At 36.0% G+C, this 134,583-nt stretch overlaps 2 protein-coding genes across 3 annotated transcripts in view; one reads left to right on the top strand and one right to left on the bottom strand.

Annotated features, from left to right (window-relative positions):
• The window catches only part of LOC126972873 (uncharacterized), a 21,702-nt gene extending 16,370 nt beyond the window's left edge, over nt 1-5,332 (bottom strand). Inside the window, exon 1 of the mRNA XM_050819982.1 lies at nt 4,977-5,332. Coding sequence (XP_050675939.1) covers nt 4,977-5,198 — 222 coding nt within the window. The 5' untranslated portion in view covers nt 5,199-5,332. The remainder of the gene's footprint in view (nt 1-4,976) is intronic.
• A 48,695-nt stretch (nt 5,333-54,027) lies between these two features.
• LOC126972835 (homocysteine S-methyltransferase-like) lies at nt 54,028-111,468 on the top strand. Of its 2 annotated transcripts, XM_050819925.1 has the most exons (8): nt 54,028-54,361; nt 62,360-62,416; nt 72,294-72,488; nt 87,759-87,929; nt 99,075-99,175; nt 104,940-105,101; nt 110,081-110,295; nt 111,156-111,468. In XM_050819925.1, exons 2-8 carry the CDS (start codon nt 62,413-62,415, stop codon nt 111,358-111,360), a joined length of 1,053 nt encoding a protein of 350 aa, XP_050675882.1. In that variant the 5' UTR covers nt 54,028-54,361; nt 62,360-62,412; the 3' UTR covers nt 111,361-111,468. The 2 variants fall into 2 exon arrangements, with proteins under 2 accessions (XP_050675882.1, XP_050675883.1); XM_050819926.1 differs by lacking the exon at nt 62,360-62,416.
• The last annotated feature ends 23,115 nt before the right edge of the window (nt 111,469-134,583 follow it).

Here is a 134,583-nt window from a genome sequence, read left to right as displayed (position 1 = left end):
CGCGGACAGGCAGTTTTATTTGCCCAAGATATCTTTGAAGTCAGTGAAAGACTGCCTAGTATGCTACTAAGATCTGCAAGCCAGGTAGGCATTATTGTAGTAACAACGATTAGAAAATTTGAACATCACCAGGGAATTCACAATATGTCGCGAAAAAGTCTATAGTGCTTTAAGATGGTTAATCAGAAATAACCCGCTTTACAAAGATGTACGTATTGACGACAATGCCCAAATTAGTGACCAGGAGTTAGTACGACTTAGTGTGCCCGAATTGTCTGAAGATGAAGCGTCCGAAAGGAATGAAAATGAAATTCGAAATGAATTAATTCCAATTAATAATGTTGCAAGAATTATTCGAGCTTCATGGCATCAAGGTGACTACAACGTCTTTACTTCGCGATATGCTGGTGTACAATGTAGTGCTATGTCGTTGGCGAACATTGTCCGAGCTGCAATCCTAAGCCCTAATCAATGGGACGTCAATATTCTGAATGCTAATATGTTAGCGGGTGACTCCTTATATTGCTTGGATTCGTACCCAGCTTGATCCTACTGAACTGGATGAAACAGGATATTTAGAGATACGAAACTTTCATATCGTCAGGCAAAGTTTACAAATGTATGAATGCCGATTTTCTTTAGAATATGATGAAGACACTCTTTTATTCGGGAGTCTCCAAGATTCTGTAAATACCAATAATATCGGCATTACATTACATACAGCTTTAAATAGATTATGTGATAGTCATTCTTCAGGAATATTGACAGCGTCAAATAAATCTGTTAGCATATTTCGCGGTGAAGACAAATACTATTTTGCTGACTCCCATTCTTGTCGCCCAAAAGGAAAACCAACACCAGAAAATGGCAAAGCCTGTGTTATAGAATGCGACAACTTACAAGAATTGTGCCGCATCTGTAAAAGATGCCTCGGATCCCGTAATATCGCGTACACCCTTACACGCGTAGACGTACATTTGAGGGAAAATATTATCACTCGTCAGGGTGTTCAAGTACAGCAACAGGAAGATGCCATCACTCATCAGGATGTACAAGTACAACAACCGCATTCGAATCTGAGATCTGAAACTATACCTATACAAACATCTGTAATGTTGCCTATTGATAGCGTCCAACCTGATGTTGAAGATGAGCTAGAGGTATCTGAAAATGTAAACGAAATCAGAAGTAAGACGAATAATAATATTGTGAATGAAGCTTATGAGTTAAAAGCAGAAGAGTTCGCATGGTATCAGCTTTTCCCGTATGGTAAAAATGGTTTGAAAGAACAACGGCCCGTAAATATAAGTCCTTTGGATTACTATCAATTTCGTTTATTAGGTGCTGATGTTAGATTTCAGCGCAACGATTACCTATTCTATGCTCTATCAATGTTTGAGTACTATCGAGTTAAATCAATCATTGTAGCTTGTGCTAGAAAAGTTGAAGGTGAAAACGGCAATCGAATGGAAGACCTGCACTTATATTTAAAAAATCTAAGAGGTTGCGCTGCTTATTGGCGTAGTGCTCTTAGTGATCTTATAGCACAAATCAGATGTTTAGGACCTCCCACTTATTTTGTTACATTGAGCTGCAATGATCTTCACTGGAATGATATAAAAAGAGGTCTCCTTGTTAGTGACATAGATATTCAGGAAACTCAGAGACTCATCGAGATGTATCCAGTTGTTGTGAGTAGACATTTTATGGTACGTGTTAATGCGCTAATGCAGTTTCTTAAAACTGATACTGAAATATTTGGCGGTAAAGTTAATGATCATTGGTTGCGAATCGAGTTTCAGAACAGAGGAAGTCCTCATTTGCATATGGTTGTTTGGATCGAAGATCACCCGTCTGTTGCGACACCTGAAGGAATAGCTCGCATTGGTTCAGTCTGTAGTACTGCCATTCCTCCAGAAACTTCAGAACTATATGAATTTGTTAAAAATTGTCAAATACATCGACACACTAGTACCTGCACGAAAAATAATTCTGTTTGTCGTTTCAACTTTCCACGCTTGGAATGCTTAGAGACACATGTTATTGATCCTTCATCTAACGAATTCATCTACAACGGTGGTCGCATTTGCGTTCTGAAAAGAAAAAGTGAAGATGGTTGGGTAAATAATTACAGTCCTGCTTTGCTAAAAATGTGGAAAGCCAATATGGATATACAACCGTGTGGTACAAATGAGTCGATTGCGTATCACATTGCTAAATACGTGTCAAAATCAGAACCTACAAACCTAGATGGTGAAGTATCTCGAGCTATTCAACAAATTAGAAGAGAAGAAACTGACGTCTCGCGTAAGCTGTTTAAAATATGCATGCGCATATTAAGAGAACGTCAAGTTTCAGCCTGCGAATGCGTATTCAGGCTATGCCATTTGAGTATGCGTGACAGCTCGAGAAAAACAATTTTTGTCAATACTCGTAAAGCGGAACAAAGGTATAAAGTGTTGAAGTTTAATGAAGCTGGTCAAGCAGCAGGATATTGTGCCAATATTTTCGAACGATATGAAAAGCGACCAGCAGAGCACCCCAACTATGATTTTAACAATATGTGTCTCATAGAATTTGCGATGTTATTTGAGCCACACTACACAAAACCACCAGTTATAAATGAAGAGAGCATCGATACCGATGCTTATGCACCGCACGAGCAAACAACAAGAAGGCGTCTTATAACTTTAACAGACAACACCAAAATGACTATTAGAAACACGCCAGCTGTAGTACGGGTACCTAACTTCGTAGCAGCTTCTAATCCAGAGTCATATTATTACAGTTTACTAATCCAGTATATGCCGTATCGCAATGAGGCCGAACTTTTAGAAGAATTTAATAGTGCCAGAGATGCGTTTCTCGCCAACGAAGAAAGTTTAAGACAAACAAACGCCTACTTGGAAATATATTGTGAACGTGACAGGCAGCTTGAAAATGCATTCGCGCAAGTACACGCATTTCAGATACTGGAACACGCAGAGCCGATGGAACATGAAGAAGAAGTTCCTTATTTGCCAATGAATGAGGACCAGTTCTTACAGGCTAAGCAGTCTATGAATGTAGGACAAAAGGAAATTTTTACATTAGTTACCCAGTCCATACAAAATCAAATGTCAGGTGCTGAAGAACGTTTAAAAATATTCTTTACAGGAGGAGCTGGTGTGGGCAAGACTTTTCTATTAAAGTTATTACGAGACCAAATTAATAGGTGCTACGCAAAGGATGCGGTTAAAGTCTGCTCACTAACAGGAGTTGCAGCTAGATTAATAAATGGAGCTACGATACACAGTACTTTAAAATTGCCTGTACAGAAAGACGGTCGCATAACAGGTATGTCACCACTGTCCGGAAACTATTTGCGAATAATGAGGCAACAATGGCATCAGACAGAATTTTTGATTGTCGACGAGATTACCATGGTGTCTTATCAAATGTTATGCATGATGGACGTTCGATTAAGGCAAATTAAGAACTGTGAAAATGAGTTTTTTGGAGGAGTAAACGTATTACTTTTCGGTGATCTTTTACAACTGCCTCCTATAAAACGATCAGGAACACCTGTTTTCAAACAGCCAGAACATCTCCAATCAGCTACACATCTGTGGCGTTTATTCACGCTGCGTGAATTAACTGAAAATATGCGTCAGCAAGGTGACCAGACTTTTATTGATATTTTGAATGCTTTGAGAGTCGGTGAGCTAACAACCCAACATTTTAGTATTTTAATGGGAAGACTTCTTCAAGACACGAGTGATGAGTTTGCAATAGACAAAGCGTATTGAATTTGTACAGAAATAATGGTGCTCGCATTTACAAAATAAAAGCGCAGGATCAGCTAGTACACGCCACAGGAAATGCAGACAATGTGGATATAGCTATAATACCAGCTGATATCAACAAAACTATAATACTAGCTGATATCAACAAAACTGGGGGTTTACCAGCGGAACTGCAAATATTTGTGGGGGCAAAAGTCATGCTACGGTCCAATATTGACGTTTCAAAGGGATTAGTAAATGGCGCTATAGGCTACATCAACGAAATCGTTTGGCCTCAATTTCGTCGAACTCAGATGTATGCAACAGATGTACCTTCCGTCCGAATTGATTTCGCAAGAGACGGAGTACATCTTATACACCCGAAAGCCATACAGTTTCCAGCCAAGTACAATTACGGGACGGCTAAAAGAAGAATGTTGCCTTTAATACTATCATGGGCTTCTACAATACATAAAATGCAGGGCAGCACTGTGGATCAGGCAGTCGTATACTTAGGTGCGAAACTGTTTGAAGAAGGTCAAGCCTACGTGGCTCTTAGTAGAGTAATCTTACTCTGGAGTGTATAACTATTGGAATTTCCATGAGCAAGAAAATAGTAAGTAATTTCCTCACCGTCTGCGGGCCAACTGCCTATTTTAACGACGAATTAAACGATTCTTCTATCGCACATTAAGTTGATAATTTGTAGACAATTGACGTGCCCCACAGTTTTATTTTAGTCTAGTCTATGCATATGTTTATAATTCCCACGACTGTATCTATTTTATTATTTTTTGGTTTTTAGTACATTTATCTTAAACATTGCAATGTATGTTTAACATAAAACCGTTTAACTTAAAAAGATTTTTACCTATTTTTATTTAGTTTACAGTTTTATCTAGTTCTTGTAAAAAACGGAGATAGCCGAAATCCACTACAATTAAAGCAACTGTTCACTTTACAACTTACACTTACACTTTGTAATTACTACTATCCATAATATGTCAAATCACTGCATGTTTCATACTAAGCTAAATTTCAATTTTTACTTAGTGCACTTCCGACTCTTATTACGTAGTATATACATACTCTTTGGTAGCAAAAGATTGGAGACCAATGATTTATGGGATTGAGTCATTAGTGGGAAGTTAATCAGAAGAGAACATTGAAGGAGTCTATTTGATATATTGAAGTGAAAATGTGAAAACTGACCTGTTTTGAAACTAACGAAAATGTGATTGGATTAATTTCGGTGTTCTTCGACCAAAAGTAGATTATTTTCCACCTGGAGCTTGTGATGTCGTAGATATCAAAGTGCGCTCCTCGCTCGAACGCTTCACACGTGGTGATGTTGAACAAACTTGTACTGATCATCTCCCCGAGACCCAGCACAATAACAAAGCCAATTTCAAATAACCAGATTTGTGTAAGCATTGTCCGTCGTCACTTGCTAATATCGATCTTTTGTTTGCGTAAACCTTATATGGCAGGCCGCGTATCAAAGAGTAAGTTATGTCAGACCAGACAGATAATACAAATAAAATTTGAAAACAAAATTTTATAAATGATACGGGACTCAAACCCACGAGCTCTCGCGTTGCGTGCGAGTGGTCTGCCAACTGAGCTAACCGTTCGAGTGACGTATCGTCATAAAATCTTGCACGCTTTTTCAACTCTCAGGTTGTGGGTTGAATGATGAAACAAGAGCTACATGTCAAGTCAATTTCCTTATATGCAAATATTGGGGTTGAGCAGGTTATCAACTGTAAAGTAGATCCTGTAGATGAAGCCACAACCTGAGAGTTGAACAAAGCATACAAGATCTTATGACGATACGTCACTCGAACTGTTGCCAGAGCACTCGCACAGAAGCGAGAGGTCGTGTGTTCGAGTCCCGCATCGTTCATAAAATTTTGTTTTCAAATTTTATTTGTGTATTAATCCTAGAAGTGAGGGTTATCACTTTAAAAACATAACAAATGTTCCAGACAGATAAGTTGGATGTACGAGTATGACTCGACCTTGCTAAGCGATGACTGCAAATATATCTATCTAAGGAACCGCTGATCTGTAAAATGTTCAAAGATATTTACGTTTGCTTACCAGTAATAAATACATTATCTATTATACCTTTCTCGCTAATATTGACGCAGTGATGAGATAGACACATATGAATTTTTATTATGGTGCCACACTTAGCTTAATGATTGTTCTCCGCTGCGCTCCAACTACTAGATACCGCAGGCGTATTCCCAAAGTGCGTCAATTAATACTACGCCCAAGTGGGCGTTGTATTAGCTCTCGAGCCAGTCTCGAACAATGTGTGACGTGACACATATTCTGTTAAACTTTGCTAATAATTGAGATAAAATGCCAGGTTGCGTAGTAAAAATATGTGAAAATAATACTACAAGAAATAAGAAAGACACTGGGATCACATATCATCAGTAAGTATTTTGTAGTATGTTACAAAAATTTGAAAGATAACTTAGACTAATAAGAAAATCTACTTTAACTTAAACTGCTAGATAAATTAAACTAACTAAACGCATTTGTCTATTAATACATTTCTCAATGTCTCTATTAAGGGGAAGTCACTTTGTTCATGTGTCTTTTATAATATCACTATTTTTGTATTACACTAATTCACTAGCACTACACTAACTCAAAAGGTTTTGTTTGTTTTAGTCTTCTTACTATATCAGTGTTGTCAAGGAGCTGGATTGCCGTGACATCGACGTGATGGTGAAGTCTATGTTGATGAGCTTCAGGATATTTTTGGATAACTTTGTCAACAAACTCAATGTTAAGGGCCCGATGGTGTTCGCTGTTTCGAATGTAACAAAACAACATTTTTTAATGGGAAAAAGTTATGATAAGACCTCGATGTTTACCTGATGGAAAGTGATAGATCCTGCTCATTACAGTTCAGTGCCACTCAGGTTTCTTGATGGAAATCAATATTCGGAGTGGCATCCAGATTGCGTTCAAAACGATGCGTTTAGTCTCATTAGCCCAGTAGTTTTTTTATGAAATTAAGGGACGAGACGAACAGGACGTTCAGCTGATGGTTATTGATACGACCTGCCCATTACAGTCCAGTGTCGCTCAGGATCCTTGAAAAACCCAAGAACTCTGAGTGTCACCTTGAGACATAAGATGTTCAGTCTCCTATGCCCAGTAAATTTACTAGCTACGGTGCCTTTCAGACCGAAACACAATATCCACATTAGTTCTTCACGGCAGAAAAAGGCACCGTTGTGGTACCCATAATCTAGCCGGCATCCTGTTCAACTGTACTTCTTCAAATCGAATGCAATAAAAAGATCCGAAAGTATGGACGTCGTCAGTAGTGTGTGTCGTGAATTAGGGAATCAAAGACCAAAACGAATTAGGCGCCAATTGGATAGATTGATGTACTATTAGTGTCAAGTGTCAATATGTCAAAGGTTTCTCGCTGCCACCGCAGTCCCGCCGCGACTAAGATTCATGCAATTGGGTAGAAATATCGGCATGAAATCAATAAAATATATATCGTGAGTACCCGTCATAATAATTACAGTGTAGTTCTTCACTTCTTGACACCAAAAGAAAAGAATACTTATAAATTACTGCTATAATCATTACTTATATAGATTCACAAATAACAATAAACAACAAATTCAATAGTATTGAAATCAAATATTAATATATTCATGTCTTCAGTATCACGTTTCATAAGAGATATATAAATACTTACACCGAAATAATATGTTGTTAACAGATTGCAGGAAGCCAACATAGATACAGTCTGTAATAAAGTAATACTTATCTTTGACAATCTTGTTGTTACAATATTTTTGCTCGTGTTTACTTTGATACAGTTTTTGTTTACAAAATATTATTATGGAAAGGTGTCTCTCTACATGACGTAGGTAGAGGATGCGACAATTTAAAACAAACTTCATTTTTGATTATAACTTCTCACTATGGATACTCCTTTTGCACAGGATGCCGGCTAGATTATGGGTACCACAACGGCGCCTATTTGCAATAATGTGTAAGCATTTCGGTCTGAAGGGCAAATGAGACTGAACATCTCATGTTTCAAGGTGACGAGCGCAATTGTAATGCCGTTCTGAATTTTTGGGTTACTGAATTGAAATGAGCAGGGCGTATTAATTCCCACCAGCTGAACTTCCTGCTCGTCTCGTCCCTTACTTTCATAAATAAAAAAAAACTATGGAACGAATTTTAGCTGATGGAAAGTGATAGATCCTGCTCATTACAGTGCAGTGCCACTCAGGATTCTTGATGGAAATCAATATTCTGAGTGGCATCCAGATTGCGTTCATCACGATGCGTTTAGCCCAGTAGTTTTTTTTATGAAATTAAGGGACGAGACGAGCAGGACGTTCAGCTGATAGTAATTGATACGACCTGCCCATTACAGTGCAGTGTCGCTCAGGATTCTTGAAAAACCCAAAAACTCTGAGCGGCACTACACTTGCGCTCGTCACCTTGAGACATAAGATGTTCAGTCTCATTTGCCCAGTAATTTCACTAGCTACGGCGCCTTTCAGAACGAAACACAATAACGTTTCCACGTTACTTCTTCACGGCAGAAATAGGCACCGTTGTGGTACCCATAATCTAGCCTTCATTACTTTCATAAATAAAAAAAAACTATGGAACGAAGTTTAGCTGATAAGGGTGGGCCATCTAGTGTTTTATATTTGAAGTACCGATTACTTTGACTATGACATTCACTTTTTGACAGGATGTTAATTTTATTTATTTATTAAAGGTTACCAACTAGATACACAATTTCATATATACGAATTAGATAAACAATTAATTAGTGTTACTATTTACATATCTAAGTTAAAGGTTATTATTAAACTAAAAACAATATTAATAAAAAAATTAATATACTATTAATTACTTACATAATAATCTATATTTAAGCTTTTTAATGGCAAGGACACATGTTTTTTATATAATTTAAAATTAGAAAAAATGAATCAAAAAAATAATTTGATTAATTGGATAAAATTTAATACTTTGAATATTTTTATTAAATGAAAATGGTAAAATAATTAAAATAAGAATTGATATAATTAAGGCAATTACTCCCGCTATATTGTGATCTAACGTTATTAAATTTTTTATTATAGCTTACACATTTGAGTTGAATGGGAGAGCTTAATCCGTAGTTATTTTATTTATGTTTGACATTTACAAAATGGAACATATTGGGAAATATTAAATACTTACTTTACTTTTTCGAATGGGTAGTTTTTGACTTCCAATAAGTGATATTATATCCTGTTGAGAATAGACGTTTGGAGCTGTGATTTGAGTCCTTTAGATTATTTTCTGTGGGTAACAATTAACGATAAATGTTACGCAAACCATCCAGAGATAATTGAAGCGTTGAAACGGGAAATCGAAGTTGCCATCGAAGAGATTCAAGCCAAAACAATCGAACATGTACTGATCGGATGGGGTACTGCCGAGCCAGGTAGTGGTGGTCATATGAATGATATTGTGTAAACAATTTGTTATGTTTTTAAAGTGATAACCGTCACTTCTAGGATTAATACACAAATAATATTTGAAAAACAATTTTTTTATGAGCGATGGTAATTGATACGCCGTGCCCATTACAATGCAGTGCCACTCAAGATTCTTGAAAAACCCAAAAATTCTGTGAGGCACTACAATATTGCTCGTCACTTTGAGACATTAAATGTTCAGTCTCATTTGCCCAGTACTTTCACTAGCTGCGACGCCCTTCCAACCGCAACACAGTAATGTTTGCACATTACTGTTTCACGGCAGAAATAGGCGCCGTTGTGGTACCCATAAACTAACAGTCATTCTGTGCAAAGGAGCCTTCCACTGGTAAAATGAATGTAATTTAAGAATGGAACACAATATCATAAAATTTGAAAAACAACAAAATTTTATGAACGATGCGGAACTCGAACCCACGACTTCCGGCGTTCCGTGCCGGTGCTCTAACCAACTGAGCTAACCGTTCGAGTGTCGTATCATTATTAAATCCTGTATGCTTTGTTCAACTCTCAGGTTGTGGCTCAGGTTGGTTAGAACACCGGCACGGAACGCCGGAGGTCGTGGGTTCGAGTCCCGCATCGTTCATAAAATTTTGTTGTTTTTCAAATTTTATGATATTGTGTTCCATTCTTAAATGACATTCATTTTACCAGTGGGAGGCTCCTTTGCACAGAATGACTGTTAGTTTATGGGTACCACAACGGCGCCTATTTCTGCCGTGAAACAGTAATGTGTAAACATTACTGTGTTGCGGTTGGAAGGGCGTCGCAGCTAGTGAAAGTACTGGGTAAATGAGACTGAACATTTAATGTCTCAAAGTGACGAGCAATATTGTAGTGCCTTACAGAATTTTTGGGTTTTTCAAGAATCTTGAGTGGCACTGCATTGTAATGGGCACGGCGTATCAATTACCATCAGCTGAACGTCCTGCTCGTCTCGTTCCTTATTTCCATAAAAAAAAGTTCATCCTTTCCAATAAAACAATAGAAATTCGAAAAAATAATTATAAGTTTTTTCTATATTCGATTCAAATTTAAAACAATCTCATCCTCTATGTTTACAATTCTTTATATTGTTTTACATATGGAGCCTGCCGCCCTGTATTTAGTACATTAATATATAAGCCAATATTACGTTCAACCAATGCTGTAGAGAATCGTTTCATTATTATGTTGCCATTAAATAGCCCTGTTTAACCAAATACAAAATGAGTTACCAATGAATGAATATGTGTGCTGATATTATAAATGCAAATAAATACATTTGTGATAGTAAAATATAACTCTCACTGAATTGAAAATAAAGTTTCCTCTAAAATTTGTATTTATAACCGAGCCGCGGAGAACGGATGGAGTGTAATTCACGGAGGATTTCTGAGACCACTGCTGATACTATATCATGTCACCTAGAGGCACCGCAGAACATATAACATCTATCATGAAGTATGTTGATGTCACTACTGCACATTATATACATTTGTTTCTGTTGAAGGTCAAGGTTGCTCAGGTCATAAATTATAGTAAATAAATTACTTAAAACTTATATTAAACAATTACTAATTATAAATAACGTTAAGGTGGCTGTCGGCAGTTTTTTTTATGTAAATACAGGACGAGACGAACATGACGTTCAGCTGATGGTATTTTTTTTATGATAATAAGGGACGAAATGAGCAGGAAGTTCAGCTGATGGTAATTAATACACCCTGCCCATTACAATACAGTGCAGCTCAGGATTCTTGAAAAGCCAAAAAATTCTGAGCGGCACTACAATTGCGCACGTCACCTTGAGACATAAGGTGTTAAGTCTGATTTGCCCAGTACTTTCACTAGCTGCGACGCCATTCCAACCGCAACACAGTAATGTTTACACATTACTGTTTCACGGCAGAAATAGGCGCCGTTGTGGTACCCATAAACTAACAGTCATTCTGTGCAAAGGAGCCTCCCACTGGTAAAATGAATGTCATTTAAGAATGGAACACAACATCATAAAATTTGAAAAACAACAAAATTTTATGAACGATGCGGGACTCGAACCCACGACCTCCGGCGCTACGGCGCCTTTCAGACCGAAATAAAGTAATGATTACACATTACAGCTTCACGGCAGAAATAGGCGCCGTTGTGGTCCATAATCTAGCCGGCATCCTGTGCATAGGAGCCTTCCACAGGTAAGGTGTCCATGAGGATGGCAATGTTAACTATATTAATAACCAATATATTGCGCAAGATACATTCATGTACATTCATTAAATAACTTCAAATTGATAAGAGTTTAGGGCGAATTAGGTTTAGAGCGAATGACCTGTAGGTAGGTAACCTACATCTGTTGCACACATCATATTTATTGACTAACCAGGTGTATATATACCTATATTCGCAAAATAAATATTTATAATGGTTGCGGATTCAATGGGAGTTTGTCAAATATGTATTAATGCTACTTTTTGTATGAGACTTATTGGTGTATGATATCGGTTTAATGGTCTTCCATAGTTGTTTATTATTCATAGATTTATTAGCAAGGAGATCCGAGCCATATTTTCTTATTAGTTTTTTTTTATCAGATTATTGCATACATTTATAAGCTAATAAGAAATTATTAGCATTTCATTTACAGCAGGATGTCAGGGCTGATGCAGGTCTTAATTATGCGCTTTCTATTTTGGATACCAAATATACCTTATACCTTTAGTCTTATAGACTCTGTTAACATCTGAATTAAGTCTGTCAATTCGTGCGGATTATCATTTACAAGTAAATCCGCTAGATAATCAATCACCTTGTAGGTATTTGAGTGCGTGATCAAAGTCTGTAATCTAGCTAGATACAGTTTTATTTGTTGTTCTTATATTTTTATTTTTGACAAAGAAAGAAAATTAGTAACGTGATCTGTGGTAGTAGTATCCAAGAGAGCAATACTTGCATAGAGTTAATTGAAACTTTGCTGATGATGCCGCCGCATTATCCTCGGACAAATTTTCAGTCACAAAAACTTAAAAACAATCTTAATAAAACCTCAAGCTGGCTGAAAGACTTGCGTATAAGGGCAAATGAATCGAAATCTGTCCAAGTCACTTTTAGAACGCGTAGAAACACGTGCTCATCCGTAATTTTAAATGACGTTAAAATTTCTCAAGCTGATGAAAGAAGATACTAGGGGATGTATCTTGATATATGACTAACATGGCGAAAACATATTTTTACCAAACTTATTGCGATGGAAAATGTACTAGCAGTTGAGAAATCAGTCTCAACTCTCACTAGAAAACAAATTGTTGCTCTACAAGTGTGTAATTAAGTCTATCTGGACTTAGGGATTAAAACTATATGAGGAACAGCAGCTAGTTCAAATATCGCAATCCTACAATGATTCTAATAAAAAATTGCTGCGCTGATAGCCGGTGCATCATGATAGACTCCATCATGACCTAATTGTGAAAACCGTTGGAGAAGAAATTAAAGGCAGAATAAAAACATAGAGCGAAAAAGAAAGGGAACCTCCAAATATACTTGCAAAACATATAAAAAACACAACTTTATCCCGTAGACTTATAAGCATCATCCCACAAGATTTACTAATATACATTATATATTAAAGCACGCACCGTACAAGACTAACGTATTAGTACAAAACAATTGCTGAGTGTCGAAAAGAGAGATGGCAAGATGAAGAAAAGAAAATAAATCTTCAGCATAAAATGATGTAAGCAATTTGCCTTTCTAGCAGGCAATATAACAGAGCTAAGCAATTAGTTATGTTCTTAAGAGTTTAAAAAAAAAACAAATTTTATTTGTGCATTAATCCTAGATGTGAGGGTTATCACTTTAAAAATATAACAATTTGTTAAGATTTGCAAGGCGACATCTCGAGATAATTTCCTAATGTGCAAATACTGGGGTTGAGCAGGTTATCAACTGTAAAGCGGATCCTGTAGATGAAGCCACAACCTGAGAGTTGAACAAAGCATACAAGATTTTATAACGACACGTCACTCGACGGTTAGCTCAGCTGGAAGAGCACTCGCACGGAACGCGAGAAGTCGTGGGTTCGAGTCCCGCATCGTTCATACAATTTTGTTTTCAAATTTTATAACAGAACTTGATAATTTATCCTGTTTTTATTTTCGCAGCTAGGTTATAAAGGTCTAATGTCGATACTTATATCACCTGTTATTACAACTAGAATATCCAGGTGTTGACTAAGTGTGTCAATAAAATGATCCGCATTTATATTCGGCGGTGACCAGTGAAGACCTAAAATAATATTATTATGTACTTCCAACTGAAGACAGGATGCTTACGAAAGTTTGGTTCAGTGGGCAACGAATGAAAAGCAATTATAATTATCAAGTTTAGGTAATCTATATACATATATATAAATCAATTGCTCTTCGTTAGTCTCGCTAAAACTCGAGAAGGTCTGGACCGATTTGGAAAATTTAGGTCTTGAAGTATTTGTGGAAGTCCAGGGAAGGTTTAAAAGGTGAATAAATAGGAAAATGCTCGGAATTAAATAACAACAACAAATTTCTTTTTCCTTTGATGTGTCCATACATAATTTCTATGAGAGAAATTATTGACGCACGGTTTGACTACTGTGAAACAATTTCATTACGACAGCAGGGTGCATATTTTACGAAGTAATTCTTGATGTTATGATATATTAATTATTGACAAATTAATAAAAAACATTATTTTATTTATTATATACAGAACAACGTCTGTCGGGTCAGCTAGTTGTTTATAAAGGCCGTGTCTGCACTCACTAATTAGGTATGATTACATCTGTCAAATGTAAAAATTGGTCAATGTTCCTGAAAAGTCGTTATAGTTACCTAGTAGCCTTTGAAAACTTATGGTAAGATTATATTTTTATATTTGTATGTTACTCTCAAGATTCAAACTGAACAATTGCAAGGCAGACAAACTCGAATTGTTGGGGACCGTAGGCTCTGTGAACGAATGGATTACTTAGCGTAGGGAGTGTTCCAAAGAGCTGTTTTACCTGATTCCTAACACCAAATCCCACCTTCGCACGACACGCCACAAATAAGGATATCTTCCCCACCAGCTGGATGTGTGGCGGTCTTCCACAGTGCGCTTTTCAAGGAATTTTCTTCCACGTACTACAAAGCTGTAGAATGAGCTTACTTGTATGGAATTTCCGGGACGATATGACATGGGTACCTTAAAAAAAGCGCGCACACCTTCTTTAAAAGCCAGCAACGCTCCTGTGATTGCTCTAGTGTTGCAAGAGAGTGTGGGCGGCGGTGATCACTTTACACCCGTACGCTTGTTTGTCCTGCTTTTCCGTAAAAAAAATATTTATGCTAGCTCTATATGAGTTCTATGTAGTTTTACTACTAGTGTTATGTACAATAATATACAAATAAATGAAATAGATAAAAAACCCTTTACTTGTTTTATCTCAGATTTTACTTATCGTTCCAACTTTCATTATAATATAAGCTTTACTATAACACAATTGAATTGCGCGCACAATTTTGATGGAAGAATAATATTGTAATCACGTTGAAACCAATCTTGATAGATGTTGCCACAAAAAATACTCATTTTTGTTATAAAATTTACTTTTAAAATATTTAAAGGGGGTTACCTTAACTTAATATTAATATTTTCGATTGTTCGCGCCAATTAACTAATATTCATTATCCATACTCATTTTTCCTCGTTTCCCCCTGCAAGCGTACTATTATAAAACGACCCCTATTGCCCAGTAGTTAGTGACCCTGCCTACTGAGATAGAAATGAAATGAAATTTTATTTGCAGGAAACATTGTACTTAAGATGTTAACATAATATTATTGATAATCCAATATGTTTCGTCAATTGACATGCAAAATATGTTACAAAATTGTCTAAACACGCCTGTTATACCGAAAATCCCGGTAGGTGCAAGCATTTATATGATGAATATGAATGTTTGTTTCCGAGTCATGCGTGTTTTATGTATTTATGTATGTTTAAGTTAGTATATTGTATTAAATATATCGTTGTCTTGTACCCATAGTGACAGGCTATGCTAAGTTTGGGGTAAAATAATTTGTGTAAAAGTGTGTCAATATAAAAAAAAATGACTCGTGAATCGCACGGCACTGCTTTCATAAGTCGTCCTTCGCAATGCAGACTGGAAAACCTCCAAAGAAAAAGTGTGGAACTCCGGGCTTATTTACAAATAACCAACTAAACTCGAAGGGAATGAAAAAGAATACCAGCAAACCCATGTGGTGGGGAAGTCGGATTGGCATCGGAAATCCTCAATTTTTATTTTTTATTTTTTTCATTTCATTTATTTAATTATATAAAATGAATTTCTTTAGATTTTAATATTATTGTTCCTCAGTTACAATTACTAGTTTTCGCGCTACTTGTAATATTATACTCGTAAATTACAAACATTTTTAATTAGTTTGGACCTGACGATCCTTATTCGATTGCCATAGTAAATAACTTAAAAATGAAAAATAAAAAAAATACAATAAATACTGACTAAGATCATACATACATGTACTTTAAAACAATGTAAGGAAAAAGTAAGAAATAAATGTTCTCTACAACAATTTGAATGTGGTCGTTATTAAAATTATGCGTACAATTATATTGCTTTCGTCTTCTGCTATTGAGCTTGTCATTTTCTACATAAAACATAGTTTAAAAAGTATTTTGAGGCGTAGCAAGTAGAGTCATATTTTGTTTTACTAAAAATAAGATTATTTTACTAAGAGTAACAAAGATTTTTATATTTTTCTCTTAAAATACGATGTGAAAGTAATTCTGATAGTGTCATTCATTGTACGAACTGTAATCATGGTGGACGTCGTATTCATACAATTGACCAAGACAGATTAAACTTTTCGCTGTGATAACGTCTTTTATATTCTATGTATCTATGAATGAAATACTTCTAACATATTTCAAATTTCTTAATATTTATTGGCGGTTACTATGAATTTAGCTATTCCTGTAAAATGAATGATTTTAATAATTTTTGTCAGACACAAAAATACATTGTTCGACAAGGTTTCTGACAATCCCGCGCTGATGCTGTGGCCACTCTAGCAGGACATATCCCACACTGTTTCTTCTGCATGTCGCTGATATGATGGACACCTCTAACATAATTTGCTATGCAGAATATCTATTGAAATTCGATTTTGACCCGAAAATTGGTTATTGTTGACCCCAAAAATCATAACAATGACACTCATGAAGAGAAGTTGGTAAATTTCATAGGCATCATCTTGGATTTCGATTTAGACCCGATATTCATTATTGTTGACCCCGAAAACCATGAAAATGACTCCCATGAAGAAAAGTTGGTAAATTTCATTGGCGCTATCTTGAATTTCGATTTTGACCCGATATTCGTTATTGTTGACCCCGAAATCCATGAAAATGACACCCATGAAGAGAAGTTGGTAAATTTCATAGATGTCATCTTGGATTTCGATTTTGACCCGATATTCGTTATTGTTGACCCCGAAAACCATGAAAATGACACCCATGAAGAGAAGTTGGTAAATTTCATAGGCGCCATCTTGGAATTCGATTATGACCCGATATTCGTTATTGTTAACCCCGAAAACCATGAAAATGACACCCATAAAGAGAAGTTGGTAAATTTCATAGGCGCCATCTTGGATTTCGATTTTGACCCGATATTCGTTATTGTTGACCCCGAAAACCATGAAAATGACACCCATGAAGAGAAGTTGGTAAATTTCATAGGCGCCATCTTGGAATTCGATTATGACCCGATATTCGTTATTGTTAACCCCGAAAACCATGAAAATGACACCCATAAAGAGAAGTTGGTAAATTTCATAGGCGCCATCTTGGATTTCGATTATGACCCGATATTCGTTATTGTTAACCCCGAAAACCATGAAAATGACACCCATAAAGAGAAGTTGGTAAATTTCATAGGCGCCATCTTGGATTTCGATTTAATATAGACCTTATAATTAGAGATGAACTTATGAATCACTAATTCTTCAAAAAATACAGAAACATAATTTTTAGAAAATCTGACTGCGTACAAAATACGTTAAGTATCAAAGACAGTATTGTAGAGCTTATAAAAATATTCATGTTCGTATAGCGATCTTTCCGAGTACGAGCTGCTGCTTACAACCGACACAGTGTCTACCCACGACGGCGGTCGAGCGCGGACTGACGTCGATAGATCTTTCTGTGCAATGCGTACGGAGTGACAAAATAAAATAACCCTTAATACCACAAATTAAAGCTCATGCTTATCAGAAAAATATAATTTTAGACGATTAATTATTATTATTTTCTGAGATTATTTATAACATATTCATTGATTTATTTCCCGTGTTTTTGAAAATATTATATCTGCTTTCCTTAAGTATTTTTTGAGAGACAAAATTATGTAAGTAGTAGCAGAAAAATGATCCTGAATGAAGCCCCATTTCGTTAATTTTGTGTGAAGAGGTAACGGATAATCGTTTATTCGACATAAAATATCAAAATGTCAATGCAAAAATTTCCCGTTAATTGGAGATAAAGAAATAATATATTTGTGGCAATTTTTAGTTTTGTTAGATCTAGTTTCATTTCATCACAAACTCTACCAAAAAATATCTTATTTTTGTCGGATTCGCAAACGCGTCCTTAACAAGTGGTAATATCACCCACATTGACTTCAAATAACATTTTATCAATACTGTCATAACCTGCTAATCAAACATGTGGCCCGTACGTTAGCAATCTAATCTGAATCATTGTGAGTGCTGATTATCATTATTATCGTTGTTACTACTTTGATTGAACTAGTCTGGCCATAAAAACTGTTACAATTAAAAATAAACAAAATATTACATTTGAATTTGGAATCTGTCATTTTTATATGATTGTTCATTGAGTTCTCTCGTTTTGGCGCCAATACATTGCACATTTTGCGATATTAAAATGGAGTGGGGTGATAAAAAGAACCGAATCACTGTGATTGCATTACACAAAGTAAGTATGGAGCCAAATGCATATTTTGAAACTCTCCATACGGTTGGTATTAGTAAAATGTTTATGTACCGGGCTATTACAATGGGACCTCTTCTGTTTGAGACAGAAAAAGATCTGGCCGTCCACGTAGTGTTCGTACGAAAAAGATGGTCAAAGCACTAAGGGAAAGAATTCGAAGAAATCCTGTCCGAAAGCAAAAGATTTTATCTCAGGAGATGAACATAGCACTTAGAACCTTGTCGCGTATATTATAAGATTACTTAGGACTTGCAGCCTATAAGAGACGCACTGGTCATTTCTTAACTGATAATTTAAAAAAGAATAGGGTGGTTTAATTGAAACAACTACTGAAGCGGTACGCAAAGGGTCGCAGAAGATTTTTGTTTACACAAGAAGCTTGAAAGGCACTGCGCTGAGCACTTATCTATCTGGGCACTATCACTGTCAGGTAAATTTATGGCTCATCTTGTCCTCATTAAAGCTCTTTATATACAGTTTAATTCAAAGTTAAATAGTGCGTTCTTTAGAGAGGGGCTTCGTTTTGATATATGTCCTAGGACCTAGGCAGTGAAATAACAGGGCTACATTACATTCAGGCAAACATGTCTCGAGGGACGGGGCACCAGGTTGTTGCCACTCAGATTTTCTAGAAGTTTTGTGTGGCACTGCTCTGGGCACTTATCTATTTAGGCACTATCGCTATTAGGTAAAATTCTGGCTCATGTCGTCCTCATTAAAGCTACTTATATACAGTTTAATTCAAAGTTAAATAGTGCGTTCTTTAGTGTGGGGCTTTGTTTTGATGCCAAGGTCGTAGGACATACCTAGGACCTAGGCAGTGAAATAACAGGGCTACATTGCATGCAGGTAATCACGTCTCGAGGGGGCGGGGCACAAGGTTGTTGCCGCTCAGTTTAATTGAAGTTAAATAGAGCGTTCTTTAGTGAGGGGCAGATTGATAAAGAAATGATATTCTAACGCGTATGTTTGAAGCTACTTTAAATGACTTTAGACGCGTTGGAAATTTGTCAGAATTGAAGTACATTATTTTGCGAGATATGAATTTTTAACAAAAATATAATAACTTTAAACAAACATGTAATTACAGACAGGGAAAGTAAAAAGTAAAGAATAAATATGTTATTTTTAAAGACATCAGCTTACTTCTGGGATAAATTTAATTAAATATCCTAATATGCAATTATTGGGGTTCAGAAGGTAAGTGTAAAGTAGAACCTGCAGATGGAGCCACAACCTGAGAGTTGAACAAGACATACAAGATTTGTTGTTGGCTCAGTGGAAGAGCGCTCGGACGGAACCCGAGAGGTCACGGGTACGAGTCCCGCATCGTTTATGAATTTTGGTTACAAACTTAATTTAAAGTATAAATATTCTGTACAAAACGAATACTACACCAATAATCGAGCCAGTCTTGAACAATATGTGTTTTTCCGCGCCACATGTTCTGTTAAACTTTGCTAATAATTGAAATTAAAATGCCGGGTTGCGTAGTAATACTATGTAAAAATAATACTACAAGAAATAAGAAAGACACTGGGTTCACATATCATCAGTAAGTATCTTGTATTTTATTAATTTCAATCTAAAATAACACGAAGCATATGTTACAAAATTTGAAAGATGCCATTGAGTGTGAAGATGCAACGCACACAAGCATCTAATAGTTGCCGTAATAAAAAGCGATTGTTCTTAGGCAAGTCGGTATCCCGTCGGAGACCAATCCTTAATCTAAGGGTTTAGGTATGAATACCATATAATTCGACAGAACCACCAATTCGATAGAATCCTTCTTTTTTCCAATCGGCTTAAAATACATCTTATTAATACCCTTCTAAGATACATTTTATTTCTTTCAAAAACCATTGCTTTCGACTATCTAGTAGATTGTAAACCTTTTTGCTGTGCAAGCTTATCGTCTATTAGCTTTTATGAATAATATAAATATTTCTTCTTCTACATTTCCACACTTCTTTGTTTTGGACCAACCTTCTATATAACAACACGTCACAAATGGTGCTACAAAGCTTTATCTCCTCGTTTACAAAGAAACATCTAAGCCAGGCTTTTGCAAGCTCATGACATTTTGTATGAGAGTAATTACAAAGCATTTTAAAACAACATTTTGCTATCTGTGTTAAATTTAGTAGCGAATAATTTTAAACATATTTTTACTGACCAATTCATACATCGCTGCTTTGGAAGAATACTGTATTATTACAAAATACTACAATTTCGAGTTTATTAGACCATGCAACGAAGAATGATTCAATTTTTTTTGAAGAATGATTCAATTCAAATTTATGTACTCAATAAGGATCATATTTGTATATCAACTCTTGTAACTGTAGTACGGCAGTAAAACCTTATGCCACCGGTGGATTTTAGTCGTCATTTCTTTTTGACAGTGATGCTTCACCAGTTACGACGTGAATTTTTAAGGCAAAGACTCGTTATTATTCCGAAAAATAGTCGTAAAGCGTAATAATACCAAGATCGTGGGTTCTTTTTAAGCTATTGCATAGAATCTATCGCGGCCTTGAGCGTGGAGACCGAATCCAGAAATTCCGTAACGAAAATAATCTAACACTTACTTACTAGATCCGTACAGATATTTCTGTGTCTTTTTGTGCAAAAGGTTCGAGCCTGGGGTACGTCTTGATTTTTTTTAATTTATTTATTTTTTTTATCACGTTTTTTAATTTTTATTATTATGACAAGCATTTTTATTTAATTTCACCTGTCCCGTTGTCTGTCTGTAATCAAATCTTGCAAGTTAAATTTTACTCACTTCCCGTTTGCTTTTTTAAATTAATTTTATCCAAAAAAAAATACTGCATAAATAAAATGAATAAATAATTATAATTGCTTTACCGCGACAGTCCCCGAGTGCCACACGTCTTTTTTTTTTATAAAAGTGTATTATTGTTTTGTGTTAATTCACTAATATATATAAAACAGTGCTATTTTCTTAAGACTTTATTTCAGAAAGAATAAGTATGAGTGTAATGTAGTATTATAAAATAGTAGTATTGAAAAATAGTAGTAGTAGTAGTAGTAAGATGCCAATAAGAGGAATAATTTTACCACTATTCTTAATAAGACTGCTTAAAATGTGTAATAACAGTAAACTTCAATCTCTCAAATTCAATCTCAACTGAAAAATAGCATTTTTGAGTTGAGACAGTATTCTTCCAAGGCAGCGACATACTACATTAAAACTATTTATTATACTATATTATGTTCGTGGAAATTGATATGAAAACGATATATTTAAAAAAAATACAAAATTCAATTTACATGCCATGGTTTACTTCTTCACAATTTAAATACTCAAAGAATCGAAAAAAGCTACATTTTATTTTATAACGTCGCAATCCAAAACTATGATATTTTCATTTAATTTCTTATATTGGAACATAAAATATCACATATGTTATATTCACATTAAATGCTGAATGTAGTTAATTGTCTCCAGCACTGAGATAAACTCAATAGACTGGAGCCATATAAGTATTATTTCGTCATGTATGCCTATACTATAATTCCGTGAGTTTCGTATGCACTAACTAGTGAATACTATGACACGTGAATTAACCGTAAGTAGTCGGACGTAAGCCAGTCGAGAACCACAAATGGAATCAATAGGTCAGCTGATATGTGCTCTGCATTGTGTCACAGAGGGATATATGGTCCTCCCAAGTCCCACCAGGACCTACGAGCAATCAATTAAAAGGCATAAAAGGCATTTATTTTCTCAAAATCGATCCTTTTAGAAATCTTTTTGATGTCTCTTCTAATACTACTACAGCTTCGGAAACAAATAGCGCTCTGAGAGAGAAGAAGGGGCACAAGAAACTCTCCCAGCATTCTTTTTTTAACCAACTTCAAAAAAGGAGGAGGTTCTCAATTCGTCGGTATGTTTTTTTATGTTTGTTACTTTCGACTGGGTGAACCGATTTTGATAATAAATAACAGCCTACCAAAAGTGTTTAGTTTTCGGCGTTTCACAACATTTTTGTGTGATCCTACTTCCTCAGAGTGTCCGTAGTAAGTTTAGTTACCGTCAGATCTCTCTGAACCTCTTTCACTTTTAACGTTCCAAAAAAATATTTTTATGTATTTAATTCTAATTTATAAATAATAATTCTTATAATTGTATATTTTAATATAAAATAATTATAGTTTAATATAGTTCAGTTTATTACAATTTATATTATCAATCAATTATTTAGTTCTAAGTATGGGGAACCCTCAAAATATATTGTTTTTTTTCTATTTTTTACCGACTTCAAAAAAGGAGGAGGTTCTCAATTCGTCGGTATTTTTTTTATGTTTGTTACCTCAAAACGTTCGACTGGGTGAATCGATTTTGATAATTCTTTTTTATTTGAAAGCTGGTGCTTCCCGTGTGGTCCCATTGTAATTTGGTTCAAATCTGACAATGGCATCCATGAGAAAACCATTAAAGTCTTAAATTTGCTATACATGCGTATAGCAAAGTGGATGATAAATTTACGAATAACTCAATATCGCGCCAACCGATTTCGATGATTCTTTTTTTATTGGAAAGGATATACTTCAAAGATATGCAGTTTGGTGAGAGTTAGTTAAGTGGTTAGGGTCTGATTACGGATTCCATGGCAAAGTAACGGAACTCTTCAATTAAGCGCTTACGTTGATTGCTGCATTGAAAAATTTTGTATATCTATACATATTTAGACAAATTCTTTGTTAGTGTGCTTCAAATTCACTAAAAATCAAAAAATAAAAAAAAATTAACAGAAAAACAACCGACTTCAAAAACACTATTCCAAAACAATAGATATAATATGCACTAAAAAGTATTAAAATAATTACGTATTTTTATACAATCTAATTAATAAATCTATTTCTAGTTAAGATTATTTTAATTTTTGGAGTCGGTGTGATCCAAGATAGGTTTGTTACTACATACATAGTTATAGGTGAGATGTGCTTGAGTCGTGAGGAGGCGAGAGGCGAGAGCGGGTCGCGGCGGAAGGGCACCGATTCCAAAAATAACAATAATCATAACTAAAATTAGATTTATTAATTAGATTGTATAAAAATACGCAATTATTTTAATGCTTTTTAGTGCATATCATATCTTTTGTTTTGGAATAGTGGTTGTTTCGTAGTCGGTTGTTTTTTTGTTATTTTTTTTTATTTTTCTTTGCGCTCTTTTTAATAAATTATACAATATTGTACTGTCATTAGTGAAGCAATATCCGCACTTCAACTTATGTTACATAGTTATTTAATTAAATCAATGTATAAAGATTAACATTAGCAATAAAAAACACTGCAGAACACGTAGGTCATAATTTATAATATAAAAAAGTCACCCTTAACAAAATAAGTAACTTCAACATAATTTTGTGTACTATTAATATAAACGAATAGAATGTATTATAAAATTATCTAATACATTACACATGCATTGACCTAGTGGAACTTAAAAATAAAAATGAGGACAATAACATTAAGGAGCCGTGCAATCACTTTAGTGTTGCCAATCGGAGGACCACTCAGTATACGTCGAGCCGTTTGAGCCTTGATACTGATTTTCAGTAGGCACCGTGTTTCACATCACGGACATACAAAATATATCTATAATTTAAAATACATAATATTACTATACTAAAGGTAAACTAATAAAATATTATATGTAACACTACTATTATGTTTATAATTTTTATAACAATACTAGCTGACCCAGCAAACGTTGTATTGCCGATATTAAAATCGCGATACAAAAGTAACTGTTGATCGTAGATGGGTGAAAATTTGAAGTTGTATGCATTTTTAATGCTGACTCATAATTAAACAAATTTAAAAAAAAAATTAAAAATTAAAAAATAATTTGGCGTGGACCACCCTTAACATTTAGGGGGATGAAAAATAGATGTTGTCCGATTCTCAGACTTATTATTATTATAGATATTATCTATAAATAAATTTAAATGTTTTATAAAGAAATGGCTCTGTCGTAAATCCTATTACTCCACTGCTGAATATCTAAATGATCGGACAGCCTGGGACTAGATTGTGATTATTTTATAGCGACTGTACAATATTGTATATTTTTATTGAAAAGAGCGCAGAAAAAAGAATGCTGGGAGAGTTTCTTGCCCCGCTTCTTCTCTCTCAGAGCGCCATTTGTTTCCGAAGCGGTAGTAGTATCTAGTAGTATAAGAAATGACATCAAAAATAATTCTAAAGGAATCAATTTTGAGAAAATAAATGCCTTTTATGCCTTTATGCCTTTTACCCAATATGCACTCAAACTCCTTCGAAACGGCTTGACCGATTCTCATGAAATTTTGAGTGCATATTGGGTAGGTCTGAGAATCAGACAACATCTATTTTCATCCCCCTAAATGTTAAGGGTCACGCCAATTTTTTTTTAAATTTGTTTGAATATGAGCCAGCATTAAAAAATACATACAACTTCAACCATCTACGATCAACAGTTACTTTTGTATCGCGATTTTAATATCGGCAATACAACGTTTGCTCGGTCAGCTAGTTGATTTATAAAATTGTTCAAGAACGAAATGAAATAACGAAATACTCGAAATGTGCGCTGGGACACATAGTAGAAGTGAACCATTAACGGACTTTAACAACAAATATTTCAAAATTATATTACAAAAACATACCTACTTATTTAAAAAAATAGAATCCAAAAAAAATATACCTATACAAAATTATTTCAAAAGATTATCAAAAATATTTAACATTTTTTTTTAATTTATTAATTTTAAATACATTTTAATATTTTAACAAAAAAAAATGTTAACAAAACTACAAGCGAACTTCGTTTCGCTTTGCCCGATCACACTTTTCGTTACGGTATCGTCACCAGCTTACACTTTTCTAAAAGGCCGATGCTCCTGTTATTCTTCTAGTGTTGCAATAGAATGTGGGCAGCGGTGATCAGTAATTACTATCAGGTGAGCCCTACGCTCGTTTGTCCTCCTCTTACATTTCTTAAGATGCCACTACAATATAATGATGCGGGCTTGTTTCATCTACCTCTATGATACATTTATTGGTACACAGCTGATCTGGAAAATGAATTTGATGAAAACATTTCTAAATTATAACTTCTCCAAGATATCAAACTTTTGGTTTCTTTAACTCGTTTCACTTTAAGTTTCAGCTTTGAAGTTATGTATCGATCCCAAACACGGAATGTCTACAAATATTATAACTAAATATTATATTGTAGTTACATCTCTTACACCTTTACAAAGTGTAAAGAAATATTTCAGTATGTAAATATTCATATGGTGTGGTAGGTTAACGCTGTCTGTGAAAAATAATACCTGAAAGCTGAATTTCCTCGGCACGTAACTAGAAAGAAACTTACGGTACTGAACATTCGTCAGTCATACCAGCCTAACGAAACTCTCTAAGAAAAAAGCAATTGTATGAAACGTCAATTATTGATAGATTGACAGATGACGGCTATAATCTTATAAAAAAAAAATCCACTACAGTTTAAGCAACTGTTCGCTTTCATACTTAGCCGGATTATACTTCGTCGCCAATCGTGATACTGTAATTACTACTTATTCAAATTCTTGCACGTTTCATACTCGCAGGTACCTTGGTAGACCGCCTGACGAGCCACTGAAAAAAACTGAATAGCCGAAATATATTGCCCAAATAGAATATTTATTTTTTAATTCAATAAGAATGTTTTCATCCATTATTATATGTGTTTGATAACTTTTAGTAAAAAATCAAATTTAAGTATTTCTACCCTATCAGTGGTATATTGTTATGACTCAAGAAAAATAAAATAAAATTGGGTCCGTTTATACGACTATCGGCCGTTTTCAATAACCTATATATCCTTAGTTTAATTTACTAGAGGTAGACAAATCTATCCTTTTACGCTTACTTACATATCAATAACCTATCGACATATAGTATTGGACTATAACTAATAATATAACTTTATTGGACATAACTACGATCTTGTCATTAATCGGTGATAGCAATATATCCGTTATTAGAGATACGTTGTTGAAAACAGTCGTATATCATGTTTCATTTGAATTATAAACTCCCAGCCGAAGTATACGTTATTTACAACAATAGGAATTTGGTATCTAAGAGCTCATTTATTCATTACGTACAACAAATTCGAAATCAAATACAAAAACAACTTGCTCTATTTCAATCAAAAAAATTTTGAAAAAAAAATTTGAAATGTACCTTTGTACTTCCAAAACGCGGTATCTCTATAACGAGATGTAATTTTACGCGATTTTACTATAATATCCATATAACACGGGCAGCTCATATAACATTCCCCAAATATAACGGGGAATTCTCACAAACATATTTCTGTACTCTTAAAATTTTTGATTATTTGTTCAGTTCATAATTAGCTCAGCGTACCTTTGCACGTGTGTCATTTGTGTTGCTACAAAATTAAATTATTTAATTAAATTTGTGTCTTAATAAAAAAGTAAAACTAAGCAAACAATTGTAAGTACTTATTACGAATTGTGATTAATTAGAAAAACGCGTTATACGGGAATGTCAGGCACATCAGGAATAACACCTTTTTCTATAAAGCGGACCCACTCTCCCGAGTTATACCTGTATTTCTGTTTGTCATTGTAACAATAGACTGTATGTTAATAAATAAACATAGTTTTACTTTAGGAGTTGCACTTACTTATTTTATTACTGAGGTAATATATGGTCCACTGATCACTGCCCACCACGGGAGCGACATTATTTTAAACCCGGTGACGTACTTTGAATCCCTCGCTCCACTCTGTATACAAAAAAATATTGGTTGCTCCAATGACGTTCTATACATAAGAACGTCATTGGTTTGCTCTCTTCACAAACAATCTACTGTTATTACATTTTACTTGAGAAATCGTATAGTTCTTACCAAAATAATTATACTATGAGAAGTCCGAGTATCCAATTTACTTCAAAGAATATTTTTATTAGCACATTGCTATAATATATTTAAAATGTATTTTAAACTTTAACATTTCGAGGAAATACATATTATTGAAACTAGCAAACGCTATGGATAGCGTTGTTGACACATATGTATAACAAAACCAGTCACAAATATCTAAAGGCCCACTAAATAAAATTCAAACACATATATGAGAATAACAAGAAAAAATATTAGTCCCGGCAGAGGTCGGAGAGTGCGCAGAAAGAGAATTGAAAGTGAATAAGATTCCACCGAGATTTGTGTTTATAACCGAGCCGAGGAGAACGGATGGAGTGTAATTCTCAGAGGATTTCTGAGACCACTGCAGATACTATATCATGTCACCTAGAGGCACCGCGGCACATATAACATCTATCATGAAGTATTTTGCTGTCACTACTGCACATAATATACTTATCTTTGTTTCTGTTGAAGTGCTATTAGTTAATTTATGCCCATTTATACCCATGCTTTAAATTCTCTATTAAAGATTCTAAAACAGTTAGCTTATTGCCATTATTAAAACACCCAATATCCTACTAACCATTACATCATTGCATGCTTTATGGGTTAGGATAAGAGAGCACCTGTTAATTATAAGCCAACAACATCTTTATATTACCTTATCTTGCAAATAAAGATGATTTGATTTGATTTCATTTGATTTGATTTCATTTGATTTGAAAAAATCATCCAAACGAGTGTTGTAATGAAATTCAGTAAAACATTATATCCTCCGTTTTCATAATAATACTCCTTTGGATGATATTATGGCTACTGGGACTGGCTTTTTTAATGTTAGCAGTAAGCTAACTGTTTCAGAATCGTTTTAAATAGAGGATTCATATTATGAGTGTAGATAAAGTCTTGTATGCAACTGTAGATAAAAAACCCACGTTCGTGTTTTAATATCCCTTATTAAACAACAGTTAAAATAAATACTAATAAAGTAAATAACTATTTAAATGCACCTTTATAAATCATAATTTACTATAAAGGGATAAAAATTAAAGGTTTATACAAATGATTTAAGTTTTCTTTAGTGTTAATTCCGCCAATATTTGTGTTTAAAACAATTCGATACGTGTTTCGCCTCTACACGAGGCATCCTCAGGACGTGTTGTCTCGCCAAAATCTGGCACGAGACTAAATATTGGCGGAATTAACACTAAAGAAAACTTAAATCATTTGTATAATTATGGATTTCCGCAAAGTAACGCCTAATTCAATATTTTTTTTTAAATTAAAGGTTTATTAAAATAAGTAAATCGTCTTCAGTGACTATAAAGTTCTTTGCAAATATTATGACCGGTTCTTCATATAACTGTTTATTATCCCGTTTAAGAGGCATAAAATGCATTTATTTTCTCAAAATTGATTCTTTTAGAATTATTTTTGATGTCATTTCTAATACTACTACCGCTTCGGAAACAAATGGCGCTCTAAGAGAGTAAAAGCGGCGCATGAAACCCTACCCAGCATTTTTTTTGCGCTCTTTTTAATAAAATATACAATATTGTACTGTCATTGTTATTACTATAAAATAATCATAATCTAGTCTCAGGCTGTCGATCACTTAGATATTTAGCTGTGGAGTAATAATATGATTTACGACAAATTTTTTAATAAAACATTTAAATTTATTTATGGATAATGCCTGAACATTGGCTGTGACTTTATTATAAAAGTCTATAAATTTACCCTTAGTTTTGGATTGATATTCAATGTGCCTCTTACTATGCGGTGATCACTCCCATTTTTTACTGAGTTGATCACAGAGACATCATCGGATATATGTCTTGTGGTCGACGTAATAAAGTCGATCTCATTTTTGGTGGCCCCATCGGGGCTGATCCAAGTTCATTTGCGATGTTCTGCCTTCATGAAGAAGGAGTTCATCATATAGAGATCCTCCTTCTCCATGAAGTCAGCCAGCATCTGGCCTCGGGCGTTCCGATTTCCATAACCAAATTGCCACACTCTCACCCCCTGCCCCGTCGCTTATGTGGGTGCTACCGTGGCCACCACGAGCGGGGCCGCCGGGGACTGGGGGCCGGGGCCTTATAGTGTGTCATATTTTGGGGTTTTTTTTTCCATAATCGCCACGCCTGGCAGGCGGGTTGGCGATTGCAGTAAGTAGTGTGTTCTTAACGAAAAATGTTGCTGCCCATACTCCGTTGTTTGTATCCCTTAATCACCTCTTACGACACCCACGGGAGGAGATGGGGTACCACCCCACTATTCTGGTGCGACACCACATGTACGAGTTCTATGCTGCTTTTTTTTAAATAAAATATGGTGATCATTTTCACTACGACATTCTAAATTAATTCGTATTGCCGTCGTTTTGCCCACTATTGCTCACAAGTCACTCAAATGCTGAAATTTTAGAATGCAATATTTGAAGGACAGACAAGGCACGGCAAAAAATCTATTATATTTGTATGTATTACCCATATATATATATATATATATATATATATATATATACATCATTATTAAACTATGGGAATCTACATTATGTCGCGTGGTCAGAAAGATAGAATTGTCAAATTGTAGCCAAAAATAACATGCTGTCATTGGTAGAAAGCGATAGCTAAGAGAATATTGTAACAAACTGACATTATAATCCCTAATTCACAACAAAAACCACAGAAAGTCAATAATCTAAGTGGGTACAATACGCTCCACAAGTCTAGTTACTGCATTTACACAAGCATTTCCAATTTATATTTCCTTCTATAAAACAACATGGCTTCAATCAACGTTTGACTCACAGCCTTTGATATACCAAGATCTAATTCACATTAATTCAGTATTGAAAAGCTAGATTAAATATTTAGACTAAATTTGATATTCGTTGCAACTCACTTGAAATTTTTATTCAAACAAAACTAATCTTTTAACTATATTTACAATACTATGCTTACATTAAAATAAAACTATCATTACGGGGAAGCGTACCAAGAATACTGGCAGCATTTCCGCGTTGGATAGCTAGGCTGATCCGTTGAACGAAATAAATGAAAGCGCTTGGGTTTCCCTTTCCGCGAAGATAGTACTTTGTACAATCTCCGCGCCTCTGGGCCCCACGGGCCTAGTGTCACCGACATATTTGCGCCGCTAGCTGTCTTCGGCAGTCGAAGCAGCAGTTCGTAACTTGATCATAAAAAGAAGCCAGATTGTCGACGCGAGTAATTTTTGTAAATAAAAATAAGTTTATATTAAATATGTTTTTAACGATTTTCTTACGATTGTTGTGTCTTTAACTGACGTTATTATTAACATGTAAGTAGAATTTATTTAATGACAATATAACATTGCATGTAACTATTTTGAAATACTTAATATTATTCCAGGTAGCGTAAACTGTCACTAAGATGTATTTTTTTATGTAAATAAGGGACAAGACGATCTTAACGTGCAGCTGATGGTAATTGATACGCCCTGCCCATTACAATGCTGTGCCGCTCAGGATTCCTGAAAAACCCAAAAATTCTCAGTGCTAGTACAAGCTACGGTATCCTTCAGACCGAAACACAGTAATGTTTATACATTACTACTTCAGGCAGAAATAGGCGCCGTTGTACCCATAATCTAGCAGGCATCCTGTGCAATGGAGCCTCCCAGTGGTATTTTTGCGCGTTGGTTAGCTGATGATGATATCGGTACAGAAGTAGCAAAAGTTTTATTAAGACGTGTTTATAATAGTTTACCAGGAACGTACACCGGGTACAAAATTAAGATAATTTTTGCTTTAACGAAAACAAATACATCGATATCTGTTGTGGCTTAGTTTCCTATTTACTCTATGGCTGCACGTAGATTTTGAGGATCGCGTAGAGACCGCAGCTCCCAGACATGGATTATTGGATCTTCTGCTAACTAGATATCTCAGTGTAACCAGGTCTCCTTTGATGTCCCTTTTGGGACGTTTTGAAAGTTTGTAAGTTAGACATTTTGAAGAAAGTTATGACATGATATATACAATTATGATATATACAAGTTCTTATGTGCGTCTATAATTATATCGTATAATATTGGCAACAGCGCGCATGAAAGCTAATTCCATGGTATATTCCACAGGACGAACCTCCCTCCACGCACCCAGGTAGTGAAGGTGACATTTAAGTTTCTGGTGTCTAGTGTTAATTATCATAGAATGTCTTCTATATTCTGTATGTCATACAGTAAAGCGACATTTTTACGCAGGACCAAATAATCAATCCGTTTACTGACAGATGTCAGGTACATTTTAATTTATAACCGTGACAGCTTGCTGTGGCAATCAGGCACATCGAAATACCTGCGTTTAACTGCATTACCTGCGTGCCCAGAAATCGGTCTCTGTAGATAATATTTTACACCACATTGCGGAGATGGGTGAAGAATGCATATGCGTCGAGCAGCTCATACAGCGACATGAAACATCCTTTAATTCTTTTAAAGTCACGATACCTACCCAGAAACTTGAAATCTTTTTGGATGGGAAGTTTTGGCCTGCTGGGTTGGTATATAGACGGTTCAAAGAGCGATATACGAAGACCGCCGCTAAATATGATCGATAATGTTAGTACAGTATTACCTACAAACTAACTTAATACGTATGGTTTCGTTTAATTGTAAAAGCATTAAGCGTTCCATAGAAGCTGTGAGAAAAATTTGTAAAACCGCTGATATTATAGCGCTTCAGGAGACATGGCTTCTCCAGCACGACCTCGACTTTATACATCAGATAGATGATAATTTTGCATCATTCTCGAAGTCATCCGTGGACTCCTCAGCTGGGATATTGCGTGGACGTCCCTACGGAGGTTTAACTATCATGTGGCGTAAGTCTCTTTTTAATAATGTAACTGTAGTGGATTGTGAGAGTGATAGGTTGGCGGCTGTCAAAATTAGTTCTGTGGATCGCCATTTATTACTATTTAACGTATATATGCCTATTGATATAGAAGATAATTTGCCAGAGTTCACGGATATTCTTAGTAGGATGAGTGCAGTGATTGAAGAATGTGGGATTGAGACCGTATTTATGCTCGGTGACTACAACGCGCACCCCTCAGCTAGATTCGGCAGAGAGATGCTGTCATTTTGTGAGGAGCAAACATGGGTTTGTGCGGATATAGATGCATTAGGAGCAGACTCGGGAACATTTTCCTTCCTTAGTGAGTCTCATGGAACGACCAAGTGGCTGGATCATTGCCTGACAACTATTGCTGCACAAAATACAGTTGTATGTGTGTATGTGGATAACAGTGTTGGTTGGTCTGATCATTTCCCACTGTTTGTTAACTGTGATATTAAGCTTATAACTAAAAAAGTAGATAGTAAGGAATGTAATAATGATAATTCAAATAAGGACGTCAGATGGGGACAGAGAAATGCAGATGAAATAAATATGTATACTAATCTATGTACTGAAAATCTTAATAAGTTACTTGACTCTAGTCACTATAATGCAAACAATTTATAAAGCTCTAAGGGTGTTTTAGATTTTATTAATAATTTTTACAATGATGTAATTGGTATTTTAAAATATACAGCTATAAATAGTAAATATTTGAGATCTGGTGTGCACAAATCCCGCCATAAAAAACAAGTAGTGGGCTGGAATCATCACGTAAAAGATAGTTATCAAACTGCAAGATTGTTTTTTAAGTTTTGGGTAGACTGTGGTAGGCCTAGTAGTGGAGAAATATATAATGATATGGCGAAGACCCGCGCTATATTTAAAAAGAAATTAAAGTGGTGCCTGAATAATGAGGAATCTATAAAAATGGACATTTTAGCGACGCATAGAGCTGACAAAAATTTTACACAGTTTTGGAAAGCTACTAAGTCATTAAATAAAAAAGAAAGTAGGCCACTAAATGTCAGTAACGTACAGGATAGCACGGAGATAGCCAACTTGTTCGCAAAACATTTCTCCGTGAAACCATTAGACGTGGCGCATGTGACTGACTCCCAGCCATTGACACCATCGTCTGAAATAGTAAACTTTAGTCCAACAATTATATTCCGAACGATTAAAGATATGAAATGCGGTAAGTCACCAGGCCATGATGGTCTGGGTGTTGAGCACATGCTCTACGCTGGAAACAAATTGTATGAGGCCCTCTCAACGCTATTTAATATGTGTATTAAATATGGCTATCTTCCTGCAGATATGTTAAAGACAGTAGTGGTTCCTGTGCCGAAAAACAAGACGGGTGACATGTCCAATATAATATATAATATAATATAACTATAGGCCTATTTCACTTGGGACAATTGCTGGTAAGGTACTTGAGCGGTTGTTGCAGCCTGAACTGATGAAGAATATACGGATTAATGATTCTCAGTTTGGTTTTCGTCCCGGTCTCTCTACAGACTCGGCAATTCTGTCTCTAAAGCATGCCGTGAATTATTATAAAAGTCGTGAAACATCAATCTATGCGTGTTTTCTGGATCTGAGTCGCGCATTTGATCTTGTTAATTATAATATATTATGGAGAAAAATGCGTGATTCAAACGTCCACAGCGGTATTGTCGTGCTGATGAGATATTGGTACGAGAATCAAACGAACATTGTGCGTTGGGGCGACACAGCCTCTAGTGAGTTTAGATTAGAGTGTGGTGTACGTCAGGGGGGGCCAACCTCTCCAGACCTGTTTAATCTTTACGTTATTGACCTTATTGGGGAGCTGACTGGTACTGGCATCGGTTGTCATATTGACGGAGTTTGTTTTAACAACTTAAGCTACGCTGATGACATGGTGCTACTTAGCCCCTAAATAAACTGTCTTCGTAAATTAGTATCGATTTGCGAAAGTTACGCCTTAAGACATGGATTAAAATACAATGTACGCAAATCAGAAATATTGATCTTTATAGCTGGTAAAGGTCCGGAGAGGATACCACCAGTTTTATTAGATGGGACACCAGTTCGGGTTGTGCAACAGTTCAGGTATCTCGGACACATGTTGACGGGGTCCCTCAGCAACGACCTTGACATAGAGCGAGAGCGAAGGTCACTGGCAATAAGGTGCAACATGATCGCTCGCCGATTTTCTCGGTGCACTGAGGATGTTAAAGTTACGTTGTTTAATGCGTACTGTATGAGTGTTTATACTTCACAATTATGGATCAACTACACCAAAAGATCCTTTAACATCCTCAGGGTTCACTATAATGATGCCCTTCGCATTTTATTAAAAATGCCGAGGTATTGTAGCGCGTCGGGCATGTTCGCCGACGCTGGAGTCCCGGACTACTACGCTGTTATACGGAATAGAATAGCGGGTTTCTGGGAAACCGTCCGTTATTCTAATAATAAGATGATTAAGGTTGTCGCTGAGGCATCCATTGACAATGTGTTTTACAAACACTGGCTAAGGGTACACCAGATCCCTAACGTAAAATGACTATTTATTTTTATTTATTTTGAAGTGACTTTAATTTTATATTAATTAATTATCTTCATACATATTCTATTTATAATTTTAAAATATTTTGACTACCTACTTATATGTAAACATGTTTTCTATGGGTCCCTGACCTGCAATAAAATAATTTTATTTATTTATTAATTATGCTGTTGCTATCTGCTCTGCTTCTTGCTTCTAGGGAGTTGTATCCATGACACCCAAGAAGAAAAGCGGTGAGGTAAAGAAAAGGATAGTACTTGTTACTTCTTTTATACCTGTGCCTGAGGATGGTTTTCTTCACTTTAAGCGAGTTCCCGACTCAAGAATTGGATTCCATTTTATTCTGTACTAGGGCTTTGTTGAGCAATTTCAAAGAATGCTCTTATGGCAGATTTTGATAATCTTTTACTACGAATCCCATTCGTTGAAATGTTTCCTAATCCAACCCTGAGACGTATGTGGTCCTGTAAATTAATCTTTACCGTTGGGTCGACCTTAATCTAACTTTCCGTTAAGATTAAGTTTTGGGGGTTATTTTAAATTGATGGATTTAAGTATTTGTGTATCGTTAAATTTCTTAATTACAATTGATTGGGGATTTCATCCTTCCGAAAGTATGAAATTTAGAAAAACTTCAATTCCATTTTGTTTCTCATGTTCCATAGACGATGAAGTGCAAGAAGATAAAGTTTTAGTTAACTGCGTGTACAACACACCTGGTATTAAGAAAGACACCAAATAGGTCATTGAAGATTAGGATTATAACCCTTGAATCATGCTTGACCGCCTGCTATACAAACGTCTGTGGCTCCGATCGATAAGCTGCTGGCGATCTCTTAAGTAGTCTACGATTAGGCGCAATAATCTGTGGGCAAAACTTATCGCACAATGATTCGCTAGTAAGATATCATTGTTAAAACTCCTCAAGGCTTTCTATAAACTTTACCTACTATAATCTGACACCGTGGGATAGCCGTCGACCGTCGGTAAATGTCTATCATTGCTAAGAGGCTGTACTTTTCTTTTGCCGTATGCACTAGGGATATTTTGATAATTTGAAAGAAATAACATTCAAAACGAACTTGTGTACTCTTCATATACTTACATTCTGTAGTGACAAGCATCTGTTGATTTGGCTAGTATAGTAGCAGTGACAGTTCAAACGTACTGACAATGACAGATCCTTGTCACTGACAGAGACATCGACAGATCATTCTTTTTCGCACATTTTATATTGGATTGATTCGAGGTTAACACGAACGGACGTGTTTTTTTTCTTTAAAATATATTAAGAAGAATCAAGAATATCTTTGCTTTATATCTGAGTAAGAGGAATAATACTACACTTGGAACCATCTTTATTCTATATGCAAATAGTCATTAATTTTGTAATACATTTTATTTAAAAGATGATCGTGTCGTTTTCGCCTAAATTGTACTATGCTTGGTGTGTTTTTAATCACTTCTGGAAGATTGTTTGTTTGACGTTTTTATTGCCATGCGCTTTTAGAAAAAAAAAAGAGTGTGTGTACTTATGTACACGCGTTAGAGGTTATACTTTGGCGTATGGAAAAATAAATCAAAATTTTAACAAATAGTTAAGATCAAAGATAGTATAAGCACTCAGCATTTAAGGTTAATATAAACAAGTAAGTATAGAAAATTACTAATTTTTTTTAATTTATACATAAAATTTGTTAATATACTAGAAATAAAACAAAATAAAGTAAATAAATTATACATACCGACAATTAACCTCAAATCTATAAATGCACTCAAAACAGTTTATTCAAATCAGTTTTATCACTAATATTCAATATATAATCTAATAAATTATGAGTAAATACTATCACCGTCGTATATGAAATTGATTTAATAAAAACACCAAAATAATATTTATTTATTCACACTGTTTAATTTTACTGTTACGAAACAAATATAAAAACACTAGAATATACAACTTGAACATAGTTATCGATTTTCATTCCACCTAGAACTAACTTCACGATGTAGAATACAGGTGTCGGTGTGCGCGCGCATCGTAAAAATTCACTCTCATAATTTTTCTCCATCGCGCCAAAATAAGTATTACTTCAAAAAAATCTTTTTCTGGCTTGATACTAGGTTTCATCTCATTAGTAAAGAATAATCCTGGGTATTTTTTAAACTAATTAACATATTTCTAGTGTATGGGCAAAGGAAGTATGCTGTGATAAAGCTTATCATCATATTCATTTATCATATTCGTCCCACAGATAGACCTCAGGCTTTTTATCTTATAAATACTTTATCAGAGATACCAGACCATAATTATGAGCAGTATTTGATTTTAATGCCGGTAAAAGGTTGCTAGTATTGCCTTTTGCTCCATTACTTCGCATTTTTGTGGTTTTATTAATATAAGTTTCTTGCTTGATTGCTTGAAATTAATTTATCAACAGATATCAAATTAAAATATTTTTATTCAAAATAGGATTCAAAATCACTTATTCAACGTCAAAATCTACCACCCTTTCAAAAGAGACTGCCTCAGACCTGAGAAGAATGGGCGCAAGAAACTCAGCGGGCTTTTTTTATATAAAAATATGGATTACAATGTGATATCGTACAATAAACATTTATAATTAAAGAGCCTGAGGGTGTTCGCTTTATTCCCAGTCCGTGGTGTCATTAAGAAAATCGTTTATGCTATAGTAACCTTTCCCACACAAACGGTTTTTAACAGTTCTTTTAAATTTCGTAACACATTTGGACATTTTCTGGGATCATATTGTAGAAGCATATACATCGCCCAACAAAAGACTTACTAACTGGACCCAACCGAGTAGTAGGTATAACAAGTTTATGTTTGTTCCTCGTGTTAACATTATGAATGTCACAGTTTCTAGAAAATTCCTCAATGTGCTTATGTATATACAGATCAGTGACCATATTTGTTGTGTTATTAGCTATAGAATCTTGCTTTATGGACTTCATATTATTTAATAATGGTGACAGAATGTCTTGCAGCTGTTTTAATTTTTCCTGATTTGTCCCTTTAATTAACTGTTCTTTGGGGTGTCGAGTTTGTTGATCGTACTTCATTATTTTGACTTTAATTGGAGTGCCTGTTTTTATGACCAAATCTTAAATAGAATTAATTTTACTTTCCTAAATGATATATCATGGCAACCACTCCTTAATGTGTCGAATTAACTAGAAGATTGTCATGAATAACTATTAGGAAGTCATAGTGTTATTTAGTTGTCACAGATGATCATGTATAGTGTAACAATTCTCAAGGTATCGGCAAAATAAGTTAGGAGGAGGAATAATGTCTGTGTTAACTCTTAGCACAATTTGACCACTAATGTGCGACTAACTCCACTGGAATATGTTCAACTTTAGCCTAGACGATCAAGAACATACAGTAAGTTCCAATCCACTCTATTTGTGTTCATCTCCTAAGGGTTAAGGCTCCAGCTCGTGGGTTGCCGTTTTAAAGCCTCCATCCACGGTATCCAGTATCAAAATTTTCAATATTCGAATTTAGTTTCTATTAATACTACTTAATATTTAACTTCTTCAGGCTCTATAATTCGCCTAATTCAAATAAAATTTAATAAATAATTTGAAACAGACAATAATCTTAATGTGTTCAAAAAATAAGCGTTACTCGAAATAAATTTGTATGGAACGCCACGAGTGTTGAATATTGACTGCGAGGTATCTGATAAAGCTGTAGACGTAACCAACATTGTAACAATATTTGGATAAGCTTCAGCTGGCTCTTATCAGCAAGGCTAGGGCCTGTATTGTAGCCTACTCCAAAATTTAATATAATTTTTTTCCAATTGCCAATTCGTATCATCTTTTTATAATACAAATGTTATCAATCTGTGGTGTCGTGGTAATACAACTAACGGACCACAATCGATCAAACTATCAATACCCGCCCACTTCCAATTGATGGAGTCAGTCTAGTTTTACTCGCCCTGTCAATCATTGTAACGTAATAACAATGAAAATATATTTGAGAGCAAATATAACGGTTTTTGCTTAAACGCTTCAAACATATCTGTTTGGCTAGGAATTAGATCGGCTCCTTGCCAGTACCGACTTACGTAGTAGCTACGGACCCTCCAATGTTTTCAATGAGCTTTCTTCCACGTACTACAAAACTGTGGAATGAATTTCCTTGTGCGGTGTTTCCGGGACTACATGGGTACCTTCAAAAAAAGCGCGTACACCTTACCTTTTAAAGGCCGGCAACGCTCCTGTGATTCCTATTGTGTTGTAAGAGAATGTGGGCGGCGGTGATCACTTAACACCAGGTGACCCGTACGCTCGTTTCTAAACATTGATGTTAGATGTACATGCCTTTAATATTATTCTAATGAATCTACGCTCGTCACCAATTGGTGTCAGAATAGAAACAATGAATAAAGAATTTGGTCGATGCTTTATTTTATGAATATTGGCTTAGTTACAGTTGTATCGTGATTGCAAAAGATTTTATTATTAACTAGCTGACCCAACAGACGTTGTTCTGTACATAATAAATAAAATACTGTTTTTCATGTATTTGTCAATAATATAATTCACAACATCAAGAATTATTTCGTAAAATATTTTATCAACAGCCATGCTTTAAAGAATTTAATATTATTCTATTAAATATTCTAAAACAGTTAGCTTATTGCCAACATTAAAACACACAATGTTCTAATAACCATTACATCATCCAAACGAGTGTTGTGATGAAATTCAGTACAACAGTATATCATTTGTTTTCATAATAACACTCCTTTAGATAATATTATGGTTACTAGGACTGGCTTTTTTAATGTTAGCAGTAAGCTAACTGTTTCAGAATCTTTAATAGAGGATTTAAAGCATGGGTGTATATAAAGTCTTGTAGATAATTAGGTATTAAAACACTCATGTGTTACTATTATCACATTAAGCTTCGCCACATTGTTTTAATACCCCTTATTACACAACAGTTGTATAAATAACTAATGCTCCCTGTTGTTATAATGAAATTAATTACAGCCTGCGTGCGTCAATAAATTCTCTCATAGAAAACATGTCCATACAAAACAAATATTAGAAATAAAAATAATTATTGGTCCTAACTCGAACTAATCCCCATTAAAATCCGTTTATTAGTTTAGGAGTTCACTGGAAACAAACATCAGGACACTGGATTTATATATATAAAGACCCTATTGCGTGATAATATTGAAGAATCATATTCCATCATAAACATATTATGTTCGTGTTGGTCTCAACAGGATCCAGCGCGAAACAACTGAACAAGCAACCTGGATTACTTACTAAGTCGACAAAATAAGGCGTGATCTCAAAACAGGAGGAGGATTTTGTTTTATTTAATATGTTTGTTACCTCAGAACTTACGATTAATTTATTTCAGAGATCATTTTATTTTAAATTAATAAATTAGATTGTATAAAATGCACAGGTATTTTGTATACTTTTTAGAGCATTTGTTTTGGAATAGTTTTTTTTAAGTGGGTTGTTTTTTGTTAAAATTATGAAACAAACGAAGTCAGGAAGATACGTCTATCTTACCAGAAGAAAATCTACCTGAGGAGAGTTTCAAAATACCCCAAAAATCAATAGAACGCTTGTGTCATGTTGCAATGCAACACCAAACGTAAGCATATTGCAATTTGATTACAGACAGTTTGAAATTCTGCCACCGATCGCAACCTTACTGTAAGTCATTAAGGAGTTTCATTGATCCTCATATTCGACTACGACAATTACTTGACCATAACTACGTTACGATAGATGACTTTAATATCCTAAAAGCATAAAAAAGATTCCGCTGAGTATCGTTAAGTTGCTCCTAAGAATTGAAGAGTTCCGTTACTTTATCATGGATTCCATAATGAGAACCCAACGAAACTCTCACCAAACTGCCTTTGAAGTATATCCTTTCCAATAAAAAAAGAATAATCGAAAACGGTTAGCGCCATATTGAGTAATTCGTAAATTTGTCGTACAAACTTATAGCAAATTTAAGATTTTTATGGTTTTCTCATGGATGCCATTGTCAGATCTGGACCACACGGGAAGCACCAGCGTTATAATAAAAAAAGAATTATCAAAATCGGTTCACCCAGTTTTGAGGTAACAAACATAAAAAATACACAAATAAAATTTGAAAAACAACAAAACTTTATGAACGATGCGGGATTCGAACCCACGACCTCCGGCGTTCCGTGCCGGTGCTCTAACCAACTGAGCTAACCGTTCGAGTGTCGTATCGTCGTATTGTTCAACTCTCAGGTTGTGGCTACATCTACAGGATCTACTTTACAGTTGATAACCTGCTCAACCCCAATATTCGCATATAAGGAAATTGACTTGAATTGAGAATCTCCTCATTTTTTGAAGCCGGTTTAAAATGTATGTTTTTTTGTTATACTTACAACACAGCCAATAATACAATTTAACACTCTCGTTTGAATCGTTTGAAACTTCATAAATATTTTAGTTCTATAATATTGTAAAATGTATTACAACAGTTGTATGTAAACTATACGCTGCCCACTACTGGATAGTATTAGTTGCGTTAAATGCTTCCATGGTTTGTATGCGTTCACTGAAAACTATGCATATAATAGACATTCTAATATATAAAATTCTCGTGTCATGGTGTTAAACATTGAACTCCTCCGAAACGGCTTGTCCGATTCTCATGAAATTTTGAGTGCATATTGGGTAGGTCTGAGAATCGGACATCTATTTTTCATCCCCCTAAATGTTAAGGGTGGTCCACACGATTTTTTTTTTTACTTTTTTTTTTAATTTGTTTGATTATGAGTCAGCATTAAAAAATACATACAACTTCAAATTTTCACCCATCTATGATCAACAGTTACTTTTGTATTGCGATTTTAATATCGGCAATACAACGTTTGCTGGGTCAGCTAGTATATTATATAAATATTCTTCATAATATTTAAAATAATAATTTGCTTCGTATTCTTTTTAAAACATTGAATTTACATTTTGATTTAAATTGTGATGTTGATTTTAATTTTTAATTTTATAGTGTGATTTGTGATTTGAATGGGCAAATGCCTGAAATAAAATTTATTTATTTACTATCGAAAATGTATTGGTCTAACAAATTCTATTCGATTCTGAGCAAACATGTAAAATCTTAATATTTTAAAGTCTTTTAATAAATATAGTTAGTATTTATGATACAATTTATACTTATTATTATTTAAATAAAACACTTTTAATAGGATTAAAACGCGTGTGATTGTAACTCGTTTACAGCGGGACTTAAGTCCCCCAACGCAAAAATCTAATGTTAAAACAGTTACAATTAATTTTAAAGCGTTTTAATCCTTTAAAAGTGTTTTTAAATGTGTAACACTCGCGTTAATCAAAGGTACAATGTAATATTAGTTGATATTAGTACCACGACACCAACCACTTGAACTTATTTTATTAGTATTAGATTTCTCACAATAATAACAGTAAATAGAATGTATTATTCAATAAGGTTAGTAGAGAAAATTCTACATTTCAAGCCCAACAAATATATTTTTACAGCGCCTCCCCAATATTCAATTTCATTGCTTAAACAAAGAGATTGGATTGCGGTGATTCCGCTCCGACCGCGCCCAGCACCTAATATTTGAAAAAGGTATTAAAACATAACAATATTATATTTTATTGAAAACCAGTCTACGCTACTTTTATGGTTATGATTTTTATGTATTATTTACTTCAATTAAGCGAGGAACTCGATTATATCTCCTGTCTGGAAGCAATATTCATTTAGATTTTATGTATTACTTCAGTAAAGATAGTAATGTATTCGGTAATTCCGCATTAGACGATATACAGAATTATTGATTAAATGATTTAATATGAGCCAAGCAAATGAAAAATTTGAAACAATGGTTGTAGGTACTGATGTTTGTTAACTAGATTGTGATAGTACTAAGATGTGTTGATATAATACGATGTAATACTGTGGATGAATAGAAAAACAATGGTTGTAGCCGGTGATGTTTGTTTGTTTTTAAGGGCTCCTTTATAGGTCTTGGTAATTGGTATTCAATTTTACAATGAAATACTACTCACTGAGTACAAATTCAAGAAATATATTTAACATTCTTTTAAAAGGAAGGCTTACTGTAGTGTAGTAGATTATGAAGAGGATAATAATGCATGGTTTTTTTTATAATTCGGCACAAGCCACTTAAAATTGTAGAGTTTTATAGTAAGTATTCTAACCAATTTTGTTGCTGTGATTTAAAAGATGGGCTGGGAGTTTCATGTCAGTTCTTCTCCCCATGTCGAAGCGCCTTTACGAACCGATGTAGCTTCATGAATTTTACCAAGTGTTGTTGCAATATGTTATGTTATTGTCACTCTCTATGGTTAATAAATATATTTCTATTCTATTCTTTTCTTAATGTGTATTAATAAAAGTATAATAATTCTGCTGTTTCAAATGACGATACACATTAAAAAAAATGCAAAGGTTGTTTAAATAAAATCCCTACAAATATTATAAATGTGAATGTAAGTTTGTTTGTTACGCTTTTACGCCGGAGCTAATGAACTGATTTTGGTACATAGATAGACTAGAGTTTGGGAAAGGATATAAGCCACATTTTATCCTGGAAAAATCGATGGTTCCCGCTGAATTTATGAAAAACTTAAATTCACGTCGTTGAGCTATAACTGTACCTAAAAAGGTTTAGATTGCCTAGGCAATCTTCCTCGAAAGAAGATTTATAGAATGAATTATGTTTGTTAATTATTTTAATGTATGTACAACTAGCTGTTGTCTTTCTTAAAAATATTAAAATAAAATAATATGTTGAGAACGAAAACGGGAACCGGAAATGGAATAGAACAAGAGATAATCTTCAATTCCAAACTTGCTTATTATTTTTAAAATTGGCATCAGCTAGTATGCTATCAGATTAAATTTCTCGTAGCAATTTCAATATATCTGACAGAAAATCACTGCAATTTTACATATTGTCTTATCTTTTGTGTATTTATTACATTAAATAACATGTAGAAACTGCTGTTGAAGGTTCTATTACGCCAGTTAGTCTACACGGCATTATAATTTATTCCCAACTCGCTAAAGCATTGTTTATTGTTCACGTCAAATTTAGGTATAACTCAATCCCGCCGTGAAATTCGTGTAATTATGTTATAGAGTTTCCCAGAGTAACTCAGTCAGAATTAATTCGTGCTGCAACTACACAGAGTGTAGCTCTAGTCAGATAACTGGGCGACAGACAGACATAATTGACTTGCATGAGACACCGATTGTCATTTGTACAGCCAACGCGCTCGTCGTCTGTGGCGGCTCTAATAATCTTGTCTATATTTTTTCAGCACATAGGATATACTTAAAACTCTTAATAACTACACTTAATAAAATTTCAAAAACGTATTATACTGAAAAAAAATCCATGAAAGCTTTGATGCGAGTGGAAAAATAATAGGTACATCGAATTGATGTAGAACTTTCATTGTGTGAGATTTTTGAGTGAAATGTTTTTCACAGTTCTTCTTTTAATTCAGCTAAGATAAGAAAGATGGATACTTCGAAAATTCGAGTGATGTGAATACGAGTTTCGACGTGGAACTAACGCGGCAGAAACAGCTCGCAATATCAATGTTTCGACAGGGGACTGCTACTCAACGCACCGTGCGATTTGGGTTTAAACGCTTGCGTGATGGAAAATTTGATTTGAAGAACGAACCACGTGTAAGACGCACACAGGTGAAAAATCAAAAATTAATTGAAAGAGATGGTGGAAGCCGATAGGAATCAAACTACCCAGGAACTAGCGGAATGGTTTAATATTACCTTACCAACAATATTGACTCATTTGTGTCAAATCAATAAAATAAAAAAATATGAAAAATGGGTGCCTCATGATTTGACTGATCTGCAGAAAGAAACGCGTGTTGAAACTTGTGTTGCCTTTTTGTATCGATACAGAAATGAAGAAATATTGGGTCAAATTGTGACATGCGATGAAAAGCGGATTCTTTGCGATAACCGTAAGCGAAAAGGTAATGGTAGCTGTTTGTTGGTCTCAGCATGGTGTTATTCACTATAGCTTTCTCCGATTTGGTCAAGCAATAATGGCAGATGTCTAATGTGCCGAACTCCGAACCATAATAGCAAAACTAGCAGTGAAACAGCCCTGACTCATGAACCGATCTTCACCATTATTGCTCCATGATAACGCGAGACCTCATACAGCACGAGAAACCGTTTTAACTCTACAGGAACATGCATTTAGAAACCATTCGTCATGCACCGTATTCCCCAGACCTTGCTCCAACGGACAATAATTTTTTCGTGATTTGGACAATTTTCTACGTGATTAAAAGTTTTCTTCTCAGGAGGCAGAAAATGCTTGCAATAGTTTGTCGAATCTAGATCACCACAGTTCTATTGCAAAGGCACAAATGACTTACCTATTAGATGGCAGCAATGTATAGGTTATAGTGGTAATTACCTTGATAAAATAAGTATGTTTAATTAAAAAATAAAACCAATTTCATATTTTCAGTACAAATCGGCAATTTCAAATTTAACCTCTAATACTACGGAAATAGGTCGGGTCCACGGCATATTGAGATCCGTAATTTGTTCATAAGTTTCTGATACATATTCGGTTCGATAGTTAAGACGTTGATTTATAATATAATTAAATCGCCTTTGATAACAATCAACAAGGAATCATGAAGAATATGATTAATTTTGATACGGAATGCTATTTAAAAGTCAAATAAAAAGGTAATAATATTTTGAATATGACGTACAGTTTCTGCTATACTATAGATTTTCAATACTATCCATTCTTTTTTCTTTATTGATTTAGGGGCTTTTATAATCTCTTTTTAAATGAAACAGAAGCACATATTTCAAGGCAAAAAATCTATATGTTCATATGTACATTAAGTTTTTGGAGAGCAATGATTGTAGTTTGATTGTTTATTATGTAGATTTAGGACATTCTTACTTGTTATTTGGTGGAGCTCTTGTGGACTCTTCGTTATGCTCTACTTCGTAATACCACTATAAACGCCTTTTAACAATTCTTTTGCATTTCGTTAAGGGAGTGCCGCTTGCGCCTCTCTCTCCACAAGAGAAGGTCGCCTTTGATGAAGGCTTAGAGGGCACTTGCCCAAAGCCAACCTCGGGTGGTGTTTAGTGGGTAGGCAGTTAGGTTTTACGTGAGTCCCATAAAATTAACGCACACATTGGTTGCGTTGGTATGCATGAGCATTCACCACCTCCCTCCCGTCGTTATCCCGGAGGGTAGCCCATTCCCTATGCATGGGCGCAAAAAAAAATTATACGTAGTCAAATTAGCTGAATTATTTGTTAACATAGTTTTTAAAAGCATGACTTTATGTTCATTTTCATTAATATTACTTATTACAGTGAAATACTGTTCAAAATCCAATACAAATGCAATTTACCGCTAGATCGCCACATAAAACAAAGTCGCGGGGCTTGCCTTAATGATATATTTAGATTTAAATCCAATTCATAATCGGAACATCAACCGATTTGAGTTAATTTTTTGTTCTTTTGTGTAGTATAAACATGACTCAATGAAATACATTTAGCAGAGCTCAAACTAATAATAACACTATATGTACTACAGTTACCAAAACCAAGTCCGACAATACTGTTGTATTACGATATTTATAAATTTAAATATTGTTAAACATTAACGGTTTTATTACAAAAAAAAATTAAACATAGCTTAGGTACGTATTTTATAAGACAGTGACCTAACTATAACGTCAGTGACCTAAAAATAAAGACGTCTAAAGTGAAGTTTATCTTTTTATATTACAAAAGAGTATTCAGCTTGTGTTTAACTAAAACGTCACTAAGCACACCATAAACTTAAGTGTACAGGAACAATAAAAGGAACGGAACGCAATTTTTTTCTGGTGACATCTATGTGTCCACATATAATCTAAATCTTCCATAATATGAATTTGATCTATCCGTTAGAGTTAGAAGAACCTGTGAACACGTGTTTAAATATAAGCAATGTCTAAAGATTGTTAATTAGAAAACATTAGACAGACACAGATTTGTAATATAACATTTGTAAAACAAGTGTTTTTCACATGTTTAACTTTTTAAGGTGAAACTTTTATTACATCGTCTGAATCTTTTTCTACTGTGTGGTGCATGTCGCGTGACGGTCGGGCGGCGCCTATAGTTCGCAGCAGCTGACCGTGTAGTGTATAGACTTTTACTCATTTGTGCCAGTGCTCCAAGCTGTTTTTGTCAGTGTTTAATGTAAATGTTGTCTACTTTTATTATTTCCCATTATCATTCCAATTTTCCAGGTATGAAATTAAGATTATACAAATGATTTAAGTTTTCTTTAGTGTTAATTCCGCCAATATTTGTTTTTAAAACAATTCGACACGTCTTTCGCCTCTACACGAGGCATCCTCAGGACGTGTTGTCTCGCCAAAATCTGGCACGAGACTCGTGACAAATATTGGCGGAATTAGCACTAAAGAAAACTTAAATCATTTGTATAATTATGGATTTCCGCAAAGTAACGCCTAATTCAATAAAAATTAAGATTGATAAAACGATTTTTGTACCATTAATGGAATATTATTCCAAAAATTTTTAGTTAAATGTCGATAATCTGAAAGAAAAGTTTCACTTCTACCATGGTTTCATAAAACCACACAATACTTTTTATACGCTTTATATTAGCTTCACCTGTAAAATATTTTTTTTTTTTATTTGAATTTTATATAAAGCGTGCTTTTTAGTTTTTTTTAACTGTTATTTATTTTTTGTAATAACACCGTTTCGCTTTATTCTCTAGTGGCATAAACGAGGACATTTGTTTTTGAAGTACAGAGTAGCCGGGAACTGGAAGTCCACATAACTTTGAGCGTTTGCCAAACTGTTATTATAGTACCTGAGCGTTGATATTTCTGGCCGATTTTTGAGCGCACTGTGCGTTTCAGTAACTCGGGTGAATGACCGATAGCAATATATATTTAGATACTGGTTGATATGCGGTCAGCAATCCGCTGTATTGTTTTATTTGACGCAGATAACAAGCATTAACGAATTTGGAATCACTGACTATTCTTACACATAGTTTTAGTTCCATAAAAGATTTTGATATTTTTCATGACACAGTGACAAGTCTGAAAAAAAAACTAACCGCACATTTCTGTTTGTAAATAATAATAATATGTTAGTTGATATTCGTACAAACTATTTCTTCGTTATATTGTATCTATTATTGTTAGTAATTTGCTTAAAATCCTTGTTAAATTTGTAGGTCGAACTGTATTTTGTATTTAAATTAATGTCTTGCAATGAGAGTGGTGTATGCACCAGTAACTGGCACTGGTATATGAATACCAGATTATAAACCTATAAGACCATAATTATTTTTAATGTTTTGTATGTAATGCTGTTGGTTTGTCAATAAATAAATAAATAGTTGTCATGTAGTTTTATTGTCAAATTAAACACTTTTCTGTATTTTCCAACACTTATTTTTTTAATTAACATAATATTCAGAAAATAGTATGTTAAGTGCGTTTATAAAATGTATTGCAAGATATTTTAGTCAATACTACGAAAATAAGCACCACGAAAGTAGTATAGAAGAATCAGTAAATATCTGTGAAATGTTTCTCTATTTGGATTGTTGCTGTAGACAACAACACAAACTAACACAGAACACGACACAATTATATTTTTAAATGTATATCCGTTAAAACACAGAACAATTACAATAAAAACACTAAAATTAAAACACGGTCCAATTTGACAGGAGACTAATGGACACTTAATTGTTTCAAAACGGTTTCACTGTGTTCATCTATTCCGTCTCTTTCTCACACCTAGGTTTTTATGTAGTTATCTCACTTTCACACAGGGTTCGTCTATTACGCTAATACCTAAGTTTATATTAATTCCAGAAGTTCCTTTGTGTCATCGTCAAAATATTCCCTCAATAAAGTTCAAAATGGCGTTCTTTCGATTAGAAAATGAAATATTTCTCTTAGGAATCTTTCTTTTACGCGGTCGTGACTTAATTTCGCGAACTCGATTATTACTTTTGTAGTTTAGTTTTCAATTAACAAGTCAATTTCAAAAGCAAGCAATAACTTCGGATAGATTTTGTACGACGAAAAATGAATGAGGTAACTCCCAGTTTTATTTTAATTATTTACACATCTACATTAAATTCGACAATATTGAATCTATATATAAATAAGAGATTTCCACCTATATACTGACTCATCACGATATCTCTGGAGCCATAAGACACTTGAAATTTGGTAGGAATATTTTTTTCACTGAGTAAAAGTCAGCTAAGAACTTTTATCAGCTAAGAATTTTAAGATATACCACCCGCAAGAGTTTTTTTTTTACTATGAACAGAACAACGTCGGACTGGTCAGCTAGTCGGCATATACGCGTATTTTCCCGTTGCCTAGTTTCATTGTGGAAAACGTCTAGTTGCAAAAATTGACTTTTTCTGAAAGTACTTTGAATTAAACATAATTTTATTGTTTTATCCTATTTCCCACACTTGTATCGAAAAACCTCGTGTGATACACGGGTGTGTAGGTTATTGCAAACGAGGTGTCATTAACAAGCTCAAGCCGAAGGGTTTTTCATATCATTAACCTACTTTCCACTCTTGTTGCACAATGTATTACTGTCGTATACCACCCAAACTAGTATCGGAATACTGGGTCTCGAAAACTCGAGCGATTGCCAATTCCGTGGCCATCTGGAGGGCAAAGCTAAATTGGCCTCAAAGAAACTGGGCGTCATTAATAGAGCACGGCAATACTTCAAGCCGGCCCACATTCTAGCGCTGTACAAAGCGCAGGTCCGGCCACACATGGAGTATTGCTGTCATCTCTGGTCTGGCGCACCCCAGTATCAGCTCGATCCATTTGACCGCGTGCAACGCAGAGCAGCTCGAATTGTCGGGGACCCAGTACTCTGTGAACGGCTGGATCACTTGGCGTTGCGTAGAGACGTCGCTTCATTGTGTGTCTTCTACCGCATTCATCATGGGGAGTGTTCCGAAGAGCTGTTTAACCTAATTCCTGCCGCCGAATTCCACCTTCGCACGACACGCCACAAGTTAGGATATCATCCTCACCATCTGGATGTGTGGCGGTCCTCCACAGTACGGTTTACAAGGAGCTTTCTTCCACGTACTACAAAGCTGTGGAATGAACTTCCTTGTGCGGTCTTTCCGGTACGATACGACATGGATACCTTCAAAAAAAAGCGCGTACACCTTCCTTAAAGGCCGGCAACGCTCTTGTGATTCCTCTGGTGTTGCAAGAGAGTGTGGGCGGCGGTGATCACTTAACAACAGGTGACCCGTACGCTCGTTTGTCCTCCTATTCCATAAAAAAAATCAAACTCTAGCATACGATAAAAAGATAGTTTCATATACCTTGTCAACAATTGTTGACTAGTCACTGTGGTATTTGGGACTAGAAGATTGTATTCCGAATGCTGCCATCCCATTTGGATTTTTTACGCAAAAATCGACCTGACCAACTGGATTGTTTGTACAATTTAGAGAGTACAGTTCCCAACTATTACAGGAGTAGGTGTGACATGAACTTCGTATTCTCCATGTTCAATTTGAGACCTACTCCTTGGGATGCTGTATTGAGGCCATCGAGCATATGGATTAAGTCTTCCATGGTCTCAGCCATGATAACGATATCATCTGCGATTTGGTATTGATGCGCAGCCCGTTCTAGTCTAGAAGCTTAAAGTTCTCATGGTCCACGAACGCCAAGCACAGTGGGTGGTTATAAAGATGTGGAACGAGCTTCCTTATGCGGTGTTTCCTGGACGATACGGTATAGGTACCATCGAAAAAAGCGCGTACACCTTCCCTAAAGGCCGCTAGTGTTGCAAGAGAATGTGGACGGTGGTATGAATGTCATTGACTGAAGTATTTATATTGCATTTTATGCTATAAGTATAATTCTGATCAGCTCAGTAGGTTTCGCCGTATAACCGAAGAATAAGAACTGCTCATCATTTATTACAATATATTTATAAAGAACAACTTCCTATACTCCAACCAACTTAAATCAGAAATATCTCTTTCTTAACGTCCATTATTAATACCTCAGAAAACAAAATAATGTTATAACTGGAACTCTGATAAGCTAAGAATAGAAACGATCTTTAAAATGTCAGCCACCATCAGATGAACTAGGGGTCACTTGCAGTAACATTATCACTCCCACCCAAGTGGGGATGGGGTTACCTTTTTGTACGTGCACTACAACAATTTAATGACTCGGAACTCCGCAAAGTATTACATATTAAAGTAATTAACCCTTGAGGCTTTGAACAGTGACTCGGTGCTCCGTCGGCATTCATTTGCTAAAGTGTAAGTATTTCTCATTATTTAATTTGTAAGGCTGAAAGTTTTTGCATAAACTGGAAAATTTCTATTTCACTTTTTATTACTAGTTTCAAAGTCGAATAATCTTTATTCAATCAGGCTTAAAAAAACACTTTTGAATCGTCACTATAAACATTTCTATTAAATTACTGAATCTACCATATGGTCGGAAAAAGTAGAGCTCGTGAGAAGAAGCTACAAGAAACACAACTTCCACTATTTTCAATCAGTAGAGTATATTACAATTATTAATATAATATACAAAAAATAATTATTTGTAAGGTGCTCCATCCAAAATATGAATCGTTGTCAAAGTTAAAAGCTTTTTAAATATGAAATATTTCATAAAAAGTAATAAAGAACAAATTGTATAAAATATATAAATTATCGTATATTGGATGCATCAACCTTTAGAGCTTGAATTCATTGTTAGTGTAAGGATTCTTTGTGAACATGATGGTGATGGAAAGTAATCGCATCCAACATTTTTTTTTAGAATAGGAGGACAAACGAGCGTTCGGGTCACCTGGTGACCTTAAGTGATCACCGCCGCCCATATTCTCTTGCAACACCAGAGGAATCACAAGAACGTTGCCGGCCTATAAGGAAGGTGTACGCACTTTTTTTGAAGGTACCCATGTCGTATCGTCCCGGAAACACCGCACAAGGAAGCTCATTCCACTGCTTAGTAATACGTGGAAGAAAGCTCCTTGAAAACCGCACTGTGGAGAACCGCCACACATCCAGATGGTGGGGATGATATCCTAACTTGTGCCGCGTCGTGCGAAGATGGAATTCGGCGGCAGGAATCAGGTTAAACAGCTCTTCGGAACACTCCCCGTGATAAATGCGGTAGAAGACACACAATGAAGCGACGTCTCTACGCAACGCCAAGTGATCCAGCCATTCCGATACTAGGCGAGGCTTTAAAGGAAGTGTTATCGAAGAGCGGTGATACGACAAATGGGATTTTTTTAGTGGTAAACGCGCAAACTTGAGTCTTCTGGGGGTTAAATTGGTTCAATTTACCCCACTCCGCGACCTTCTCGAGAGAGGACTCGATAGAAGACACAAGTTTCTCCCGGCACTGGTCGACGTTTTCCCACATGGAACGTGTATACGGCATCACCAGTGCTGTCGTCTGCATAGCAATGTATGTTGGAGGTGTCCAACATATCATTGATATGCAGAAGAAACAGAGTGGGAGATAGCACACAACCTTGGGGCACTCCAGCGTTCACGGGCTTAGGATTCGAGCAAAAACCGTCGACAACGACTTGTACGCTGCGCCTAATGAGGAAGCTGGAGGTCCACTTGCAAAAGCTCTCGGTAAGCCCAAATGATGGAAGTTTTGAGAGGAGAGCCTTGTGCCATACACGATCAAAGGCCTTCGCTATATCCATGCTAACTGCCAGGCCTTCCCCCTTGCTTTCAATAGCCGCCGCCCATCTATGTGTTAGGTATACCAGAAGACTACCGACCGTCCATGGCGAAAGCCGTACTGTCGGTCGTTGATCAACTGGTGACCCTCCTCATACTAAAAGCTGGCGGCTTATTATGTTCTCCATGATTTTGGAGAGCAGGGAGGCAATGGCAATAGGCCTGTAGTTTGCGGATCCGAACTGTCTTCTTTTTTTTGGATCTAAATACAATGACTTATTAACTATAACATGTCGGCCTAGTACCACAAGCAGCACCCGTTCGACAATTGATGCATGGACCAGCCATCTTTCTCTTCGCACATATTGGAGGGAAGGAGACGTCCAGCACACGACGCCACCAATGACGAACAACGACGCAAACAATGCCATTTTAGTGAGCATGACTATTCGTGTTATAGCATACACATGATAAACTAAAAAACAATTAATTATTATTATTTATAATAAAATTGGATATCATCGCGAGTCATTTTAAATGTGAACAATAAGCAAACCCCCTTCTAATTTATATCTTCTCTTTTACTTTAATAGAAAGTCGTAGGGACTTCGGAAAACTTTGAACCCTAACGGCCTTACAAAAAAAATTGGTATAAAGTTATAATTGATGATAAACAAAGAAAATGCAAAATGTTTACATTATCGTTGACAACACTGTCAATACAATGATAATTCTGAAGTTTTCCTAATGACAAGCTGCCTTGCAAATAAACGCGGGAAACGTTACACGTCCGTACAAACCATTCGTAAGCAAAATGTCTATTTGTAAACATTTTACATATTCTTGGTTTATGCTTAGTTATAACTTTTTGCCAATTTTATTTGTAAGGCCGAATCATCACCGATTGCTTTGTTGCACATTGCTAAACGTTCCATTCCAACTGTCTGATGTAAAAGATGTGTAACCTTTAATCATCTATAAGCCAAAACGATAACGAACTTATTAAAACAATAATATATTAGTAGGTATAGTAATGGCTGTTAAATGAACGCACAAGAGTCATTGCTCCGCAGTGATAAACAATATTAATGTAACTTTTGAACTGCACAACAACATGACAATTACTGTTAACACACAATAAATCACTTTTATGTACAGCTGTGATAGATTCATAGTAAATTTACTGAACTAATCAGTACTCATTAACGCTGTAAGTACTAATCACTTTCAAAGTCCAAATTGTTTATGATTAGCGCGACTTGTTTTCGATAATCAAACTCAGCAAGAGACAGACAATACCTATTGATTTTTATTTAAGAGCGATTAGGAATCTCGCTATAAATACGATCGTTGTCTAGTCGATTTCGTTCTAAGTGTGTCAATGTATGCATTAAGATTTTACACGTGTTACACCGAACACGCATCACTCGTCAGTTAAGGCGTTGCCGTTGTGTGAGCCCGGCGGACACACGAATTATTGATAAATAAATGATTTTGTAACGACATTGTAAACAGTGGGAATGTGTAAACAAAGATAACAGTTTATCCGGAGAGTGGACTGTTTATCTCGGCGCTCAGTGCTAGTGTAGTGCGAGTGTGTAGAGGTGGCCGCTGCGCCCGTCTCCATCTGACGATCAAACAATAAAACATCAATAATTTTAATTTGTATCGCGCTCGGACCCCATTAGAGGTGCTGGCTGAATCTTCGTTTGTTCCTCATATAAACCAGGTATGCTATTACATAGTACAAGCTATATTAATATTATTGTAGGTCAGGTTGAAAGGTCACTGTTCACGCTTGACCTTAAACATAGTACTTAAAGGAGAAAAGATAAAATTATCACGCAGACAACCTGATAACGTCTGGGTGACGTGTTTAATTAGATAATATTTGTAACGATCAATGTTTGATACATACCTATTATATATTTATTTTATTTATTTATTCAATGAACAAAATTATCTTAATTTATATAATAATAAAGACATACTCGCAAAACCTCTAAGGTTTATGTGCGAGCGGTAAGTTCGCATTACAATAATTGTTTTAATTACTTAAGACTTAATATAACATATAGTAGTATTATTAAAAATATACATCATGGGTATTCCTGGTTATTAGCTTCAGGATAATATTGTTTTTGGTTTACTTTGAAATTTTTCTTTTGTAGATATAAAATACCGAAACGTATTTATTTCTATTGAATTTTAAATTATTTTTGCATAATTCAATAAAATGAATCATGTTGTAGTATTTATATAAGAACCCATATGTCAAGCATTCATGGTAAATTTTCTTATAGATACAGCTAGTTTAGATACAGGAGTTAATACAATGCCAATATAATCTATACTAAAGAATGTAGAGCCATTTTTTTTTTGTTTGGCTATAGTGTGAAAACTACTGAACCGATCGGAATAATACTTATTCCATAAGATGCAGCGCGATTCAGAAAAGTTTTTAATTTAATTTTGTTTCATTTTATTTATCAGGAAAAACCAACAGCTTTAAAAACTTAAATGTTACTTAGGATAATTACAGACAGCCAATTATATGTTTCCACAATAAGTGCTAGAGTAGAAAAATTGAACTTACAACATGAGCATATACAATTCGAAAATTACAATTTACATGATCATTAAAGTTAACGTAACAACTTAATAATATGTAGGGATAATAGTAAAGACTAATATATGACATATTGATGATTTCTTAACTGGAATCTAAATTTTTTGACTTGGAAATACGTATATATTCGTAATACAAATAACAAGTTTATACCGGCAAACGTTTTAAATATATTATATAAAAATATAAATATACCTTTACGTAAATGTTTTCCGAAGCTCGCTTCATAATATGGTATAAGTATTATTCCGATCGGTTCAGTAATTTTCATACTATAACCAAACCAAAAAAAACAGCTCTCCATTTGTTAGCATAGGTAAGACAATATGGGTGACGGTGATCACTTAAAACCAGGCGAACCGTACGCTCGTTGTTCTTATTTTTCATAAAAAAAAGGTCAATGACATTTGATTACTTAAGACAATTCATACAATGAGCGGGCGCGGATACTTCATAATATAATTAAACGGAATTGGCTCAATTGTGGTGATCTTTGCACAAAAGCCACAATATAAAGAAGAGAATAGAATAGAAATATAATTAAAAAAAAAACTACGTTTAAGAAAATTGACTTCAAAAACTAAAACTTCATGCCGCCGCTCTCTCCGTCACGGCCATCTCTCCCGCTACGCCGCCGACGACGCGACGTCTTGCGTCGGGCCTTTAAGTGCCGGCATCTAGAGCAGCAGGTGCAACGGCGGAAACTGCCGAAAACCTAAAGCGTAGGAAATATGCATCACTCGGTGATGGATACATATTTGTTCTCTTTGGGGTGGAGACGATGGGTCCTTGGGGTTCATTGGCACAAAATCTCATAATAGAGTTAAACAGGTATCTAACCGATTTAACAGGTGACCCAAGATCTGGTACGTACCTCTGTCAAAGGACAAGTTTGGCCATACAAAGAGGTTATGTATTTATGGCGATATAATGGCTTACACATAAATGATAGATATGATATATATGCTGTCGCGGGCTTTTTTGTAGGACTATTTAAGATAAACTTTACTCCAACGGTATTTGCGGCACACGCCCGAATGGCTCGCAGATGGCAGATTTTAGTTTGGATAATTCATACAATATCTTTATAAATGATCGATTTTGTGTTATTCTAATGTGTAAGCTATATTATTATAAAGTTTCATCAATATCTATTCAGTAGTTATTGCGTTGACATAGTATTTTCTTCGTTTAACGCGAGTGTTACACATTTAAATAAAACACGCGTAAAGGATTAAAACGCGTGTAATTGTAACTGTTTTTACATTACATATTTGGGTAAAAGTTACGTTTTTATTTTAGTTAACCTCGACGTTTCAAGACATTCCCAGATCTCGTTTTCAGGGGGACTGCAGATAAAATAAGTCAAAGATGGTATTTGACATAGATGTCGTTATAAAGTTCAGTGCCTTTTATTGCCTCGGAGGTGGTATTATAATCTAATATATAAAATTCTCGTGTCATGGTGTCAAACATTGAACTCCTCCGAAACGGATTGACCGATTCTCATGAAATTTTGATTGCATATGGGGTAGGTCTGAGAATCGGACAACATCAATTTTTCACCCCCCTAAATGTTAAGGGTCCACACGATTTTTTTATTTTTTTTTTACATTTTTTTTTATTTGTTTGATTATGAGTCAGCATTAAAAAATACATACAACTTCAAATTTTCACCCATCTACGATCAACAGTTACTTTTGTATCGCGATTTTAATATCGGCAATACAACGTTTGCTGGGTCAGCTAGTATAATACAAAGTATATTATAATATTAGGTTGTTTTGTAAATATAAAATGTTTTAATGTTAATTTTCGCAATCAATGGGGAGTATTAAAGTTCATGTAGTCAAAGTTGCGGACAGCAGGTTGTTTGTACTAAAACGTGTAGACTCGATCACTCGAGTTGAGCTCATAGCAACAGACTGTTCGAGTCCCCCGGCCTTCTCTCAAGGTTGAAAAACATCGATGTTATCACAGGGAGTTTTGTTTACGCTTGTTTTTACCGAATGTCTTTGCTTTAATGTAATAAAAAGCAACCAATCATGCAAGTAACAAATAACAGTACAATGAGCAGATTCCTAATATTGTTGTTTGTAAGCATAGTCTAGCAGTAAACATCGTAGTCTAGATGATTATATCTAGACTATGGTATATTCCAATGTCAAAGTCAAATAAAATTTATTCAATTAGGCTTAAACTAAGCGCTTTTAAATCGTTACTACAAATATTTCTTTTAAATTACTGAATTTACCATAATATATTCCTAAATAGTTGGGCTCGCGAGAACATATAAGTAAAACAATGGCTTTTCAATCAAATAGAGTATTTTACAATGGCTGTCATATACATAACAAATTATTATTTATTTATACTATTAATCATTTACAGAAAGAATCTTAAAAGCTAACATAGTCCCGCAAAACTGTTTGGACAGTTTGTCTGCAGGATCAAGTCTCTTGTAATACATTAATGCTTATTAGAACATTGATTTTATACAATTGTAATTAACAAATATTGATAAAAATATAATAAAAAAAATCTAATTTTAATTTTAAGGCAGTGTTGACAATAAATATTTCTTAAGTTTAGTTTTAAATTTTCTTTTACTGGTTTCTGTTTCTATTTAATAGATAAGGTAGGCGTTTTTTCAAAGTCCTATCTCCGTAGTAGTTATTGATTCTAGGAACCTTGAACTTACCAGCGGACATCAACCGAGTATCGTGGTTGTGCATAATTGTGTTATGTTCTTGATTGCCATGATTGTTAATGGCTAATAAGTACTTATGTACTTATAATTAGTTTGTAAGGTTTGGAGTCGTGTTTAAATAATATTATCTATTTCAATAAAAGTAATAAAGAATTAAGTGTATTAGTATAAATAATCGTATTTTGGATGCATCAACATTTAGAGCTTGAATTCATTGTTTGTGTAAAGATGCTTCGTGAACATGATGGTCGTGATTACTGCATCTAACATAACATCATCAATAGAGCGAATGTTGAGATTCTTCTCTATATAAACACTTTTACGAATAGTTGCTAATGATTAAAAATGTTACTAGTTAATTTATCGATTTAAAAGTGTTTTACTGGACCCATTTGCAAAATATTATAAGACTTTAACATAATCTTAAACAATGTTTAAATATACAAAATCATAGCATAGGTTTTCTTGCAAAAGAAAAACGCAAGCCGCAAAAACATGTTATAAATGGAATGGCGCGGAGGGTCATCATAGATAGAACCCAGGGTGCCCCAGGGTGCAGTCATCGTGGTTTGAACTTGAAACTCTCTGAAACTTTCTCTCTGTAATCTGCATATTTTATTTTTCATTTCTAGCATATTTATTTCAATTTAAATAATGCAAATAACTAACAAAATTAAATAGTTTGATTTACTACACATTCATTTGATAAAATTTAGAAATATGTTGTGTATTATATATTCGATAAAAAGTATGTAAAAATTTACCAACAATTTCCCCCCAAAGTGACACCACGAAGTCTGCACCAGACCAAAGTAACTAATACATTCCTTGAATATGTTTATGTATATATGATGAATATGGATGTTTGTTTCCGAGCCATGGATGTTTATAATATGTAATAATGTATGTTTAAGTAATTGTTGTCTTGTGACCATAGTACAGGCTATGCCTAGTTTGGGGCAAGATAATTTGTATAAAAGTGTGTCAATATTATATTAATATTTTATAGAAAAAATATTTTTTGTCTGCATGACGTCCATTATAGAATAATAAACTATATCATTATCGTATGCATTTGATCATGTGATGTTTTGCTAAAGCAAAGTGTTTTGCATGAGCCCACGAAGGTTTTTGAGTTGGTACGAATTTTTTTTATATTTTTTTTTAGAAATGAACAAAGCCAATTAATTCGTTCAAGTTTATTTTAGCTAGTGGCACTGGGTACAGCTAGTATAATATAAACAAGCGCGGCAAAACCTCGCGAGTAGGAGCATAACGCTTTTTCATTACGAGACATTTTCGGCCAGTCGTGATCCATCCTTCTCCTTCGTCAAACTCCTTTTTCTTTGAATAAAATACTCGATTTATCAATCACTTATTGATGTTCAAAGTCTACTTCTCTTTGGAAAGGATATATGTATTATAATATAGAATGGGTGCAAGATACGAGGTTTTGTTTCTTATATTTTAAATACATTACTCACTAACTATAGAAAACTAGATGATTGTTGAAACGGTTATTACGCTAACGGTTACTAACTACTAGTTGGTAAAACAGGGACCCAACCACATAAAAAGAAGATCTACATTCCGTCATTCCTTTCATACATGTTCCGTCAGTAAGTTCACGTTTGCCCACGATTCGACTTTACCACCTAATAAAATATCATACATCGACTTCGGTGTTTGTGAGTTAATTTTAGTGATGCCACTTGTCCCTCACAAGTATAATCTTAGTTGTGAAATACCTATTTCTTTCCGTCTTTTGATGCTTCTATATCGAGGTATAATAATATAATCTAGTTTATTAATGAATGTAAATTGTGGTATATTTAAATTACGTATCTATAAAAGGCATAAAAGGCATAAAAGGCATTTATTTTCTCAAAATTGATTCCTTTAGAATTCTTTTTGATGTCATTTCTTATACTACTAGATACTACTACCGCTTCGGAAACAAATGGCGCTCTGAGAGAGAAGAAGCGGCGCAAGAAAGAGAGAAGAAGCGGCGCAAGAAAGAGAGAAGAAGCGGCGCAAGAATTATATATAATTAATAAACCATATAATTTTTTTTATATTTTTCTACAAAGATATTTCCCGCTATAAACACTCTGGGTTCGTCAACGTTTTCTTTAATGGACACTTTTACAATGCGTATTCCGGTCGTATCTTTAATCTCTGTCGGAAAGCATTTAGAGTTAATGTAACTTACACCATTGAAACTCGCTTTTATGTACCCCAATTTAAGTGTCTGTAAGAAATATTTCAAAGGTTTCGTGTATGGATACCTAGGCTGTCTAAAATTTTATAAAGAAAATGACAGAGCTTTGGTCAAACGGATGTACTTTCTTGTATGGCTCAAGTAAAGCTGAGTTTTGAAATTAAATTGATTTACATTTGTATAATCCACATAATGCCTACAGTTTGTTGGCCACGGCTCATACCAAATGTAACATTACCGATAGCTAGAAAAAAATAATAATAATGACCACAGAACAGTTAACTTGTTCTGTGATAATGACACACTCTTACACAAAATATCTTGCCTCAAACTAGCCTGTACTATGGGTGCCAGACAACAATTTATTATACAATATACTCACTTAAACATACATAAATACAAATAAGCATCTATGACTTGGAAACAAACATTCATTTCAAATCATCAATGAGTCGGCAGATAACGGTCATACAAAAATAAGTAAGGTCACAGACAAGAGTTCAGGATATTATTATGAAAAAATTAACTAGATGGCTGTGTTAGAAACCACAGCACACAACACTGAAAGACATGAAAAGACATTGAAGACACTTAAGACTCAAAGAGTTTGGTAAAAATACTTTAAGAAGTTGGTCGTCTTAAGCAGAGACTAGTAGTACCGTCTTACTGGTCACTGTAGACTAAACAACCATATAGATTGAAAGTATAAAATACCTGGGAACTCCTTTATAGTCAGCCAAAATACTAATATTAATATAAGTATCAATTCACATTACACGCTAGAAGTATTAAATTAGTCCATAAGAAAAGTTGGCAATGAAAGATTTAGTAAACGTAGAAAGTATGCAATATGTGAATTCAATTGTATTTTTATAAATATATTGGCGGGAATCCAATAATGCGCGACGTACATACGTAGTTTGATCGGAGCAACATTTCTTCGCTACTAAACATTTCACTACCGATGCGCTCGTCAACAACTATGTCTATCATATTATTATATATAACTAGCTGACCTATTTTTTTTTTAATTTATTTAGTGTCACGGGATGCAAGTCCATAGGCCCTAGCTGATCTAGCAAACGTTGTGTTGCCATATAAAGTAATAAAAATATTAAATAATTTAAATTTTTGGGATATAAAAAATAGATGACGACCGATTCTCAGACCCACCAAATATATTGTAATGCAATATAAAATTTATCATGCTACAATAATCATTAAGTATATTCGATTGCGATCTTGCAACTCAATTGCGTATCTGTGGATGGAATAGAATAATAGGTGTTGATTGTAGACGGGTGAAAATTTGAAGTTGTATGTATTTTTAATGCTGAATCATAATAATAATAAAAATATGTTTGAGTATTTTTGTTGCATAACTTTACATATATTGTAATTGAAATGATTTGTAAAACGAAGAAAATGTAAATGTTGATTTTAAAGAGTGGCAATAAGTTTCTTGCCACCTGTTCTCATTAGCTCCCGTCCCTTTACGAAGTGGCGGTAAATTCAATTAGAAAAATATTATTAGCTCTTACGATTCATACTTAAGTGTCATATCCGTGACCTACGTGAATAAAGCTATTTTGATTTGATCTGATGTTGGACGATGTGTATTTAAATAAACCCGCCGGACCGGTTCTTGTATGAATTTGATGTCGGCCAATGAGCTCTACTCTTTGTTATAAATATATAAAACACATACAAAGTGATTTATATAGATACTATTTGGTGAAATAATTTTAAAGATAGGTGAAGTAGGTTTCACCAAATCCTTCTCTTTATAATATTAGTAGCTTTATGTCATTGATGATTATATTATAACATCTTACATATTATTACGTATGGCCATCAGAGTGCCAAGTGTGAGATTTTTTACATTTTCGACCGCGTAAAAGTTATCTACGATTTGTGTGGCGTCTATGATGTTTTCCTGTACTTTCACTAGATGGCGCTCTTTTGAGACAAATAAAAATGCGTCTATTTTTTATGAGTTATTTTTATTTTAGGCAGTCAAGCTATTTGGATGAGCAATGCTAGTAAATATCTACGTAAATACTTATTTTTGTTTCATATTTAGTACGTCTTGGCGGCGTTTAAAATTAAGTGTTATTTGTAGGTTGCCAGGTCCAGAGCTATTTTGACCTACCATTTTTCTTTACAGTTAAACAAGTTTTACCAGTGGGAGGCTCCTTTGCACAGGAAGCCGCCTAGATTATGGGTAGGTACTACAACGGCGCCTTTTTCTGCCGTGAAGCAGTAATGTCTAAACATTACTGTGTTTCAGTCTGAAGGGCGCCGTGGCTAGTGAAATTACTGGTCAAATGAGACCTAACATCTTATGTCTCAAGGTGACGAGCGCTATTGTGGTGTTGCTCAGAATTTGAGTTTTTGAGAGGTAAGGCGTATCAATTACCATCAGCTGAACGTCCTGCTCGTCTCGTCCCTTATTTTCATTAAAACAAAAAGTTTTATCTCGCCATGACGCTTTTGTTTAGTACCAAACTCAGAAGAGCTTCTTAAAGCTTATACTTTTTTGTGTAGGTTTATTTTTTCATAAAAAAAAATCAATAACGAGGTTTGTAAGCATATAAACTGTTTGCGTCTGTTAAAATGTTACGTTTTCCATGCAAGAAGTTTTCTCGAAATTATGAACATACCTATATCAGATCTAGGCATTTTCGTTAAATGAGCTCATATCCTTAAGTGCGAAGTCGAAGACCTGCTATCAAGTGAGCCCTATGCGGGTCAATAAATCACTGATATAATTAAGTATCAAACGTACCTCTGCACCTGGTGTACTCTATACTAAAGCCACATTTCCATTTGAATGTCATATAAGCGCAGGTGTTTTCCAGGCCGCTTAAAATATCATTTCCTCTAAAACAATATTTCATTGGCAAAAAATGTTCCAACATTTCAGCGCCTTCCAACTTTTGCATAGAGATTTATGTTTAATTACACGTCTGTAGCATCATCCTTACTGGAGGAATTTGAAATTTAGCATTTTAGTGGAGGATTTTACAATTTCATTTGACCACATTATTAATATTATTTTATGTACAATTTATTCAAACAAAACAAATCTTATAACTATATTTACAATACTATGACTACATAAAATTAAAACTATCATTGCGTGGAAGCGTACCTAAAATACTGGCAGCATTTCCGCGTTGGATAGCTAGGCTGATCCGTTGACCGAGATAGCTGCCGGCGCTTAGGTTATTAGTTAAAGTTATTGTGTCTAATATTGACTTCGGTTAATACTAGCACGGACAGTCAAATCATTTGACCACATTATTAATATTGGATGGGCGCTTTCTTCTAAAATTATTGTGTGAAATATTGACTTCGGTTAATACGAGCACGGACAATCAAATCATTTGACCACATTATTAATATTGGATGGGCGCTTTCTTCTAAAATTATTGTGTGAAATATTGACTTCGGTTAATACGAGCACGGACAGTCAAATCATTTGACCACATTATTAATATTGGATGGGCGCTTTCTTTTAAAATTATTGTGTGAAATATTGACTTCGGTTAATACGAGCACGGACAGTCAAATCATTTGACCACATTATTAATATTGGATGGGCGCTTTCTTTTAAAATTATTGTGTGAAATATTGACTTCGGTTAATACGAGCACGGACAGTCAAATCATTTGACCACATTATTAATATTGGATGGGCGCTTTCTTTTAAAATTATTGTGTGAAATATTGACTTCGGTTAATACTAGCACGGACAGTCAAATCATTTGACCACATTATTAATATTGGATGGGCGCTTTCTTCTAAAATTATTGTGTGAAATATTGACTTCGGTTAATACGAGCACGGACAATCAAATCATTTGACCACATTATTAATATTGGATGGGCGCTTTCTTTTAAAATTATTGTGTGAAATATTGACTTCGGTTAATACGAGCACGGACAGTCAAATCATTTGACCACATTATTAATATTGGATGGGCGCTTTCTTTTAAAATTATTGTGTGAAATATTGACTTCGGTTAATACGAGCACGGACAGTCAAATCATTTGACCACATTATTAATATTGGATGGGCGCTTTCTTTTAAAATTATTGTGTGAAATATTGACTTCGGTTAATACGAGCACGGACAGTCAAATCATTTGACCACATTATTAATATTGGATGGGCGCTTTCTTTTAAAATTATTGTGTGAAATATTGACTTCGGTTAATACGAGCACGGACAGTCAAATCATTTGACCACAATATTAATATTGGATGGGCGCTTTCTTTTAAAATTATTGTGTAAAATATTGACTTCGCTTAATACGAGCAAGGACAGTCAAATCATTTGACCACATTATTAATATTGGATGGGCGCTTTCTTTTAAAATGATTGTGTGAAATATTGACTTCGGTTAATACGAGCACGGACAGTCAAATCGTTTGACCACATTATTAATATTGGATGGGCGCTTTCTTTTAAAATGATTGTGTGAAATATTGACTTCGGTTAATACGAGCACGGACAGTCAAATCGTTTGACCACATTATTAATATTGGATGGGCGCTTTCTTTTAAAATTATTGTGTGAAATATTGACTTCGGTTAATACTAGTACCTGGATAATCAATTTCATTCGACCACATTGTTAATATTGGATGGGCGCCTTCTTCTTTGGCCTGAGTTGATCATCATCGGATTGGTATATTCTGAATTTCAATAAGTGATTTTATCGTATTTCTAAATTTTTTAACATAAGGCACTTACCGCTGCAATATTTATTTATATAAAGGTACCGCTGGCAACGCACCTGTAATTTCTCTGTTGTTGCAAGAGAATGTTGGCGGCGGTGATCACTTAACATCCGGCGACCATTACGCTAGTTTGTCCTCATCCTCCATAAATAATAGATGATCCTGGCTGAGCGCCGCTCAACTAGTGGACGGTGGTCAGAAACACTCTGACAGTGTGGCAAACGGGACAGGCCGCACTCATATAGTCGTAAACCTATTATAACAATATTCGCTTCCAGTTTCTAACTCTTAACGCTTCTCATTCAAAGCTTGCGGTGGACTAGTGCCTTATAGAACACATGCTTGATGATTGCTGATACTCAGCTTGAGATCTATAGAGTGAACATAGACTTTTCTCAGACTTTACTGACTTAAAACTTTGCTGATTGTGATAAAATGCGAACTTAAGTGTACAACACTTCGGCTGTCTTAGATTTAGCTAAGTATAATTTCAGCTGTCCACAAAAATGTTCAAATGAACACAAAAACTAAATAAAAGAATATGCCAAGGTTACACTCAGCTATGGTTTACGTGAGCTAAGTCTGAAAGAGGCCTGGCGAGCGCGACAGGCGCAAATACACTGGCCTGCAAAAGTAAGTATCACACTTTACAAATTATTTTTTTTTCTTAACTATAGAAGGTAGAGATTTAAGATTAAAAACGTTTTGTTACAAATTTTATAGGCTTTAATTCTTAGAAACTAAAATTATACATTAGTAACATTTTTAACTTAAAAAAGGTAAAACAATGAAAATAGACATTTTTAGTTTAGTGTAGAAAAAATCAACTAAAATGTATTACATGTTATTTAATTTTTAATAACTGGGATTGCCTCCTCGAGCTCTGATTACAGCTTCGAGCCGGTTCGCCATACTGAACACTAGGTTTCGGAGCCGATATTGGGGAATATTCTCCCTTTTCTTCTACCAGGGCCTGCTTTAGTGCCCTGAGGGTAGTAGGTGGTGGTCTGCGATTTCTGACTAGCCTCCCAAGCTCATCCCAGGCGTGTTCAATCGGGTTGAGATCAGGACTTCTTGATGGCCAAGCCATCACGCTGATACCGACCTCCTGAATATACTCTTGTACGATATGAGCCGTGTGTGGCCGGGCATTATCATGCATCAGCATCGATCCATCACCCATATTTGCTAAATACGGCCCTGCTTACTCATTGAAAATCTCTTGAGCATATCTTTGCCCAGTGAGGGTGCCATTTTCTATGGCTACTAGCTCTGTGCGACCTTCTGAAGATATGCCAGCCCATACGTGTACACTGCCTCCACCGTATTGGACTCTTTCTGAGATGCAGGCTTGAAGGTATCGCTCACCAGGTCGCCTGTAAATACTTCGCCTTCCATCAGAAGTGTGAAGGAAGAATCGAGACTCATCTGCAAACAAAATTCTTGACCATTCTTCTTCATCCCACTGCATGTGTTCACGGGCGTATCGCAGTCTCGCTACTCGATGCTGTCTCTCGAGTTTTGGGCCACTCGCTGATCTTCGGGGTTTCAAATTTGCTTCAGCAAGTCTTTTTCTCACTGTACTGTCACTAATGTAGTCCCTCCGGGTCTGAAGTAGCTGTTGCTGGACTTCAACTGCATTTTGGTGGCAATTTCTTAACACAGTGGAAATAATAAAACGATCTTCTCAGGCACTGGTACACCTGGGTCTGCCATTACAAGGTCTCCTCAGATGGTGTCCAGTCTCTTCGTACCTTCGCTTTACCTTCTGGACCGTTCGTACCGTCACACCCACCATTCTTGCAGTGCGACGCATACATCAGTATGCATCAGCCTAGTTCCAGAAAAGCCATGATCCTAGCACATTCTTCAACTGAAAGAGGCATGATAAATAAATGTTATGTGCTTTTTAGCATAAATTTTTAAAACAAGACCCATCGATCTTGAAAAAAATTTAAAACAGAAAGAAAAATGTGAATGGTAAAATTGTAATTCGGAAACGTCCACTTTGAAAAAGGAATGGTTTTGTTTTTGAAGTTTTTTTCAGCCAATTTTTAAAAGAAGTAAGTAGTAGTAGTTTAAGTTTTTATGTACAAAATTAAATTCTCTCTGAAGTCCTTTTTATTTCGAAAGTATATCTTGTGAACTTAAAACGTTATCCCAATTTTAAAAGTGTGATACTTACTTTTGAAGGCCATTGTAGTTACCGGCGGACACTTAGCGGTCGTCATGCGTTGGCGCGCAGTACAATAAAGTCAAATATTTGTATTTAAGTGGGTCGTAATTAATATATGAACACTATCACCGATTCGTAAAGCTGTTTCGTGTCGCGTAATATTTAATTATAACAATCGGTAGCCACAGAATCAAAGAAATTGTTACGTTGAGTAAATCATGGCGCCTGTTGGATTCTTGGAGGGGCCAAGCGCCCCCTTTTGACGGTCGTATTACATTTCAATCGAAAGCTCTCGTGTCAGGTGGGTCTCATCTATCGATTGCCTAACGGCCGTTCCCAATATACTATCTACACAGAGATAAATTACTACCTTCTACTGTCAGTAATTAGCAGACAATAATCTGAAGCTCTCAAAATGTACTCGATAACTCATTCTTATCGCCTTATATTGGGACGCGTGAATTGCAATTTCCACACAAACTTCTATTGCTGGTAAGCTATACGTCATCCCATTGACAGACAATGTGTACGGATAAGGTATGTTACCATCGATAAGTTTATTCTTATACAGTTTATTGGGTTTATTACGCCGGATATACCTAGTTATGTGGAGATAATACCTACAGCATGCTATACTAAAAAGTATATAATTAATGATAATAAATATTAAAAATTAGTTAATTTGATAAAGTTCAATACTTAAATCAAAAATTAATGATCATATACATATGAAAAGCGCTTGACGAAAGAATTCTAATGATAGGTACCCATAAAATAATACATGAAAGATTTGAGGGTGCCAGGACGTAAAATAAAGAAGATGTCCTATATAAAATTTTCGCTCTTTGAAATAATATACTATGTGACTATACCATAAAAATCAGAAGAATCTTATTGTTTAAAGTTATTATGTCTGATGCAGTCAATAATTCGCTCAATGAAAATGTATATTTCATTGTGTCTCCACGTATGTAATAATATTTATTATTATTTTACCAGTAGGAGGCTCTTGTGCACAGGATGCAGGCTAGGTTATGGGTACCACAACGCCACCTATTTCTGCCATGAAGCAGTAATGTGTAAGCATTATTGCGTTTCGGTCTCAAGGGCGCCGTAGCTAGTGAAATTACAGGGCAAGTGCGACTTAACATCTTATGTCTCAAGGTGACGAGCGCAATTGTACTGCTGCTCAGAATTGTATGGTTTTTCAAGAATCCTGAGCCACACTGCATAGTAATGGACAGGGCGTATGAATCACCATCAGCTGAACATCTCGTACCTTATTTTCGTAAAAAAATATTACAAATTGAGGGTCCTTACTATCGTTACTTCATATGTATTCAAGCAATTTTGTATGTATGGCCTTAACATACTATATTTTAATTTCAGAATGGTAATTAAATCCTATACATGCTTTTTAAATCCAACAATAGGCCTTAGGTATACGTGACAGATAAATGATGCTGTATGGAGCTTCTGAAACAAGAAAGAGTCACCGCTGAGCTTTATTCATTGCTTCTGTACGTAATTACGAGACGACGTGTTCCGGCGACGAACCGCCACGTCACTCGTCAGTGCAGCCCGCATGTACATTATAATTTATAAACGGCATTGTCTCCGTCTCCATTTTGCGTCTCATTCACAAGATTCTAAAGTATGTTATCAAATTAATTACGTTATCTTGTTTAAAATATGTAATTTTATTTTTCATCAACAATTTGTTTATGACGTTATTGGAAAAAGATTTTCCGTCACGTGGGAATAAAGCGGTATGTCCGGGTCCGTTTTGCGCAGTTAGAATATTAATCTTAATTAAATAATACTAGCTGACCCAGCAAACGTTGTATTGTCGATATTAAAATCGCGATACAAAAGTAACTGTTGATCGTAGATGGGTGAAAATTGGAAGTTGTAGGTATGTATTTTTTAATGCTTACTCATAATCAAACAAATTTAAAATAAAATGTCATAAAAATTAAAAAAAAAATGCGTGTAATACCCTTAACATTTAGGGGGATGAAAAATAGATGTTATCCGATTCTCAGACCTACCCAATATGCACTCAAAATTTCATGAGAATCGGTCAAGCCGTTTCCGAGGAGTTCAAAGTTTAACACGATGACACGAGAATTTTATATATTAGATTATATTTTAACGATCGCGGTTAACATGCGGTGTAGCAGTGGACTGGAAGTTACAAGCAGCTTCTTTCTCGGATGAAATCTGCAACATATTGTGATTTTTTTTAAAATTGTGAATTATACTTTTCGATTTTAACCTCTACTTTATAATTTTAACATTAAAAAAAAACAGAAGTGAAAACTTCATAAAATTTGGCTTTAAGATGCTGAGACGAAAGTAAAATTTCGGAAACTGTGGGTTTTAGTCGGTTTGTATTTATTGTGTAGGTTTTAGTGATACAAAGTTTGATAATTATTTTACATTTTATTCGTATATATTAGATATATTTATTCAGACTCAGAGCTTAAATTTTCGATAAATGTAACAAGAGGCTTATGGTAACTCAAGTATGAAATAAATTCTTTGGTCTTAATATGGTCAATATATCTTTGGAATACTGCCTCAATTTCTGTTATTGATCTTGCTGATACAGTTCGACTACTGTACATTTTCAAATTTAATTTGGCGTCCAAAAACTCAATCAACGGAATCGCTGTATCCCATGCAAAATTTACATTAAACCTCTAAACTGCATATAAAGTCCTGGTACATGTTCCTCGGATGACACATGATTTCAACCACTATGATAGACATTACTATCACCGCTACAATATTTATGTTGCCTGGTGTGTATGTAGTAATACGTCGAGAGCATGACGTCAGAATATATTAAGGTATACTCGCGTCATACATAAGAGAATCTCTTCTTCAACTATGATCGCCTGGTACCAAAACACTGTGCTTAGCTAATAATGCTTCCTGATTCTCTCGCCGGCTGAATCCTATATTTATTAATTAAAATAATCATTTATTAATCTTACCTGTTACTTGTTTTTGTCTCTATCGTCACGTTTTTTCGTTTCGTCGACTTTCAAATCGCAACGATGCTTTAGAAGTATTAACTTCAATAATAGAAATAAACAATATATATTTACGGATAAACGATAGAGAAAAGTTGTGCAGACATGACGCACCTTTTTAAGTATTTTTTTTTAATCAAGACAATTAAACCATCTATATTAACATTCAGGGTTAAAGGAGTGAATTATCAGTCATAACCTCACGGTTTTTGTGCGGAGCAAGACGTCCTGTTATGATGACACTTAATGAATGATAAGTGCTATTTAGTACCTACAGATCGTTCACAGTTATTTTGCTTCTCGCTGTTAAGTTGGCCAGCTTTTTTTTATTTATTTCATGGCCATTGGAATTGGCCACCGCAGTTACAAGCGCTGTATCGCCATAAGTGCTGTCATATGATACTAATTGCAGTTGCAATTGCAAAATTAGAGAATATCCTACAATATAAAATAATTTACATAATGATAGTAGGTCAATAATTTATCAAATTAAATAAGTGTTTAATAAGGTACTCGTGACATTAAAACCCTCGCTTCGGCTCGGACAACTCTTTTGAAATTCATACACACCCGTCTATCCCACCACGTTTTCTATACCGTTGTGGGAAATAGTAGAAAACAATTGAAATTATTAAATATGTTTATTTCAACATACTTTCAGCAAATGGCACCATTTTGCAACTGTAGGTACTTTATTTTTGACAAATGTTGATTTAAAAATAATTTAATTTTATGCTAACAACTATTTGAAAATAATTTTGAGAATTCAATACTCAGACTAACAAACTCATCAATTTTTCTTCGTACAAAATGTATCCGATTGTTTAGTATGAAAATTCCTTGCTACTGCTTAATTTAAAACTAAATTGCAAAATTAATGATGGAGCTTGTAATAGAATGTTCGTGATTTTCTTTTACAAGCTGGCGTAAAGGAAATAAACCTGCAAAATTAAATGTTCCAATAATAATTACCTATAACCTCTGAAAGTGCGCGACGGTTAACAACTGTGTTGAAAAATACATTTATTTAATCGAAGTATTTTCGCAGAATTAATTATTACATTTCTGTCATTTCACGGGAAGATCATTTATGCCTTTGCTATTAAACTCCGGTGAATTGTACTTAATAACAGGCATTTTTTCTTGAGAATGTATTTTTACTGTATAAAACCACATGAACAGAGGTTATCACTTGAGGCCAGCTATTTAATTATAAGTAGTTTCGCGAATATGCATTCCTGGTCCTGTAGAATTAAAACGGTTTCGTGAGTCTTATGGCATCATTGAGCCATATAGTTAGGATAGGTTGAGGAGTGGGAGCTGTCTCATAGAGAATTTCATCATGACTGTTCTGAAAGTTCTGTACGATAGCCATCTGCTGTTATTGCTTAACTGTATCTGAAGAGGCTGTCGTGAATGACACTATGAAGTGATCACCAAACAACTACTCTTTGGGCAATTGTTCTTGCATTTGACCTTGAGTCATTACAATGTTCACCTACGATCATCGACGGCAAAAGTGAAAGGGGAATAGAATGTGTGGTGGTATACATTATAGCAGTGACTGAAAGAGAAGGAAGATCTGTCGTTTGTCGCATTGTTAATGGATTTTATGAATTTTAAACTACAGAAAAATATTTTTAAATACGGAGCGAAACATATAACGCACTTAATCTGCATTTACATACGTCAATCCAAAAAAAGCTACGCATTTCATCCCGGCCGCCAAAACAACCATTTCATGCTAATCGCGCCACGCGTTTTGTGGCGGCTTAGCCACTGACGGATTATGTCCCTTTAAATGTTAGTTTGCCATTAAACTTTTTGCCATAAGACTTGTTGTTCTGCCGGAAATCGAGATAAACCGTTTTTTACCCTAAAACCCCCCTTTTCCACTTTCCGACCTCAAATCACCAGTAATTTATTTTTCCTTCCATTTTTGTTATATTCTCGTCCTTTTCCAATGGGTTGCATCCTACTATTATTGTTTTAGGTTTAAAAAATGTAATCGGTATTAAGTGAGACAAACAAGTTAAGACAGACAGATTTAAAATCGTATGAATTGGTTTTTAAAATGGATAATAGTGATCACTTTTGTTCATTTTTATTTTGTTATTTGGCAACTCCTTGTCATTTCAGATATCATCAGTAAGATGTCGCCAGGTAGTGACAATGGGCTGGAGCCGCCCCAGATTGTGGTGCTCGACGGGGGGTTCTCCACGCAGCTGTCCTGCCACGTCGGCCACGTCATCGATGGTGATCCTCTCTGGAGCGCGAGGTTCCTCCACACACACCCGGAGGAGGTGGTCAACACCCACATTGACTTCTTAAGAGGTAAGTCAACAATATTAGGGCGACCTCTAACTTGAAAACGAAGTTATACAATGAAGCTAATACAAAATGTGTACAGTAAGATTTAAGTAAATAGTACATTACGATACAAGTGCGCAAAGTATGTCGTTCCCGCACGTGCGAGGTGAGTGCAGGATGACCTACGTGCGCACGACTATCGTATACTATTTTTCCTATTAAGTTGCGCAAAGTTCGACCACTATAATTATTTTCAAACATTCCCGCACGCTTACCACATTCCCGCACGCTCTGCTACATTCCCACACGCTCGAATCAACGCGTGGAAAAGTGGTACATTGCGTACGCAAATGCATGCGTAAAATCGAACTTTGCGCACGATAATAGGAAAAAATAATAATTTGTTCGTTCGTGAAATAAGATATAGCGCCGTCGTAAGTTACTTTGTATTTGATGGCGACTGACATTTGTTGTACTATTATGATAATATAATTGTATATTCTGACAGAATATAAAATCTATTAACTATTTGTTAACATAATAATTATTTATGCAAATAATGTTTATTACTAGATTAAGGACTGGTCTCCGCTGCGCTCCAACTAGATACCGCAGGTGTAGTCGATAAGTGCGGCAACTAATACTACGCCCAAGTGGGCGTACTCGAGCCAGTCTTGAACAATATGTGACGTTGACGTGCCAGATGTTCTCCTAAACTTTGCTATTAATTGAAACTAAAATGTCGAATTGCGTAGTAAAACTTTGTAACATTGTTTCTAATAGTGATATTGAGTGTCAAGTTGCCACGCACACAATCATCTAATAGTTGCCGTATTAAAAAAGCTCTTTTCTTAGGTAGTGCGGTATCTAGTTGGATTTAATCCTTAATGTAATGTTTATTACGTATACTTAGGTCAGAGATTGTCTTATAATCTGTTTCCGTGCTTAATTCTAGGTTAAGTAAGTTAGATATCAAGTTATAGTTCTCTCCTTTAGAAAATTGTAGTATATGAAAATACGTAGGTATAACAAAATATCTGTTTATTGTTATCAACATGCAAAATATCCAAAATATTCTATGTAAATTTAATTTTTTCACTAAAACATACAGCAAATGGTGCTCGCATGGCACAATATTATTCCTAAACACCCTCTAAGCCAAAATTGAGTTATTAAAATATTTCTCCTAAACAAACAGTCATTTATTATATTAGCTGAGAAACATTTATTAGGTTATAGACCCACAGTTTCCTAGATTTTTAAAAACTAAATCTTTAATTATTTTATATAACACAAATTCTTAATTGTAAAGATAAGTTTTGAAGAGTTACCTTTTATTATTAGTTTTATTTTGTTAATTTAAAGCAGATACTTTTATAATAATTATAAACTTTCAAGTATCTTTTTAGCAATACATTCGAAATGGTTTATTTAAAGCATACCGCACTGTCACTCGACATATTCTCAAAATCGTCCAACGTGCCGCATTCCACACCTTTATAATATATCATTTCCAGGATTAGATATTTTATATCTAACCAAAAATAAATTCATCCAAAATGTTAAATATATCAAACTATTACCACAGTCAAAATAACTAATGTTGTGATTACATTTTCGTCTATAAAACTCTCATCATAATACCCAAATGCCCCACATAAGATATACACATACCCACACATACCCCCCACACACACACACAGAAGTAAACTAAATGTTATACGTACTCACTTATTTTTCTTGTTTCAGTTTATCTTTAGGAAGCTACTTAAGAATTTTGTCTTGCCTAAATAATATAAAATCTCTGTTGGCCCATGTTTTGTTATACAATACTTGAGAGTATTTAGAATAATTGCAATGTTTTATTTCCTTTACGATATTCGCAGTGTTAATAATAAATTATATAGGTCCTTATATAGATCCTTGCGGAATACCTCTTTCAACCTGACTACACTCTGACCGATCGACGTTGCCTTGCGTGCGATTTTTCTTATAGTTTTCGAACCATAGTAATGTTCGTGAGGAAAAAACATATTAATATGATGATTGCTTGGAAAGAACGTTACATTAAAGCAGTCGAATGCCGAATATAGTCCGGAAGTACTAAGACAGTACCCTCTCTTATGTTCTGAGCAGTCAAAATGTCATATACTAAATAAATGAGAGCAGCCGCGGTACATCTCTGTTTCCTAAATCCGGACTGCAGATCTAGTAAGATGTTATTTGATTCCAGATAAGTTCTAAGTTGTTCAGAAACTATTTTTTCTAATATTTTAGACAGTAATGGTAATATACTGATAGGCCGTAAATTGTAAAGTTATTCGGGTTATTAGTTTTTGGAAATGGCTTGAAAATGGCCGTTTACTGTAGTATACATATTAAAAAGATTATTATTTGAAAAAGATTAATTAAGTATAGCCTATGCTATAGTTTAGTTTATTTTTAATCTAATTAAGCTCAGATTGATCTGCTTTAATAAATATCAAACTTAAAAAAGTATAATTTGTAATAGTTATAACAGTTTAGAATACCTTAGATGTAATTTTGCATCCTATGGATACTCTAAGCATGTAAAACGTTGAACTAAAGTTTAAAAAACTCTTGCGGATGGAATTTCAAAAAATCCGTTCTTAGCTGACCTCTACTCGGTGAAAAGAATATTCCTACCAAATTTCAAGTCTTTAGCTCTAGTGGTTCCAGAGATATCGTGATGAGGAAATCTCTTATATATATATAGATTGAACTTCGGAAATGGATTGTCTTGATTCATACCACAAACAAGGATTCAAGGATTGGCCTTAAGATTTGAATGGTCAGGGCGAATGCGAAACGGATCGGAAATTAAAGATTTGCGGGCTAACTCGTCATGCAAAATGTTCAATAAGTAGTTGCTGCAGATCTGAAGAATTGCTATTATCATTGCTGCATTGATCTCTTGACATCGATCAAGTTATTTGCCCATGTTGCTACTAAACCAAAGCCTTACTTTCTGATAATAAATTCGTTATGTCCGGATGCAATTATCAATTTCACTCAAGCTCGTGTAATTGCGATGTTGTCATTACAAAGCCTCGTAGCGACAAGCAATTGAATACAAAGACAGTAGACACAATTAGGGAGTGAGGTGAGTGAGGGCGATGGGCGGCACAGATCTGGCGCTGTAGGGCTGTGTAATGTATTACTATTCAGACACACATGGGTCGTGCAGGTGGACACTCACAGCAAAATGTTCTTGAAACATTTAAGAGAATTACAATATTACAGGATGTATTTCTATTTATATTTCATTAATATGCAAAATTCTATGGAGGTAATGCCAAGCTCGGCTGACTATGACTTGTCGCTTTACTTTGTCGATTCGGTTCCCTTTTGAAGTACAACTTCTTTAGGCGTGACTTGAGGATAACTCAGATTTTTTTTGTAAAAAAGTAAATTGAAACAATTTTTAACCATTATAATTTAATGATTTAAAAAAATGTTTCAAATTGCTCAGTAATATTTTCTGAAAAACTCTAAGTGTATTTGTTCATTTATGACTACTTTGTAATAAATAATCAAATAAAAGATCTCAGTGTGACGTTTGCGACATTCGTTAATTTTTCTTTGTCCATCGGACAGGCAAAAGGTCCGAGCCCATAGAGCCATATTCGTTAATTTTCAATAACAACGTTATATTGATATGTGTGATATTAAAAATTTAATTATTTATTAATAATACGGCTTTTATTATAAGTATATATTTAACGGTATAAATTAAATCTTTAAATTTTTTAAGAATATTTGTTAAATACTGGATGTCCTAGATTAGGTGGGACAAACAAGGGCAAACGAAAATAACATAGTTTGTCTATGAGCTTTCAAATAAGCAAATAAAGTATATATATATATATATATATATATATATGTATCTGTTAATTATTCCTAAACTTAATTATAGTTAAGTTTTACTTCAATCGCGCGTTAAGATTACACGCACACACTTTTCTATCTTGCTGTATATCCGTTAAAAAGGGATTTATTTTCTCAAAATTGATTCCTTTAGAATTCTTTTTGATGTCATTTCTGATAACTACGAGATACTACTACCGCTTCTGAAACAAATGGCGCTCTGAGAGAGAAGAAACGGCGCAAGAAACTCTCCCAGCATACATTTTTTGCGCTCTTTTCATTAAAAATATAGAATATTGTACATTCATTTCTATCGCTATAAAATAATCACAATCTAGTCCCAGTTATAGATGTTCTTGTCTCTCGTACATTTGGTTGTCTGTGTGCTAATTTATTGTAAGTGTATGATACACACATACATAGACAATTGAAACTAGTTAGTACAATTTGTAGTAAACCGAAAGATTTTTTGTATCTCTTTTTAAAAGATACTTGATGACGGCTATCTCTCTATATACTATTAACTAGTTTTTAATTATGTACCAAAAGAAAGGTCGGGCTGTGTAGTTAATAGAAAATAAAGACAGTTATAAAAATAAATGAAGGACCATTGATGTAGAAAGGGCGAGAAACTAGCGATAGTAAAATTGTGAATTTTGCTGAAATTAGTCAATTATTTCCTGTTTCCTCGAGAAATTTAATTCATATTTTTTCACATAAATGTATGGTAACTGATAAAGCAGCTTTTGTTTTCGTAAGATTAAAATAATATACTTCGAAATAGTTTCTTGGTTTTTTCCGCTCGCATCAACTTTTCATATTATCTCTCGCATTTTGTCGGTACGAAGCTCGAAGTAGTGGAGTACGCACTCGTGCCAAGTAGACTCGTACCAATTGGACGGCCACTTCTAATATAAGATCTCTAATCTAGTATTCACAAATTCAGTTCCTTGAGATACAAAACGGGGGAAGAGGAGGCCATTTAAGAGATTGTAAGACGACGTGGTAAACGTTGTGGGGATACATTTACCCTGGGACAGACACCACCACCACCAGTCGGAGGCTCCTTTACATAGGATGCCGGATACCACAACGGTGCCTATTTTTGCCGTGAAGCAGTAATGTGTAAGCATTACTGTGTTTCTTAACATCTTACGTCTCAAGGTGACGAGCGCAGTTGTAGTGCCGCTCAGAATTTTTGGGTTTTAAAAGAATCCTGAGTGGCACTGCAATCAATGTGCAGTGCGTATCAATTACCGTATTATCAGTCCCTTATTTTCATAAAAAAAACACCAATGGGGAAACTTGGAGGAGGCTTTTACCTTCCTAGACGGTTCCTACAAATAACTTTTTATAGGTACTCTTAATGTTTTTTAATTATATTTGTTAATCTAGTTTATTTTTGTTGTATGTAAAAAAATTGTGTATAGGAAAAATAAAGCTCTTTTTATTTTATTTGCCACCCAGATTGTATGTCCGCTGTAAATCAAGTCTGATTCTCAGTATGTCATCTTCATTTCCCAATCTTTACTTAATAGAAAACGCTGGCATGTTTGTAAGGAGATCACCAAAACGTAATATAGATCGGGTATTGAAAAGCCAAAAGCAGGAAATGTATCAAAATGTAATCAAACTCGACTATTTCGGGAAGGATTCCGATCGAATATACAAAATGGCGGCTACACGACACTTTCCAACACGTTCATTCACAATGGCCGTACATTTGTGTCGTTAATATGCTTTCTCAACTTTCTCTTTGTTATTTGTTTTAAATGCGTTCACTTGTATTGCATCGGTAAAGATTAAGAATCCATTGGCATGAATTTGAGGGGGGAAGGGGGGAGGGGTTTACCTCCCCCTTTACCCTTTACCCTCTCCAGCACTCCCAGGGTGAGGAAACTTTTAGTTCCAGATTTAGAACTTTTTTTTATATCATAACCTCAAAATGTTCAAAAATTAATAAATAACATTTAAATGACACAATTTCGTTAGTTTTATTAATTACTTAAACTCTGTTTTATGAAATATTACTATAAATAAGGGGTGTTGCCATAGGTTAAGGTTAAGGTTGCCATAAAGGTTGGCTCATATTATGTATTTATGTTCTAACTTAACCTAACCTATCTTTAGTTTCTGGAAAAGGATTTGGTTTTCAGATAAGTTTTAGCTTGGTATAACTATAATCTTTAATCTCATCTAGATTCTGTTTTCTGAAATATTACTATAAATAATGGGTGTTGCGGGCTCACATGTATTTATGTTCTAACTTAACCTTACCTACCTTTAGTTTCTGGAAAAGGATTTGGATAGATATTATTGTTTTATATGAACAGAATCATAAAATATTTCTCATTGCAATCACTAACTGTCAAAGTCAAACTTCATAAATAGGTTGTGATGAATGAAATATTAAAAACTTTAAAAATGTATATCTCGTAAAGTAGACGTTTCCTCACAAAATGAATACCACAGTTGGATTCCTGATTTTTTTGTGATATAATAGTAATCTTGTTTTGTCACAAATCGTGCCAATGGATTCTAAACCCCAGCCCTTGCATCTTCCGCAATAATGATATATGACCATCAATAAAACTTATTGTAATACATAATAAAAGTAATTTTTCGTATAAGTTGTAATGGCATTATGTAGGTATATTGTCTAGTATAGTAAGTTAGCTGTTAATCAAATATAGTAATGATAATCGACATTTATATTTATATTACCTACCTTATATATAGATAATAAATTAAATAACATATATATACGTATAAATTTGCAGTTTTTTCGCACCCCAGAAGAGTGTTGCAATAAAAGTAAAAAAGGCAAAAACACACGTACTTTTATATATAATTATAAAATTTAGAATTACAATTTATAAATATGTAACAGGCCAATAACAAGAGAAAAGATTTGTTTTATTTAAATAATATATACCATAGTAAGAATTATTTGCAGAATTAATTCATGTGACAACTGAATATTCAAATTAATTGTCAAGTAATACCTGTGTTATACAAAGATACGATTCACATTTGCTGCACCTGTATCTTTGATAGTGACCCCCCCACCCACTCTAGACCGATTTACTTAATTGTACACGGGTCAACGGCCGATGACATTAAAATATTTACCCCCTTATTCATAATGGTCCGGTAACTTTAAACAGCCGCTTAGGAGTGTTTTTTCTCATTCTGACTTAGGTCAATAGAAGAAGACAGAGTGAGAATTAGCAATGCTTTAAGTTAGCAGACTATTATGAATAAGGGGGTTAGCGACGAGCGCAATAATTGTAGTACCGATCAGAGTTTTAGGGTTTTTCAAGAATCCTGAGCGGGACTATATTGTGATGGGCAGAGAGTTTTAATTACCATCAGCTGAACGTCCTGTCGTCTCGTCTCGTCACTCATTGTCATAAAAAAGTGCACAAAAAGGGAATCCCTCACTGTCAAGTGTATTGCACATTATAATTTAATTACATTTATAAATTTTCATGGCGACTGTACTAGTGTTTTGACGAATTACAAGTTAGGTCGCTTTTAGCATGTCATTTCCTTGCATCTGTCGGCGCAAGTACGACCCCGTCTCGTGTCATCGTCCTTTGAAAGCCCTTTTCTTCGTCATAAAGCGGGGTTTCTTTTCATTCAGTCAAGCTGAAAAGTGTCTCCAGCCACACAAGTCCCAGGAGGCATAATCCTTACTGCCTCGTTTCCCACCCTCAATTGGAAAATCGCTGTGACGAATAAAATATGACTTTACGGCTTACATATCCGGCGTCTAACGGTTTTTTATTTTTCTTGTATCATATTATAATGTGAACCATAAAAAAATTAATTTAGGAGAAACTACACCTTTAGATGAAACTGCAGACAAAAATTTTGTTAAGTGAAGTATCTACTTACATCGTATAGAAAATAATATTTTTTTACTTTCAAAACTTACATTTTTTATCATGGTGAAAAAATTTCTTAATGTATATCTATTGCAATTTTTTATTTCGAGCTATATTGGATAATTATTTTGGAATTTACATTATGTTTAATATAAGACCACAAATGGCTGTGTACTTATAGTTATTTATGCAACTGTTGTGTAATAAGGCGTATTAAAACACGAATGTAGATTGAGAATAATAATAGTATCACATGAGTGTTTTAATACCTAATTATCAACAGTTGCATACAAGACTTTATCTACACCCAGAAAATGAATCCTCTAAAAGATTCTGAAACAGTTAGCTTACTGCTAACATTAAAACACCAGTCCTAGTAGTTAGTAACCTAATATCATTCATTACTGATTATATACAAATAAACTAAGTATTAATGAAATAATTATTTATTTTAGTAGTAACTTACATTTTGTATGGTGCAATAATTAAAATTCACTAGAATATTATGTTCTTTTGCAGCGTTTAAAATGAATCGCTCACTTTTTGTAAACAAAACAATAAAAATGGCGGGATTAAAATAACCTACTTATTTTTTACGGCGCGCGACTTCTGGTATTGTGGAACGCGCGTAAACAAAAATGTTCTTTTTTTGAAATTCATACAGATACCAGGCATCGAGCACTAGGAATGTGGCTGTCTGTTGAAATTCTTTGCGCATGAGGTGATCAAAAAAAACATAGGAGTGTTGTTATGAAATTCAGTACAACATTACATTATTACTCGTTTGGATGATGTAATGGTTATTAGAACATTGGGTGTTTTAATGTTGGCAATAAACTAACTGTTTCAGAATCTTTAATAGAGCATTTAAAGCATGGGTGTAGATAAATATAATAATTACATACTCACTGTATCTGTAAGCATAGTTTTTTTTTAAGGTTAATTTTTTAGAGCATTGCTAAGAAGGCCATCATCTCAAACCAAAATACAATAAAAGAAGAATATTTAAATTAATTTTCAATAAAATTTAGGTCTTTGTATAGGGAATTAAAGTTTTCAGACACTAAATTAGTATTATTTGAAAAATAAAAACAACCAAAAATTCTTATAATTGCATAAAGAAAAGCTGTAAAAATCAGCCTATAGATACTTACACTTGATTTCTCAGTGCCGCACAGTTATCTATAAGAAATAAAATTGCATTTTTATTTTGCCATATGAATGCTTTTAATTGAATAAATCTGATTAAGATTTGAAATCCAAAAAAAAAACCAATGAGTTTCCTATTCTCTTTTATTCTTTCTGTTGGAGCTTTTGCTGAAGGGCCCTTCAATACACAATTAGCCCAGACAGTATGTCGGTGAATATTTTTCAACACACTTGCTCGTAAAGTGAGTGTTATTACATCTTTTTTTGCACCGTAAACCGAACTGTTACACACGTGCATAAAAATATTACACACTAGTGCATAATAGAATTATCCCTACAAAGTTAAGTTAGTACCTAATTGCAAATTATTTGATACTAAACAGAGCATTTTCAATTTAATCGGGTAACACAGTTTATTTGTAATAACAAAGAAAATCCATTTACATTTTTGGATGTAGGAGGACGTAATAATCAATATCACTTATTTTTTTTGTAAAAAATATGATGTAATTTTTTGTTATTTATTAATTTGAAAATAAATATCTAAATCGTAAAAATTACTTAACCTTCAACTAGCAATATCAACCGACCGTCCGCCCGGCCGCCATTTTGATGTAGTCTGTCACTGACAACAAACGCCCGTGCTAGTCACACGCATTTACGTTCGCTGAGTGTTCTCTCGCATTGGTTATACCTCGAGTTGAGTAGTTTTGTTCCTTAGTGTGACTTTTGGGAATGCTTAGATTGGGCTGAGTACCTTGATCGTGAAAATGCTGAAAGGACGTATGTTGGAAAATTGTCCTTCCACAACACGACACAATTAGTAGGTACGACTCATGTTAATAATAGGAATTAAACTACACTGGCCTTCAAAAGTAAGTATCACACTTTTAAAATTGGGATAACGTTTTAAGTTCACAAGATATACTTTCGAAATAAAAAGGACTCCAAAGAGAATTTAATTTTGTACATAAAAACTTTATAGTCGGTAACCTTCTTTTAAGAATTGGCTGAAAAAAACTTTTAAAAACAAAACCATTCCTTTTTCAAAGTGGACGTTTCCGAATTACAATTTTACCATTCACATTTTTCTATCTGTTATAAATTTTTTTCAAGATCGATGGGTCTTGTTTTAAAAATTTATGCTAAAAAGCACATATCATTTATTTATCATGCCTCTTTCAGTTGAAGAATGTGCTAGGATCATGGCTTTTCTGGAACTAGGCATCAGTATGCGTCGCACTGCAAGAATGGTGGGTGTGACAGTACGAACGGTCCAGAAGGTAAGGCGAAGGTACGAAGAGACTGGACACCATCTGAGGAGACCTTGTAACGGCAGACCCAGGTGTACCAGTGCCCGAGAAGATCGTTATATTATTTCCACTGTGTTAAGAAATCGCCACCAAAATACAGTTGAAGTCCAGCAACAGCTACTTCAGACCCGGAGGGACTACATTATGGACAGTACAGTGAGAAGAAGACTTGCTGAAGCAAATTTGAAACCCCGAAGACCAGCGAGTGGCCCAAAACTCGAGAGACAGCATCGAGTAGCGAGACTGCGATACCGTGAACACATGCAGTGGGATGAAGAAGAATGGTCAAGAATTTTGTTTACAGATGAGTCTCGATTCTCCCTTTACACTTCTGATGGAAGGCGAAGTATTTACAGGCGACCTGGTGATCGATACCTTCAAGCCTGCATCTCAGAAAGAGTCCAATACGGTGGAGGCAGTGTACATGTATGGGCTGGCATATCTTCAGAAGGTCGCACAGAGCTAGTAGCCATAGAAAATGGCACCCTCACTGGGCAAAGATATGCTCAAGAGATTCTCAATGAGTATGCAGGGCCGTATTTAGCAAATATGGGTGATGGATCGATGCTGATGCATGATAATGCCCGGCCACACACGGCTCATATCGTACAAGAGTATATTCAGAAGGTCGGTATCAGCGTGATGGCTTGGCCATCAAGAAGTCCTGATCTCAACCCGATTGAACACGCCTGGGATGAGCTTGGGAGGCTAGTCAGAAATCGCAGACCACCACCTATACCCTCAGGGCACTAAAGCAGGCCCTGGTAGAAGAATGGGAGAATGTTCCCCAACATCGGCTCCGAAACCTAGTGTTCAGTATGCCCAACCGGCTCGAAGCTGTAATCAGAGCTCGAGGAGGCAATACCAGTTATTAAAAATTAAATAACATGTAATACATTTTAGTTGATTTTTTTTACACTAAACTAAAAATGTCTATTTTCATTGTTTTATCTTTTTTAAGTTAAAAATGTTACTAATGTATAATTTTAGTTTCTAAGAATTGAAGCCTATAAAATTTGCAACAAAACGTTTTTAATCTTAAATCTCTACCTTCTATAGTTGAGAAAAAAAATTAAATTGAAAAGTGTGATACTTACTTTTGCAGGCCAGTGTATTTTAGTGTATTTGTATGCCAGATACTAAGATGAAAGTAAAATTGCATATAATGTTAATTTCTTAATAAAGGTTTCAACCTTAAAATATTGTTATCTTCTTGATTAAATAACATGTTACACCTTATTTACATATAATCATTTATTTCTAGCGATTTTTTGTAATCTGTGACACAAAAATCGTCACCTTTTTGCTCTTAATAGTGATTTTCATTATTATAACACTAGAAATAAGGGATTGCTTGTAACTAATTCTAGTAGGCTTCATAAGATACATAATAGCTTTAAGGTTAGCTTATGTATACACTTCTATAATAAAGTCCCAGCCACTGTTCAGGCATTATAAATAAATTTAAATGTATTATAAAAAAAATGGCTCTGTCGTAAATCCTATTACTCCATTGCTGAATATCTAAATGATCGGACAGCCTGGGACTAGATTGTGATTATTTTATGGCGATAGAAACGACTGTACAATATTGTATATTTTTATTGAAAAGAGCGCAAAAAAGAAGAATGCTGGGAGAGTTTCTTGCACCGCTTTTTCTCTCTCAGAGCGCCATTTGTTTCCGAAACGGTAGTAGTATCTAGTAGTTTTTAGAAATGACATCAAAAAGAATTCTAAAGGAATCAATTTTGAGAAAATATATGTCTTTTATGCCTTTTAATGTAGAAATCGTTATGTGTGGCTCATCACTAAGGGGGCGGTACCGGTCCATGAAGTACATTATTATTTGTATGAAATTTTAACATAAACAATACGAAACTTCATCGGCATATAATATTATTGTAATTAAAATAATTTCTAAGATTATGAAGCTGTAAATGTTCATTTAGAAGAGTCGCAATGTGTTTCTTACCATTTCTTGTCATCTCATCTTCTTCCGAAGTGGTGGTAAATGCTAAAAAGAAACACTTCTAACTACTAAAGTTTATAACTGTCATTTAATCGACCTATATGAATACAGTGATATTGGTTTGATTTTTTGACAAGACTCTGTCACTAGTCTGTTTGTCTATGTGTTTGTCAGCGAGTTATATCACATAAACAGTCAAAGGCTGAAATTTGGACAGAATTGCCCACAAAAGGCCAAGCAATACATTATTGTCTATTGCCAGTCTCGAACAATGTGTGACGTTGACTTTGCTAATAATTGAAAAATAAAATGCCGTGTTGCGTAGCAAAACTTTGTAAAATTATTACTACAAGAAATAAGAAAGACACTGGGATCACATATCATCGTTAAATATTTTGTATTTTATTATTTTCAATGTAAAATAACACGAAGCGTATGTTACAAAATTTTAAAGATACCAATGAGTGTGAAGATGCCACGCACACAAGCATCTAATAGTTACCGTAATAAAAAAGCTATTGTTCTTAGGTAGTGCGGTATCTAACTGGAGCGCAGCAGAGACCAATCCTTAATCTAAGACAATAAATGATAAAATCTAAGATTATTATTACCATTTTAATTTTTTTTTAATTGTATATTATACATATTTATTTATTTATAATCGCTTATAAAATGCTCACAGAATACCTTTACTTATTTATGGTGTATGTGGATGATGCAGCTACTGTACTCAATAACTTTTGTATTGTTGTATGAGTGTGTTTGTTGCATCATTTTACATATTATATTGTAATTGAAATGATTTGTAAATCGATGTAAATGTAAATCTTGATATAAAAGAGTGGCAATGAGTTTCTTGCTACTTCTTCTCATTAGCTTCAACCCTTTACGAAGTAGCGGATGATTCAATAAGAAAAAAAAAATTTTTTTTACTTTCATAAGTGTCATTTTCGTGACCTACGTGAATAAACTGATTTTGATTTGATTTGATTTGATGTATATTATATTGCCGATACATAATTTTAGTATAATAATTTAATTTATTTGGGGTACTATATTAGTTAGGTACATAGTTGTTACAAAATATCTGTTACGGAGTATACATTGGTAAAAAGTAAGTAACTTTAATTTTACCAGTATTCTGGCTTCACACTAGGATTCCCTGTGTCGTGACGTGTCGTGGGTCCAGTCTCTTCCCATATATTAGTGCAAAATAAAAATAAAAGAGGTTCGCGTGTGTGTGTGTGTGTGTGTGTATGGATGTGTGTGTATGTGTTTGTGTGTGTGCTAAGTAAGAAAAGAAAATTGCTATCGTTGGTATAATAATTTAAATAATTGTTTTTTTAGTTTATTACATTTGCTTATGTTTACTATATGTCAGTATACTGTATCTATTGTTATAAGCATAGCGTATTTATTGGTCGTAACTACTGAAAAGTACTAGAGGGAGTGCGACAACACTTTACGTGTCCTCAATACAGATTGAGACATGTTAATGACCTCAGACGTTCTAAACATTTCAATCGTATTAAAGTTTCAGTGGTAAGGACTTTAAAATATTTGAAAAAAAAATCTATGAACGATGCGGGACTCGAAACCGCGATCTGTCGCGTTTCGTTCAAGCGCTCTTCCAACTGAGCCAACCGTTCGAGTCACGTATCTTTGATAAAAACTTGTATGCATTGTTCAACTCTTAGGTAAGGCATCGTTCATAAAATTTTGTTTTCAAATTTAATTTGTGTAATTAATCCCAGAAGTGAGGGTTATCACTTTAAATACAAAACAAATTGACTTTAATAGATAGGTAAATAACGTTTTTACTTTAATATTTACGATATTTGAAACTGGTGAGGATTGGAAAATACAACAAAAAAAATGAGTGAATGAATGAATGAATAGTTTTCACATAAGGCCAAATATTGAAATGGAATAAATACTGAAAATATACAAATGATTCTGTTGATGATTATTAATAAAAAAATAATAAAAATATTTCTCATTTTCGACGAACGTGAAGGAGTGTTTTCATATTTTGTTTTTCCAAACTGATTTAAAATTTTAGTGTAACTTAAGCTAGAACTTTGCGAACTTGTTCAGTTGATGCGAGTCTAGTCTATCAACTTAGCTATTTTTGTTGTTTAAGTTTGTCACTTAAATATTCAACTGGTTGTTACTTACAATGCTATCTACACCTTGGTCATAAATGTTGTCACCAAGAAACCAGTGGGAGGCTCCTTTGCATAGATTATGGGTACCACAACGGCGCCTATTCCTGTTGTGAGTGAGAGAGCAATAATGAGTAAGCATTATTGTGTTTCGGTCTGAAGGGCAGAGGCGTTGCTAGTGAAATTACTGGACAAATGAGACTTAACATCTTATGTACTAAGGTGACGAGCGCAGTTGTAGTGCCACTCAGAATTTTTGGAGTTTTTCAAGATGCGGCACTGCAATGTAATAGGCAAAGCGTATTATTATTATTACCATCAGCTGAACGTCCTGCTCGTCTCGTCCCTTATTTTCATAAAATCATAAAATAAAATAAATAAATATAAAGTTGAAATATAATCAATGATTTTATACGCTATTTAGTTCCAAATGAAATTGTTGCGAAGTGTTTATTAAGTTGTAAACAAAGCGTCGTATATAACACAGGTATTTGTTAGCGCGGCGTAGTTCCCGCTTCAATGGCGGCTCCAACACGCGTAATCAATCACCTTGTCTCTAATACGTACCCATTTGAGCGGCATCTATTTATTACATAATTAATTTCTTCAACCCCCAATACTGAGCTGTGAGCTGTTTCTCGTCACGGGGAGTAAGTTACTAACTGTTTCTTATTGAATCCCCGAGATCGGATTGAATAACGAAGTTTTAATAACGCGGAGTGCTCGCAGGCTCTACGCCGCACCCTGTGCCTCTCAATAATAGTTGAGACTTATACTGAAATACAACAATATTTATGGAACTAGTTGTTGTAAGCTTTCGAAGTATAATTATTGTTATAAATTAGTAGCCTTGTGTGGCGTTAATGACGAACATTACTCAACATGAGATATGTAATTTGTATTAATTGTTTTACTTGCAGCTGGGGCACATTTAATAATTACGAATACATACCAAGCCTCGGTGGACGGCTTCGTGAAGCACTTAGATGTTACGCCGGAGCAGGCGTATCAGCTCATCAAACGTGCTGTGGAATTGGCTAAAAAAGCACGCGAGTCCTATCTGGAAGAATACAAAGATTATATTCAAAACGGTAAGTGAAACGATTGCAACCTCGTATTATATAATATCAGCTATAACTTTATTACATATTAAACTTTTTTTTTTATGATAATAAGGGACGAGACGTGCAGGACGTTCAGCTGATGGTAATTGATACGACATGCCCATTACAATGCAGTGCCGCTCAGGATTCTCAAAAAACCCAAAAATTCTGAGCGGCTCTACAATTGCGCTCATCACCTTGAGACATAAGATGTTAAGCCAAATGAGGCCCAGTAATTTCACTAGCTACGGCGCCCTTCATACCGAAACACAATAATGCTTACACATTACTGCTTCACGGCAGAAATAGACGCCGTTGTGGTACCAATAATCTAGCCGGCTTCCTGTGCAAAAGAGCCTCCCACTGGTGAAAAACTTATAATTAAACTATTTAATTATTTAATATTAAAACTGGTCTTTGTTTCTAAAAATAGTTAAGCCCATAAGCTTGTGGGTCGTCTGCAAGTAAATAATAATAGGTTTTCAAGGAGCTTTCTTCAACGTGCAACTTACAAAGCTGTGGAATGAGCTTCTTGTGTGGAAACACATTCTGGGACGATACGAAATCAGCGTTCAAAAAAGCGCGTACAACTTCCTTAAAGGCCGGCAACGCTCCTGTGATTCCTGTGGTGTTGCAAGAGAATGTGGGTGTCCATCTTTTCCATAAAAAAAAATAAATGTGCATGATTACCAGAGTTACAGAGTAGAAGTTGCTAAGCCCTCATGTTTATGGTAATATTCTCGATACCTTTGTAAGCAACTCCGCTTTCCATAGAACAATTGACAGAAGTCGCGAGCCAGATCTTCTTGAGGGATCTCTTCAACGTTTGTTTAGCGTATGCGTAGTCACTGAATCTTCACAAAGCAAATACTTCGGACTTGGGTCGGGACTAAATGAAAGTCGCCAGGCCTCAGACTGAGCCCGTGTGGTGGATGAAACAATGTCTCAACACCCACACTACTCAAACATTCAATTGTGTGTGTGGCGACATGCGGATGCTCAAGTGTTGTATGCTTTGCATGCACCAATGCTTGTCCAAATCTGTTGATGCAGGTCACTCCCTCGCCAGCCTCTATCATGCACCCGCACCGGACAGGAATGATGTGATCGTCAGCTGTCACTAGAAGTCCCTCGCGTGTCATTAAGATTCCTACGACGACGCATTATCAAGCAATTGCAAGCTGTGCCACGGGAAGAGGCTTGTTCATAAAAGGCTAATCAAAGTCTATCTATGCTTGACCAAGACTACAAGCAAAATCAATAATTATAGATTTTTTTCTGTCCTTAGACGGAATTTACACACTTTTCAAATTTTCACCAATTCTTTAAGAATAACATATGATAGATGAATTCAGTATACTAACATCATTGGGTTACCAAAGTGTACTAAATTCGAAATATATATTAATTTTTATTAGATTTGTTTCTAATCAGTCAATTTTTTTTTAATTCATCTAGTGGCACCAGATGCATCTCCAGTCATGCTTGGCCAGTGAATAATAAACACATTCGTTGTAACTCTTGGAGATTCTTCTCCAAGTGTAACAACTGTGTACAAACACAGAGAAATGAATAGGATAACAGAAGAGAGAGGGGTCGCAGGAAATACAGGATGTTGATTAATTCCGAGGAGGACGAGTCCTTCATATCCAGATAGAAATTACACTAATAGAAGTCCTTTGGTTACATGTGAACGAAAGGATCTATAGATAAACTTTTAAAATTAGTATTCAAAACCACCAGTATTCTTTTAGCATCTTTTGTTTCTTGTGCCACTTTTTTTGATTAAGAGAATGCACGTGCAATACCGTACACAACACAGATGAAACCATACGCTGCAAGATTTTATATTATTTTGGCCTCAAAAATAATGAATAGATCAGAAAATGTCAGGAATGTTCATATTTAGACTTGAACAAAGAACGGGTTCGCAGGCCCACATAAGGGGATTCTGTAGCATTAATTATAATTTGTGAGGGTCTCCGGTATTTGTAACGCGATGTTGCTAGCAAAACTTTATAAGTCATCTATAATAATTATTACATGTTTTACAAATACTTTATTAAGATTCATTACTTTTGTGTGCACATCCATGGCGCAGTGCTCTTTACATATTATTTCAGTACATTTATGAAAATTTAATATACGTTCACAAAAATCGTCACCTTTTTGCTCTTAATTGTGATTTTCATTATTATAACACTAGAAATAAGGGATTGCTTGTTACTAATTCTAGTAGGCTTCATAAGATACATAATAGCTTTAAGGGTAAATGTATACACTTTTATAATAAAGTCCCAGTCACTGTTCAGGCATTATCTATAAATAAATTTAAATGTTTTATTAAAAAATGGCTCTGTCGTAAATCATACTACTCCACAGCAGAATATCTAAGTGATCGGACAGCCTGGATTATGATTGTTTTATAGCGATAGAAGTACAGTCAGTACAATATTATATATTTTTATTGAAAAGAACGCAAAAAAAGAATGCTGGGAGAGTTTCTTGCGCCGCTTCTTCTCTCTCAGAGCGCCATTTGTTTCCGAAGCGGTAGTAGTACCTAGTATATTAGAAATGACATCAAAAAAAATTCTAAAGGAATCAATTTTGAGAAAATAAATGCCTTTTATGCCTTTTATCATATTTAGTATATATTCTGATAACTAATTGTAGTATGAGTAAGAATTGTTAAAAAACGTCTGTGTAGTAAAGGTAGTAAAGAACATAAATGACTTTCTTAATGATACTGACACGGGAGTGGGTCAGGGATTGGAAATAATACTCCGCTTATAGGAACGAGTCTTTATTTGCGTTCACTTTTTCTGAACTTGCACTTCGCCGGTCTGCCGCTGTTCCTCTTGTGGGCGGCGGTACCTTCAACGCGTCACACCGCACCGAACACTAAGTCTCTTCTATCTTCTTCCTCTTGGAACACTTCCACTTTTCACTACTTCTTCTTCTTCTTCTTTACACTTTCGAGTCAGAACTAGAACTGCCGTAGGCCACGCTAAGTACGGCTTATATACCCCCGGATCCGTTCTATTTTCAAAATGATTCTCCCATTCCATCTTTAAATTTAAATTGTACTAGAAAATTCTTTTAACTATTTTTATCCTGCTTACACATTTTCCATCCCTTTTTTTCTGTTCGATTTGATCCTGAACTAACTAGAAATTTCCTTTAACTTCACAAAACCCAAAAAAATCCATACACTGGTAGGTGTATCGAACCCGGGTCTACAGCGTCTAAAGTAAACACTTTTCCGCTGAGCTACGAGTAATGCTGACGGAGCTGTTGAAATTAACAATGTCTTGAAGTTTGACAACTCTCGTCATATACTTCGAAGGGTTGCTACGCAACACTGCCCCCTCCCAAGACATGATCGTCCCGATCATCGTTGCTTCCGTAGTACTTAGCCACCCGATCGACATGTACGATTTTCGGGGGACTTCGAGGGTTACGCTGTATCCTGAGAGTCACATTATTTATCCTTGTGATTACTTTGTATGGTCCGTCCCAACTTGGTTGGAGCTTCGGAGACTTCCCCTTTCGCCTTACAGGATTGTGTAACCAAATCAGGGTTCCCTCTTCAAAACCAGGAATATTAGCTCTTCGATCGTAGCGGGTCTTCATCCGTTCACTTGCCTTAAGCCCAGTTGTTCTAATTTCCTCGTAGATGTCAACCATCTTTTTCCGTAACTCATCCACATATTCTGTTATACTTTTCGGAGTATCCGGTGGACAGCCTGAGAGTAAATCAGCTGGCAATTTCAATTCCCTTCCAAAATTGGCGTACGCAGGAGTCACCGTTGTCGTCTCGTGTATTGCGCTTCTATACGACATAAGAAACAGTGGAATGTACTCATCCCAGTTATCCTGATGACTATCCACTACTTTTGCCAGATGTCGCTCCAATGTTTGGTTAAACCTCTCCACCATCCCGTCCGACTGTGGATGATATGGCGTAGTTCTGGTCTTATGGATTCCCAAGATCTTGCAAACTTCTTGAAATACTTGTGATTCGAAGTTCCGCCCTTGGTCACTGTGCAACTCCAAAGGCACACCGAATCTGCAGAAAACTTCATTCACCAGCTTCGTCGCAACGGTAATTGCTTCTTGATTCGGTAGAGCAAATGCTTCCGGCCACTTCGTGAAATAATCCATCACCACCATTATGTAACGGTTTCCAGATTTGGTGACTGGGAACGGTCCGGCAATATCCGGAGCTACTCTTTCCCACGGAGCCCCAACATTGTACAACTTCATAGCTCCTCTGCTTCTGGTCTGAGGTCCTTTGACAGCAGCACAACTCTTGCATTTTCGGTACCAGTCTTCCACATCATCACGGCAATGCAACCAGTAAAATCGTTTTTTAATTTTTGTGAGAGTTCTTCTTATTCCCAAATGTCCACCTGAAGAACCATCGTGATAAGCTCTCAGGATCTCGTTCACCTTCTCCCTGGGAACGACCAGTTACAGATGGCAATCCTTTCCTTGCGGGGTTTCCCATTTACGGCAGAGCAACCCGTCATGCATCACCAAACTGTTCCATTGTGCCCAGAGACTCTTGGTAGCCGTACTGTGTCTAGCCACTTCAGACCATTTTGGTTTAAGTGATCCACTTGCTAGCCAATGTAAAAGTGGTTGAAGATCCTTATCATTTTCCTGAGCTCTCCTCATTGCATCGTTGCTCCAGATCTCGTCGATCGAATCTGTTCTGATCAGCCGAATCATAAAATTCTCTTTCTCCTCCTGACGAATGCAATGTTTGCATTCCATCGGACAAGGTCTTCTAGATAACGCATCTGCATTTCCATGACTTTTTCCTCCTCGATGCTCGATTTCAAAGTCATACTCTTGAAGTTGCTCAATCCATCTGGCCACTTGTCCTTCCGGATTCTTGAATTCTAGTAACCACTTCAAGGCGGCATGATCAGTCCTTACGAGGAATTTGCGACCCAACAAGTACTTTTTGAAATGTTCTAATGTCTTCACCACGGCCAGTAACTCCCTACGAGTTACACAGTAGTTTCTCTCCGGCTTTGATAAAGATTTCCTAAGGTATGCAATTACAACTTCTTGATCTCCTCTCTTCTGAGATAGTACTCCACCAATTCCAGTGTTGCTAGCATCAGCATCCACTATGAATCTTCCCTCTGTGTCAGGATATCCGAGGAGGTGATTCACATAGTCTTTTCTTCAACTCTAAGAAAGCTTGTTCGCATTCTTCATCCCAGGAAAAGGCTCTTTTCTCCTCCGTCAGTCGATGTAAGGGCTTAGCAACATCGGAAAACCCTTTCATAAAGCGTCGATAATAAGAGCATAGTCCTAGAAATGCTCTCACATGTGTCTTTTCTGTCGGTGTCGGCCAGTCTTTGACAGCACTTATCTTGGCAGGATCCGTCGCAACGCCTTGCTCCGAGATAACGTGCCCCAAGTAATTCACCTGACGTTGAAAGAAGGAACATTTCTTTGGACTCAACTTCAAGTTGGCACCCTGCAGTTTTGTGAAGACTTTTTCGAGCTTCTTAAGATGATCTTCAAAACTTCGTCCCATAATGATTACGTCATCCAAGTAGACAAGGCAGGTTTCTCCCAACATACCTGCCAGCATATGCTCCATCAACCTTTCGAAAGTAGCTGGGGCGTTGCATAATCCGAAGGGCATTGTTTTGAACTGCCATAACCCTTTTCCGGTTGAAAAAGCCGTCTTCTCCTTGTCTTTAGGGTCCAGATCGACTTGCCAGTAGCCACTTTTCAAATCAAGAGTAGAGAACCACGTCATGCCACAAAGTGAATCTAATGTGTCATCGATTCTTGGCAATGGATAACTGTCTTTCTTAGTTACATCGTTCAAACGCCGATAGTCCACACAAAATCTAGTTGATCCATCCTTCTTCTTCACCAGAACCACTGGAGAACACCATGGACTTGATGACGGTTCTATCACACCATTTTCTTTCATATCCCGAATCATGTCTTCCACTTCTTGTTCACGTGCAAACGGAATACGTCTTGGTCTTTGCCTTATCGGAACAGTGTCTCCTGTGTCGATCTTGTGTTTCACCAAACCAGTTCTTCCGATGTCCCCGTCGTTTTTCGAGAACATCCCGGCGTAGCGTTGCAGGAAATTTCTCGCTTTTATTAACTGTAGCTTGGTAAGATTGTCCTTACAGCCATCCAGAAGTTTCTGTATGTTCACATCCTGGCTTGCAGCTACGGTCTTCCTCCCTTCTTCACAGTTTCTTAACCAAGCTATCTCCTTACAACCTCCTATCACTGTTCCTTTCCTAATGATTTGCTTGTCCTCATGAGGATTAAACACGGGAACAATCGCAATTTGGGAGTTTCCCACAACAGTCCTGGCTGGGATCCATTTCGTGTCCGATGTACCTCTTTCTATTAAAGCGCATTTACAAGGTCTTCCTCTGTCATCTCTTGGCAGGACTACCGGGACTAGGGTCTGCGATCTCGGATTTAAAGTAGTGTCTCGTAAGCACAACACATTCCCAACAGTTCCGCCTTTTATTGGAATTTCTTCACCTCCATGCTTCAATACACCATGTTTCATGTCAATGGTACACTGATGATTTCGAAGAAAATCCAACCCAATGATGCAGTTATCTGTGATATCCGCGATTACCACTTTTTGCCAGTACAACGTATCCCCGATTTTCATGGCCACGATCTTCTCTCCCTGGACTGGTATGCGCTGGCCGGTAGCTGTTGTGAGTGTAAAGTTTACATTTTCTCGCATATGTCGTCTTCCGATGCTCTCTAGTCTTCTTTGGCTAACGACTGTATGTGAGGCTCCCGTATCCAAAGTGAAACGGCAAGATTTTCCATTTATCATTCCTTCTATAACTAAAGTGTTTCCGTCACATGTCTGCTTAACGAAGATCCTTGGGGCTTTGCTCCTACCGGCCAGCGCCCACCCCACTGCCTTGGCCTTTTCCTGCTGCTCCAGCGGTGATGTTGAGACCGCCGCATCCTTCCTACCTTGCGTTATGCTCTCACGCCTGGGGCAAGTGCTCCTAATGTGTCCTCGCTCCCCACACCCATAGCATACTGGGCTATATGCTTGCCTTCGGCTGGAATCTGCTGGTACAATTTTGCGGAGTCTCAACCCCCGAGAATCGTGGCGAACTGCTTCCACTTCCAACGCATGTGCCACCGCTTCCTTCATGCTAGTATGATGACTCAGTCGTACGGCTGCTCTTACTTCGGCGTCCCGTATTCCATCGATGAACACTTGGAGCAACATTTCTTCTATTGCAGTTGGCGACGACTGATATGCTTTTCGCACTAGCTTCTCAGCTACGAGGGACCACTGCTGCAGAGTTTCGGTGGCCCTTTGACTACGGTCCTTAAGCTGCGCCCGATACACATGCTCAAGGTGTTTATCGCCATAACGTGCCTCCAACGCGTTAAGAAGGTCCGTATAGGTTACTTCCTCCTTCCCAGCGCCGAGTGCTTCCAATACGGAAAGTGCTTCATCACGGAGCGCTAGTGTGAGGACGGAGTGTGCTTCTAGGTCACTCCAACCACTTGCTCTTCTGACCGTCTCTAATTGTAGCTTGAAGGCGGCCCAGGAAGACTTGCCGTCGTAGGGGGGTACTTTCAAACTTCTGGTCGATGTGATTCCGCAGGTGACTCCTGGGTTGGCTGAAGGATCCCCACACACGGCCTTCCTATTGAGCTGATGAATAGTTGCTTCCATCTCCCCCATCTTCCTTTCCACAGTGTCAATCCGGGCGATCTCCTTTTCTACAGTGTCAATCCTGGCGATCTCCTTTTCTACAGCGTCAATCCGGGCGGAGTTTTTCTGCACCACTGATAAAATTTCCTTGGAGAGGCCTTCATGCAGACCTCGCAGCTGCTCCTCTTGTCGACGTGCTTGCTCTTCTTGCAAGGTTCGCAGCTGCTCCTCCTGTCGACGCACTTGCTCCTCCTGTTGGAGCGCTTGTTCCTCTTGCAAGCCCCGCAGCTGCTCCTCCTGTCGGCGCGCTTGCTCCTCCTGTCGGCGCGCTTGCTCTTCCTGTCAGCGCACTTACTCCTCCTGTCGGCGCGCTTGTTCCTCTTGCAAGCCCCGCAGCTGCTCCTCCTGTCGGCGCGCTTGCTCCTCCTGTCGGCGCGCTTGCTCTTCCTGTCAGCGCACTTGCTCCTCCTGTCGGCGCGCTTGTTCCTCTTGCAAGCCCCGCAGCTGCTCCTCCTGTCGGCGCGCTTGCTCTTCCTGTCGGCGCGCTTGCTCCTCCTGTCGGCGCGCTTGTTCCTCTTTCAAGCTCCGCAGCTGCTCCTCCTGTCGGCGCACTTGTTCCTCTTGCAAGCTCCGCAGCTGCTCCTCCTGTCGGCGCGCTTGCTCTTGCATCATGGCGGCCATCTGCTGCATTACGGCGCTGATGTCTACGGCAGGAGCCTGCGGTGCTGACACGGTCGCACTGAGTCCAGAGCCGGATGCTTGTTGTGACTCGTCCTCTGCCGCTGCAGCTGCTCCCGCTCGCGTGGTCACTCCCTTCTCGTTCCTGGGCACTAATGGCATCTTTCCAATCCCACTTCTGACACCAATTGACACGGGAGTGGGTCAGGGATTGAAAATAATACTTCGCTTATAGGAACGAGTCTTTATTTGCGTTCACTTTTTCTGAACTTGCACTTCGCCGGTCTGCCGCTGTTCCTCTTGTGGACGGCGGTACCTTCAACGCGTCACACCGCACGGAACACTAAGTCTCTTCAATCTTCTTCCTCTTGGAACACTTCCACTTTTCACTACTTCTTCTTCTTCTTCTTTACACTTTCGAGTCAGAACTAGAACTGCCGTAGGCCACGCTAAGTACGGCTTATATACCCCCGGATCCGTTCTATTTTCAAAATGATTCTCCCATTCCATCTTTAAATTTAAATTGTACTAGAAAATTCTTTTAACTATTTTTATCCTGCTTACACATTTTCCATCCCTTTTTTTCTGTTCGATTTGATCCTGAACTAACTAGAAATTTCCTTTAACTTCACAAAACCCTAAAAAATCCATACACTGGTAGGTGTATCGAACCCGGGTCTACAGCGTCTAAAGTAAACACTTTTCCGCTGAGCTACGAGTAATGCTGACGGAGCTGTTGAAATTAACAATGTCTTGAAGTTTGACAACTCTCGTCATATACTTCGAAGGGTTGCTACGCAACAATACCACAGATGGGAATGGAGCGACCGCCCTCTGGCTATTAAATAATAAGTTTAATTCATTGTAACCATATTTTTTATGAAACGAAAAGTAGCCCGCTAAGGTCTGCGACATACTTTTTCGAATGGGCTTTGACTTTCAATAAGTGATATCATATCCTATCTATACCTATATATAAAAAGGAATTGCTGTTCGTTAGTCTCGCTAAAACTCGAGAACGACTGCACCGATTTGGCTAATTTTGGTCTTGAATTATTCGTGGAAGTCCAGAAAAGGTTTAAAAGGTGAATAAATAGAAAAATGCTGCTAAATTAAATAAAAACAACAAATTTGTTTTTCCTTTGATGTGTCCATACAAAATTTCTATGAGAGAATTTATCGACGCACGGTTTGACAGTTCTGCTGTGAAACAATTTCATTACGACAGCAGGGTGCATATTTTACGAAGTAATTTTTGATGTTATGATATATTATTGTTGAATTCATATAAAAACATTATTTTATTTATTATATACAGAAAAACGTCTGTCGGGTCAGCTAGTTTTGAATAAAAATATTTGAATTTTAATATGCATATGACAGATGTTTGAGAAATAGTACATTGTCAATCAAAGGGAGAAAATAAGCGATTCCTAACGGAGGTGCAAATAGTAGGTACGAGATAGCTTCAAGGGCCTCAATATAGCCGTGAAGTGCAATCGTACTTATACCTGAGTGATACTACAACTACGAGAAAAAAAAACCTATATTATTAGTAAATAAATTGGAAGTAGTAATATTTTGACAATATAAACGCACAGCGGTATTAGAAGTATATTTGACACAATTAAAAAAAAAATAGCATGACGTACAGGTTATATATGAAATATGAGTGGGCACTATCGAAGTCCATCAAAATATTGAATAGCCAACAAAAAACAAACGAAGAATTCCTACGTTAGATATAGCCCCGTTGTCCCCATCGACATCAGCCTAGCGAAACTCTCTAAAAAAGAGTGATTCACTCGATTTTATGAAACGTGTAGTCATTGATAGATTGACAGATGACGGCTATAATCTTGTAAAAGACGGCGATAGCCTAATCCGATTGCGTTTTAGGCAACTGTTCGCTTTCAAACTTAGACGGATTATAGGTACTTCGTCTCCAATCGCCTGTAATTACTACTATTTCAAACTTATGTCAAATCACTAATTTCTAATTCATACTAAACTAAATCACTAATTTCATACTAAACTAAATTTCAATTTTTTAGGCAGTTCCGCCTCTTATTACGTAATATTTACATCCTCTTTGATCGATACGATGACACCTTCCGAACAAGGTGCGTTGTCACTGGTATTCATAATAGAACCCATACAATGTTCCGGATAAGTTTTAGTTACGAGTGTGATATTCTATTGTAGTACGTTTTGGATGACATTTTGTGTTTCTTCGGTTTCAATGGATTCATGAATACAACGACAATTTTTTTTATTTTTAATGAAAATAAGGGACGAGACGAGCAGGACGTTCAGCTGATGGTAATTGACATGCCCTGCCAATTACAATGAAAAAATACCCAAAAATTCTGAGCGGTACTACATCTGCGCTCATCACCGTGAGACATATGGTGTCAAGTCTCATTTGCCCAGTAATTTCACTAGCTACAGCGTCCTTCAGACCGAAACACAGTAATGCTTACACATTGCTGCTTCACGGCTTCACTTCATAGGCGCCGTTGTGATACCAATAATCTAGCCGGCATCCTGTGCAAAGAGCCTCCCACTGGTAAATGTCAATATAATATTTTTTCGACTACACACTATCTAGTTGGCAATTTTATTATTAAAACTAGCTTATTAAGAATGGTTTTAATTATACAATATTCCTTATAGAATGAAAATTTATTCGTGTACTTCTTGATAAAATTATATACGCTTATATTTCAAGTAATAATGTCAATTATTTGTCCCAGATCACGTCCCATTAGTTGTCGGGTCCGTGGGACCTTACGGTGCACATCTTCATGACGGATCTGAATACGATGGCAGCTACGCAGACACTACCTCAGTCCAGGTACAGACACAACATATTATAATATTCCTTTAAATAACTGAGTAAAACAGAGCTGGCTGCATCAGCGATGGAATGGCAGATGTTATCAAAATAATTATAGTTTCGTACGATTGAATTTGGGCTCACAAAATATCAAATGTCGCTTGTTTACCGGGTGATTTTAGCTCGCATTTATAAAATAATTCTGATAGTTAAAGTAATTTCAATGTATTTTACTAAAACCTATTGAAATAATCTATTATAATAAGTACAAATTATTTTATTTGTATTATTATTTTATTTTACACAGACCTTTCTTTCGACAAAAAGTTGAAAAACAGTTGAGTTCATATAATAGGTTTTTATGTTCTTCCTAAAACAAAACTAAAATAGACACATTCGTAGTAATAATTTTTGATATTGCTTCAGAAAGACACCCACGAAATTGTCGATAAACCGAGATTACAGATAAATTTATAAGTTCAATGAAGGCGAAATTATTTATAAAAATTTCTATAAATGAGCCAAGTGGCGTGTGTCCTTAAAATAAATTTAACCTCAATGCTAATCAGGTCTCTATTTCTGTATGGATATGACATCTGCTTTTAGCAGCCGAGGTCGCCGGGTCGATGGGATTTTGTGATCTATCTGTATACTGTTGACCGCGAAATAATCAGAATAGTGCTTTCGTGCCTCGAATACCTACTAGTAACATTCCTAATAGATCTGTCACTAGTGCAATTAACAGATTACCAGTTACATAATGAGTTGAGTGTTTCGGTATGCAATGGCGTGTTAAAATCCACAATGTGATTATCATTCTACCATTCTACTTATAGTTGGTTGTCAAATATTATGGTTGCGTTCAGAAATTTAATTTATGACAAAACTTAAGATTTATCAATCAACATAAAATAATCTGATAGATAGTTAACAACTGTAGTTAATCTACCAACTATAGATAACTAAAATCAAGTTCATTTTACTTCCTGAAAAAGTAATAAAGATATAAACATTCTAATTAGTTATTCATTTTAAACTATTCTTTCAATTTGATTTCAGAACGACGGGAACACATGAAAGAAAAAACAAAATTTTTGTTTTCATTTATTTTTTCCGAGTATTTTCATATTTATTTACCTTTTAAACCTTCTCTGGACTTCCTCAAATAATTCAAGACCAACATTAGCAAACTCGGTCCAGCCGTTCTCTAGTTTTAGCGAGACTAACGAACAGCAATAAATATTTATGTATATAGATAATCTAATCTAATTTATCATCAGATTCACGCGGTTTTTAAATGACTTCAAAAACATTAAGAGGTTCTCAAATCGCCTGCTTTTGCGTGTGTATGTCACCTCATATTGCTGCCGTTTATGGTCATATTTTTTTTGATCTGATGATGAAGGCTATGAGTACCTAGGAGGTCACTTCTCATTCATAATCGTTTTTGGTTTTTCAATAAAAAGACAAGCATTTTTATACAGAAAGTTATAAAGATCACAATTCGCTGGAACTTTTTAAATGTAATTATTTCACGAGTGGTGACAAGCAACGAAGGTAGGATTCAGAACTCCTCAATAGAAACATCTTATATCCTAGTCGTGTTCGGTACTGTTTCTATAAACTAAACTGCTTATTTCTATTGTAATGGTGATGTTTTTCGTCACAATTACCAGTCTAGTTTCCTAATTGCACTATACTCGTATATTCAAACGTTTTTTTGTAACATAAAAAAAAATGAAATGAAATTCTCTACATTTTTGTAGCTGGTGGTGATTACAAATCAAAATCCATTTATTCACGTAGGTCACGTAAATGACACTTATGAATGTCAAAAAAAAATATTTCTCTTATTGAATCTACCGCTACTTCGTAAAGGGTTGAGCTAATGAGAAGAAGTAGCAAGAAACTCATTGCCACTCTTTTATATTTAGATTTACATTTACATCGATTTACAAATAATTTCAATTACAATATAATATGTAAAATGATGCAACAAACACACTCAAACGTCAAATAGTCAATGTCTTACACGAGTAAGTCGAAAAAGTAAATGTAAATTAATACAGAAGTTATTGAGTACAGTAGCTGCATCATCCACATACACCACAAATAAATAAAGGTATTCTGTGAGCATTATATAAGCGATAATAAATAAATAAATATGTATATATCCATACACATATATATATATATATAAATGTTACTGTTACTCTTTACTGATATTAAAATATAGTACTTAGAACCAAGATACTTTCAGTCAGAAAATGTATCGGGCACCGAGGTTCCAAATTTATATTTTGTTTTTTTTTCTCGTTGTTAGATTGGCACATTTTTTTAATTTTGGCGCGTAGTGTGAGTTGCATCGTTCGTCTTTTAAATTAAAACATAGCTCATCTATCTTGCTAGATTCAGTACCGATTGATAAAATACATAATATAAAGAACGTGTCAGTTGCTCAACAAAGGCAGAATTATTTTGATAATGTATTTATATCGCTGGCCCTCCACGAATACTAACACAGCAAAAGCTAAAGTTGAAAACGGCGAGTAGACCGTAAAGAGGGCCGTAAAGTTGCCGGCAAATTAAAATTTACATCGGCAATATGAAAAACTCCCTTTTCAATTCACGACTTTTTTTCTGACTAATGGCCTCTGACTGGGGTGGACAGTTAATTAATGGCGACTAGAATAAACATAATTTACGATTTAGGTACACAAAGCGCTAAACGACTTTTTACACTTTATTATTATTGTATTGGAAGGAACTGAACCCTCATCGACTGTGTAGTTTACTGTCGTTGGCACACGGATCTGTGTGCGAACATTATTCACATCCGCCCGTCCGACACAATATTTTTCGTAAACACGCAACCATTGGTAGCAGCGATGGAGGGGGAGGACTACAAGTTTGGGGAGATCTTGGTCTTTTATAACCTTTTTTTAATTCTGGGTTAAGTGGGCAGGTCATCAGATACAGAATGCTCTAAAGACTAACTAAGTCATAAAGTGACGCAAATGGGATGTCAAGAGTTTTAGGTTTTCAAGAATCCTGAGTGGAACTGATAGGATATGACTCGCGTCACTTCAATCATCATTTCTAAATAAAAGGAAGCAGATCCTCTTTTGATTAATTTTCATGTGAATGTTTCTTGTTTTTGTATTTTTCTCAGTTTCATTATGCTTCGTTCAATAGCATGTTGACAATATGAAATTTTGTTATTTACTTTTTCTGTGAGGACCCCCCATGTCTGGCTAGCATAAGTTAGGTTTGGAAGAATGCAAGAGTCTATTATAGTATTTTTTGTATTAAGTCTATAGTTCTCTTTCAGAATTTCTTTTTGCGCCCCCTATTTGTTTCGTCGGTCTATTTCGTTTTCATTGCATTATAGGACACCAATTTGTCTAAGTACACTATATTCTATTATCGTTATATTGTTTTCCTTTGTATTAGTTTGGTTGTGTTCATGTGTTGGTCGATTATTATACTTGCAGTGTTTAATTTCTGTAACATTGCCTAATTATTCGCTGCTTCACTAAAAATAACAATGTCATCTGCAAACCTGAGGTGTGTAAAATTATTATTAAGTATATTACTTATGCCCCTATTTTGTCAATTTATGTTTTTGAAAATGTCTTCAAGTACAGCTATGAAAAGCTTTGGTGACAGTGGGCTTCCCTTGCGCACCCCTCTATCAATTGTGAACTCCTCCTTTTGTCTTTCCATCTTTACTCTGCTTATACTTTTAGAATAAATGCTTTTTATGATATTCACGTATGTTTTGTTTACATTGTTATTTCTTAGAGCAGTCCATATACTAGTGTATATGCGTGTGCATACACAGTCAGTGTACTATGCTGTCAAAAGCTATGGAGTAGTCCACAAAAGCTATGTAAAGTGGATTGTTGAATTAATTTTTTTTCTATTATTTGTTCTATTGCATGAATAATAAATTCTATTCACGGCGCCTATTTCTGCCGTGAAGCAGTAATGTGTAAGCATTTCTGTGTTTCGGTCTGAAGGGCGCCGTAGCTAGTGAAATTACTGGGCAAATGAGACTTAATATCTTGTCTCAAGGTGATAGGCGCAGTTGTAGTGCCACTCAGAATTTTTGGGGGTTTCAAGAATCCTGAGCGGCACTGCATTGTAATGGGCAGGGCGTATCAATTACCATCAGCTAAACGTCCTGCTCGTCTTGTCCCTTATTTTAATAAAAAAAAATGGTCTATTGTTGAGCAGTGTGGCGTGAAGCCCGCTTGTTCTATTGGTTGGTTTTTATCAATATCTGGCGCTATTCTTCTCAGGATGATTGACGAAAAGAGTTTAGGTATATTATGTTGTTGATAGGCCTGTAGTTGCTGATAAGCTGCCGAGCGGGTTCCTTCTTTGTACAATAGTATTATGTTTAATTTACTCTATTCAGATGGTACTTACGGTACTACTAAAGGTAGATACGGAACCCTATTCACCTTTTTCTCTCACGTTTATGTGTAACATTCTACCTGTAACGACCTCTCGAAGCAACTTAAGTTTAAAGAAAAGAGAATAAAATCTTTATGCAGGTAAAGTTACCCGCTATAACTTTGTTTATTATGCAAATAAATTCTCAAAGCAATTTTCACTCTACGTAAAAACAAAATACGTTTATTTTATAAATCAAATTAAATTATTTAGTAAAAATTGAGAATTATTATCCGTTTATTTCTAATTAAAACATAGTACGTTGTTTTATGATCATTTTAATAATATAGAACTTTTTTTATTACTAACAGTAGGTACTATTTTTAATTAAGACTTGTTATAGTGCAATCTACACTCAAATTTGACAACGTTTCTACCAGAAAAGAGCTCATAAATATACGCGGGTGGAAACGGGATATTCGATTGTTAGAGCTTTCCAAAGGCTTTATTTACAATAGCTGCAGTGTAAACTTATATGTTAATAACAACTGTAATATAAGCCTCTGTATGCACAACAAGCTGTGATTTAAATATGTAAACTGCTCCGCCGCTTGTGAATAAGTAATAATTGGAAACATTACTCGTATTAATGATGGCTGAGAGTACTACTTTTAATTATAATTTAATGAAATATTGATAAATTTATGAAATAATGCAAATAATTAATAATTAACAGTTGTGTGAGCTGGCTTACGTATGTACTATCAATAGTTAGTGCTAACTATTGCTTTTTAGCAAAATGTTTTATTTTATTAAGTGCCGTTTCAAATGCTCGGCGATATGTCTGTTATTCGATGTAGGTACCTGTGGATAGTCTTACTAAAAGAACTGCATTCTCTTTTTTTTCATAATTTATCTACACCCATGCTTTAAATCCTCTAATAAAGATTCTAAATCAGTTAGCTTATAGCCAACATTAAAACACCCAATGTCCAACCAAACCATTACATCATCCAAACGAGTGTTGTAATGAAATAATCTAACAGTATTGTACAACATTAAATCATCCGTTTCTCTAAAAAACACTCCTTTGGATGATATTATGGTTAGTAGGACTGGCTTTTTAATGTTAGCAGTAAGCTAACTGTTTCAGAATCGTTTTAAATAGAGGATTCATATTATGGGTGTAGATAAAGTCTTGTATGCGACTGTTGATTATATATATGATAGGTATTAAAACACTCGTGTGATACTATATAACAAACATTCGTGTCTTAATATCACTTATTACACAACAGTTGCATAAAAAACTATAAATTAATTTTCATTGTTCATAAAACGAGGAATTGGCTATTTTCTTAATAATAATGTTACATTTTAGACAATGCGAGAGTGGCACAGACCCCGGATACAAGGGCTAGTGGAGGGTGGAGTAGATCTGTTGGCTCTGGAAACTATTCCTTGTCAAGAGGAAGCCGAGATGCTCTGCGACCTGTTGCGTGAGTTTCCTGGAGTTAAAGCTTGGCTCGCTTTCAGCTGCAAGGTGAGTACCAACATTGTAACAGCTTCACACGAACGTCGAGGTAGCCTTCGTGATAGTGACCTCTAGCACAGGAAGAAAAGTCACTAAGCACTGGGGCGTCACAAAATATTTAATTAAATCGACTTCTACTAGCATGAACCGAAACTTTAATATGCTAGAGATTTACTTTATTAAATTATATAAAAAAAAAAAAGTCATTAGTGCGCAGGTAACATTTATATATTATTGAAGATTTTGCTATTGCTTATCTCTCTTACAAGGGATAAGTAAAGGGCATGTGAATACCACTTTAATCTATTTTGAATGAATAACCCGAAGGACAGGACATATTGATAATTGAATGCAGTTAAAGAAACACATTTGAGAAAGACTTCAGCATTAATGCATTAATAAAGTTTGCTATTTGAAATATTCTCACGAAATCTTACTGCAATAGATGCTAAATGGCAAGTTCATTAACTTACACAATTATTTCGTTAATGTAGGTCTGCGCGAGTCGCCCATCTCTGTCAATGTTCTCAGCTCGTAAACTTGTCTCGTCTGGGGTATTTAAATACCTATTATAGAGTTTTTTCTCCAATGAAATGTAAGCTTTGACTGCTAATGTCGAAAGTAATTTTCGTTTCGTATTTTTTATATGAAGAATACAAGTATCTATTTCTTTTAAATATTTTGAATATAAAATGTACTAAAGTTTAGGGAGCACCTACTAAGTTCTTAATCTTAATAATATATATAAATCCAGTGTCCCGATGTTTGTTCCTAGTGAACTCCTAAACTAAAGAACGGATTTTAAAGAGGTTTACTTCATGGAGTGCAGTTTAGTCCAACTTAAGAGATACGACAGTTTTTATTTCGATTTCGGACACATAATTATTTTTATTATCAATATTTGTTTTGTATGAACATATTTTCTATGAGAGAATAATTTATTCACGAACGGTTTGACAGTTCTGCTGTGAAGCAATTTCATTATAACAATAGAGAGCATATTTTACAAAATAATTCTTCATGCTATGAAATATTATTGACAAATTCATAAAAATAGTATTTTATTTATTATGTACAGAACAACGTCTATCGGGTCAGCTAGTATTAAATAAAATTGTTATTGGATAGCTTTATAAAAAAGTTGAATATTGTTTTCACAATTACCTATCGTATGTCCTCTTCTGTACACACGTACGTGCGTGTTTATAATGATTGGTCGTTGCTGTTGATTCTGTGTCAAAAAAAGTTTTTTTAATTTACTTACGAAATATACTTTTTGCCTCAGATTAAGGATTGGTCTCCGCTGTGCTCGATACCATAGATACCGCACTATCTAAGAACAATAGCTTTTTTATTGCGAAAACTATTGATGCTTGTGTGTGTGGTATCTTAATACTCATTGGTATCTTTCAAACTTAGTAACATACGCTTCGCGTTTTTTACATTGAAATTAATAATATACAAAATATTTACTGATGATAATATGTGCTCCCATTGTCTTTCTTATTTCTTGTTGTATTATTTTTACAAAGTTTTACTTCGTACCCGACATTTCGGTTTCAATTATTAGCAAAGTTTAACAGTACATGTGGCACGTCAACGTCACAGATCGTTCGAGACTGGCTCGAGTACGCCTACTTGGGCGTTGTATTATTTGCCGCACTTTACAACTACGACTGCGGTATCTTGTTGGAGACCAATCCTTAATCTAAACTTTCTAACTAGTTTATTATTGCTAGCTGTTTAGATACGTAGGTTACGTTATGAAACGTGTCCAGAATAATACAATACTATGAGAGCTGTAATATATTTAACAAATGGCTCGTTCATAATTTATAATTTACGAAGTACGCGGTAGTTCGGTTAACGAGATTAATATTTTAGGAAAAACATTGTTCTGTTTCGCAACGTGTGTTACTGGATCACGTGAACATGACACGGTTCATTAGCAAAGGGTTAATTCTTGGTATAATTAAAAAATAACAGAAGCCTACATACATTACTACTGGTTGAGTTATGTAAATTTAAAGAACACTCCATCTTACCTCCTCTCTCACCAGTGGGAGGCTCCTTTGCACAGGATGCCGGCTAGATTATGGGTACCACAACGGCGCCTATTTCTGCCGTGAAGCAGTAATGTGTAAGCATTACTGTGATTCGGTTTGAAGGGCGCCGTAGCTAGTGAAATTACTGGGCAAATGAGACTTAATATCTTATGTCTCAAAGTGTCGAGCGCAATTGTGGTGCCGCTCAGAAATTTTGGGTTTTTTAAGAATCCTGAGCGGCACTGAATTGTAATGGACAGGGCGTATCAATCGTTATCATCAGCTGAAGGTCCTGCTTGTCTCGTTCCTTATATTCATAAAAAAATCTTAAACGCAAAAGAGCTTATATCAAAATAATTGATACAACTACCCTATAAGGAAACCGTAAATCTTCTTAAGGTACAATCCAAAAAAATACACAATACATACACTTTCACCTACATATACACACAATTAATACTTTTATAGTTATTAGTTAATTTTAAGTAATCACCTTGTTGTCACCAGCCGCTTGTATATTTTTATTTTCTGTTAATTCTACTATTTCCCCCACGAGACAGGCAACGCCTAATGTAGGGGTTCGTATAAAATGTTAATTTGTACATGTAAAGTGCGAAATAAATGATTTTATATTAGCTTGCTCAATTACCGTGATGTAATAGTAATGGATATAGCCTTAGTGTAACATACAAAAAGTAATATACGTTTGTTCGTATTCAAATTGCTGGCATATCTCACTCAAAGATAATTTAAAATTACGATGCAAGTGCGCAAAGTAGGTCGTAGGTCGAACGAAGCGAGTGCAGAATGACCTAGCGCACGAGTATCGTATACTATTTTTCCTATTAAGTTGCCCAAAGTTCGACCACTATAATTATTTTCAAACATTCCCGAACGCTCACCACATTCCCGCACGCGTAGCTACATTCCCGCACGCTCTTGTCAATGTGTAGGAAAGTGGTACTTTGCGAACGCAAATACATGCGCAAAATCGAACTTTGCACACGAAGGCAAAAAAGGCATTTATTTTCTGAATTGAATGTTAGAATGTTAAGAAAATTGAATACTTTAGAATTATTTCTGATGTCATTTCTAATAACTACTAGATACTACACGATAAAAGGAAAATAAATATTATGACTTATTGTCAGTACATTTATGAAAATTTAATATACGTTCACAAAAATCGTCATCTGTTTGCTCTTAATAGTGATTTTCATTATAATAACTAGAAATAAGGGATGCTTGTAAAAAATTCTAGTAGGCTTCAAAAGAATAATAAAAGCTTTAAGGGTAAACGTTTTTACTGAATTTTTATTCTTAAGTTCCAGCCAGTGTTCAGGCATATAAATAAAGTTAAATGTTTTATTCAAAAATGGCTCTGCGTTAAAACCTACTACTCCACAGATGAATATCTAAGTGATCAGACAGCCTGGGACTAGATTATGATTATTCTAAAGCAATAATAATGACAGTACAATATATTGAATGTTTTATTAAGAAGAGCGCAAAAAAAGGATGATGCGAGAGTTTCTTGCGGCTCTTATTCTCTCTCAGAGCGCCATTTGTTTCCGAAGCGATAGTAGTATCTAATATATTAGAAATGACGTCAAATATAATTCTAAAGGAATCAAAAAAATCGTTATACTGGTATTTCGCTATAACGGGTTTTTACGACCTATTTACACTATCATTTTTCTAGTATTATTTATTTATTTTATGAAGGTTTTTAATATACAAATTTAATAAAATAATTTAATTTTGTAATAACACAATTGACACACGTGCAAAGGAATGTGAAGTTAATTATGAACTGAACAAATCATTATAAATTTCAATGTATATTCAATGAAAATATATGTATGAGGGAAATCCCTGCGTTAAATCGAAACATGACCGTGTTATAAGGGATATTAAAAACGCGTAATTTTGCAATGAGTTGCAACTATGATATGACGTAAACCTTTAAACTTTGATCAGCTGATTACTAAGAGCCGTTTTCAAAAACCTGTCTATCCTTAGTTTAACTTACTAGACGTAGACAAATCTATCCTTTTACGCTTACTTATATTTCAATAACCAATTGACAGATAGCATTGGACTATAACTATATTGGACATAACTATGGATAGATAAGATCTTGTCATTAAACGGTGACAGTAATGTATCCGTAAGTTAAACTAAGGGTAATAGATTATTGAAAACGGCCGTAACATAATACTGTGTCATTTAGGTCATCAAAAAGTGGATGTAGTTCGTAATTAAAATCTCCTACATCTCACTTTAATTACATATGCAATCAATATTTAAAGAACAAATTTTGTTTTGCTATGTCTTAAATACTTATGTGTAAAAGAATATTATGTACCTACTAATCTTCGATTTTCTTTTTTAATTTTCAACAAATTATATTGCTGTTAGTTTAGATATTACTTATATCTATATATTTTTTATTTTTTATGATTTTTTTTATGAAAATAAGGGACGGTTGATGGTAACTGGTACGCCTTGCCCATTACAATGCAGTGCCACTCAGGATTCTTGAAAAACTCAAAAATTCTGAGCGGCGCTACAAGTGCGCTCGTCACCTTGAGACAAGATGTTAAGTCTCATTTGCCCAGTAATTTCACTAGCTACAGTCCCCTTTAGACCGAAATACAGTAATGCTTACACATTACTGGTACAAGGTAGAAATAGGCGCCGTTGTGGTACCCATAATCTAGCCGGCATCCTGTGCAAAGGAGCCACCCACTGGTGAATTTAATTTAATATTTTTTATTTTAGTGAAAGATTTTGTGATTTAAATTAAAATTACTAAAAAGAAAACTATACATCCTTATAAATAATTAATTATTTTATTCAAAATATCCCGATATGATGGCCCGGTTTACATTGTCATCATCAGGTAGGTGCTTTAGTAATTATGATATAATATATTTTCAGGACAACCAAAGCATCGCTCACGGCGAATGTTTCCAGAAAGTGGCCAAGAAGTGTTGGGAGCTGAACCCGGAGCAGCTGGTCGCGGTTGGTGTCAACTGCTGCGCACCCTCCTCCGTCTCAGACCTCCTGAGAGGAATCAACGACGACCGCCCTCACGACCCCATGCCTCTGGTCGTGTACCCTAACTCGGGCGAGAAGTACAATCCTCAAATTGGGTAAACAATTTATGGTTTTGTTTTATAATAAAAATTAACGGTCTGTACTACAGAACAGGCGGCAGAAGTGGAAACTTCAACAATGAGAGGTTAATAAGTAGGTAGACATAATGAAATAGCGGTTTATGGTAGTGCCAACGTGAGTTGGGAGAGTTATTATGCAATTCGATACAAATTCCCTGTATTCCTGTTGTAGAATACCTTAACAGGTAATATGCAAATAGCTCTCGACCAATAGACTCGTCAAATGATATGTAGTGCCTTTTAAGTATGAATGTTTAATGGCTCACATAAATATTGTTTGTAACAGCGTCGGTCCGCGCCACTATAACACTGTCATATTATCTTTTCACTTCAGCTGAGTATATCTCTCAACTGCAGTAGGATCTTCTGACATATATCGTCTTTCTCTCTTTACGAAAATACCCTTTCTCAATGAATCGTCAATTGATTCCTTTAGAAATCTTATTGATGTCATTTCTAACATACTAGATACTACTACTACTTCGGAAACAAATGGCGCTCTGAGAGAGAAGAAGACGCGAGAGACACCCCCAGCATTCTTTTTTTGCGCTCTTTTTAACTAAATATACAATATTGTACTGTCATTGCTATTGCTATAAAATAATCATAATCTAGTTAGACTGTCCGATCACTTAGATATTCAGCTCTGGAAGTTTCTATTAAGAATATTAGTTGATAAATTTCTGGAGAGTTTTATTTAACGATCTTTTAGTCACAACAATTTGCTAGTGTCCCTATTCAAAGTAAGATAACAACTTAATGGTTGTATTAGATTATTAGCAGGGTTCACTTGAGGTTCAGACAGTAAACGTGACTGACATAAAAATATGTTACAGGTGGATAGATAGGGATAAATGTGAACCAGTGGAGGTTTACATCCAGGAGTGGTTGGATCTGGGGGTGCGTTACGTCGGGGGATGCTGCCGCACATATGCAACCGACGTCTCCAGGATCCGCAACCAGGTCCACTGCTGGCGCGACCGGTGGAGGTTCCAACACAAATACCAAGGCAGTGTGCCAAACCAAAGTTCTCACTCATAGATCTCCTTCTAAATACGTTCACTAAGAGTTACGCTTGAATTGATTTCGCAAATGTTATTTGTATAATATAAAGAAACTTTATCAACAATTAAAGAGTTATAATAAATATATTGTGTCTTTGACTTCTTTAATATTTGTTTCCACGCAAACGTATCGAAACAGCATCTTTTGCATGGGACCAAAAAATTACAATAAGTTACCTGACAATATTAAGCGCGAAAATATATTCTACTTTAAAAAGTCACTCAAATCTTACTTAATAAAAAAAGCAAACATACCCATTAAAAGATTTTCTTGACGATAAAATAGTAAATAATAAAAATTAACTTCGACTGAACTCAATATCATTGTGTAGCTAATGGACATTATATTGTAAATTAAAATGAATAAGCCTATGAAATAATAACTATTCTATGATTGATGTTAATTTAAGTTTGCTTGGGATGTATATCTTTTTTTAGTATAGTACAGTATATTATAATTGTTACAGAAATTAAAACGTGAACTGACTATGTATTCCACTATAAGTTTGCATGCCTTATGGGTTAGGATAAGAGCATCTGTTAATTATAAGCGAACAACATCTTATTATTACCTTATCTTGCAAATAAAGATGATTTGATTTGATTTGCAATTAAGGCAAATGCTCACAGAAGTGCACAGAAAATAAATAACGATGGGAAGACTACAGCAACTGTCAACTCCAAGTGTCACGAGGGGTTGCTGAAAACCAGTGTTTTGTTGATGACTTCTACACTGTCACGACAATGTACTGAGTCAGCTCCTTTTAGCAGGGAATAACGCGCTGCACAGTTTTTTTTACTTATTTAATTTAATTTAGTATATTAAGATTGTAATTAATACTGTAAATTGGAGAGTGTGTGTTTTTTGTTGCTAATAAAGGGTTTCTAGTCTATTCTATTCTAAAGATATTTTGAGTCTTGTTCAAAAGTAGTTTTCTCTTCTTCTTTAGATAGATTCGACTTCAAAATCGATCTAAGAGATCAGTTGGGAAATAAATTATATTATTACTTTATTATGAGCAGGAAACAGACATAGTTATAATGTTTGTAAACACCATTAAAATACAACTGTTTTTCATTTTTTTTCTGTGCACTTACTCGGAATACATTTTTTGAGGATAGTCAATAAAAATATTTGGGATATCCAAATGTGTTCGCTTCATGCGTGTGGTGTCGCACCAGAATAGCACCACCCCATCTCCTCCCGTGGTTGTCGTAAGAGGCAACTAAGAGATACACAGAACGGAGGATGGGCAGTAGCATCCTTCCAAACCCGTCTGCCAAGCGTGGCGATTATGGGAAAACCCCCCTTAAATTATAACAGACGCTATGAGGGGGCCTCATAGCCCCAGTCCCCGGCGGCCCCGCTCGTGGTGGACAAGGTAACAGCCACATAAGCACTGGGCAGGGGGTGCTAAGAAACCCCGGGTTCAGCAACGTCACCACTAACGAGGACCATTGGCCCTGGCAACATACAATGTCAAGTCACTGCGGACCGGCGAGAAGTTGGAGGAACTGGAAGAAGCTTTGAGCAGATTATGATGGGACGTCGTGGGGTTATCTGAAGTCCGAAGAAAAGTAGGGACCATAATCTTAATTATCGGACACCTGCTCTACTACCATTACTTATTAACAGCAAAATAATATATTTTGCTGAAATATTACATCTTAATATATATATTTCTTGTGTGCGTGTGTATGTCACTGAACTCCTCCTATTTGGCTGGACCGATTTTGATGAAACTTTCTGTGTGCCTTCAGGTGGATTCGAGGATGGTTTAGATTCATAATTGAACTGCCTCCTAAACGGCTGGACCGATTTTGATGATTTTTTTGTTTGTTTCAGTGAATTTGAGATTGGTTTAGATTCTCAATTCCGTCCATATTATATAATTCTCCTGCTCATGTGTTTGTTAGTGAACTCCTCCTAACGGCTGGACCGATTTTATAATTTAAGACGTGTGTCGGGTCCACTAGTATTATTATAGATGTCTGTCTAAATATACTTGACAGCATTATTTGTTGTTTTATAGAGCTAACACCAATTTTTTGATAGGTATTTGAGGCAAGCTGAAAACTAGAACCTATACATAATTTGTTAGATCACCTGGTACTTAGATACCAATACTTTAGTCCCACCAAAATAATCTGTTTTTTTGAGAATCATATTTTTTCGCAAAATATTTTTGCACGCGTCTGGCAGTTTGATAAACTCAGGCTAAATCATGTGGCTTATTTTTTCTTTTATTCTTGAAACATATAACAATTGCATATTGCCTCTAATATATTTTTGGAAAAATAAAATAATACTTTTCAAACATTAGGGGTTTATTTAGCCTCGCTACTCACCAGCCAGGTCTGCAGCTCCGAGTTGGAATATAATAGGAGAGGTATGGAACAAGTTTTCAGCTTGCAAATACTACTTTATTATATTATTACTTTATTAAGGATTCCGGCTAGATAATGGGTACCACAACGGCGCCTATTTCTGCTGTGAAGCAGTAATGTGTAAGCATTATTGTGTTTTGGTCTGAAGGCTGCTGTAGCTAGTGAAATTACATGAGTCTTAACATCTTATGTCTCAAGGTGACGAGCGCAATTGTAGTGCCTTATCAGAAGTTTTGTGTTTTGCAATAAACCTGAGTGGCACTCCATTTTAATGGGCAGGGCGTATCAATTACCATCAGATGAACATCCTGCTCGTCCTGTCCCTAATTGTCTTAAAAAAATACCTACCCAAAAATTGGTACCAGCTCTCGGACTACAACTGCAAGTACGAGATTAAAAAGTACGTGTGAAATATCAAAGACGCCATGACATGTGACATGCATCATGTTAATGATATTTTTCTTTATGAACATCAAACGAGTACAACTCACAACGTGCAGTGCATCGCATAGCGCTAACGATATAAAGCAAATGTTTGTGTACCCTCACTTTACATCGTTCAGATGTGGTGGTAGCAATATAATGGACTTGATGTAATTTCTAATATACTAGATACTACTACCGCTTCGGAAACAAATGGCGCTCTGAGAGAGAAGAAGCGGCACGAGAAGATTTCCTTTTTTCGCGCCATTTTTAATAAAATATACAATATTGTACTGTCATTGCTATTGCTACGAAGTACCAGTGGGAGGCACCTTTGCACAGGATGCCGGCTAGATTATAAGTAGGTACCATAACGGCGACCACTTCTGCCGTGAAGCAGTAATGTGTAAGCATTACTGTGTTTCGGTCTAAAGGGTGTCGTAGCTAGTGAAATTACTGGGTAAATGAGACTTAACATCTTTTGTCTCAAGGTGACGAGCGCAGTTGTAGTGCCACTCAGAATGTTTGGGTATTTCAAGAATCCTAACCGGCACTGCATTGTAATCGGCAGGGAGTATCAATTACCATCAGTCGAACGTCCTGCTCGTCTCGTCCAGTCCCAGGCTGTCTGATCACTTAGACTAAGACATTCAGCTGTGGAGTAGTAGGATTTACCACAGAGCCATTTTTTAGTAAAAAAAAATATTTGTAGATAATGCCTGCACATTATACAACATATATCATTTGATGCCAACTAGAATTAGTTACAAGCAATCCTTTTTCCCCCAATTTATTGTGTTATAATAATGAAAATCACTATTAAGAGCAAAAATCAATAGCAATGAACTATCCCCTACAAAAGTAAGATCCTAATGTACGACTTGAACATTTCGTGTTGAGGTTATAATGCTCGCCAACTTTCGCTTCACCAACTTGATCGTAGCCCCTCGTCAGATAATGGCGATTTCTATGACAATGGAATTCTGTATGGTGTTCATCATTGAATGTATCTGCCGGATGTCGAAAGATGTGGGTTGACATTTTGTTGCGGCGATATCTTATTTATTAACAGTATTTTTAGGGCAAAATCGAAGAATTGTAACACTAAAAGCTTGTGGCATCTTACTAAATATTTAATGTTTTTTTTAAATGAAAATAAGGGATGAGACGATCAGGACGTTCAGCCAGGTAATTGATATGCCCTACCCATTATAATGCAGTGCCGCTCAGTATTTTTGAAAAACCCAAAAATTCTGAGCGGCACGACAATTGCGCTCGTCAACTTGAGACATAAGATGTTAAGTCTCATTTGCCCAGTAATTTCACTAGCTACCGCGACGTTCAGACCGAAACACAGTAATGTTTACACGTTACTGCTTCACGGTAGAAAAAGGCGCCGTTGTGGTACCCATAATCTAGCCGGCATCCGGTGCAAAGGAGCCTCCCACTTGTTCCACTAAATTTCACATTTGTATGGGATCGACCACCACACACACTTGTTCTGGTGTGTGTTTGTTCTAGTCGATACGCTAACTAACCCACCTAAGTTAAGGTTCCTGTTAAGCAAACACGGCCTCGATCAATAGAACAGGGTGCTGTTCATAATCTAATATATAAAAGTCTCGTGTCATGGTGTTAAACTTTGAACTCCTCCGAAACGGCTTGACCGATTCTCATGTTCACGTTCATGTTCATCGAAGTTGTATAAGCGATTGACACACAAAAAAACCAAAAATCACCTGGAGAAGATGGAATTTCAAATGAACTGCTTCAAGGGTTAAAGAACGCTGTATTGGATAACTTAGTGAATCTGTTTAACGAGATTCTAAAGAAGGAACAAGTACCCTTCCAATGGGCAACATCAACCATAACTTTAATTCACAAAAAAGGTAAAAAAGACGATATTGGCAATTATAGACCCATTAGCCTCATGTCAAACCTTTCCAAGATATTTTCGAAGAAATTATTGGATAGAATCACGAACGTGTTAGAGGAAAACCAACCGAAGGAACAAGCTGGTTTTAGAAGCGGGTTTTCTACTATAGATCACATACATACAATAAAACAGGTCACAGAAAAATACAAAGAATATGGTCTACCCTATTATCTAGCGGTCATTGACTATAACAAAGCGTTTGACTCTCTCAAACATGGACCGATATGAAAAGCATTAGCTGACCAAGGAGTACCAAAGAAATACATAAGAATTATTGCAAATGTCTATAAAAACATGATAGCGAAAATAAAAACCGAAAGGGCGGGAGATCAATTCCAAATTAAAAAAGGTGTAAGACAAGGAGATCCTCTTTCCCCCAAACTATTTTCGGCTACATTAGAACATATATTTCGCAAATTAAATTGGACAAAATATGGGATACGAATAAACGGGATGATGCTGAACCACCTCCGATTTGCCGATGATCTGATAATAATTACAGACAAGCCAAGTAAACTGCAGGTCATGCTCAAAGAACTAGAATCAGAAAGCGAAAAGGTGGGCCTGCAGATGAATACTTTTTTTTTTTTTATATGAGAGGGGGCAAACGGGCAAGAGGCTCACGGGATGGGGAGAGGTGAGGCAACCGCCCATGGACATCCGCAACTATAGGTGTGTCAAGAAATGCGTTGCCGACCTTTAAGGTGGGAGTATGCTTTTTTCTTGAAAGTCCCTAAGTCGTATCTGTTCGGGAAGACCGCTGCCGGTAGTTGAATCCACAAAGTGGCTGTGCGAGGCAAGAAATTTCGAAGAAAACGCGCGGTTGTGGAATGCAGACGTCTACGTGATGCGGATGGTACTTTGGACGTAATGTCCGATGGTGGAATTCGGCCGCTGGAATCAACCCGAACAGCTCCTCTGAGCACTCCCCGTGATAAATGCGGTAGAAGATGCAGAGAGAACCCACATCTCTACGCAATGCTAGAGAATCAAGCCGATCGGAGATGACTTGATCGTCGATGATTCGAGCCGCTCTTCGTTGTATGCAGTCAAATGGAAGAAGCTGGTACTGGGGAGCACCTGCCCAGAGGTGAGAACAGTACTCCATGTGAGGCCGAATTTGCGCCTTATAAAGTTGCAGGCGGTGGCTTTTAGTGAAGTACTGTCTCGCCTTATTGAGTACACCAAGCTTTTTAGAGGCCAGTTTGGCCTTCTCTTCCAAGTGACCACGGAACTGAACGTCGCTCGATATATCGAAGCCAAGTATGCCAATACAGGCTGTGGCAGTTAGAGGAGTGATCTCGAATCGAGGGGAAACGACAAAGGGAGACTTTTTAGTGGTAAACGCACAAACTTGTGTCTTCTTGGGGTTTAATTGGACTAAATTATGTCGGCCCCATTCCGAGACTTTGCAAAGCATAGTCTCGATTTCAGACACAAGTTTGTTCCGGTTCTGGTCGACGCTATCCCGGGACATGTTGGCACGGCCGGTGTAGGAAGCATATCCTGTGCTGTCGTCTGCATAGCAATGAATATTGCTGATCTGCAGCATATCATTGATATGCAGAAGAAACAGCGTAGGGGATAGCACGCAGCCTTGCGGGACACCAGCGTTTATGGGTTTTAAGTCGGAGCGTGCACCGTTGATAACAACCTTGATGCTCCGATCAGCCAAAAAGCTAGTGACCCATTTGCACAACTTCTCGGGAAGCCCATAGGATGGCAGTTTCGCTATAAGCGCTTTATGCCACACCCGATCGAAGGCCTTCGCTATGTCCAAACTCACCGCCAACGCCTCTCCCTTCGACTCAACCGCTTGCGCCCATTTATGGGTGAGGTATGCAAGAAGATCACCAGCTGAGCGACCCTGACGGAAACCGTACTGGCAGTCGCTGATCAGCTGGTGCCCCTCTAGGTATCCCAAGAGCTGGCGGTTGATGATCGACTCCATTACTTTGGAGAAAATGGAGGTAATGGCAATAGGGCGGTAGTTGGACGGATCTGAGCGTACACCTTTCTTAGGGATCGGGTGCACTAAAGCCGCCTTCCATAATTTCGGGACTACGCCTGATGAGTAGGAGAGCCGGGAAAGACGGGTAAGGACCGGCGCCAATTCCGGAGCACATGTCCACAGCACTATCGGTGGAATGCCATCAGGCCCGCTCGATTTGTGAATGTCCAAGGTAAGAAGCGCCTTAAGCACGGCACTATGCCGGATTTTTACCTCCGGCATATATGAATCGCACCGCGGAATATGCGGTGGTGGTGCACCTTGGTTATCCAGAGTCGAGTTGGACGCGAAGAGGGAGCCCAGGAGATCAGCTTTCTCTTTCGCGTCATGGGCCAGCGAGTCATCATCCCTGTGCAGTGGTGGAATGGCTGGCTGGGAGAAGTTTCCTTGGACAGCCTTGGCGAGCGACCAGAACGCACGAGTTCCTGAGGGAAGGCGTGCAAGTCTCTCGCCAATTCTGCCAATGTGCTTCGACTTCGCGTCAGCAATAACTCTTTTGAAGGACCTGGAGGCATGATTGAAGTGTTTTTTAAGTTCACTGGAATTCAAATCCTTAGATACCACCGCATTGACCCAAGCCTGATAGCACTCCTGCTTTCGGCGAGAGGCCATTTTGCAGGAGCGGTCAAACCATGGTTGGGACCTGCCACCGATAGGCACAGAGGAGGATGGAATGAAGAGTTCCATACCTTGCAGTACCACATCAGCAACAGCGTCAGCAGCGGCATCTGGATCTCCCAGCGAAAAACAGATCTGCCTCCACGGGTAGGATGCAAAAAAGCACCGCATCTCGTCCCACTCTGCTGACCTATAGTGCCACACGCGGCGACAACCTAAGAAGCGGGGCCGTGTTAGGCGCGTGATCGGCACGGTGCTCCGGATCAGGCAGTGGTCCGACGATCCTAGAGGAGGGCCAATGGAAACTAGGTAGCCGTCTGGATGTGAGGTCAACAGAAGGTCCAACAGTGAAGGTGTATGATCTTGCACATCTGGGATTCGCGTTGGCGCAATAACCAGTTGCGTCAGACCATATGCTAAGGTGAAGTCGTGAACAAATCTCCCTGCATGATCGGTGGTACGTGAGCCTAGCCATTCGGCGTGGTGGGCGTTAAAATCGCCAAGAAACACGATCTCTGCAGTGGGGATCTGCTCCAACACGGAAAATGTAGCCATTTGGATGTGTTCGAGGAGCCGGTCAGTCTCTGCGTTACCGCTATGGGACCTATACAGGCATGCGTAGATTCGCGGATGGTCATCGCAGTCTACACGCAGCCAGATGATGGATAGGTCCTGTCCTTCAAGAAAACTCAGGCGTCGAGAACAGACACGTTGGAAACGTTACTGGTCCCTAAAGAAGATTATGAAAAACCCGTCAATACCACTAAAACTCTAAAGTATTGTTTACAACACCTGCATACTCCCAGCCATGACGTATGGATGTCAAACATGGGCACTAACCAACGATAATCCCAACAAACTAAAAACATGTCAACATAACATATAAAGAAGTATACTAAGGATTAAGAAAAGCGATAGAATAAACTTAAAAGAAATAAGAAAAAGGACAAACATTGCAGACGTATCACAAACTATTAGTAAACTCAAATGGCAATGGGCAGGACACCTAATACGAGGTAAACAAGAAAAATGGACCAAAATAGTAACAGAATAAGGAAAAAGACAGTGAGGGAGACCGAGTCGTAGATGGAGCGACGATTTAAAAGATGCCGCTGGTGTGACGTGGAGCAGATCATGTCATGACCGAGAACAGTGGAAGAGCCTGGGGGAGGCCTATGCGAAAGCAAAACAATCTGTGCCGATGTCTACTGCAAACTAAATGTAAATCGAAAACTATGTAAAGATTGTTATTAAAGGCTATTATTATTATTATTATTAATAATAATATTGACACACTTTTTATACAAATTATCTTGCCCCAAGTTAAGCATATATACATAGCCTGTGTTATGTGTTACAAGACAATGATATATTTAAAACAATATACTTACTTAAACATACATAAATACATTTAAACATCCATGACTCGGAAACAAACAATCCATATTCATCATATAAATGCTTGCTCCTACCGGGATTCGAACCCTCTAGCTTAGTAGGTAGGATCGCTAACCACTCGGCTATACAGGTCGTTATATGAATCGCATTTAATATTAATCAGTATTAATATTAAATGCGTTCGTAGCTTCACTTGTATATTATTATGGACAGATAATTATTATCTACATATAGGTATAATAACTAAAACTTAGCAAAATTCTGCCAAAAACTAAAAAACACCGCGGGTGAGAAACAATAGATGTATGCATAAAATGTTAATTGAAATTACGTCAATGATTTCCTTGTAATAGGATAGTTTGAGGCTTTGTTTTTTTTTTCTCATATCTAAATGTTTGATGAAAATGATGTGTAAGAATTCACGTCCAATAATAAACCTATCTCGTTTAACAAAACATTTAGCTTCGGGTTGTTATTAGACTTAGACTTAGCTCTATATAAAACTTTTCCTTTACTTTCAAATATTTTTATTCTAAATAGGATTTAAAATCACTTACTGAACGTCAAAAACTACCACCCGTTCAAAAGAGACTGCCTCAGACCTGCGAAGAATGGGCGTAAGAAACTCAGCAGGCTTTTTTTTTAATATAAAATATGGATTACAATGTCATATCGTACAATAAACATTTATAATTAAAGAGTCTGAGGGTGTTCGCTTTATTCCCAGTCCGTGGTGTCATTAAGAAAATCGTTTATGCTATAATAACCTTTCCCACACAAACGTTTTTTAACAATTCTTTTAAATTTCGTAACAATAACACAATTCCTGCTGTAAGTAAATACACATCGTTCCATCTACAGTGTCAGCAGCAAAATCATATGAAAAATTGAAAACATTATAAATGCACCTTATTTTATTGCTGGCGTAAATAGTATCGGAAATTAGCCGCCACCGGCTGGTCGCTCGTTCGCAGATTGAAAATGAATTTAAAATGGCGATCCGTCCTATAACCGGCACCTGTATCGTTAGCGGACGGCGAAATACTCACGCCAGTGTCCATATCTAAAAGAAAACCCATTTCTAGATTGACTGGCATTTTTTTTATTTATGCCTCCGGTTCTTTAGTGTATCAATTTAAAACTATTTATTTAATTCATGTTTATTTTAACAAACTGCTGGTTCTGTAGGGCTAATAAGCGCAGTGCCGTGTTATGCGTTAGCATATTATTACACTACGAATTTTTTTTTTATTTTTTTTATACAGACACTTTATCAAACAATATTACATCATATTTGGTCCCTACACTAGGGGTCGCCTGTCTTGCAGGCAACCAATTAACGTTCTATGGTTAACAATAAGACCCGAAAGGTCAAAAAGTGCACTCTGTATGTGTGTGTGTGTGTGTCTGGGTGTGTTATAATATTGTCACTATTACTAATTATGAAAATATATAAATACAACTTAAATTCTATACTAAGCGATGAACCCAAAACAGGTTTGAGTCTTAGGTCAAAACTTGCTAATGATTGACGTGTATCATGGCGCTAGACATCGATGGATAGATGTTGATTCAAGAAATAGAAAACAGACCAGCACTGTATGATACATCTTTGGCAGAGTATCAAGACGGTAATTTAAAAAGAAAATTGTGGATGAAGTGTGCAAATTTATTTGGATATAGTTTTTTTTTTATGAAAATACGGGACGCGACGAGCAGGACGTTCGGATGATGGAAATTGATACGCCCAGTCCATTACAATGCAGTGCCGCTCAAGATTCTTGAAAAGCCCAAAAATTCCGAGTGGCACTACAATTGCGTTCGTCACCTTGAGACATAAGATGTTGAGTCTCATTTGCCCAGTAATTTCACTAGCTACGGCGCCCTTCAGACCGAAACACAGTAATGCTTACTTACATTACTGTTTCACGGCAGAAATAGGCACCGTTGTGGTTCCCACAATCTAGCGGGCATCCTGTGCAAAGGAGCCTCCCACTGGTAAGTAAGTTTTAGAACTGCATGTTGAATATGACCAGTCCCCTTAATAATCGTTCTGAAAGAATAGGATGAACCCAAAATTCTCTATTACTTCTTTTTTTATATCTTAAGTACGAAAGAATACACCGCAATCTCTGTATTTCCATTGCGTGTACGTCCCTATAGTTCTGCCAACAAAGTCTAAGAGTCTGTTTAATATCTGCCGCAGACTCGAATGCTCAAAAAGTGTGTCATCTACGATAGGTCTTAGTGTGCGTGAATTGCTCAAAATAGATGTTAATTCTAAAGTCTATTATTTTCGACTATCTAGACGTATATACGATCTAGGTTGCGAGCACGATATCTGGCCCACATTGCTCTGGTACCTCCCAGCACACGAACATATTACATCGCTTCGTCTACCGAGCACCGGGGCCGCACGGATCACCGAGCACCCATTGAACCGAGCCAGCCGCCAGAACTAACTCTGGCTTAGAATTGTTTCACTTATATATTGGTCACTATTGCATGTGATATATCACCTCACGATTTAAATAGAGAACATAGGTGTACATGTAATATTGTTGTGTAATCTGGAACTCAACGCTAGCGGATTATTTCCATCGTGTACTTAACGGTATCGTGAAATACGTCATTTCGTTAATGTTCTGAACGTACCTCATAACGTCTGTTACAATTGTTTTTACACGCTTTTGATTAGCTTAACCTGTATGTATGTTTATTTGTAAACGACTCATTTGGGCGCGATTTTCACCCACTTTGAACGACCAGATTTCGTTCAAACTTTGAAGATTTATCGAGGACCGATGACAATACATTAATTTGGTAAAATTATTCCATTTTTCTATTTGTAAAAATAAGATTTTTGTTAATTTATATAATTTTCATCTATCGTCGATAAGGTAGGAATTGATGTTAATTTTAAATTTCAACCATTATCTTTAGCCGACTTATCTAATATTAGGAAATATTCGGATACGAAATAGAATTTTTAATTCGACAATACAAATAATAGTTTCATAAAGTAGGAAATTGCGGTTTTTTTTATGGAATAGGAGGACAAACGATCGTACGGGTCACCTGGTGTTAATTGATCACCGCCGCCCACATTCTCCTGCAACACCAGAGGAATCACAAGAGCGTTGCCTCCTTTAAGGAAGGTGTACGAGCTTTTTTTGAAGGTACCCATGTTGTATCGTCCCGGAAACACCGCACAAGGAAGCTCATTCCACAGCTTAGTAGTACGAGTAAGAAAGCTCCTTGCAAACCGCACTGTGGAGGACCGCAACACATGCAGATGGTGGGGATGATATCCTAATTTGTGGCGTGTCGTGAGAAGGTTGAATCCGGCGGCAGGAATCAGGTAAAACAGCTCTTCGGAACACTCCCCGTGATAAATGCGGTAGAAGACACACAATGAAGCGACTTCTCTACGCAACGCCAAGTGATCCAGCCGTTTACGGTTTTCTATAAAAGCGTGTCTTATAGTTTTTTTTAATTACTATTTATTATTTTACGGAAGAAGATGACAAACGAGCGTGCGGGTCTTCTGATGTTAAGTGATCACCGCCGCCCACATTCTCTTGCAACATCAGAGGAATTACGTTGGGGGTCTTTTAGAAAGTTTGTACGAGCTTTGTTTGAAAGTCGTATAGTCCCGGAAACACCGCACAAGGAAGCTCATTCGACAGCTTGGTGGTACGTGGAAGAATATTAATCCTAATTTGTGGCGTGTCGTGCGAAGGTGTAGGCAGGAATCAGGTGAAACAGCTCTTCGGAACACCCCCCATGCTAAATGTGGTTACACAATGAAGTTAGAATCAAGAGGTATTGTGTACTATTGTGAACCATCATCCTCTCCACCTGGACATACGGTGTTCTTCCACAGTACGGCTAATATACACAACATTGTTTTATACTAATTAAAGTGCCAAAATTTATGTGCGATGCGGGATTTTGGTACAAATTAAATTCGTATATTTTATCAAAGAAGTGAGGAATCACTTTAAAAAAATAACATTCAGATTTATTATTTTAATAATGTTATTAAGTACTTGTCATTTCATTGATTGACATGTCGAGTTAGCCCGTAAATGGGGTATACGATGTTGTTAGTTATTAATGTGTAAATTTACGTTAAGGCAAATACATTGTCTGCAACGTGGACTTCCTACTAAATAAGTAAATAAATACTTTATTGCGACGCAATAAAATACTTATGGACATTCAGGCGAACCTTAATGTAAAGCATATAAAAAGATGAAGAGACGAAATTCTGGCTCGAGGGTTGATGATGATATGACGAGAACTGTCAATGATGAAACCAAGTAACATGGAGCTCAACACACGAACGCAAAACAAAGAGTAACTAACTATCAGAAGTATAACCATCTTCATATATATATAAATCCAGTGTCCTGTTTGTTTCCAGTGAACTCCTAAACTAATGAACGGATTTTAAAGGGGATTATTTTATGAAGTGCCGTTTTGTCCAACTTGGAAGATAGGATAGTTTTTATTTAGATTTGGGACCCATAATTATGTTTATTACCAATATTTGTTTTGTATGGACATATTTTCTTTGAGAGATATTATTATTATTTCACAAAAGGTAGCATATTTTAAGAAATAATTCTTGATGTTATGAAATATTATTGACAAATTTATAAATAACAGTATTTTACCTGTATTGATTTTATTTGATTGATTTGTATGATTTTAGTAATATTGTTAGTAAATATAATAAGTATTACCACAGAGACCACTATATATCTAACCCAAAGAGCACCCTTTTCAAATATTTTCTGGAGCGTCTGTCTGTCTGTCATGACTCTAATTGTCGGAATTGAATCCAGTTTAATACGTTTATATCGTTTACCTGTATTTAAAAGGCTTTATTTAAAAACCATTATTTAATAATATTTAAACAATCTGTTATTTTTTTTATTAAAGTGATAACTCTTACCTCTTGGATTAATTATTACCTACACAAATTAAATTTAAAAACAAAAACTCGCTCGGAACGCGAGAGGTCGCGGGTTTGAGTCCCGCATCATTCATAAATTTTGATTTTAGCTTTAATATGTGTCAATAATACTTCTTTAACTTAAAAATATGGTATGTCACGTTGTATTGGTGTCAAGATAGCACATCTTGATGTGACGAACATCTTCTTAGTATTTGGTTATATTATTTATAAAAAAAGAGTGTGCGTGTAATCTTTAAGCGCGATTGAGGTAAAACTTAATAATTATTAAAAATCGTGAAACTTTAACATTGTAATTATTATGACAGGTACTCACGATATATATCTTATTAAATTGGTGCCGATATTTCGATCTAATTACATGAGGAATGACACCAAGGAGGTGTCCAACATATCAATGATATGTTGGACACCTCCAACATACGTTGCTATGCAGACACCAGCACTGGTGATGCCGTATACACGGGCCATGCAGGTCTTTCTCTGGAAAACGTCGACCATTGCCGGGAGAAACTTGTGACTTCTATCGAGTCCTCTCTTGAGAAGGTTGCGGAATGGGGTAAATTGAACTTTTGAAATTGGCCCCATTAAGTTAACCCCCAGAAGACTCAAGTTTGCGCGTTTACCACAAAAAAAAAACCATTTGTCGTATCACCGATCTCTTCGAAAACACTTCTCTCAAAGCTTCGTATAGTATCGGAATACTGGGTCACAAAATCTCGAACGATTGCCAATTCCGTGGCCATCTAGAGGACAAAGCCAAATTGGCTTCGAAGAAGCTGGGCGTCATTAATAGAGCACGGCAATACTTCAAGCCGTCCCACATTCTAGCGCTCTACAAAGCTTAGGTCCCCATGGAGTATTGCTGTCATCTCTGATCTGGCGCACCCCAGCATCAGCGCGATCCATTTGACCGCGTACAACGCAGAGCAGCTCAAATTGTCGGGGACCCAGTGTTCTGTGAAGTCGCTTTATTGTGTCTGCTAAAGAAATTTATAACGGGGAGTGTTCCGAAGAGCTGATTAACCTGATTCCTGCCGCCGAATTCCACCTTCGCACGACACTCCACAAGTGAGGATTTCATCCCCACCATCTGGATGTGTCCTCCACAGTGCGGTTTTCAAACTTTCTTTCACGTACTACAAAGCTGTGGAATGAGCTTCCTTGTGCGGTGTTTCCGGGACGATACGACATGGGTACCTTCAAAAAAAGCGCGTACACCTTCCTTAAAGGCCGGCAACGCTCCTGTGATTCCTCTGGTGTTGCAAGAGAATGTGGGCGGCGGTGATCACTTAACACCAGGTGACCCGTACCGTCGTTTGTCCTCCTATTCCAAAAAAACAAAATTTAAAAAAAATGAATCGTGGTCGCGACAGAACTGCGGAGGCGGCGCGAACCACTTGACACATTGACATTTGACACTAATAGTACATCAATCTGTCCACGTGTCGCCTAATTCGTTTTGGTCTGCGATTCCCTAATTCACGACACACACTACTGACGACGTTCATACTTTCGGATCTTTTTGTTGCATTTGTACTGTAGAGAGATTCCATTTTTGCGGTATCTTAAAATTTTGGATCGAAAATCGAATTGAAATACACTGGCCTTCAAAAGTAAGTATCACACTTTTAAAATTGGGATAACGTTTTAAGTTCACAAGATATACTTTCGAAATAAAAAGGACTCCAAACAGAATTTAATTTTGTACATAAAAAATTTATAGTCGGTAACCTTCTTTTAAGAATTGGCTGAAAAAAAACTTCAAAAACAAAAACATTCCTTTTTCAATGTGGACGTTTCCGAATTACAATTTTACCATTCACATTTTTCTTTCTGTTTTAAAGTTTTTTCAAGATCGATGGGCCTTGTTTTAAAAATTTATGCTAAAAAGCACATAACATTTATTTATCATGCCTCTTTCAGTTGAAGAATGTGCTAGGATCATGGCTTTTCTGGAACTAGGCATCAGTATGCGTCGCACTGCAAGAATGGTGGGTGTCATGGTACGAACGGTCCAGAAGGTAAAGCGAAGGTACGAAGAGACTGGACACCATCTGAGGAGACCTTGTAATGGCAGAGCCAGGTGTACCAGTGCCCGATAAGATCGTTATATTATTTCCACTGTGTTAAGAAATCGCCACCAAAATGCAGTTGAAGTCCAGCAACAGCTACTTCAGGCCCGGAGGGACTACATTAGTGACAGTACAGTGAGAAGAAGCCTTGCTGAAGCAAATTTGAAACTCCGAAGACCAGCGAGTGGCCCAAAACTCGAGAGACAGCATCGAGTAGCGAGACTGCGATACGCCCGTGAACACATGCAGTGGGATGAAGAAGAATGGTCAAGAATTTTGTTTGCAGATGAGTCTCGATTCTCCCTTTACACTTCTGAAGGAAGGCGAAGTGTTTACAGGCGACCTGGTGAGCGATACCTTCAAGCCTGCATCTCAGAAAGAGTCCAATACGGTGGAGGCAGTGTACATGTATGGGCTGGCATATCTTCAGAAGGTCGCACAGAGCTAGTAGCCATAGAAAATGGCACCCTCACTGGGCAAAGATATGCTCAAGAGATTCTCAATGAGTATGCAGGGCCGTATTTAGCAAATATGGGTGATGGATCGATGCTGACGCATGATAATGCCCGGCCGCACACGGCTCATATCGTACAAGAGTATATTCAGGAGGTCGGTATCAGCGTGATGGCTTGGCCATCAAGAAGTCCTGATCTCAACCCGATTGAACACGCCTGGGATGAGCTTGGGAGGCTAGTCAGAAATCGCAGACCACCACCTACTACCCTCAGGGCACTAATGCAGGCCCTGGTAGAAGAATGGGAGAATATTCCCCAACATCGGCTCCGAAACCTAGTGTTCAGTATGCCAAACCGACTCGAAGCTGTAATCAGAGCTCGAGGAGGCAATACCAGTTATTAAAAATTAAATAACATGTAATACATTTTAGTTGAATTTTTTTGCACTAAACTAAAAATGTCTTTTTTCATTGTTTTATCTTTTTTAAGTTAAAAATGTTACTAATGTATAATTTTAGTTTCTAAGAATTAAAGCCTATAAAATTTGTAACAAAACGTTTTTAATCTCAAATCTCTACCTTCTATAGTTAAGAAAATAATTTAATTTGAAAAGTGTGATACTTACTTTTGCAGGCCAGTGTATATCAAATTAATAACATATATCGTGAGTACCCGTCATAATAATTACAATAATTACTAACAAATATATAAATATACTAGCTGACCCAGCAAACGTATATTGCTATATAAAGTAAAAAAAAAATCAATAATTAAAATTTTTTGGGGTTTAAAAATAGACCACCACTGATTTTCAGACCTACCAAATATATCGTACATAAAATTTATCGTAATACAATTATTGATTTCGATTGCAATCTTGCAACCCTATTGCGGATCTGTGGATAGAACAAAATAATATAAAAATCGCGATACAAAAATAGGTGTTGATCGTAGACGGATGAAAATTTGAATTCGTATGTATTTTTCAATGCTAAATCATAATAAAATAAATATTTAGAAGTGTGTCACCCTTATCATATAGGGATATGAAAAATAGATACTGGCCGATTCTCAGACCAACCCGATATGCACACAAAATTTCTTACAGCTTCTTCAGCCATTTTGGAGGAGTTTGGTAACAAACACCGCGACACGAGAATTATATCTATTAGATATTAATAATTAATAATACTGAATATCCGAAGTGAAGCCAGTCTATTGTGTACGTACATAATATGTTACTCACTACTGGATTTAATCTTATGCATGAATGCACTGATTGAACTTGTCAAATGAAATACAAACAATAAGAGTAGCATTCATTGATCTAGGTGGATTAAAATATTATTTATTTAAATAAAATACTTTTTCTCCAACATGCATGGAAATATTGTCATTATTTTCGAAAAAGGAACACGCGAAGTAAGTATCGAATTTTCGGACAAAGAAAATCAAATCTATTGCAGGAGCGTTTTTTGAATTTGGAACATTACAACGGTCCTGCAATGTTGTATGAAACGGCAAGCTGGGGTTATTAAATACTCTTTGATCGGATCTCTTTTGTCATTCTTGGCATACAATAAAATTCGTCTTGATTTATTATTTACATACCTACATAATAAATATAAATTAAAACTCGCCTACGGCTCGGCCTTCAAACTCATACTCGACATGCATTTGCCTATTTCCCGGCCTTTGCAATAATGTACTATTAATTGATTAAAAGGCATGTGATTCTAGCTGGATTTTTACATTATATTATAACATTTTTATTATTTAACCCTATGTTTCGTGACCTTTTCAGGGTCACGTTTAAGAGGGACCACGGTCACGGTTGACAGCAGTCGCGATAGAAGTTATCATAGTTGTTACTGTGAAGTTTAGAGCCAGTTGTTGCCTCGGAGCTGCAGTAGACAGTTGGGTTTTGGCAAAATTTACTGACAGTGTCGTCTGCTTTAGGTCTTTGTAGTTTTGCACATTAATTTAAAAAATTAAGAAGGCTTCTCTATTAATCTATGGATGTTTTTAATTTCAAAAGCTTCACGCTCTTGGCGGAAATCTATTCACTTTTGTCAAAACTTGTGGTTGGTCGATGCAGAACTACAAAACTCCTAAAAATAATACATGGATATCGACCGACCCACTAGTAAGTTATAAAAATCAAAGCTATTAACATGTAACGTGTATAACTTTATACTATACCACAACCACATAAAATAACGGCATGTTTTCCTCCGAACATCATATTATAGTGTGTATTTAAGTAGCTATATCATAAGCCACTCGATTACAAAGGGCAGCATCATAATAAATAATCATCAACATTGTATGCCCTGTTACGAGCACACACACACACACACACACACGTCCAGACACAGCTGTTGTCCTCAATAGATTTATGACACATTTACGAGGGTATTACAATATCCGAGAGCACTTCTCGCTTATGACCGCGGGAAATAACCAGGATTGTTATTGCGCTCGCTGGAGCCGCCAGCCAAGGAATATCATTGTTGCTGTTAATTTCACTCTCGTGATGACTACAAGACAGGCGCCACGGGCGACGCAGCCTGCTCTATCTATCACAAGCTGGATCTCTCCTTATGCCTCAACCCTGACACTGCACGGCGTATCATGCCGGAGTTAGACCTCAATGCCAGCCAAACCTCATACACAATAAATAGTGTTCTATTATCATCGATACTAGCGGAAGGCACAGCTCTACTCCTGGCGACGGAACGTCTCAAGACGTAGTCCGAGATCAAGTATGTTTTGTCACGTAATTAACAGTTACGAAGACAGAGACAAAACACACTTGACCACGGTATACTTATGGAGCGCGTCTCCATCGCTGGAACAAGTGCCGTTCTCATAACGCAAAAAAATATTTCATTTGTACGATAGTTACCTACGGTGCGTTGCGCAGCTTTCTAGCTCGAGACTGACAATAGATACCTATATAATGGCTTCAAGGATAAATGTTAATAGTACACTAATATACCGCTATTCATTCCACCTGACGTTATCTATAAATAAAATTTAAAGTTATATTAATACAGCCTCTACTGTAAATCTTAGGACACAATACGATACAATGACAATGAATGAACGACATCTGTAACTACTAGTATAGAATGATCACTCATCATCATCATCAGCCGGAAGACGTCCACTGCTGGACAAAGTCCTCCTCCAAAGATCTTCACGACGATCGGTCCTGCGCTGCCCTCATCCAACGTATTCCGGCGATCTTGACCAGATCGTTGGTCCATCTTGTAGCCTATCAACACTGCATCTTTCGGTACGTGGTCGCCATTCGAGGACTTTTCTGCCCCACCGGCCATCTGTCCGTCGAACTATGTGCCCCTCCCACTTCAGTTTCGCAATCATTCTCTCCTACGGATCTCCTCATTTCTAATTCGGTCTCACAGGGATACTCCGAGCATAGCCCTCTCCATTGCCATGTACCGTAAGTCATCACAGGCAACACACACTGGTTGAAAACCTTTGTCTTTAGACACTCTGGTATATGGGACGAGAAGATTTTACGGACCACAGATTTTACGGAGAAAGATCACTAATAATATAATATTGTACTATATATTGTAATTTTAAGTACGCAAAACGAGAATACTTTATAAATAATTATTGTTTCAAGAAATCCAAGTGTATTAATTTTGAAATAATATTTAAATTTAATCTTAATACATTCTTGATTGAATCATATGTATCATCAACTACTCCAAATAATATCAATACGCCAAAATTTAATGTTCGCCGATGATTAAAAAATATTTTTTTTTATTAATAGTTTGGCTGATTGCGACAAACTACAATCCGACCTTCATAGACTCTTAGATTACTGTAGAATTAATCGACTGGAGTTAAATGTCAACAAATGCCAAACTATCACTTATACCCGAAAACGCAATTTTATCTCTCACAACTATTCTTTAAATGGTGCCACTATTTCCAGAGTTGAGCACGTCCGTGATCTTCGAATAATGATGGATAGTAAGCTTTTGTACACTTGTCACTATGATTTTATAACACAAAAAGCTTATAGAATGCTTGGATTTTTATATAGAAATGTTATAGGTTTTAGAAAAATTTCCTCCCATAAAAATTTGTATTTTGCTTATGTTCGTAGCATTATGGAGTACGCCTTACCGATCTGGTCCCCATTGTTTGTGACTTACATAGCCCAATTAGAGTCTATTCAGCGGTCTTCTACACGTCGCCTAAATTATGTTCTACGAAGAAAGGACGTATACGAGAATAGAGGTACATATTTTGGTCTACTTACTCTTGAAGATAGACGGAAAGTAGCAGACATGAAATTATTATTTGATGTGGTTAACTCTGCAATAGATTGTTCGCTTCTGAACGGACGGATCGGAGTATGGGCCAGTACATCACATACACGGAGTAGACGCCTTTTCGACGTTTGCCAGTCGCGTACTAACTATGGCAGACATTCTGTTCTGCACAGGATAGTAATTTATACGAAAAAAAATTTAAAGATATTGACAGTTTTTTCATCAGCCGTAATAAATTTATTAACTCATGGATCGAGCACATGTCCCAAGCTGAGAACGATGCCCATTAGACTGAACACTACACACTAGTCACAACTCTCTCACATAAACCACACATTCACACACACTACACGCATATCTACTTAATAATTATGTATCACAAGCACACATTATTCAGGACTTCTTCTTTTTTTATATAATTACCATTTATTTAACAGCCTTATTATTTCATATAATTTAACCTGCCAAACTTTGTTAAAGGCAATACATGAATATAGTTAATAGCATTAGTATGTAGAATAGAAATGCTGTAAAGTTTGCTTAAATAAATAAGTATATGCTTTAAAAAATATGTAATAAATCTGACTTGAATACAAAGCAGTGATCGAAAAGGAATCAATAGCATTATTTATACATTATTCTGGCCTACACTGTACTGTTGTTACCCTCTACAGTCTACACTACTCTATGCTGGTCGCGTCAATGAACACTGAGCACTGAACCGAGCCGGCCGCTTACAATACTCCACAATCCACAAACAGTATTACCACAGAGTACATTATAATATAGGTATAACAGTATACACCAAAGAGTATAATAATATATGTATACACACACGGCCCTTCTATCGCCCACTATAACTGGTGCACATTATAAATCGCCCAAACATGGAAGTAGCAGGTAGCGTTCAAATAACTCTATTCAAATTGGAATGCGTCTGCACGTATTGTTTATTTCAATAAGCACGTAATATTTGTAAAATGTATTTGTACATACTTTATTCGCCTTTTCGGAAAGTTGCTTCAAATATATATTTAAGACTAGCTGACCCGGCAAACGTTGTTTTGCCATTAATCAATTATTTTTATAGTTAGACCGTTTCTTGGACATTACAACTTTATTTTATTTTTCTTAAATAAAAGAATTTTTCTAAAACAAAGTTACTTCTTATTAAATTAGCTACCTGCCGATAAAAGTCCCGTCAAAATCGGTCTTGCCATTTCAGAGATTAGCCGGAACAAACAGACAGACAAAAATGGTAAAAAATGTTATTTTGGTGTAGGTTTCATATACATGTAGTAAAAAACGATTATTTCAATATTACAAACAGACACTCCAATTTTATTTATATTAAAAAAATGGCTCTGTCGTAAATCCTATTACTCCACTGCTGAATATCTAAATCATCGGACAGCCTGGGACTAGATTGTGATTATTTTATAGCGATAGAAATAACTGTACCATATTGTATATTTTTATTGAAAAGAGCGCAAAAAAAAAGAATGCTGGGAGAGTTTCTTGCGCCGCTTCTTCTCTCTCAGAGCGCCATTTGTTTCCGAAGCGGTAGTAGTATCTGTTTGTCATTAGAAATGACATCAAAAAGAATTGTAAAGGAATCAATTTTGAGAAAATAAATGCCTTTTTATGTATGTATAGAAAGAAAAGTTGTATGAAAACGTTTGTAACATTATCTTGTTGTTATTGAATAGGTATTTTACAACTTATTTTCTAAAACTCATACTCATATTGTAAAAGCATATACATCGCCCAACAAAAGTCTCACCAAGTAGACATAACCGTGTTATAGGCATAACAAGTTTATGTTTATCCCTTTATACTTACAATTTGTAGAAAATTCGTTAATGTACACATTTACAAACATTCATTAGCAAGAATATTAAAAGAGTCAACAGCTAAAATGTTAATTTCTTCAAATTATTCTCTTAATGATTTTTTAAGAGTTATAAATAGCCCTATAGCGCTTCTCTGCAGCACAAAAAGAGCACCTATTAATATTAAATGCATTAACTCCTAACAATATACCATAAGGACATGATACTATGAAGATAACTAAAGTAGTCGCGCCACATAGAAATACATACATCACACACATACTCACGCCTTGTTCCCGTCGGGGTAGGCAGAGACAATAGAATGCCATTTTCTTCTATCCTTACAAACCTCACGCGCTTCCTCTACATTCATTACTCCTTTCATACATGCTCGCCGGTTGCGGGTGCTACGGACATTTCCTTTTCTCAAAACGTCCCCAATTCGGTCGACGAATTATCTACGAGGTCTCCCGCGACCGACTTGCCCACACACACTTGCCTTATATATTTGATGCGTCATTGTTTCTTCACTCATTCGCTCCACGTGTCCAAACCATTTCAGCATTCCTTTTTCAGTCCTTGTCACAACATCCTCTTTCAAACCACAGCGCGCTCGTATTACCGCATTCGGAATTCTATCAGTCAGTCTTACCCCACACATACTACGCGTGATCGCATCTCAACTGCGTTAATTCTGCTTTTATGCTTCTTCTGCCATACCCAACTCTCACTTCCATACATTATCGTGGTGACAAGCACTC

Source organism: Leptidea sinapis, chromosome 27 (genome assembly GCF_905404315.1).
Source record: "Leptidea sinapis chromosome 27, ilLepSina1.1, whole genome shotgun sequence".
In the NCBI taxonomy this organism is placed as follows: Eukaryota; Metazoa; Arthropoda; class Insecta; order Lepidoptera; family Pieridae; genus Leptidea; species Leptidea sinapis.
The sequence above is the reverse complement of the archived record's forward strand: the minus strand, read 5'-3'. Positions and strand labels throughout refer to the sequence as shown.

What these genes read in the sequence shown, in the direction of transcription:
- LOC126972835 (XM_050819925.1), top strand. An exon ending in CCACATTGACTTCTTAAGAG is followed by an intron (nt 72,489 to 87,758) that starts GTAAGTCAACAA and finishes TTTTACTTGCAG; the next exon opens with CTGGGGCACATTTAATAATT. An exon ending in CAAAGATTATATTCAAAACG is followed by an intron (nt 87,930 to 99,074) that starts GTAAGTGAAACG and finishes TATTTGTCCCAG; the next exon opens with ATCACGTCCCATTAGTTGTC.